A 144,179-nucleotide genomic window follows, 5' to 3' on the forward strand; every position below is an offset into this window, starting at 1 on the left:
TTTATAAACAATCAGTAATTTCTGTATTTTATAGGTTTCCTAAAAAAATATGCATTTCATATTCAGAAATAACTAATATTTATCAAATGTTCATGAATTGAGGAAAATACGTCATATTTTGCTGCATGTTTATCAAAATTAAACGTCATTACCTCCCCTGTAACTGTATTGTATGCCCTTAAGAGCCTCTAGTTTTGCTTTTATTGTCGTTTTTTTATTATTACCATTGCCATGGATCAGAAGATGTCTTGCTTGCATATTACATTATAAAGGGAAATAACTGATCAACAGTAAATGTAACCCTACCCAAATTCGTACTTGATTTGAGTTTTGTGGTAATAAGCATTGTATTTAAGAACAAACTAAATCAAACTAAAGTCGAAGAACAAAAAGAAAGCTAATTTAATTTTCCAGTTATAAAAAGCATAATTATATATATGTGTCTACACTTTTATTTATACTAAACAAAATGTTATCTCAGTTTATTTAAAAAGTGCAAAACATAAGTAATAATATTAACCATCAATGATATTTTACTACCCATCAAACCAGGAACATGGTAACTGATCATAAAACAATCATATTAATGAACCAAAACATTACTAACATTTGTTTTAAAAATTAGATTCTAACAACAATTGTGTGTCTCCCATAAAAAAATAATTGCAGCAAAGTTCTATTTTTGAAAAAAAACTAATATTTGTTTGAAGTTTAAATTGAGACATTGACATAAAATATTTTTCCAAATGGACACTCTAACATTTTGTAATATGAAATTGATTTGTTACCTAGGAAATAGGTAAAAAAGTGTCAATATAGTGTCAAAAAAGAGTAGTGAAGAACCACCAACAGATTCTCTTTGAATTCTAAATTGTCTATGTATAATACATGATACATAATGTTCTGTTTGAAAAAATAATATACACAAAAAAGAAGATGTGGTATGACTGCCAATGAGACAACTGTCCACAAGAGACCAAAATGACACAGACATTAACAAGTATAGTTCACTGTACCACCTTCAACAATGAGCAAAGCCCATACCACATAGTCAGCTATAAAAGGCCCCAATAGAAGGGGGCAGGATAAAAAATACAGTGTAAGAAATAGACGTTCTACTCTAATATATCATTATAGTGAGCAATGATATAACATAAATGGGTATCCCTTACATAAATTGAAGATGAGGTATATAAAGCAAACTAATGGAATGTAAATTTGATATTTTTACAGTGATAAAAAAAAGATAAAATCGTCCCATCTGTCTTTGGAATAAGATGGTATATTTATATGTCAACACAATGATTACATGTAAGGAAATTAGTGATTTCACTCCATTGTTTTAAGTCTAGAAAACATCTAGAAAATTATTGAGAAATATTCACATAGTTTACATTGTGTATGCCACACAAAACACAACTAAACAATTCAGTTTATGAAATACTAATACATGAAAGACAATACATGTATATCCCACTTTTCTACAAATTTCTAAATCTGAGACAATCTGAATTTTACAGACTATTGGTTTAACGTCATATATTTAGATAGCAGCCTTTTCCACCCTACACAGTGGGTTATTGTACACCATCTGTAGATCTACTCTAGGTCCTATTAATGTTCTGATATCCTGTATCTTATACTTTATCATCGTTGGTCTGAAATTATAAAATATATGTGAGTTTCCTGTTAATTTAATCTAAAGTTACTCACAAAAGTTTTGTTTATAATTTTTTGGACAGGTATGATTATGTATTTAACTTTTCTAATTTTCTGAATGCTTGGTATCAATTTGATGAGTTAAGCCTTTTCAACTGAGTGTTACAGTTTGTTCTTATGTTGTGCAGTTACACCACAGTTCAAGGTTAAGGGAGATGTTGAGCACCCTTAAACATGATAAACCCTGTCATATTCTGTATGTGCCTGTCCCAAATCAGAAGCCTGTAATTGTTTACTGCTTGCTATGGGGTAGGTGTTATGCTCATTTTTGAAGGTTTTAATGTGACCTTTAGTTCCTAAAATAAATAGTAGAGAGATATCATTGAAAATTTAGTGCAGTAATACAAGAGACAGAGTCTTAAGGATATGGTAAACTATGTATTATTCTGTACATGGTTAGTTACCTCTCAAGAGAAAGTCCCCATGCTATAACAGATACATCTTCAGGTAAGCCCATAGGTAACAACATCTCTGGTCGAAAGACACCAGAATTTCCAACTTCTACCCACTTCTTCAAACCTAAAACATATAATAAAATACTGATCGACTTCCTAAATAAGTTCAAGATGTAAAATGACTGAATCCTGCCTATAAGATCTTATTTCGATAAGACAGGTGTTTAACTAATGCAGGTTAAAACAAATGAACTTAAACATCCATAGAACACAGGTGTTCAGCTTTTCAATTTCAGTTTATGTTTAGACTTATTATGATGTAAGTGTGTTCAGAAACTGGTGCAGTATGAGAACATAATTGACAGTTCTTTGTCAGTTGATGTGTCTGTTCCTTTCATTCTAACCAACCAAGTGTCATAGATGAAAATATCTGAAATTCTAGGTTTATGTAGCATTACAGGTCTTCCGATTTAAAAATAAATAAATCATGAGATAATGAAAGAAAAGGGAAAATGGAATTTGTGCTATCACAAAAATGTTTGATACAATATTTATGATGTTTTTGAAAACTTTAAGTAAAAGATCTAGAGTAAGTATAATTTTGATAAAACAAAATTAAAAAAAATTGGACAAGCTCTATGGTCTATCAATTGTTTAACAAAACAACCCTGCTTTATGACAGTATTTTTTATGCTTGACTCACCATCATGGAAGCTGAATATCTCCATACTTGGTTCAGTGTAAGGATTGTAGGTTGGTTTGAAGCGAAGTTTAGTCAGACCAAGCTTTTTGAAGAATTCATTAATAACTCCCATCAAATTTCCTAATGTTAATCCTCGATCAGCGACCAGCCCTTCAATTTGATGGAACTCTGCTAAATGGGTGGAGTCTGTTGTCTCATTCCTGAATACTCTATCTATTGAAAAGTACTTCACTGGTTTGAACTCTTTCTGAAAACATCAAACCACTTTTATGTTAATACATAACTATTGACAAATTATGCAGAAACAATCTACATTGACATTTGATGGCATACAATTTTTGTTTATGTTACTTTTTTCTATTTGTCAAATTGAAGGAAATAAGTCAGTTTATAGTAAATTATTAAAAGAGTACAGCCATGGAATGATCAAAATCAGAGAATCAGACATTTTATTTTGTTTTGGATGGTTGACTGAACACCTATTTGTATAGCATTTTTATTTTTGTGGGTTTCATGGGTAAAGAAAACTGAAAAATCTATATGTTCAATAGGCTGATATGCAGAATTTTGGCAAAAACTTGAAGTCAAATATCCACAAAAAAGATTTTTTTTTATCTAGAGAAATTGGTATTCACGAAAAATAAATGAATCCACAGTATAACAATAACCAACATGTTTAAGAATACATGAATTGACACACTTAATCATAATATTTAAATCCAATTATTTATTTTCCATTAACATGAGCTACCATTCAATGATATATCTCTATCCATAACCAACCTGTTGAGCTAATTCATACAGCATTCTAGCACTGACAGCTGTTGTATGAGTTCTCAGGATATTTTTTGTGGATTCCTCAATTTTCCAATCATATTTGTGCCTGTAGTAAAAAGAAAACTATCAGTGAGTCATTTTATATCTTTTATTTAAAACAATTAAGCATAAATTGCTAATCTGTAACCAATCTGTCTTGAAACAGTAAGGGTATTGAATTATCCTCAATTTCTAAATATCAATGTGTTCTTCTAATTAGCATAAGAGCCCAAATTAACAGACAAGATGCAATATTGCATTAATAGCATTGGTAACTTGAAGTAAAGTCTTTACTATAAAATTAAGATTAAAATCAAAATACATTTGAATAGTTTGAAAATTTGTGTAAAATAGATAACCTTAAAATCTTTCTATATTTTTATAAAAAATCAGAAATATAATGTAATGTATTTTTTTTTTAAACATCTCTCATGCATCCATCAGTGTGTTTTCCAAAGAAAATATAGAATGATTTTAATTCCCAGATACATTCTGTATGAAAGTTTAGCTTATAACTTGAGGAAATCCAACAAATATTTGATATTACTCAATTAATTTCACTTGACTGGGAGGAGTTTGACCGGTTCACTCATAATAAACCAGTCCATCTATAGATACTGTGAAAGTACTTTTATTCGTGGGGTACCAATTTTCGTGGATTTCGTGGATGACTTTATCCAAGAATTTAAGTGTCCAACGAAACAAAACAACCATTGTCCATTGAATCAAGACATAGAAAGATCCATCGTTTGTTTATGTTACTGTTTTTTTAGGTATTATGTTTATGGCATAATTAACACCTTTGATGGTCTTTAATCTGTTGATCACTTTATCATTGGTTAATTAATGTTATTACTACGATTTACACAGGTCAAGGTTTACATTGCAATCCAAAATCCACGAATTTAAAAACCCACTAACATGTGAATATTGCTCAAACCACGAAAATTGATACCCACGAATTAAAGTACTTTCACAGTAGGTGTTTTTAAGATCAACTCATTAATGAAGTGTCCAGTCATTCTTTTGTAAATTCCGTGATGACACTGATAGGTGATTAAAAATTAGTAATAATTATAAGGCAATATTCCTTATCACACACATCTTCAAATAGACTGTCCTTATGCAAATTGAAACGTAAGCTCTGCCTGATAAGTTGAAATAACATTGGTAATATGTTAGTAAAACCAACCATACCCTTGAGATCCATATCCTCCTTGAGAATGTACTTTCTTCACACGTTGTAAATACTCTTTTGGTATCATATCTATGTCAGCATCACATGGTTCTGTAAATAAATAGTTTTATTTAGTACAAAGAGGAGTAATTCTACAACTACTGGAAAAATTTGTGTAGAAATCAAGATATAATTTGAATTTTTAGGGTAATTACTGGTACCAGAATTATAATTTGATCTGAAGCTATTGAAATAATTCACTCTGTTTTTAATAAGTTAAAGAAAGAAAGGACTCTATTCACATTGGCCATTCATTGTTTAGGAAGGCATTGTTTTTCTTAAGATACATCATTTTCCTTCTGCATTAATGAAAATCATACTACTAAAAAGAAAAATTGAATCAAACAATACTAAGTTTTAGGTTTAAAAGAATGATCCATTTAAGGTAGATCACAAGTATATATTTTTTGAGACAGAATTATTTTATAATTTGCCAAAATGAAGATTTTACTATGCTCTTTTCAAAAATTTAATAAAAAGTATGGGTCACCGTGCTATTTTCCAAGCTATGAGTCGTTGAAAATTGCCAAAATTTGGTTAGTTTGTTCATGAAAAAACACATTAGTGTGCATAAAAAAAATTCTATGAGATAGAATTTTGAAATAAATTGTGAGAAGAAAGGTTTCATAATATGTTTTAAGAAAATAAAAGAAAACATGGTGTCACCAAACTTGCTTTCTTGCTAGAAGTAAAAATAAAAAAATTCCCTATTAGCCCAGTATAAATTTTGTACTAAAAGAGTTATCTCCCCTTAAATGGCTCATTTGAAAAAAAAAAATGATTTTTTTACCCCAAAAATTCATATTTGTTCAAATATTTTGTATTATACAATTAATTAAAAAGTTTCTTTAAATAGAAAAAACATTCTAACCATTGAATTGCAAATCTGTTTCCAAATTTGCAGATCTAGGCAAATAACTAGACCAATTTTGTACTGTGATTGTACAATCTAAGATGGCGGTATACCATGAATCTACCTTAAATATACATGTTTTTTAAACTATTTGATAAAAAACAGTAATAAGAAAATAACCTGATATAAAGAAGGTGTCATGAGCGTCTCTGGCAGGATGTTGTTGAGGCTGGAAAAGTGCATCAAAATTCCAGAAACTGCTTTCTATGAAGTTATTGGTTGGCATCTCTGTGAACCTGGTAAAACAAAAATCAAATTATGAATAGTCAGCCTACAAACAATAACATTCAATTTTCTTTTTTTTTTACACAATCTTCTGTCCAAATTTCATGAAATTCCATGAGGTTTGACAAAGCTATTGAAATCTTAATACATTTTAACCACAGATTGAGGCTGCTGAGAAGGAATCTGTGAACTCTATGTCTTGCTTTCACTACATAAAATGTGCATATATAAAGGTAGATATATATAGAATTTTGCTGATAACGCTAACCCCATCTCTAAGAATATATATCTGTATTCTGTTCTCACTTTCAGAATAGACTAATGCTTACAATACTTACCCCATCTCTAAGAAGATTTGTTTGTATTCTGTCCTCACTTTCAGAATAGACTAATGCTTACAATACTTACCCCATCTCTAAGAAGATTTCTGTGTATTCTGTACTCACTTTCAGTATAGACTTATGCTTACAATACTTACCCCATCTCTAAGAAGATTTGTCTGTATTCTGTCCTCACTTTTAGCAATGGATGGAGATGGCCAGCATCTGGTGGGATACCTAAGGCATCCATATCATAGGACTTGAACTTCTTTTCTCTCCAGCTACCACTGGAAAATCACACAAAGTTCAGAATAAAATCGGGGGTATATCTAAACAAACTAGAGAGACGTTCTGTGTTATAATTACAACCAACAAATCTTATTACCGGTAAGGTTATTATAAAGATCATTAAAAAGAAACAGCATTTCAACATTAAAATTTGGATAAAATGTATAGAATTATTTGAAATACAGTTCTGTTATTTTCATAAAGAATAAGTAATTAAATGAGTTTATTATTAAGGAAAATCACAGTGGTCTGTTTACTGAGGAACTCCTTTGAGAATACCATGATGTGTTCTGGTGGCATAATTGGCAGCTAAATAAAAATTACTGTAATTTAAATAAGTCACACAGTGATAGACATGGCTTACTTAGCAATCATCTCTGGTGTGAGCTCTGTTTCTAGTCGCTCTATATCTAGTGTAAACATCTCTCCTTTGCTTACTTTATATACTGTCATTTTCCTGAAAAATAATAAATCAGGTTATATTTATGAAGAGTTGTATTATATTTGATATTTCTTTCAAAACTGCTGGAAAACTCTTTCGCATTACCCAGTCTTATCTGTGATCCAAATAAAGGTGAACTACTTATAAAAATCTCTGAATCTAATGTCACGAACATAAGATATTGTCTATATGTCCATCTGTTGTCCCTGTCGCTCTCAACAGAGCCCTTTTTTAAAAAGCAACATAACTTTTTAAATAAGTACCAAATACTAGGCCCTAATTTAAGAATGATTTTTTTTAAAATGGAAACGCCTTTTTCATTTTTTTATTAGTAACACTACAAGCATATCTAATGTAATGCTACATTTTTCCGATAATTTGTCGATAATATAATTAGAGATGTATGTAAACTTACCCTTCATTGATGAGCTTTCTTTTCTTACATTCTGTTTTTTGGTCATCAGATAAATCATTGATGTTTCCTGTCTGTACTTTCTTCAACATACTTTGTATTTTATCATCTATTCTATCAATCTTCAAAAACAAATTATTAATAATAACAACACTTTTAAAGGAAAACTCAGATTTCTATGTTTCATTTTCTCATATCATGTACATTTTAAATTTTCATTATTTTAAGAAAAAGGAATAAGGCATTTCATTTATCTAATGTATCCAAGATTGTAATCTTTGAATATTTTACAGAAGACATTGGAGGTAGACGCAAGAAATTTGTGTATTTTATCTTTTCCAACTAAGAAATTGGAATAAGAAGTTCAATTAAAAAGTAAGTCGCTTATCCTGTTCCTCTTTCCCTGAATGAGACCCAACAAATTAGATTTATCACCAGTTTGTACCTATATGAGCAAAACAACTGGTTCAGAGCAGGATCTTCTAACCCTTCCAAAGTTCCTATGGAAACTCCTGGTTTTTGGTGAGATCAGTCTTCAGTTTTCTATGTTTTGTTTTATGTACTGTTGTGTGTCTGTTGGTCTTTTTTAGTCATGGCATTGTCAATTTATCTTAAATTTATGAGTTTGAGTGTCCCTTTTGGTAGTTTTTGTCTTTTTGTTATTAGAACTTACCTTCCTATAAACCTTTTGATTATTAATTTCTATCCATTTCTCCTGCATTGCCTTACTGAAACCAATATCACCATATTGAGGAACAGATTTCTGTAAAAAAAAATCATAAAATGTATTATATCACCCAGTGTATAGAAATATTATGTATGCATAAATACTGAATTTGACGAAGTTTAGAACAATAAATTTACAAAATAAGAACAAAGTGAGAGCAAAAAAATCCAAACATTCCATAACAATCTCAAATAATTTCAGATTGCTTTTTTGCCATTATGCCCTAGCATATAATGTTATGAAGGGACATAACTCAAGAACTGTAAAGGTAAAGCTGCCAAAATTTGAGCTTACACTGAATTTAGTGGTAATAAGCATTATATATATATATACATTTCATAAATTAATTTAGTTGAGACAAACTTAAGTCAATAGAACAGAAACGAAAGAATTCAGCATTTTTTCCATTTGTAAAGGGGCATAACCCTAGAAAAAGCATTTTAGTCGATTCAACTACCATTTTGGACAAAGAAAGATAAATTCATTTTTTTTGAAGATTTTAAAAAGCATTGATTGTAGTGGATTCAACTATAATCATGGACAAAGGAAGATAACTCTAATTTAAAAAAAACCCAATTACTTGATTGATATTTTTGAAATTTTTCAGATATTTCAATTTGAAAAGGGCTTAACTCTAGAACAGTAAAATTGACGGCCCCCAAATTCAAAATTGATCTGTATATTGTAGTAATAAACATTGTGTATAAGATTCATAACATTTGGCTGAGGCAAACTAACATAAGGATTGGAAACTAACCTCAGGACGTACAGATGGAAAAGTGGAAAACTTAATGCCCCCTGAGCTACAGCTTGGGCATAAAAACACAACACATTCCTATGACCAATTAAATGATAGGGCATTGTCATATGTATAAGACTGATTCAAAACTTGTACTCAGTGATACATTTAAACTCTAATAAAATAAGTCCAGCAGATACCTTGAAAAAAAATCAAAAAATCTCCATAATTAAGTATTAGAATGATGAACATCTTGACTACAAAAATGTCTTTAAGGCTGACTCATGGGGGAGGTGTTACATTTTGTGATAGAGGTGAGTAGCTGAAACATCCAAAAGAGAGTACACCACGGTTTTCATACATTTTGAATATCAAACATTCATACCCCATCATACTCATGTTAACAATTTGATATAATTGTTATAAAATGTTTCAATACAATTTCATACCAGTAGTTCATCTCTAGTGATACCCTGTTGTGGTACAGCATTATATACCCTGGCCTCATGAATTCCATACTTAGCTACATATGAACTATTTAATATAATTGTCAGATGTATAATAACATACCAGTAGTTCCTCTCTAGTGATACCCTGTTGTGGTACAGCATTATATACCCTGGCCTCATGACTTCCATACTTAGCTACAACGTCTCCTTCATCAGTTAACTGCCATCTTGTTGTATTTATAGGTTCTGCATTGATTATCTGGAACAAAATTGAAACTTTGGAGTTACACGATATTTAGGTTATTCATAATAAGTAAATCTAAGGATAAGCAATAAAGGGCTGAGCTTTAGCGAATGATACGCCCGTTGCTCTTTTAACTTGTCTTTTATGCTTTAAATGAATTTATATGATCAACTAGAAATAGTGTGAGCCCTGTCAAATACCCCCCCCCCCCCCACGACCTTTTTTAAGCATAAAAATTCATAACACGGAAAGGTAAAATCTGAAACTTATAAAAATTGAAAGGGAGCTTACATCAATAGATATAAACAATTCACCAAAGTAGTCATGGACATTGGTGAAAGCCTTTTTGAGTTATTGTCTGAAGTGTTAAAAGTCCCCTTTTTTTATGAATAAAGCCCCATAAATCCCAAACCTAAAATCTGAAATTTATAAAAATTGAAAGGGAGCTTACATCAATAGATATAAACAATTCACCAAAGTTTCATGGACATTGGTGAAAGCCTTTTTGAGTTATTGTCCCAAGTGTTAAAAATCCCCCCTTTTTTACGACTAAAGCCCCATAAATCCAAAACTTAAAATCTGAAATTTATAAAAATTGAAAGGGAGCTTACATCAATAGATATAAACAATTCACTTAAGTTTCATGGAAATTGGTGAAAGTGTTTTTGAGTTATTGTCCGAAGTGTGGACGACGGACAGACGATCAGATGGATAGACGGACGGACAAAGGTATACCATAAAATGTCCCGTCTAAAAGACAGGCGTATAAAAAGTGTATCATTTTCTGAAATAGTTTTTCAAAGGAGTGGCAAAGCTAGACAGAGTGGTCAGTGGCTGGACTCACATATCTTTTTAAAAATATAAATCAATGACAGAAAATTCTATAGTTGTACAATGTATCACAAAAAGATTAAATTGTTGGGGTTGACAAATCTATCAAAATCAATAGAGCAATTTTTCTTTAGAGTCAAGAATATCCAACTCAAAACCAGACCAAAAACAAGTTTTACAGATAGATAACAACATGAGAAAGATAAATTTGCAGTCTTCTGAAAAATAACTACAACTCTACAGGAATGATGAAACAAGTCTTGTTATAAATACATTGGTATAAACATCTTTGTCAGTCACTTAGTGATAGGAGTATAAAAGTATCTGAATTATTACCCTCTTTATCCCATAAATAAAGTCAGAGTTATCTCCCATATGGGTAGGTTTATAAATTGTATATTCTATTTAACTAATTATGTTCAATTTTCACCTACTTCCTGCAATTCTTATTATATTTCCTTAAACATATCATTTAATAATGATGGTAGGGGCACTAGGAGAAGAACATTGCAGTTCAAACAATAGAAGTCATTAGTGTATTTTATTAAAATAAAATCAGAGCATGCCATTGTTTTAGGTCTACAACATATGCATATACTTTCTTTAAAATAAAGAGACTTTGGTTCTCTTTTATCAAACCTGTGTATTTCTTTTTTAAATTGATAACTAAAACAAATTTTAATCACAATATAGTAGAATATGTTACAAATTATAAGATGTATTCAAATTTTCCAACTTTCTTCCACGAAATACTTTCTCCTTAAAATTTTCTAAAATCATGAGGGAGCCATACAGTTTGCATAACCAATAATAAATATTATCCAACTGCTGGATAATAACCATTAATATAAACTGGATAAACAAGAGTGCACACACTGAAATGTCTCGCCTTCTTTACTAATCATTGATATTATTTTGATAGTCCTTATAATAAAGCTTTATTACAACTGTCACATAAACTTAACATATAAAACCAAGAAATTAAACATTGACCTTTGAACCATGAAAATGAGGTCAAGGTCAGATAAACCATGCCAGGTAGGCATGTACAGCTAACAATTCTTCCATACAACAAATAAAATTGACTTATTGCTTATAAGTTATAGTTTAAGAAAAACAGACCAAAACACAAAAGCTTAACACTGAGCAATGAACCGTAAAAAATAAGGTCAAGGTCAAATAAAACCTGCGTGACTGACATGAAGATCATGAAATATTTCCATACAACAAATATAGTTGACCTATTGCATATAGTATTTGAAAAAAAGGCCAAAACTCAAAAACTTTGACCACTTAACCATGAAAATGAGGTCAAGGTCATATGACACCTGAAAATCAGGTCAAGGTCGGATGACGCCTGCCAGTTGGACATGTACACCTTACAGTGCTTCCATACACCGAATATAATAGACCTATTGCTTATAGTATCTCAGATATGAACTTGACCACTAAAACTTAACCTTGTTCACTGATCCATGAAATGAGGTCAAGGTCAAGTGAAAACTATCTGACGGACAAGAGGACCTTGCAAGATACGCACATACCAAATATAGTTATCCTATTACTTATAATAAGAGAGAATTTAACATTACAAAAAATCTTAACTTTTTTTTTCAAGTAGTCACTGAACCATGAAAATGAGGTCAAGGACATTGGACATGTGACTGACAAAAACTTCGTAACATGAGGCATCCATATACAAAGTATGAAGCATCCAGGTCTCCCACCTTCTAAAATATAAAGCTGTTAAGAAGTGAGCTAACACCGCCGCCGCTGTAGCCGCCGCCGTATCACTATCCCTATGTCAAGCTTTCTGCGTCAAAAGTCGCAGGCTCGACAAAAATTATATTGTTAATTATGCAAACTCTTTTTAAGAACTTTAATAACATGTCATATATTTTCTACAAAATAACCCTACATAACTAATATAGTATTTCTCAAAAGTTTAAAATTCATTTTAATTGAATGACATTTCATGCACAAAAGTTCTTTGTATTTGAAAAATATTGCATGGATATATATTTAGAATAGTTTGCCAAAAAAATCATTTTAATTGAATGACATTCCTTGAACTAAAGTTCTTTGTATTTGAAATGTATTGCATGGATATATATTTAGAATAACTTGACTATTGACATGTATAATCAATATCCTGGATTTTTTGTTCTATAAATAGAACTCTAGTAGATTTAAATTTCTTAAAAACATGACATAAGAGGAAAGCTTCAATCTTTTGTTTGAACATTTAAATTAAAATCAATACAATTCAAATTCTGACAACTTGATAAATTACATAACAAGCATGAATAGAAAGATAAATCATTTTGAGTTGACTAAAAGACAAGAGAAGTTTTTTTTTATTTTTTTTTACTACAGAACTTGATGCCAGTAAGGGAGCTACCATCTGTCCTGCCTTTTTATTTTTCACTCTGTTCGGTCCTGCCTTTTTTTTTTTAGTTTATCCTGACTTTTTTTTACCTAAATTGTTGTCCTGACTTTTTTTTTGGCAAGTGTCTCATCCTGTCCTTTTTTTTACTCAAAACTCCTGTCCTGCCTATTTTTTTTCAAATTTCATCCTAGCCCCCCCCCCCCCCCCATAAAATCAAATGGTAGCTCCCTAATGAAGTCCTGCTTTACATTATGTTTATTTTGTTTTTTTTTTATACATTTACTTAACAGTGTAAATCTAATCTCTTGTAAATTCTGAAATTATTACACAATGCATTGCAATTTTTGCAGAATTGACAAAAATGTTAGTACCAATTATTGCGATATTCTTTTGGATGTATTATTTGCAATTAAATAAAAACTTCCAAAAATTTCTGAATTTACAGTACATTTTGTATTTGAATTCAGCTGTTAATTAAAATTTATGTATTTATTGACAATTAGAAATATCTGGTTGCACTTGCACTTAAATAACACATGATTGGTACAAGCAATGGTCTTGAAAAAACCCAGCAATTCTGTGATTTCTAACATTAAAAATTTTACATAAGAAGAAAAAACTAGGAATAATTTAGTTTTATATTCTGGTGTAGCAACATATAGTTTATTACAACATATATACACAGAAAATCATTCTTTTAAATATTTGCAAATTGTTCAGTGGTTAAAAAAATTTACAACTGGATTATTTTATGAAGTATCAAAATACATATTCCCCTCATATTAATTGATATAGTCTAAGGTACTAATTTTCTTGTCATGATAAAAATATCAAGTATAAATGAATGATGCAACTTTGGGAAAATTATCTTACCTTATAAAGAGTCTGTAAACTTTTGATTGCTCCAACAATTTTTTGGTGATCTTCTTGCCATTCCCTTGCTAAATCTTCAGAGTTAACAATATTTTTCTCTTGCAGAGCTAACAACAACCTGCCTTGTAGGTCTGCCATGTTCTTCTGATTGCCTCACTCCAATTTTCAGCTATGCTCAATTCTAAGTATTTTGGGATTTCTTCTTTCACTTTAGAAAAACCACATGTATGACTAAACATAACTTTATAAAATCAATAGTATGATGTAATATATTTTTTTCAAATATTACTTCCTCTGTTATTGGTTATAAAAAGATATAAAATGACTTAAAATTTATCAGTGACCAATTTTTTCCCACTATATGTCACTTTTAACTTTTGATGCGACAACTTATAATCTTGTATGTTTAAATATTTGTGTTTTGCACTTTCTCTTTTCTTCCTTTTTTTCAGAAAGTCTTCAGTTCCTGGAATTAATGAATTAATAAAGGGGGTTAAATTTTTTTTTATAAGTAAGATTGAGATTTTTGAAATCAGTTACCTGTTTTTGTTGTCGTCGTGTTTATTCAAAGTTCAAACTCAGTACAAATGCTTATCTATACATGAACTATGATGTTTAAACTGTATTGCACAATTGCAAAAAATAAGTAAAGTTAGTCTTTCTAGAGCATTCACCAAGAACTGGTTAAAGGGGCCAATTGATATTTTATCCTGTCAACTTATTTGTTGAATATTTTTACTATCATAAGATTTTCTTTATCAAATATAGTTTCCAAAGAATTTCAAAAAGGGAAAGAAGAGCCTGATCACTCTGCCATTTGATATCTATATTTTCCTTCAATGCAACAAGTTGTTAAGTATACATTAAATCAATTTTACTCCTGTTATGGGTCAATTGACAGCTTTGCCAAAGTTGACTTGATATATAAAATCTCTTATTTTGCTAAATACTTTTGCATATATAGCAATACCTAATCTATTAAAGTTTTTACAGAACAAGAATGTGTCCATAGTACACAGATGCCCCACTTGCACTTTCATTTTCTTTGTTCAGTGGACTAAAAAAGAGAGGCAAAAGATACCAAAGGGAGTCAAACTCATAGATCGAAAACAAACTGACATCACCATGACTCAAAATCAAATAGACAAATAAGACTAAGCAACACGAACCATGGGGGTGATTTCCAGTGTTCCGGAAGGGTAAGCAGATTTTGCTCCACATGTCATGTTGATCATATTATTACAAATCCGGTAGGTCACATTCGTGAAAAGGGAAGGGGATTGTAGTTACGACATAAGGAACATATCCGATATCATCTGTGAAACAGTTATTCCATAACAGTTAACAAACTTGTGATGGTGTCTGTAAAATTTACAAAGGGATGATTTCAATTTCAACGTTTGGAAATCTTGGTTTGATAACTTTCTTGAGAGCAGCAACCCTCTATCAAGGAAATCATGATAGGAAATACATGCCTGGGAATATCATAACAATTGGAAATGTTGTTACATAGAAATGTTGCTACATAGAAATGGAGAGTTCACAATAGGGAAGCTGAAATCATAAACTTTAACAGAAGCGGGACATACAGATGAACGAATGGATGGTCAAAAGAACACAGAGGAACATATGAACAGACTAAAAATATGACGACCCTAAAAGGGGCATCATAATACCACTCAATGAGTAAATTACGTCTTAAAAAAGATTGAAATTTCTGTCGCAATAAAACCAAATTGGCTAATTTTTCTTAACATATTGCAGGAGATAGACACTGACATGTTTATCAATAGACCACTTGCCAATTATCAATTTGATTCTTTTTAAACACATTGCTTGCCTATGTCAATCCTAGACTGGTTTTATACCAGACAAAACATTTCCCCCTATGTTTCATTTTATGCAAGAGCGGCATAAGGAACATACAGGTAAAGTTCGGTTACATTTGACCCGGTAGTTCCAAAGAATATTTTTTTTTTTTTTAAAGTTTACAACAAAATGAGTTTAATAGATCTTTGAATGGATATTACTCCTATAAGAGGTCATTTGACGATTTCTGCCAAGCTGACAAATTCAAAGATCCTATTATTATGAACTTTAAACGGTTTAAAATTTCTTGCAGACTGTTATGGTTTTTCAAGAAAATACTTATAACTTTATAATTTGTAATTTGATATTTCAGGGGCATTAACTCCATAAAGGTTGACTGAATTTTCTGAATTCTAGGAAATAGAACTTGAAATGCAGATATTACTTGATTTATTTCACTTGACTGGGCGGAGTTTAAACAATTCGCTCATCATTGACCAGTCCATCTACTGATAGGTGTTTTGGGATAAACTCATCAATGAAGTGTCCAGTTACGGTCATTGTTATAATTCATTTGGTGACACCGATAGGTGATTAGAAATCAATGATAATTATAACGGCAATTATCCTTATCACACACATCTTCAAATAGACGTCCCAATGTTAATTAAAATGTAAGCTCCACCCGATTAGTTGAAATAGTATTGGTAATAAATTCCTGGTCAAACTGCTATTGTTTTGGACATTTTGATAAAAACTTTCATTTCAGATGAAATAACTCCTAAATGAAATGTCCAATTTTTTCTGACAATTCAACAAAGGATATACCTAGACCTCATGATGATTTTTATTCATTTAAGATTTGCTTTAACTGTTTTAGTTTTTTATATACCGGTATATATGCCAAAAACTGTATTTCCCGATTGTTTTATATAACAGTGGCCATGTTTGTTGATTGATCAAATGACAACGACACTGACGAAGAAGACAACAACGTGATACCAATATACAACCAAATTTTTTTTTGATTTTGCGGTCTTATAAAAAGCTGTATAAAGTAACAAGAAACATCACAAAGATATTGCACAACTTTTATTCATACATTCATAATATAGAAACCAAAAACATTTCATTTCAAGATCTCTCATTACAGCATTTACCATATCGATGGTTTCACAGTGCTACTTTATAAGACCACGGATTTTCACTGCATTAGAAAACATTGGCACCACATAAAACTGATATTGATGTAACAAGGAGAATAACATGTATTTTGGTTACTTTTTTGGAGGATTGTAATTTTTAGTTCATATTTTATATGATAAGAGTAAAATTCTTTATCTCACTTTTGTTTACAAGATGCAATTATGGCACATGATTATAACCCCTGACAGGAGAAGGTGTGAATTAAATACAAAATATTTCTTCTTTACATAGAAAAGCCAAATATTAATCTTGTATTCAAAACAATAAATCATTAAGCCAATTACATTTGCTAGTACAAATAGATACAATGGAATTCCAAAAGACATCAATACCAAAGAAGGCTGACGAGTTATGCAAAAATGACACACTGTATTACTCCTGCCATTTAATTACCGGGTTAAATAGGTATTGAACTGGTCTGAATTTGCTATCACATTATTCATTTAGAGCTAATAAATTACTATAAAACTAATTGTACATTAATGTTTCTCTACTCGACATATTGGATTATCATAAACCATTTGTAGATCTACTTTAGGTCCTATTAATGTTCTGATGTCATCAATTTTATATTTTATCATGGTGGGTCTGAAAAAAACAAAAATAAAACATTTTTAATGATAAGGGCTGTAATGATTCACTTATCTAGTGATACAGTTCATTTTTAAATACAAGAGTCACGATACATTCTAATGCAACATCGTTTGTAATGTTCATTTTGATTGGATACCATCACCTATTCTCATGGCTTCAATTCAAAATTAATGTCATGAAAACATTCGCTCAATCGCAATGACATATGACAGAGTTTAAATGTATGATCATTTGACATTGTTTTCTGTTATTTTTATTAGAATCAATAGAGATTACAATATTGTAATTTAAGCTCTAACGACACCAAATTACCAATTGATGCCATAGGAGTATAAAGACAATGCATTTATATCCTTAATTCAGTGCTTTAAAAAAATCTGTCTATTTGGACAAAAAGTTACTTCTCAGAAACCACATCATACAAGATTTCAAATGCATCATGTTATCATTGTTTATTTTTTTTAAATTATATTAAAGATACAGCTACATTGACAACAACACTGCATCTTTTATTTATAAAAAACCATGTGCACTGTCTACTTATAATCATTAAAAGTTCGATTGGGTTGCTATATCATCATTTTTCATCAAAATCCTCAAAAGCTGTTCTTATTTCTCGACGTGGTACCTAACACTACAGGGAGATAACTCTGTAAAGTCAGCTAAACATTTTAATTACGTTGTGTTGTAAAAGTAATATTAAGCTTCTCAATGATCAAAATTGGTGTGTCAAATTGCTATATAACCAGTGTAATTTTCTGATAAAACGGTTGGTTAAAATTTTTAATTTTTATGCCCCACCTACGATAGTAGAGGGGCATTATGTTTTCTGGTCCGCAGGTTAAAGTTTTTGATGAAGCTGAAGTTCAATCAACTAGAAACTTAGTACACTTGTTGCTTATGATATGAACTTTTAATTTTAAAGCCAAATTAGACTTTTTACCCCAATTTCACGGTCAACTGAACATAGAAAATGAAAATGGGAGTTTCAGGTTAAAGTTTTTGGTCAAGGTAGTTTTTGATGAAGCTGAAGTCCAATCAACTTGAAACTTAGTACACTTGCTGCTTATGATATGATCTTTCTAATTTTAAAGCCAAGTTAGACTTTTGACCCAATTTCACTGTTCATGGAACATGGAAAATGATAGTGCCAGTGGGGCATCCGTGTACTTGTCAAAGGGGCAAAGTTAATGCTTTGTCAAAATTTCAAGAAAATTAAACGAGCCAAATTAATTTTATTTAAAGTGTTGGGTACCACCTTAAGTTACTATTTAAAGTGTTGGGTACCACCTTAAGTTACTATTTTTTTTGGTGCAGTATTACCTGTCAACCAAAAAATTAATTCTATTCCAACTTAAGTACAAATGATGTTGATGATTTTTTTTGTTTTTAAATTATTAGGTAGCTGCCTCACTGACTTTTACATATCTTTTTTTTTTAATTTTATAAAAATTTACGAAAGTAATAACTTTATTTGTGTCCTTACCTTTCCAATGAGAGTCCCCATGCTATAACAGACACACCCTCAGGTAGCCCCATAGGTAACAACATCTCTGGTCGGAAAATTCCAGAATTTCCTATTTCAACCCACTTCTTCAAACCTATCAATAAAAATTCAAGTCTCTTTAGTTCTACTGTATATGCAGTCTTAAAATACAAAGCTTTACTAACCATGCAATTGACTGTCAGCATTAAAATAATCAAAGCGCTGTAAGCACTGTAGGCAGTTAACCAAAAACCAAGGCAAACATAAATATGAAAAATGTGGCAATGTTGCTTCATTTTTTTTTAAAGATTTAAAAGAACAAACATTAAACATTCATATATAATTGTACATTGATGTTCATTTAATGAATTAATCATTAAAGCAAATAATTCATATTTTATCAAGGTTTTCAATAGAAACGCACATGACCACGAATGGTCATGAGTCAGCAGTGGTACAAATTTGCAATGATTGCAGTTCTTCTAGTTGATTGTAATTGTTCGTATTAGTTGACTGTTAGTAGTTCAAGTTGGCTTAAGTATGAGCTTGTAAAAGTATGAATGTACTTGCTTCCCTGGAAAGAAAAATGAGTTTGTGTTGTACAGTACAAAAGTTATGAGACACAAATCAGACAAATGTTTACTACTACAGGGATCAATGGTGAGGTCTGACTGATAAATGTAAATGACTCCCACCTTCACCCCAAGTCCATGATGTCTAAGTTTGGAATAAAATGACAGGTGTTAGGGTCTAGCAAAGTGATATGCATATGTGTCGCCTATGAGATTGACCTTGTATGTCATTCAATCTTTTTTGAAATGACAAACAGGAATAAATATCATTTAGGCGGTGGTATCTCAATCTTTTACAAGTTCTCAAAACACACACAATAGGGTGTGGGGTGACCCTAGGGACTACCCCTATTTTTCATTTGATTTTTTATATTGTCCATACGCGAATATATATGGTTTATGGATGGGGATCTCAACCGTTATCAAGTTTTCAAACAGGAGGGGGAGGGGGACCCAAGTGACTTCCCCTTTATTTCGTTTGATTTGTTATATTGTCCAATACATGAATATATATGGTTGAGGGTAGGGGATCTCATCTGTTTCTAAGTTATCAAACAGGAGTGGGTAGGGTGACCCTAAGGACTCTCCCTATATTTCGTTTGATTAGTTCTCATACATGAATATATATGGTTTAATTTAAAGGTGGGGATCTCGACTGTTTCCAATTTCTCAATAAGGTGACTGCAGGGACTCCCCCTATATTTCATTTAATTTAGATTTGGGGATCCCAACTGTTTCAAAGTTCTTAAACATGAGGGGTAGGGTGACCACAGGGACTTCCCCTATATTTCATTTGATTTGTTATATAGTCTTATATTCGTATTGGGGTTCGTGTTGTTTATTCTTTAGTTTTCTATGTTGTGTCATGTGTACTATTGTTTTTCTGTTTGTCTTTTTCATTTTTAGCCATGGCTTTGTCAGCTTGTTTTAGATTTATGAGTTTGACTGTCCCTTTGGTATCTTTCGTCCCTCTTTTATACATGAGTATATATGTTTAACATGGTTAAGGGGTGATGATCTCGAATTTTTCCAAGTTCTCAAACAGGAGGGTGTACAGTGACCATTGGGACGCCCCTTATAATTCATTTGATTTGTAATATTGTCCCATACATAAATATGTATTGTTTAAATTGTGGATCTCGACCGTTATAAATTCCGTTACCAAGTTTTGGTCATTTTGGTCTCTTGTGGATAGTTGTCTCATTGGCAATCATACCACATCTTTTTTTATATAAGAAACTTCCAGCTTTTTTAACTGGCCTATCAAAATTGAGAAGAAAAAAATACCCCTTGAAATTGCAGTAATATGTTTAACTTGAAAAGTATTTAACATGCATTACCAACATTTTAATATCACTGATAAAAAAAATAAAACTGTTAGATAAACTGTTCACAGCTGTCACATTGTATTGGATTTTGACATTAAAATTGGTGTACAAAATATTTTCTGCTTTTTCTTTCTTTTACAAATATCTGAGAGTCAGATATCTTTTGGTTTTTAATTCTAGTGTTTATATTTATTCACCATGCATAGAATGTATTTTGTCACCTGTCTGTATTTTTTTAGTTAAAAAAAACGGGATTACCCTTATCCGCTTCCGGAATCGGATCTGATATTGTTATCTCGCGGCAGCCATTTTATTTACAATGTTGTTTTTTGACAGATAGTGAGATACGATTTTACTCGGATTTACACATTATTCATCGGCGATTTTCTGTATAAAGCTCGCAGTTGAACAAATTGAACATCGCTGTCATGAATAGTAATGATACAAATAAATTTGAGATCGTTTATTAGTAAACTTTGGTAAAAATGTTTGCAAACGTTTGCGACTCGTAACGGGAAGAACTTCCAGAAGAAGAAAGTTTTTTTTTAATTTTCTTTCAAGGTATGTCGGGCATAGCATGCATAGCTAGTAACCAAGTAGAAAATACGACTGCAAAATTGGAAGGTCGCAGACCTCGGACCACCGCTAATTTGAACCCCTGTGTCCAAATTGAAAAGATACGAAAATTTCGTCTTCTAATTCAAAATTGCCGCCAACAGCGTGATCAGTTGTACGTAGTTGACTACGTATTGACAACAAACAATATTCCTACGACTTTTGCAATTTGGGAAATCTTAACTACTTGTCTTTAAGAGATTTTCGGCGATTAAATATTTCATACATTTGTTCTTTGACATCTTAGCCAAAAGCTCAGGGGATAATAATTAAACTACATAAGGATTCCTAATGTGCTCTACTTCCTGTGCACCTCAAAACTTTTGGGAAAATCGACGATCATTTAAGGTTTTTCTGGTCATATTTTTTGTAATCCAGAATGAAAAGTATGAAAAAACTGTCCAATAACTGTTAAATAATGTAGTAGCCAGCTAGATTATAACAATGGCACGTATTTCAGCATTTATTGGGTAGCACACAAATCCAGGGTGCTCGCATAAGGCAGCTTAACTGCCTAAAAATACATTTTCTATTTATACTTTAAAATATTGGACAGTCTCAATAAAAAATATATTTACATGTTCATGTACTAAACATCTGTTCACTTTATTTTTTAAATATAACAATTAAACATCATATTTAAACTATAACACATTATCATACTTTTCAATTTTTTATAGGATTTTGTGTGTATAGTGGAACCCATTATCTAGATAAAATCAAGTAAAAATCCAAACTGCCTCAATCTATGCAGATCAGAACCCTAATTAATAAGTGATTTTGCAGTATACAGATTATATTTTTACCTTCATGGTAACTGAATAGTTCCATACTTGGTTCTGTATATGGATTATAGGTTGGTTTGAAACGTAACTTTGTAATGTTCAATTTTTTAAAGAATTCTTCAATAATGCCCATTAAATTTCCTAATGTTAATCCATAATCTGCTACAACCCCTTCAATCTGGTGGAATTCTGCTAGATGTGTAGCGTCAGTCGTCTCATTTCTGAACACTCGGTCTATTGAAAAATATTTCACTGGTGTGAATGTTTCCTGAAAACAAATTATTTGTCATCATTATTATCTTAAACCTACTCTCATAACATTATTATACGCTAAAAGTATAAAATAATAAGCTGTACATAGGCAGAGGGTGAATATCAAATCTCTGGGTTGATAAATAATTGTATTAAAGTCATGAGAAACCTCAAATTAAAAAAAAATATGCATACTCCCAATTTCCATTCTCAATTTTAAGTTGGATAGGTGCAAACATGGTGACTGCCATATGAAAACAATGGTTTGTTGGATAGGTGCAGAATTTGTTCTATGGAGCCATCAAAGAGATTGTGCAAGAGTTCTTGAAAGTACACAGGTTTCTTAATGTATGTGCCTTCCAAAGTAAAAAGCCCGTAATTCAGTGGTTGTTGCTTGTTGCTGTGATACATATTCCTTTTTGTTCAATTTTTTTTTTATTTTAAAATTAGGCAGTTAGTTTTCTAGTTTGAATTGCTATGCATATTTGATTTTGGGAACTTTTATAGCTGACTATTCAGTGTGGACTATGCTTGTTGTTGAACAGAAGCCTGTAATTTAGTGGTTGTCATTTGATGGTTTGTTACAAATTTGTTTTTCATTCATTTTTTAGTTCATTAATAGATATATATAGCAAATTACAATATATAACCTATTCTATATTTGCATTTCGCATGATTGCATTCTATTTCAAGCCCTCGTATTATCAAGGTTGTCAGCATAAACATTTAAAGTTCATTTATACATATCAATCAACCAACCTGTTGAGCTAATTTATACAGCATTCTAGCACTGACAGCTGTAGTATGAGTTCTCAGTATATTTTTCTCTGCTTCTTCTGTTTTCCATTCTACCTTATACCTATGAAAGAATTGATGTTATGTATGCAAAAGTATTCTATCTAACTTATACATGGAAAAAAATATTATGTTATGTATGCTGAAGTATTAACTTTTTGTGTGCGTCATATCAATTCCACAATTAACAAAATATTAAATGTTTAAATTCAGGTAAATCAAGTTTAAAATATCCAATCAATGTCTAAAAAATTATGAATCTTTCAAATTAAACTCAGCAATAACAAGAGCATGAAGGGAATCAGATATGACGTAATCATTGATAACCACACTGAACAAGACAAGATATAAGATATTATGATATGTTTGTCCCCACACTGCAGACTACGCAAATGAATTTTCTTTTTACAGGACATTCAGTTTGGTAAACAACCTAGCTTTACCAGACCAAATAAACTTTTACCAGACCCATTTTTTTTCATCTTATTGTACATGTATATTAGCCGAAAAAATACAACAAACTTATGACTTGTTGTGCCCTACTTCTCTCCAAAATGCACAAAAACAAGGTATTTTGTCATGAAAATTGTGAACAATTGCTTGAATGCATTTCAGTGATAAAGAAAAGTAATGTCACATTTTATTAGATTTTGACATGTTTGTGAACTCAACATAATTTAGAGTTTCTGAATAAAATATTACTTCCTGTTTCTTCTTTCTTTTTCATATATCTTTTGAATTTCAATTCTAGTGCTAGTGTTTATATTTCATAGCTGAATTTTGTGACTTGCTTGGATTTTTTAAATTTTTTATTTATTGTATTGATCAGGAAACCAAGATTAGCCTTATCCATTCCCGGAATCTGATCCAGTATTGTCTTCATATTCGGTTGTGCCAATGATGGCAGTCATTGTTGCTTTTGTCAGTCAGATATGTTTTACCCAGATTTATACATTACTTGTTGGCGATTTTCGGCATAAAGCTAGCAGTTGAACAAAATAAACATCGCTGTCATGAATAATAAAGGTAAAATTGAATTTTGAGATTGTTTGGGAATTTTGCGAGAAAGTTAGAAAAATCCATGAAAAAAACACCTGACATTCCAACCTGAATTCAACAAAATTATACCAGACCGATCAATTATTCACCGAATTTGTAGGACGTTCCGAGGAATTTCATGTTGTCTGCACTGAACAAGATAAGATATTAGATATATTACCCTTGAGACCCATAACACTGAACAAGATAAGATATTAGATATATTACCCTTGAGACCCATAACACTGAACAAGATAAGATATTAGATATATTACCCTTGAGACCCATAACACTGAACAAGATAAGATATTAGATATATTACCCTTGAGACCCATAACCCTGAACAAGATAAGATATTAGATATATTACCCTTGAGACCCATAACCCTGAACAAGATAAGATATTAGATATATTACCCTTGAGACCCATAACCCTGAACAAGATAAGATATTAGATATATTACCCTTGAGACCCATAACCCTGAACAAGATAAGATATTAGATATATTACCCTTGAGACCCATAACCCTGAACAAGATAAGATATTAGATATATTACCCTTGAGACCCATAACCCTGAACAAGATAAGATATTAGATATATTACCCTTGAGACCCATAACCCTGAACAAGATAAGATATTAGATATATTACCCTTGAGACCCATAACCCTGAACAAGATAAGATATTAGATATATTACCCTTGAGACCCATAACCCTGAACAAGGTACGATATTAGATATATTACCCTTGAGACCCATAACACTGAACAAGATAAGATATTAGATATATTACCCTTGAGACCCATAACCCTGAACAAGATAAGATATTAGATATATTACCCTTGAGACCCATAACCCTGAACAAGATAAGATATTAGATATATTACCCTTGAGACCCATAACACTGAACAAGATAAGATATTAGATATATTACCCTTGAGACCCATAACACTGAACAAGATAAGATATTAGATATATTACCCTTGAGACCCATAACACTGAACAAGATAAGATATTAGATATATTACCCTTGAGACCCATAACCCTGAACAAGATAAGATATTAGATATATTACCCTTGAGACCCATAACCCTGAACAAGGTAAGATATTAGATATATTACCCTTGAGACCCATAACACTGAACAAGATAAGATATTAGATATATTACCCTTGAGACCCATAACACTGAACAAGATAAGATATTAGATATATTACCCTTGAGACCCATAACCCTGAACAAGATAAGATATTAGATATATTACCCTTGAGACCCATAACCCTGAACAAGATAAGATATTAGATATATATTACCCTTGAGACCCATAACCCTGAACAAGATAAGATATTAGATATATTACCCTTGAGACCCATAACCCTGAACAAGATAAGATATTAGATATATTACCCTTGAGACCCATAACCCTGAACAAGATAAGAAATTAGATATATTACCCTTGAGACCCATAACCCTGAACAAGATAAGATATTAGATATATTACCCTTGAGACCCATAACCCTGAACAAGATAAGATATTAGATATATTACCCTTGAGACCCATAACCCTGAACAAGATAAGATATTAGATATATTACCCTTGAGACCCATAACCCTGAACAAGATAAGATATTAGATATATTACCCTTGAGACCCATAACCCTGAACAAGGTAAGATATTAGATATATTACCCTTGAGACCCATAACACTGAACAAGATAAGATATTAGATATATTACCCTTGAGACCCATAACCCTGAACAAGATAAGATATTAGATATATTACCCTTGAGACCCATAACCCTGAACAAGATAAGATATTAGATATATTACCCTTGAGACCCATAACCCTGAACAAGATAAGATATTAGATATATTACCCTTGAGACCCATAACACTGAACAAGATAAGATATTAGATATATTACCCTTGAGACCCATAACACTGAACAAGATAAGATATTAGATATATTACCCTTGAGACCCATAACCCTGAACAAGATAAGATATTAGATATATTACCCTTGAGACCCATAACCCTGAACAAGGTAAGATATTAGATATATTACCCTTGAGACCCATAACACTGAACAAGATAAGATATTAGATATATTACCCTTGAGACCCATAACACTGAACAAGATAAGATATTAGATATATTACCCTTGAGACCCATAACCCTGAACAAGATAAGATATTAGATATATTACCCTTGAGACCCATAACCCTGAACAAGATAAGATATTAGATATATATTACCCTTGAGACCCATAACCCTGAACAAGATAAGATATTAGATATATTACCCTTGAGACCCATAACCCTGAACAAAATAAGATATTAGATATATTACCCTTGAGACCCATAACCCTGAACAAGATAAGATATTAGATATATTACCCTTGAGACCCATAACCTCCTTCAGCATGTACTCTTTTGACTCTTTGTAAATAATCTGGAGGAACCCGTTTTATATCAGAAACCTGTGGCTCTGTAAAAGATTAAATTCATATTATATAGTCTAGACTACATACAGTAAAATATTATCAGTTTTCTTGCTCACTACATAACCATTTTAAAAGGCTAAGGACACTTTGTATAATCCATCTAACATCATTGTCTTTTGAAGAATCTAAAATTGGAATAATATTTCTTAACCGTTGTGAATGGTTAAACACATTAAAACTATGGAAATTATTAACCATATATTTGAAATTCTGAAACAGAGAATACACCAATATTGTCCAGTAACATTTGCTATCACAGAGACCACAAATACACAAGGTACAATTCTATGTCTTGAAACATCATATAAATGATTTTGTTAGTAAACACAAATATGGAAAAATAGTTTTGACTTATAATTTCATCCATGTTGGCATCTTAATGACTGTGTTTTAAAACTTGATGTTGTTGTGTAAGGAGAATTACATCAATAAAGATATTACACTAAAACAAGTGTGTCTGTGTATTCAAATTTACCTGATACAAAGAAGGTGTCATGGGCGTCTCTGGCAGGATGCTGTTGAGGTTGGAAAAGTGCATCAAAATTCCAGAAACAACTCTCAACAAAGTTATTGGTTGGCATCTCTGTGAAACTGAAATATTATATGACAATCTCATAAGATGCTGTACATACAAAAACATAAAGAAAGTCTATTTTAATTATCTATAAATAATGGATCAACTTTTCAGTATAAGTTACTTTCAATGTATGTTTAATTAACCCAACTACAATATCTTATTATTGTAAAGTGGATACATAGTTCACAATTAAGTCTTTTTTATGCATTTATCCTATATCCCTAAACATTATTTATATATACAGTTTGTGCTAAAATACATTTTATCTGTGATTTTAAAATTACTTCTTCCTTTCTTTTTCTGGATTCTATGAAAAAAGTTTTTTCTGCCACATTCAAAAGATGTAAAAATGAACAGTATTTGTCATTCAAGAGTACTGTGTCATATGTAAAAAAGTTAATATTTATTGACTGTTATAAATGTAAATACCCCATTTCTAAGAAGATCTGTCTGTAAGCTGCTCTGACCTTCAGCAATGGATGTAAATGGCCACCATTTGGTGGAATACCTAAAGCATCAAAGTTATATTCCTTGAAATTTTTAGTTTTCCATGAACCACTGAAATGAAAAAAGAGAATGTTCTACAGGTTCTGTCTTTAAATAATCTTTTGAATCTCTTTCACTCTTTTAACTGTCTTAAAATATTTAAAGAGTAACAATATATTGTCCACAGTACATGGATACCCCATTCACACTATCAATTTCTATGTTTAGTGTATCATGAAATTGGGGTAAAAATTCTAATTTGGCATTAAAATTAGAAAGATCATATCATAAGGAACATGTGTACTAAGTTTCTAGTTGATCAAACATCAACTTTATCAAAAACTACCTTGACCAAAAACTTTAATCTGAAGTGGGACAGTAACCTGAAGCAGGACAGCCGACGAACGAACAAACATATGCATAGACCAAAAAACAAAGAGCCCATAAATGGGTCATAAAAAAAGAAAATTGGTTTTTTTTCCTTTGTAATTGAGGTAAAAATTAAATAAAATGATATTCTTTAAGACTGTCTACCTATTCAATTCAAAGCTTTATTTATAGTCGGCATGTTTTGTTTAACATAACATGCTGCCTATAAAAAACATCAGAAAAAAGAAATTAAGAATAGTTTTTCCCTGTACCGTCTATGTTTAACATGTTTAGTCACACTGTCTTTTTTATATACATACATGTGAACCTCCCGACGGGAGTACAAAACTCCCGTTTTCAGGGGTCTCCTCCCGTCCTCCCGTTCAGGAGAAAAAACTCCCGTGTATGAAATATTTCATGAATGAAAATTTTCAGACGCCATATTTGATCATTTCTTACTACTGTACGGGTGTAATTGACACCTGTGTTAAATTTTACCTGTACATCAAAGAAGATGTATATTAATTGGCTTCACTTGACAGCTGGGGTGTCAAGCATACTGGTAATCAACAATGTTTACCTCTGGCTAACTGCCGTTGTGTTATAAAAACGATGTGTATTGGGAATATTGAAATACATTTTTGTTACTTCCCTTTGTTTTATCCTGTTTTCAGTTATTTTGCTTTTAAAAATGTAAATTGTAAAAAGACTATAAATGATAAATATTTTAATCAAATAATCATGTTGATTAAATGAATTTAAATTTTTTGGGACAAATAAAAAAATATAAATTTATAAATTATTTTAGCAATCTAGACCTCCTTTCAAGGATTAAATTGAAGTGTATATTATAAATCTGTTTATCATTTATGTGATTGGAATATACAATATGTACATTTAGACTAATAAATTTCTAGTTAGTCTAATTGGGATTATAAAACCTTGGGGTTTGAGAATTGTAGATGTTAGAATATATAAGATTTTATTGTGTAAGCTAGAAATAGCAAAACATTTTACAATGTTTAAGTCTTTTTAAGTTTTCTACAAATAAGACTTTCATAATGTTTAAAAGCCATGCAGTACTACTGTTAGTGTTTGTTATTTTTTAAATTAATTTATGATGTTGCAAACAAACATGTAGAGCTTATTTCTTTCTTATTTGTCTATACATTTACCAATGATAAGGAGATGGAGACATGAATAAAAATCTGTACAGAAAAGATAGATAAATATAATGATTTATTTGGAAGCAGTGAACAATCATTTATCAAAAACAAAACAAAACTAAACAGGAAACAGATTCTTTTTAATATTTTATTTTATTCAAATAGAAAGGCAATAAGGGTACTTTAAACATATTACAATTTGTAGAAAAAACACAATTTCTACTTCATATGGTTACATTTACGACAAAAATTATGTCGATAAAAAACCTCCTGATCTGAGTCCTAATCTCCTGACCAAAATTTCCAAATCTCCTGTCAGATCTGAGTTTCACAGTCCATCACATGTATGTATATAGCTTACTGTAATGTATGGTTTGTTCATTGTTGAAGGCTGTAAAGTGACCTGAATCTGACCACATCTTCGTTTTTTTTATCATGATGGATAGTTGTCTCATTGCCAATTATACCACATCACTTTACTTTCATATGAATATCAATTACTTTCAATACCTGTTCATAACAATAGTCTAAATAGACAAATGTTTTTTGTGTCTGAATCTACATTTACATGTAATCTAGACCATTTGTTGTATGTCTTTATATGTACCTATATCTTCTCAGTTGTTGATTTCATGTTAACTGTTGTACTGTTTAATGTTTTTTTAAATTTTCTTCTAATTTTTAAGTATAATTTTATGTCATAAAGAGATGAAATCAATTAAATATTTATACCTTTGTAACATTTCTGGTGTCAGATCAACTTCTGGTTTCTCTATGGTAAGACTGAAGTTATCTCCCTTCTTGATCTCATACCTAGTTATTTTTCTGCAAAAAATAGATAAACATGTATTCAATTTGTTATCCTTTAAATTTCAATTTTAACTCGAGGCTCTAAAGAGCCTGTGTCGCTCACCTTGGTCTATGTGCATATTAAACAAAGGACACAAATGGATTCATGACAAAATTGTATTTTGGTGATGGTGATGTGTTTGAAGTTCTTACTTTACTGAACGATTTTGCTTCTTACAATTATATCTATCATGAACTTTGCCCATTAGTAACAGAGAACTATATTTGGTAAAAATTTACATAAATTTACCAAATTAATGAAAATTGTTAAAAATTGACTATAAAGGGCAATAACTCCTTAAGGGGTCAATTGACCATTTAGGTCATGTTGACTTATTTGTAGATCTTACTTTGCTGAACATTATTGCTGTTTACAGTTTATCGCTATCTATAATAGTATTCAAGATAATAACCAAAAACGGCAAAATTTCTTTAAAAATTACCAATTGGAGGGCAGCAACCCAACAACCAGTTGTCCAATTCATCTGAAAAATTCAGGGCAGATAGATATTGACTTGATTAACAATTTAACTTCTTGTCAGATTTGCTCTAGATGCTTTGGTTTCATAGTTATAAGCAAAAAACTGCATTTTACCCCTATGTTCTATTTTTAGCCGTGGCGGCCATCTTGGTTGAATGGCCAGGTCATCGGACACATTTTTCAAACTAGATACCCCAAAGGTGATTGTGGCCTAGTAGTTTCAGTGGAGATTTTGTAAAAGATTACTTAGATTTATGAAAAATGGTTAAAGATTGACTATAAAGGGCAATAACTCCTAAAGGGGTCAACTGACCATTTTGATCATGTTGACTTATTTGTAGATCTTACTTTGCTGAACATTATTGCTGTTTACAATTTATCTCTATCTATAATAATATTCAAGATAATAACCAAAAACAGCAAAATTTCCTCAAAATTACCAATTCAGGGGCAGCAACCCAACAACCGATTGACCGATTCATCTGAAAATTTCAGGGCAGATAGTTCTTGACCTGATAAACATTTTTATCCCATGTCAGATTTCCTCAAAATGCTTTGGTTTTTGAGTTATAAGCCAAAAACTGCATTTTACCCCTATGTTCTATTTTTAGCCGTGGCGGCCATCTTGGTTGGTTGACCAGGTCACGCCACACATTTTTTAAACTAGATACCCCAAAGATGATTGTGACCAAGTTTGGATTAATTTGGCCAAGTAGTTTCAGAGGAGAAGATTTTTGTAAAAGATTACTTTAATTAACGAAAAATGGTTAAAAATTGACTATAAAGGGCAATAACTCCTAAACGGGTCAACTGACCATTTTGGTCATGTTGACTTATTTGTAGATCTTACTTTGCTGAACATTATTGCTGTTTACAGTTTATCTCTAACTATAATAATATTCAAGATAATAACCAAAAACAGCAAAATTTCTTCAAAATTACCAATTCAGGGGCAGCAACCCAACAACCGATTGACCGATTCATCTGAAAATTTCAGGGCAGATAGTTCTTGACCTGATAAACATTTTTATCCCATGTCAGATTTGCTCTAAATGCTTTGGTTTTTGAGTTATAAGCCAAAAACTGCATTTTACCCCTATGTTCTATTTTTAGCCGTGGCGGCCATCTTGGTTGGTTGACCGGGTCACGCCACACATTTTTTAAACTAGATACCCCAATGATGATTGTGGCCAAGTTTGGTTTGATTTGGCCCAGTAGTTTCAGAGGAGAAGATTTTTGTAAAAGTTAACGACGACGGACGACGGACGCCAAGTGATGAGAAAAGCTCACTTGGCCCTTCGGGCCAGGTGAGCTAAAAATAAAGTGATTGTTGTTGTCTGTAAAGTCTTTTTAGCATAATTGAAACTAAAATTGAGTTACTGAAGAATGGCTGAAATGAAAGACACAAAAAACTAAACACGACATATAGAAGTAAGCTATTTCAAAAACATACCAAACAATTTTTTTTTTAAATAAATGACCGTAACAATGATAAAATTTAACAAACAGCAAATTTTCAAAAGAGGATATACTTTTCATGTCAATAAAGATCAGTTCTTTATTTAAAAACTCAATTGCAAAAATTACAAATGCAGTTTTCATGTCTTCATTGAATTTCAATCCACTTCTGATTATTGTTGTGACTGAATTTCAAAAGTTTAAAGCGGATTGTGATTTGATAAAGCCAAAATTGCAAAACTGTTGAATTTTGCAAGAATTGTGATAGGTAATTTAAGGAGTTTGTTGCTCAGTTTCAAAATAAATAGCTTTCTATAACACTAGTATATATTGATAGGGGATTAATATAGGGGTCAATGTGATTGTTTTCGAGCTATTAGCCATTGAAATTTTAGCGTGAAAATGTTCTCTCTGGATTTTTCATAGCTTTACCATTGATCAATTAAAGTTCTCAAAAACTATATAGAAATAAATAACATTTTATAAGACTTTTACAAATGGCTTATAAGTTTACATTTATATTCAAAGATTTATAAAAATGAGGGTCCATGTGCAAACATTTTTAAGTCATTCAAATGGATAAAACGAGACTTTTTGGAAAATCTGACAAAATTTCCAAAACATGACAAGCAGACATCCTTAATATTTTATATCACTATCAATCATAAAACAAATCTCATCTATGAGTGTAAATAAACAATAAACTTACACTTCGGTAATAAGTTTTCTCTTCTTGTATTCAGCCTTTTGCTCATCTGTTAGGGAATCTGTTTGATCCTGTTGAAGTTTCACAAGGTTCTTCTGAATAACATCTTCTATTTTGTCAGCCTGGAAAAAAGAAACAGGAAGAACATGTCATATAAGCTTATAAAAGTCTTCTTTTGATTATAATTTCTTTTTGTGATCTTTTTAATAAAGGGGAAATTTCAGAATTTTTTTTTGTTACTTGAAAGACTCATGCAAGTAATTCCAAACATATATTTTTAATGTATCTTATTCTGTTTGAAAACTGATAATGTAACTGTCAACATGTAAAATGTACGTATGAAGGTATTGCACATTATTAAGATTTCCAGTAAGACCAATAATGGTAATCTATGATGACAGAATTTTTTATTTTCTGAGTCAATCAATGAGTAAAACCCACTGTTGAGATTTTCAGGAATCCAGATAATCATGAAAAGAAGAGCACTTATAAATAAGTACAAGACCAAATTAGTGTTCTATTCTAATCTTACCTTTTTGTTGACCTTGGGTCCTCCTTCAGCCTTTTTATCCATCACGATCCATCCTGCCTGCATAGCTTTACTGAATCCTATCTTTGCATTAGGTACAGTTTTCTGTAAGTACAAGCATTGAAAATTTTAATAATGTATGTATTTAAACATATATCTTGGATCAACTATGTATAAAGGTCAGTCTAGATTACAACTGAATATTTGTTATTCAGGTAAAATATTGAGGTCACTTGTCTTGCATGATGCAGGTAGAAAAATATAATTTGAATATATTTTGTAAGTAAGAAAACCTCTCAAAATTAGTTGGCGACAACTTGACACCATACATGATAACTGAAGGCCAAAGAATTTTTTTCACATTTGATGATTTATTAAAACTGTAAATTTCATATATATATTTACAGCTAAAGTCAACAAAGCAAATTCTTCAAGAATTGATTATGCTACTTTCGATTTTGAAATTATATGTCCTAGAAATATGAAGTGGATTATGACTGATTAGTGAAACACATTACATTAAACATTTGTTTTAAATTCATTCTTGTAACAGTATAAAGTATTGAGATGTGGTATTATTATTGTTTGTGTTTAGTGGAACTGATAAATGTTTTACTCTTGTAATAAAGTATTGAGATGAGTATTTAAACTGGTAGACATACATGTTCTTTTGCATCTCAACAAGTTCATACGAGTAAGATGCATCTGCAAAATCATCCTAATCCACTAACAAAAACAAAATAATTAATTTTTAAAAACAAGGCTCTGTGTTGAAGGTCGTTCTTTTACATGTACCTTTAATTTTTACATATTGTGACTTGGATGGAGAGGTGTCTCATTGCCACTCTTGCAATATCTTCTTATTTATATTTACAGATTAACAACTTTGATTTGACTTGGTAAGCAGATTGATACATACCATAATTTGTGCTTGTGAAGTACCAGCATCAGGGATGGCATAGTACACCCTGGCTTCATGACTTCCGTTAGTGGCTACATCTCTTCCTTCATCAGTTAATTCCCATCTTTTATTAACTATCTGTTCTGCTTTTATTAACTGTAAATACAGAATTATGAAGTTTAGTATATATGTTAGCTATGCTGAGGACAAATGCTTTAAAATTATATAAACTTTCTTGTCGCTAAAGTATGCAGTGTTCCAGCTAGGCCGTTTTCAGAGGGCGCGGCGCCCGCCCTTTTCTGAGTGGCGCCCTGTGCCCTTTTTACAGTTTCCAGGGCGCCCTGCCTTTTTTGAACATCGATTGCATATTAATTTGTTTGTATTGATATGATGCGCTAATTACTAAATTTTACCTGGGGAAAAGTTTATGACTTTGTTTACGACCCCAAGCTAATCAATGGTTACAACTGGTGTCATAATCTGTTGTTTTAGGTAATCCGTTTATTGGATGGGTCGTTAATGATCATTAACATTAATTCATTCAAATAGAATTGGTCAGTAGGCAATTATCTTTGAAGATATGTGCAAACAACAACTTGGGCACAATTTGCGATGTTTACCGTAGTTTCATGGAGGACACGTAATGACAGAAAGTTGGAAAACCATGATAAACTCGTTGAAGACATTGTTTTACTTGTTTGCCGTAAAATAAACAGAAAATTCAGACGTATTTGTCATTGACTGCCTTCATTTTTGATACGAAAATGACAAAATCGGCCGCCATATTGTGATCATATTTACATCATATTTACGTACTGTTTATAATCCTCCAAAGAAGGAGCACACCCGAATAAAGAAAGATAACTCAATCTGATTTTTTTTTATAGCATTGAGTAACCCATTTAAATATTCTTAAATATGTCTACATACTTCTTGCTTAAGAATTATATGTTTAGGTATTTATTTTCAGTTATGGGAAAAGTTAAAGAGGGTCTTAGTATTAGTGTTGGTAGGGTGCCTTGGTCATCTTTTTCTCTATTCTTTATTTTTGATACAATTTTTTACTGTTGCTTTATATCCTAAAATTGTGAATTTACTGAGCACAGCTGTTTTGTGCTGTATTGCCATTAAGCACAGCAGGGGTAGAAAGGTGAAACTGGTAAAATGTGGCAGACCATAGAAACAGTATCAAACAGGTCACCTTTCAAAACATACTGCATAAACAGTGCATATAACTGTGCCAAGCAATGAAAAAAAAGCTTGTGTGACAAGCTGCCTGACAAGTTTTTTCAGCCTTAAAAGTAGAAAGATAGAGTTATATATGGGCTAATGATGTTGTTCTTGTATAACCTATGATTCAACAAATAAACACAAATGTTTGATTAACATCTTTTATAAAAATATGCCCTTTTCATATTATCATATCACGCGTTAAATGCCCTTTTTCAGATTTGGCACCCTGCCCTTTTGAAAACCTAGCTGGAACACTGGTATGCATGTTCTGGTTGATACCTTCATTATTAGGAGCTCCCATCAGAAGCTTCCAGGGTACTGTGGTATCTATGAACACTCCCTAATAGGATTTATGTACAACCCACCACCATGGACAAATACCCAACCCAACACCAGAGGACCACTTAGACACTGGGAAGTACAATGTATGTTATTATTGTGCAGGGTGCCTAAGTACAGCCTAAAGATTAAAACTTAAAAATCTTCTGTTGCAATTACTTTCAGGTTAGGGTCACATTTATGCTAGATTGACTGGACTATATATCCGTTTCAGATTTTGAAGTTTAAAAAAAATTAATCATACAGACTTGTCCCTTTTCACAGGTAAATTTTGCCTGCCTCATATTACACAGCTTTGAAAAAGTGAACTAAGGAAATGGGACAACTTGGACGGACTGATGAGTGAACTTGGACTGTCTATAAAGTAAGCTTAATACATAAGGAAATAACATACACATTTACAATAGGGCCTGTACAATAACAGAATGATTCATTTATTGCATCATCTGATATTTTTCGCTTGCAGGATTATTATGTGTTGGTTTCGAATAAAGGTATCACCTCTCCAAATGACTGAAGACTCTTTATGGCCCCAACAATTTTTTGGTGGTCTTCTTTCAACTCTGTTGCTAGTTCAAGTGAATTTATATGACCCTTTTTATCAACATGCTGTAAAACCACTTCGGCCAGAGTCTCGGCCATGTTGTCGCTTATGCGTTTCTGCGGTCCTGTAAAAGTGCTAGTTTCCAAAAAAAATATTCTGCAAATAAGAAATTAATTGGTTTTTTTTGCGAGTTGTTTGTATCAAGATCAATATGCAAGTGGTTGTGTTTACTATATATTAAGAACCGAATATTATTTTATGTTCCGCGGCAAATTTTCAGAAGTTCAAGGTCAGATAGATTTATCCTCTTACGAAACTTTTTAAAGAACTATTATTGTGGAAATGGCGTTTATAGCATCAAGATTTCGTATTTCGAATGTTATACGACACAAAATTACAGCCATCTCATGTAGATGCCAAGGAACTGCTCGTATCCTTTGATAAAACAATAATAAAGGTAAACAAGACAAAAATGGGCCTTGTCCCAATCATCCAATGAAATCGAAACATTTTATAGATGACTTTATACTCTTGCTCAACTATTTGTTTATATTTACAAAATAATTAAATACCAATCCAGTTTTCCCTAGAACAATTCTAAAATGTCCTTATTTATACCACAGGCACTGCCAATGCCACTGGTGAGGGGGGTTGGAGGGGCCTAGTCCAAATAATTATGGGTACAAGTCAAATCGGCACCCATAGAAAAAGTCAAATCGGCACCTGGTCAAATCGGCACTCAGTATAGTCAAATCGGCATCCAAAAAATATTTGATATTATATATACTTCAATAGAAACAAAGAACACTTACACAAGCTAATGTTTAACAATGAGACACTGAATTAGAAGCAATAAAATGGAAAACTATGAGTCCCTTTCAATAATTCAAACTTTCATGCAAAATAATTAGCAATTCAAGGTGTTTTTTCAGGAGAGTTTAAACAGCATTAAACCAACAATCCTGCAAAATGTTCAACTGTTAAAAAGTGCATACAAAATATGCAGTACCGTACCTCATATATCATTGCAAGGATTTGTATAGTGAGAACTATACAAATCCTTGATAATTGTATATATAACTAAAATACGCACTTAGTTAAAAGAAAATATTTATACATCAACTCCAAAAAAATGTGAATAAAACTAGGTGAATTTTTCTGGACAACCCCTTATTTTTACTGTTTCTGCTGAAATTACTGTTAAAATATGTATATTAAACAAATCTAACATGGGTGCCGAATTGACTATATAAAGTGCCGATTTAACCAGGTGCCAATTTGACTAGGTGCCGATTTGACTATACTGAGTGCCGATTTAACCGGGTGCCGATTTGACTAGAATTCATAATTATGACTCTGGCAAGGCTATTTTTTTCTGGGACGCCTATTTGTAGGACTAGGAGGGGCCCAGTCCCGAAATGCCGGGCTTAAAAAAATAAATCCTGAGGTCCTGAATTAAGAAATTTAAATCCCCCATCACAAATTTCAAAAATAGAATTCTTGTTTCCCAAAAGAATCAATCCTGAAATCACGAGCTCAAATACACCTAATCCTGACGTCCCGAATAAGGTTCTGCCTTCCCTCACCGGTAGTACCAGTACTTTGTACTAATCTTTAATACTAGTATACTACTAGAAGAATTTAAGTTGTGACTGGAGAATAGAAATAATTAATATTGTTACCATTGGTGAGGTGGGTAGAAGGAGTCCTGATACTGAAATCCTGGGCTTAAAAACATGAAATCCTGAGGTCCTGAATTTGAATAAATTTAAACTCAATATCCTTAAATTTGAAAAAAGAATTCCCGGATTCCAAAGGCTCAATCACAAATTCCCTAGCTTTAAAACACCTGACCCTGGAGTCCCGATAAAGGTCATATTCCCCTCATTGGTCTTCCTCTGACCAGAAGAAAAACCCTCTCAAAGAAAGAGGGTTGTCTGTTTGACTGTTCAGGATGTTCAAATTTGAAGCCGCTATGGGTAGGAATGGAGCGTTTAATCTGATGCCTTGCATAAAGAAAGCGCCAAGGGGTCCATAGGTGGCCTGTTGCAAGGCTTAATTTCTAGAAATCCAATATGCCCTTATTTTCCTGCGGCAGTCTAAATTTCTCAAACCAAGTTCATCTAGAACGAACTCTTTTGTAGAACATGCCTATTGTACTTATTGTTTAATTTTTCTTGATGTCTTGAACATGCACAAAATATTTACCACTGGACATTTAGGAAACAACAATTAATTAATCAATCTTAGTTGTGCAAGTAATAATTTACTTATAATAACAATGTGTGTAATTATCTGTAATTTGCATATTATTGTAGTGTTTATAATATAAGGTACATGTACATGATGTCAGATAAAAATTATGTTATACATGTATATGGTAATTTTATTTGTAACAATTTTTTGAGAATCTCTTTGTGTTGATAGACTATTGAACACAGATGTAAAAGAGAAAAAAATACAATTATTTATAGATATTCAAAAATATTAGTTTACATGTTCTTGATTTGTATGTCATGTATGTGTTTTCATACAGTGCAGAGTGAATTATATTTTCTGTGAAAAGATGAATATTTCCTTAACAAATCTACAGAAGCACAGACTCAAACTAAAGATAATGTTAAAACTGAAGGTATGTTATTTTAAGGAATCAGTATTTAAAATTAATGCTACATGTAGTAGCAGAGGTTTTGTTTACATGATTATACAGCACAAACCAGGGGCGGATCCAGCCATTTTAAAAGGGGGGGTTCCTAACCCAGGAAAAATGGGGGGGTTCCAATTACATGTCCCCATTCAAATGCATTGATGTCCATAAAAAAAAGGGGGTTCCAACCCCTGGAAACACCCCCTCCGCCCTCTGGATCCGTGCCTGCAAACATACAGCAATATGTAAAGTTCATTAAAAATAATCTGTTTAAGATATACATGTATTGAAAAGATTTTTTTTCAAATATAACTTTGCATCACTTATTACTTAAAGCAGAGATTTTTTTTTTATGTAAAAAACTTGTTTATTGTATTCTAACATTGATGTAAACAGAAAAAAATAACTAAGTTGTGACTGTGGTGTTTCTAAAGATAGAAACGTCATTTATATCAGCATTTGTATAGTCAAAGCAACATTTGACGAACTGATACCAATAAAATACATTATGGTACAGGAGTTGTAATTTCAATCACAAACAATGGGGGAAAAAATGAAAAGAAACCCTGACGTAATCTCTTAACAAACCTTTGTCAGTGTTGTGTGGTAACAGTATTCAAACTGTGATAATGTTTGAAAATGACATTTTAAAACTTGACAAATATTTATAATGTGTTTATGTAATATGTATCAAAAGCATAAAAGAATACGAATTTGTATTTTTTTCCCAAAATCTAAGGAAATTTTAAAAGATAGTATATATAGGCTTGATTTCAGCTTTCTATATGCAATGATGATAATCCCACATACATGTAAGTTTATTAAAAAACACAACTAAGTATTCTTGATTCCAAAGAAAATATTTTGGTTTATTTACAAATTTATTTTGTAACAGCAGCAACCTTTAACTGGCAGGATGCACTGAATCTGGAGAATCTATTATTAGAAGATGAGATATTGGTTCGGGACCAGTTTAGGGCCTACTGCCAAGACAGATTAATGCCAAGAGTCCTCATGGCAAACAGAAATGAAAGTAAATATATAATATTTATATATACATCTAGTAAGATTATCTGATTATGATGTAAAATTAAAAAAACTGTTTTAATTCATTGACTGCATCTTCATGTACACCTTGTGAATGTTGTGTTTATTCATCAATTTCAATCCTGTCTCTTTTTAGTTTATTCACCCCCAAAACCACAATAAGCCTTTAAATGGATTTTGAGATAGTCTTGATAAGTTTGATAGTTGTGACATACAAATATGACTCTACATATCTTTTATTCTAAGACTTGATAGTTTGATAGTTGTGACATACAAATATGACTGTACATATCTTTTATTCTAAGACTTGATAAGTTTGATAGTTGTGACATACAAATATGACTGTACATATCTGTTATTCTAAGACTTGATAGTTTGATAGTTGTGACATACAAATATGACTCTACATATCTTTTATTCTAAGACTTGATAGTTTGATAGTTGTGACATACAAATATGACTGTACATATCTTTTATTCTAAGACTTGATAGTTTGATAGTTGTGACATACAAATATGACTGTACATATCTTTTATTCTAAGACTTGATAGTTTGATAGTTGTGACATACAGATATGACTGTACATATCTTTTATTCTAAGACTTGATAGTTTGATAGTTGTGACATACAAATATGACTGTACATATCTTTTATTCTAAGACTTGATAGTTTGATAGTTGTGACATACAAATATGACTGTACATATCTTTTATTCTAAGACTTGATAGTTTGATAGTTGTGACATACAAATATGACTGTACATATCTTTTATTCTAAGACTTGATAGTTTGATAGTTGTGACATACAAATATGACTGTACATATCTTTTATTCTAAGACTTGATAGTTTGATAGTTGTGACATACAAATATGACTCTACATATCTTTTATTCTAAGACTTGATAGTTTGATAGTTGTGACATACAAATATGACTCTACATATCTTTTATTCTAAGACTTGATAGTTTGATAGTTGTGACATACAAATATGACTCTACATATCTTTTATTCTAAGACTTGATAGTTTGATAGTTGTGACATACAAATATGACTCTACATATCTTTTATTCTAAGACTTGATAGTTTGATAGTTGTGACATACAAATATGACTCTACATATCTTTTATTCTAAGACTTGATAGTTTGATAGTTGTGACATACAAATATGACTCTACATATCTTTTATTTTAAGACTTGATAGTTTGATAGTTGTGACATACAAATATGACTCTACATATCTTTTATTCTAAGACTTGATAGTTTGATAGTTGTGACATACAAATATGACTCTACATATCTTTTATTCTAAGACTTGATAAGTTTGATAGTTGTGACATACAAATATGACTGTACATATCTTTTATTCTAAGACTTGATAGTTTGATAGTTGTGACATATAAATATGACTCTACATATCTTTTATTCTAAGACTTGATAAGTTTGATAGTTGTGACATACAAATATGACTCTACATGTCTTTTATTCTAAGACTTGATAAGTTTGATAGTTGTGACATACAAATATGACTCTACATATCTTTTATTCTAAGACTTGATAAATTTGATAGTTGTGACATACAAATATGACTCTACATGTCTTTTATTCTAAGACTTGATAAGTTTGATAGTTGTGACATACAAATATGACTCTACATGTCTTTTATTCTAAGACTTGATAAGTTTGATAGTTGTGACATACAAATATGACTCTACATGTCTTTTATTCTAAGACTTGATAGTTTGATAGTTGTGACATACAAATATGACTCTACATATCTTTTATTCTAAGACTTGATAGTTTGATAGTTGTGACATACAAATATGACTCTACATATCTTTTATTCTAAGACTTGATAAGTTTGATAGTTGTGACATACAAATATGACTCTACATATCTTTTATTCTAAGACTTGATAGTTTGATAGTTGTGACATACAAATATGACTCTACATATCTTTTATTCTAAGACTTGATAGTTTGATAGTTGTGACATACAAATATGACTCTACATATCTTTTATTCTAAGACTTGATAAGTTTGATAGTTGTGACATACAAATATGACTCTACATATCTTTTATTCTAAGACTTGATAAGTTTGATAGTTGTGACATACAAATATGACTCTACATATCTTTTATTCTAAGACTTGATAAGTTTGATAGTTGTGACATACAAATATGACTGTACATATCTTTTATTCTAAGACTTGATAGTTTGATAGTTGTGACATACAAATATGACTCTACATATCTTTTATTCTAAGACTTGATAGTTTGATAGTTGTGACATACAAATATGACTGTACATATCTTTTATTCTAAGACTTGATAGTTTGATAGTTGTGACATACAAATATGACTGTACATATCTTTTATTCTAAGACTTGATAGTTTGATAGTTGTGACATACAAATATGACTCTACATATCTTTTATTCTAAGACTTGATAAGTTTGATAGTTGTGACATACAAATATGACTCTACATATCTTTTATTCTAAGACTTGATAAGTTTGATAGTTGTGACATACAAATATGACTCTACATATCTTTTATTCTAAGAATTTGATAGTTTGATAGTTGTGACATACAAATATGACTCTACATATCTTTTATTCTAAGACTTGATAGTTTGATAGTTGTGACATACAAATATGACTCTACATATCTTTTATTCTAAGACTTGATAGTTTGATAGTTGTGACATACAAATATGACTCTACATATCTTTTATTCTAAGACTTGATAGTTTGATAGTTGTGACATACAAATATGACTCTACATATCTTTTATTCTAAGAATTTGATAGTTTGATAGTTGTGACATACAAATATGACTCTACATATCTTTTATTCTAAGACTTGATAGTTTGATAGTTGTGACATACAAATATGACTCTACATATCTTTTATTCTAAGACTTGATAGTTTGATAGTTGTGACATACAAATATGACTACATATCTTTTATTCTAAGACTTGATAGTTTGATAGTTGTGACATACAAATATGACTCTACATATCTTTTATTCTAAGACTTGATAGTTTGATAGTTGTGACATACAAATATGACTCTACATATCTTTTATTCTAAGACTTGATAGTTTGATAGTTGTGACATACAAATATGACTCTACATATCTTTTATTCTAAGAATTTGATAGTTTGATAGTTGTGACATACAAATATGACTCTACATATCTTTTATTCTAAGACTTGATAGTTTGATAGTTGTGACATACAAATATGACTCTACATATCTTTATTCTAAGACTTGATAGTTTGATAGTTGTGACATACAAATATGACTCTACATATCTTTTATTCTAAGACTTGATAGTTTGATAGTTGTGACATACAAATATGACTCTACATATCTTTTATTCTAAGACTTGATAAGTTTGATAGTTGTGACATACAAATATGACTCTACATATCTTTTATTCTAAGACTTGATAAGTTTGATAGTTGTGACATACAAATATGACTCTACATATCTTTTATTCTAAGACTTGATAGTTTGATAGTTGTGACATACAAATATGACTCTACATATCTTTTATTCTAAGACTTGATAGTTTGATAGTTGTGACATACAAATATGACTACATATCTTTTATTCTAAGACTTGATAGTTTGATAGTTGTGACATACAAATATGACTCTACATATCTTTTATTCTAAGACTTGATAGTTTGATAGTTGTGACATACAGATATGACTCTACATATCTTTTATTCTAAGACTTGATAGTTTGATAGTTGTGACATACAAATATGACTCTACATATCTTTTATTCTAAGACTTGATAGTTTGATAGTTGTGACATACAAATATGACTCTACATATCTTTTATTCTAAGACTTGATAAGTTTGATAGTTGTGACATACAAATATGACTACATATCTTTTATTCTAAGACTTGATAAGTTTGATAGTTGTGACATACAAATATGACTCTACATATCTTTTATTCTAAGACTTGATAAGTTTGATAGTTGTGACATACAAATATGACTCTACATATCTTTTATTCTAAGACTTGATAGTTTGATAGTTGTGACATACAAATATGACTCTACATATCTTTTATTCTAAGAATTTGATAGTTTGATAGTTGTGACATACAAATATGACTCTACATATCTTTTATTCTAAGACTTGATAGTTTGATAGTTGTGACATACAAATATGACTCTACATATCTTTTATTCTAAGACTTGATAGTTTGATAGTTGTGACATACAAATATGACTCTACATATCTTTTATTCTAAGACTTGATAGTTTGATAGTTGTGACATACAAATATGACTCTACATATCTTTTATTCTAAGAATTTGATAGTTTGATAGTTGTGACATACAAATATGACTCTACATGTCTTTTATTCTAAGACTTGATAGTTTGATAGTTGTGACATACAAATATGACTCTACATATCTTTTATTCTAAGACTTGATAAGTTTGATAGTTGTGACATACAAATATGACTCTACATGTCTTTTATTCTAAGACTTGATAGTTTGAAAGTTGTGACATACAAATATGACTGTACATATCTTTTATTCTAAGACTTGATAGTTTGATAGTTGTGACATACAAATATGACTCTACATATCTTTTATTCTAAGACTTGATAGTTTGATAGTTGTGACATACAAATATGACTGTACATATCTTTTATTCTAAGACTTGATAAGTTTGATAGTTGTGACATACAAATATGACTCTACATATCTTTTATTCTAAGACTTGATAGTTTGATAGTTGTGACATACAAATATGACTACATATCTTTTATTCTAAGACTTGATAGTTTGATAGTTGTGAAATACAAATATGACTCTACATATCTTTTATTCTAAGAATTTGATAGTTTGATAGTTGTGACATACAAATATGACTCTACATATCTTTTATTCTAAGACTTGATAAGTTTGATAGTTGTGACATACAAATATGACTCTACATATCTTTTATTCTAAGACTTGATAGTTTGATAGTTGTGACATACAAATATGACTGTACATATCTTTTATTCTAAGACTTGATAGTTTGATAGTTGTGACATACAAATATGACTCTACATATCTTTTATTCTAAGACTTGATAGTTTGATAGTTGTGACATACAAATATGACTCTACATATCTTTTATTCTAAGACTTGATAAGTTTGATAGTTGTGACATACAAATATGACTGTACATATCTTTTATTCTAAGACTTGATAGTTTGATAGTTGTGACATACAAATATGACTCTACATATCTTTTATTCTAAGACTTGATAGTTTGATAGTTGTGACATACAAATATGACTCTACATATCTTTTATTCTAAGACTTGATAAGTTTGATAGTTGTGACATACAAATATGACTGTACATATCTTTATTCTAAGACTTGATAGTTTGATAGTTGTGACATACAAATATGACTCTACATATCTTTTATTCTAAGACTTGATAGTTTGATAGTTGTGACATACAAATATGACACTACATATCTTTTATTCTAAGACTTGATAAGTTTGATAGTTGTGACATACAAATATGACTCTACATATCTTTTATTCTAAGACTTGATAGTTTGATAGTTGTGACATACAAATATGACTCTACATATCTTTTATTCTAAGACTTGATAAGTTTGATAGTTGTGACATACAAATATGACTGTACATATCTTTTATTCTAAGACTTGATAGTTTGATAGTTGTGACATACAAATATGACTCTACATATCTTTTATTCTAAGACTTGATAGTTTGATAGTTGTGACATACAAATATGACACTACATATCTTTTATTCTAAGACTTGATAAGTTTGATAGTTGTGACATACAAATATGACTCTACATATCTTTTATTCTAAGACTTGATAAGTTTGATAGTTGTGACATACAAATATGACTACATATCTTTTATTCTAAGACTTGATAGTTTGATAGTTGTGACATACAAATATGACTCTACATATCTTTTATTCTAAGACTTGATAGTTTGATAGTTGTGACATACAAATATGACTCTACATATCTTTTATTCTAAGACTTGATAGTTTGATAGTTGTGACATACAAATATGACTGTACATATCTTTTATTCTAAGACTTGATAGTTTGATAGTTGTGACATACAAATATGACTGTACATATCTTTTATTCTAAGACTTGATAGTTTGATAGTTGTGACATACAAATATGACTGTACATATCTTTTATTCTAAGACTTGATAGTTTGATAGTTGTGACATACAAATATGACTGTACATATCTTTTATTCTAAGACTTGATAGTTTGATAGTTGTGACATACAAATATGACTCTACATATCTTTTATTGTAAGACTTGATAGTTTGATAGTTGTGACATACAAATATGACTGTACATATCTTTTATTCTAAGACTTGATAGTTTGATAGTTGTGACATACAAATATGACTGTACATATCTTTTATTCTAAGACTTGATAAGTTTGATAGTTGTGACATACAAATATGACTGTACATATCTTTTATTCTAAGACTTGATAAGTTTGATAGTTGTGACATACAAATATGACTGTACATATCTTTTATTCTAAGACTTGATAGTTTGATAGTTGTGACATACAAATATGACTCTACATATCTTTTATTCTAAGACTTGATAAGTTTGATAGTTGTGACATACAAATATGACTCTACATATCTTTTATTCTAAGACTTGATAAGTTTGATAGTTGTGACATACAGATATGACTCTACATATCTTTTATTCTAAGACTTGATAGTTTGATAGTTGTGACATACAGATATGACTCTACATATCTTTTATTCTAAGACTTGATAGTTTGATAGTTGTGACATACAGATATGACTCTACATATCTTTTATTCTAAGACTTGATAAGTTTGATAGTTGTGACATACAGATATGACTCTACATATCTTTTATTCTAAGACTTGATAAGTTTGATAGTTGTGACATACAAATATGACTCTACATATCTTTTATTCTAAGACTTGATAGTTTGATAGTTGTGACATACAAATATGACTCTACATATCTTTTATTGTAAGACTTGATAGTTTGATAGTTGTGACATACAAATATGACTCTACATATCTTTTATTCTAAGACTTGATAGTTTGATAGTTGTGACATACAAATATGACTGTACATATCTTTTATTCTAAGACTTGATAAGTTTGATAGTTGTGACATACAAATATGACTCTACATATCTTTTATTCTAAGACTTGATAAGTTTGATAGTTGTGACATACAAATATGACTGTACATATCTTTTATTCTAAGACTTGATAGTTTGATAGTTGTGACATACAAATATGACTCTACATATCTTTTATTCTAAGACTTGATAAGTTTGATAGTTGTGACATACAAATATGACTCTACATATCTTTTATTCTAAGAATTTGATAGAGAGATCATACCAGAAATGGGATCTATAGGAGTACTTGGACCACATATACATGGTTATGGTTGTGCTGGAGTGTCATCTGTGGCTTATGGTCTCATAGCTAGGGAAGTAGAGAGGTAAGGTGTTAGAAAGTTGGCTGCCCCTAATACCATTAATACAGCTATGTGAAAATACTTTGTTGAACAAAACCATCAGAAGAATGAATAATTGCCTCAAAGGATTACATAAAAATAAAAAAATATTTTTGCAAGTTTGGTGATAAAAGGCTTTTTCATTATTATTTAAGGACCAATAGCTGTCAAATTTACATTCACCGATTTTAATCAAATTCTCATATTTGATTTATAACAATGTAAAACATTTATCCAAACCATTAAAAGTCTAAAATATACAATTAACAGGGCACAGACATGAAAATATGTAGCTTTGTTAAGTGTGTATTTTAGTCTAGATGCCATCTAATTAATTATAGAGTTGACCCCTAAGTCATACAATAACCATATAAGCGATGTAAACATAAATATATAGATATAAATAAGATTAAGCAAACTCGTGCTTTAGGATGATTTAATTTAATATTATAGATATAGAATAAATGTTTATTATCATTTTTTACCTGTATAAGAATGATTTTTCTGTGGATTGAGTCAGTCAATCAAATGATATACCTTTGTTTCACTTTCAATGTTGACATTCTTTTCCTTCTTAAAACTAACTTTACACATACAAATTAATTCACTTGTTATCCATCTCAAGCTAAGGGGTTAAATTGAAGTTCACATGAATACGGATTCAATGAGGTTGAAATTATTCACTTGCAAGTGAATAATTCATAATCAATGTTTTTTTTAGCTTATTATGACAAAATTGAATGGCTGCTAAAAGCGAATTATTATTTCACTATTTACATTTCATTATTGATTGAAAAAAAACCATAAATTACATTTTTTATATATATCATTTAGATACATGTAGTGCTCCTTAAATATTCTAAATTTAATTAGACGAAATATTGATGCACATCATATTTTACATACAATGGAAATTTCTTAAAATTATTTGTTTTAGGTTAGAATTAGAGGTAAAAGATAGACCTGGATATATATAAAGTGTATTTTTAGACTGGAATCCATCCTTATGCTATACCGTATTTGGTTGTTTTTTAAAAACAAAAACAAAATTAAGAAGTTTTTTTAAATAATGATTTTTGTGATAAGTGTATTTGCAGGCTCACATGATGTTTCTTAAGTGGATATAGTTCTGTAAATAAAGAAATTTATAGATAGGTGACCTTTTAAATTAAAAGCGGTATACCCTACTGGAGCCAAAGTTCTACTTCTTTATTCCAGCTCACCATGCCAGACGATGCTTTGGTTATCTTTTCTTTACATGATGTGTGCATTCTATCATGTAATATACTTTCTTTTAAAGGGTAGACAGTGGATACAGATCAGCCATGAGTGTCCAGTCTTCATTAGTTATGCATCCAATAAATGAATATGGTACAGAAGAACAGAAACTAAAATACTTACCAAAATTAGGTAAGACTGCTATTTATAAGGAATAAGATATATTTATAGACAAGTTCAAAATTGAAATCATTTGTATGCCAGTACAGAATTAGTTTCCTTTGTAGACAATATACAATGTTAACTGAATTAATGGGCAAGTACAAAATTAGATAAATATGTATACCGATACAATATTAGAAACTCTTTTGTACATATGTTGGCAAGTGGTAATTGAGATAAATTTGTAAACAAGATAAATCTAGATACACTTGAAGGCATGTACAAAATTTGATTTATTGGTAAATAGCTGGTATAAAATTTGATACGTTTAAAGGAAAGTTTAAAAAAAGAGACATTTGTAGACAAGAAGAAGATTTTTTTTATCACAATTTAAAAACTGATTGAATAATTATTGCTGAGTTGCTGCAGATGAGGATTTAGAGTGTGGCATGGGGTTCCAGTACTTACATTGCTCTGTTGGTGCCACTTTACTGTTTATCAGAAATTTTGTAAAACACAGCTATTGATATTTGTATGTATGCTATTTTAAAAAGATATAAATATATTTACAAAATGTTAGAAAAGATATTTACTTTTTTCCAGCAAAAGGTGAGCTAATAGGGTGTTTTGGATTAACAGAACCTAACCATGGAAGTGATCCCTCATCTATGGAAACTAAAGCCAGATACAATCCATCCAGTAAAACATTCACACTCAATGGTACTAAATCTTGGTAAGTCACGACAAAACTGTTCATTCACTGTATATAGAGTGATAATTTGTATTCCAAAAGTTTTTCTCATTGTTAAATAATGAGCTGATTCCTTTAAATTATGCATATTTTACTTGATTTAAAAACAATGAATGGGAGTCCTAATGGAGGTTTATAGATGAGTGAAAATTAGGACCACAAATTAAAAAGAGAGAGAGTAAAGCCTAAAGGGTGCTAAAAGAATAGGGATTAATGGGGTGATAATTAATACGAAAAATACCCCACCCTGTTAACTATCCTCAGTCAGAGATGTTCTGGATCACCCCTGATAGAAGTTCATAGAATACGCCTATTTAATGTTTATTGATGACACTGTACAAGTTCTACAGTAGATTTTTGTTTTTGCAGGATTACAAACTCCCCTATTGCAGATGTATTCATTGTTTGGGGTAAGTGCGATAGAGACAACAATAAAATCAGAGGATTTATATTAGAGAAAGGAATGAAAGGTTTAACAGCTCCAGTCATTCAAGGCAAGTTTTCACTGAGAGCCAGTATCACAGGACAGATCTCTATGGAAGATGTAGAAGTACCTGAAGAAAACATGCTACCAAATGTCATGGGACTAGGGGTAGGTTTACTAGCTTTATTCTGTGTTAAAATTTTAAAGGAATAGTCATATAAACCTGTTCATGCAAATGTGCCTGGTATTGGTTTGTAAGTTTTATTTGTGTGCCATGAATACTTTTAAATTTAGTAGGAGTGCAATTTTTTTTCTAAATTTCCACAAAATTGCAATTATATCTTGTCATTAGTTGTCTTTTGGTTCTGTCTTTATAGATTTGATTTGTGTAAAAGTAATACTGTGATAATAAAATATAATTTAAACATTATGTACGAAATTCATACAGAGATAATAATTTTTTAAGTTTAATTTTGCACATTAATAATTTCTTGGGGTAGAACTCAAATGGATAAAAAAAAAATTTTTTTTTGAAAAACACATGAATTACCGGTATTAATATATATATTTTTTCAAAATTAAAAACCTTTGTCTTTATATTTCTTTTTATTTTAAATCAGTGTTCAAGATTAAGATGACCCTGGTATTTTTTTGCTTGATCAATTCTTATAATTAGTTATTATTTACAATTCTGCTACTTTCCAGGGTCCCTTTGGCTGTTTAAACAGTGCACGTTATGGTATTGCTTGGGGCACATTAGGGGCAGCAGAGTTTTGTTTGGAAACAGCCAGGCAATATACATTAGACAGGTAAACAAGAGAAATGTTAATAGAACTTCTGTGGATTTTATTCTACACACATTTAAGGTAGATGTCTAAATTTTAATCCATAGAATGTTGTTATAATTTGTCAAAATGTAGGTTATATCATGCTTTTTTTTAAAACGTAATAAAAAGAATGGGTCACAGAGCTTATCATGCTTTAGGTTGTGCAAAATTGAGAGATTTTGTACATATTATGCATGGAAAACCCCTATTTTCTGCCATAAAACAAAAACTACACCATATAATTTTGAGATAAAATATGAGAAAATAGCTGTAATATTATGCTTTCAGATAATTAAAGGGAAAATGGGGTTACAGGACCCGTTTTATTGCCTACATAATAAAATAGGTAAATTCATAACACATTCCAGTAAAAGTAACTGTATGTGAATTATCTGCCCTTACACTTGAGTTGCCTCCCCTGATGTGGCGATCACACAAAAGTATTCTGTTTTTTGTAAAATTCAACCACAAATATTATAAAACATGTCATTTTCTATATCAAAATGAAAATTCTTACACATGAACTACCTACTACTTTCAAAATTTGCACATTTATTAAAGAGCTAGACAGATTGTTTCCAGGTATTTCAAATCCAAGATGAGGGAAGACACCCTATCTACCTTAAAACAATGATTTCAAGAAATTAAATATTGTGATAATTAATAGACATATTTTTTGTGAACTTCAGAATAACACAAATATTATTTTACATGATATTCAAACCCCAGACTGTTTCAATTGCATATTTTAGAACAAATCAAATCAAATAAATGTCAATATTGTTGAAGCTATCAACAAGATATATATATTCAATATTTTCATTTTAGAATTCAGTTCAAAAAACCTTTGGCCAAAAACCAGTTGATACAGAAAAAAATGGCTGATATGTTAACAGAGATTTCTTTAGGATTACAAGCCTGTGTACAAGTTGGCAGGTTAAAGGATCAAGGAAAGTAAGTCAGTCAAATTGAGACGATATTCTATGGATTACAGCATTCTTATGTGGTGCTGTTATACCACTCTCCCAAGTTAGGTCTTGACTTACATCTAGAAATTGACAATGAGGGTCAGTTGAAAACAAAACTTTACAACAAAATAGATGATTTCAGCTTTCCAATTGTAAACTTTCCATTCTAAGTAGCAACATTCCAGCAGAACCTGCATACAGGGTATATATCTCCCAATTGATACGATATTCCTGTGCTTGTGTTTTCTAATATGATATTTTTGATAGAGGGTTGCTGCTCACAAGGAAGCTATTGACCAAGAGTTTAAATGGTGAAGTTAAAATCATTTCTTTGTAAATTTTACCGATGCCATCACAAATTGGTTGACTGTTATTGATTAACCGTTTCACATATGATATCGGATATGTTCCTTACGTCGTAACTACCATCATCTTCCTTTTCATGAATTAGACTACCAAATAAGGCTATTTACCGGATTTGTTATAACATTAGCAACACAACAGGTGCCAAATGTGTTGCAGGATCTGCTTACCCTTACAGACCACATGAGAACACCCCTAGTTTTTGGTGGGGTTTGTGTTGCTTATTCTTTAGTTTTCTATTTTGTGTCATGTGTACTTTTGTTTGTCTTTACCATTTTTGGCCATGGATTTGTCAGTTTATTTTCCATTTATGAGTTTGACTGTCCCTCTGGTATTTTTCGTCCCTCTTTTAGGAAAATGTCGGGCACTTCCAAACATATTTAAGTTAGCCACATCACGTAAGTGTCTGTCCCATGTCAGGAGACTGTTATTCAGTTGTTATCTTTTTTTTTGTGTGTGATATTTTATACATAAACTAGTCTGTTATTTTCTTGTTTGAATTGTTTTACATATGTCAATTCAATGTCTTCAATAGCTTTGTAAATTGTATTTGTTTTGCTTATTGTTGAAGGCTGTTGTTGGAGGTAAATGTATTTTTTAATGATAAAAGAATTTGACAGAAAAAATTTAAAGTTTGAATGAAAAAAACTGCCTGTTTGCATGTAAGATAGTGTCATGAAAGTGTTCCTTCCTTGTGGCTGCTTTTACACATACTTAAATAATTATCAAGCAGTGTGGTTTCAAACATTAATTAGATACATGTAACAGATTGTTGAATTTTCAATCCGGGAGTGTTTCTTTTCATGTCTGTGCTTTCTTAATAAAACTAGGTAATTGTTTTAAGCATTTTATGACCTATCTATCATTTTCCAGAGCTACACCAGAAATGATTTCCATGATAAAGAGAAATTCTTGCGGTAAATCTTTAGACATAGCTCGTATGGCAAGAGACATGCTTGGTGGGAATGGAATCTCAGATGAATATCATGTGATCCGACATGTGATGAACCTGGAAGCTGTCAATACATATGAAGGTTAGTATAGTATACAATCTGATCTTGAACATATGAAGGTTAGTATAGTATACAATCTGACCTTGAACATATGAAGGTTAGTATAGTATACAATCTGACCTTGAAGCTGTCATTACATATGAAGGTTAGTATAGTATACAATCTGACCTTGAAGCTGTCATTACATATGAAGGTTAGTATAGTATACAATCTGACCTTGAACATATGAAGGTTAGTATAGTATACAATCTGACCTTGAACATATGAAGGTTAGTATAGTATACAATCTGATCTTGAACATATGAAGGTTAGTATAGTATACAATCTGACCTTGAAGCTGTCAAAACATATAAAGGTTAGTATTGTGTACAATCTGACCTTGAAGCTGTCAATACATATGAAGGTTAGTATAGTATACAATCTGACCTTGAAGCTGCCATTACATATGAAGGTTAGTATAGTATACAATCTGACCTTGAAGCTGTCAATACATATGAAGGTTAGTGTAGTATACAATCTGACCTTGAAGCTGCCATTACATATGAAGGTTAGTATAGTATACAATCTGACCTTGAAGCTGTCAATACATATGAAGGTTAGTATAGTATACAATCTGATCTTGAACATATGAAGGTTAGTATAGTATACAATCTGACCTTGAAGCTGTCAAAACATATAAAGGTTAGTATTGTTTACAATCTGACCTTGAAGCTGTCAATACATATGAAGGTAAGTATAGTATACAATCTGATCTTGAACATATGAAGGTTAGTATAGTATACAATCTGACCTTGAAGCTGTCAAAACATATAAAGGTTAGTATTGTATACAATCTGACCTTGAAGCTGTCAATACATATGAAGGTTAGTATAGTATACAATCTGACCTTGAAGCTGCCATTACATATGAAGGTTAGTATAGTATACAATCTGACCTTGAAGCTGCCATTACATATGAAGGTTAGTATAGTAAACAATCTGACCTTGAAGCTGCCATTACATATGAAGGTTAGTATAGTATACAATCTGACTGTGCCAGGGGTGTATAGCAGTTCAAGGTCGCTTAAAATCACATCATCATCATTGTAAACGACTAAAATGTGAATAAAAGTAAATAATGATTACTTTTTTTCTTGTTTATTAGGTACTCATGACATCCATGCATTGATATTGGGACGAGCTATTACAGGAATCCAAGCGTTTACATCAGATTGATAAAGTGTGTTGTGACTTCTACCAGTCTTCTAGTCAGTCTGTGGTGAAGACAAACTTAATCAATGATATCATCTATGTGGAAGATACTGGTATTACCTCAGTGCTTAAGTGGCATTACAGAAACTGTCCACCTCATTTTGTTTGCTTCAAACATGTCAAAAAAGTTCTTTAAATTATATATATATATACATAAAAAACATCAAAAATTGTATTTTATAATAAGCAGTGTGCCAAGTATATGTTTTTTATTTATCTTAATCAGATTGATAGCATTGTCATAACTATTCAGGTTTCATATAAATTTTACTGTTAATAGGCCAGTATTTAAAGGCCAGTCGTAGTTGTTGGATGAAACTACAAATCTTCTAGTCGTTTTGTATGTTTCTTTCTAATGATGAAACTTTTTCACAAAAATAAGAAAAGAGTATGAAGAGGGGCAGGCAAAAAATAAAAAAGTTATAGGAGGACAGATAGCAATATTTAAACAACATTCTGAAAATATATCGCATAGAAAACTTGAGATTATTGACCAGGTTGAATATAAATTGAGGTCCTCCTGAAAAACAATCAGTTTCTGCTCAGCTGTAGAAACTGTACTTTTTGCTTGTGACCAGTAAAGGCTTAGTTTATGGTAAACCTTTGTCAGGTTGTCCTAGCAGGTCTAGATAAAATTGAAGTTTGCTCTTAGCAATTTATGAATGTTTCACTCTTGATATCATATAGACAAGCTGATTTTCCATTTTGAAGACATTTTAGCATGTTCAGATTGGAGTAGCTAAACTTTAATTTTGAAAAAAACAACATTTCCTGCAAGTTTCATGTTAACTCAGGTTTGTTGGAAAGTATCTTTTTATATTTATTACAAAGTTCTTTGTTCCATGAAGACATGATTTGTGGTTCCAAAGTTTAGGGACTTTCAATTATGCAAAATATGACAAAATCTAAAAATGCATATCATGATTCTTGATGCAGCTGTTTGTTATTTTTAGAGAAAAACTTAAAATATTGTTTTAATCTCATTCATTTCTCTCATATTCTTAATAAGAAATGATTTGTTAGTGTGTTTAAGGCTGTGATACTTTTTATTATTATTATTGTAAATAAAGAAGATCATGAGAATTATAATGTGTACTTATTTTATGCAATCTATAGTTTTGAAAAAAAACGTGTTTTTTACTGGAACCATGCTATAGTATATAGTGATATTTGTGAGTTAAAATTGTGTGGATCAAAGTAAAATTGAATTTTCGTATATACTTGATTTCAAATGTATGGGAAATTTGGTTTCCTACATCCCTGGCCCACTTGTAGCAACATTTAAAGAAAATGTCTAGATATTGTGACGAAACCTTTTTAATTAAAACAATTTTGTTGCCTTTCCTACCAGTTTTGTAGGGAGTAGGTTTAAATTTGTTACTTTGTGGAAATTTTCATGTGAAAAAAAAAAAAAGTTGAAATCATTTTCTACTTCTGAAACTCACAAACACTCTTTTTAAAGATTTTATTTTACATTACAGGTACAGTCATTACTGTATTTGTTATTTGTTTAACCTTGTTATCATTTCTCATTCTAACTCCATAACCCTAATAGGTAGAAAATTAAAAACCAATTCTTCAGAGAACAATTGAAGGTCTTTCCACCTCGATAATGAGATTGAAATTTAAAAAACGATGTTAAAAAATGTCACTCCTGATTGATGTAATTTGTTACTTTTAACTGATATAAGAAATATAAGTACTTTTTCAAAGGATTAGTCTGAAATACGCTACTTCCGGTTAGAAAAGGGTCATTTCCGGTTGACCTGATAAATTATGAAATGTCTACAACCAAATGCAGAAGACTTAATTGTTTTGTTATAAACCAGTGAGAATTTTGAACAAAGGTCAAAATCTGGAACGTCTAATTGATCTTCGACCTTGACCTCAATTTCAAGGCCAAAGGTCAGTGATCTCAAATCGAAAGAAACCCAGGTCAATCACTTGTATTGTTGTGGAGTATTACTGATTTGAAGTACATAAGGGGAGAAAACTTTGACAAGGATTGACTGAAACACTTCGACTTAAATAGGTTGAAGTTGCCCCTTATCATAAACAGTAATTTGTCCAACACATTATATCATTAACTGTAACAGTTTCTTTTGAATAACGATAACAAGCAAAATTTATAACATCAAATTGACCTTCGATCTTGACCTCAATTTCAAGGTCATTGGTCAGTGAACTCAAGTTGGAAGACCTCAGGTCAATCACTTGTATGGTTGTGGAGAAATACTGGTTTCAAATACATAAGGGGAGAAAACTCCTATAAGGGTTGACCAAAACACTTCGACTTAAATGGGTTGAAGTTGCCTCTTATTGTAAACAGTAATATCATATCATATCAAAAGACTGTAGGCCTCTACGACTTATACCGTATGAATTTATCCAACATATCGTCTATCATAAATTTTCAAAGGGAAACAACTCCCATGAGATGTCTTCGGATCACTCCAGTCAAAATAAAACAAATCATTCTTAAGAGTAGACGAACAATTTGGTGAAAACAGTTTGTAAAAATCTTTTATGGTTTTAGAGATATAGCGATAACAAGAAAAAGGGGACGTGGGGAGATAACTCATATAAGAATAAGTGATCGATCACACATGGTGAGTTTTGAAACCCCCATTACTGTACAACATCATTTGCCAAACATCCATTCATTTTTGTTGTAAAACAAAAATGCATCTCAGACGACAGAAGAAGAAAAAAAAATCAGAAGAAAAACAAAAGGTCTTTCCATGAAAAGTAGAAAGACCTAAAAAAAAAAAAGGGTGAAATTTGTTCAGGAACAGACCCTTGTTCTTCGTTACATTTGGATCGAAACGATTCAACGACTCATTGGTAGGGTTATGCCTCTTTGAAAATTAACCAGTGTCGGTTGGCCACTAAAGCTCAGAAACCGTAAGTTGTAGCCACTTATGATCATCACCAATGATCATCAATTCACGATACCATGACAATTGGCCTAAGGTACAAGGTCATGATAAGATTACACCAAGTTTGCTTTCTAAAGAATGACGGAAGGAAAATAAGAAAGATGCATCGTTCTTCATACGATTGTTGTGAAGTTAAGTTATACAGTATGAACATGTTAGGTTATCATCGTCCTTCATAATGCTAAAAAAGGAGAAAAGTACCAAAGAACTGAAGTGTGAACTAAGAAAAGTCTAAGCAACATAAAACAAACGCACACTGACAATCCACCATTTTCTACATTTGAAAATGCCTGTACCAAGTCAGGAATATGACAGTTGTTGTCCATTCGTTTGATGTGTTATGTCATTTAATTTTGCCATGGATTATGGACTTTCCGATTGAATTTTCCTCGAAGTTCAGTATTTTTGTGATTTTACTTTGTTTCTTTGTAGTATGATTTAGTTTGTAACCCGGATTTGTTTTCGCTTAATCTATTATTGACCATGGATGAGGTGTACAGGGGTCGAAATTAGCGCTGGTCCGATGGTCCGGGACCAGTAGAATTTCAGTCGGATCAGTATATTTTGTCACCTGATGGTCCGGCGGACCAGTAGAAATTCGTCGATAAAATCCCTGATTGAATCGCAATTTCGTTTTTTTTTTTACAAAACAGTTTACCTGCGAACTCAATAACACGGTACTAATAACACCGTGTATAAAAGCCTTAATAGGATTCTACACGTACCACTACAGATACAGATACAGGTACTGGAGGTACTTAGTACTGCAATTGATTAAGTTTTTAATAATATCGAGGTTGAGTGTCTTTACAACAACACAAAATGTGGAAATTTTTTGAATGAGCCAAATCGACAGACAAAAAATAAAAAAATGAGTGACATTCAAATGGAAGATCTGAATAGAGTTTATGGCATTGACAAAGAGATACGTAAATATCAAAATTCATAGGTAAAAAAACCGCGAATGGTTTAATTATGTAGTTGATTGCAATGTAATGAATTGTATTATGTATATCATGTTAACAATTTTCAGTGACAGACCTAGATAAGAAATGTATTTTTGTAACGAGTTCTTCAAATTTTAAGTTAGATTCTGTACTTGCTAATGAACAATCAGAACAGCACTAAAAACTACGAGAATAAAGGAGAGGAAACAAAGGAAGGGAAAATCATGAAAATAAATGTAAACATCTCTCATTTATATTAGTGTTTGTCAGATGAATTTCATTTGTGTAGGACCAGTAGATTTTCAGTCCACTGGTCCTGCTGGCCAGTACACAAAAAAGCTTAAATGCGACCCATGGGTAAACTACTGTTGCCTTTATTTAGATTGTAATATGTACTCCGTTCACACTAGCATTTATTTTTAAATCGATATAATTTGAAACGATCTAAATAAAACCAGTTAGCGTTCACATTATCTCTTATCAAAACGATCTCTAACTGTCTAATCTCAACCAGTGCATTCAAACTACAATTAAAATCGCAATCGGCATTGCGTATGAATAGAACTGATTTATCAAATTCATGTGTTGATATACTGATACACACAATTAAAAAAAACAATCGGATGAAGTTATTGTGTCTCTTGAATCACAAGTTAAAATTTTGATACTGGTATTATTACAGTTTCTTAAAAATTTTGACAAAAACAACGAAGCAACGAAGTTACATCATAACGAAATACTGCGGTTTAGTCAGTGAAAAGGAAAAAATAATCATAAGAAAAGAAGACAAAGATTTTGGAAATGTATGCTACGTCGAATTAAGACAACAGTACATTATTATTTTTTAAACCGATCTCTGCGTTCACATTTAATGTAAGATCGGTTTACTTTAGATCGATTGAAACTCAACTAACTCTTTTGGTGTTTAAGTCTAGACCGATTCAAAGCGTTCACATTAACCTTCAAATCGATCTAAAGTGAACCGATCTAGTTTAAATCGATTAAATGTCCTAAGAGATCATTTGCTGCTTTTTGTATCGATATCTGCTTCACATCATTCCTAGAGTAGAAAATTTCACAGCAATATGGTATGAGGTTTCATGGAGAATTTTATAAAATTGAGAATGGAAATGGGGAATGTGTCAAAGAGACAACAACCCGACCATAGAAATAACAACAACAGCAGAAGGTCACCAACAGGTCTTCAATGTAGCGAGAAATTCCCGCACCCGGAGACGACCTTCAGCTGGCCCCTAAACAAATATATACTAGTTCAGTGATAATGAACGCCATACTAATTTCCAAATTGTACACAAGAAACTAAAATTTAAAAAATACACAAGACTAACAAAGGCTAGAGGCTCCTGACTTGGGACAGACGCAAAAATGCGGCGGGGTTAAACATGTTTATGAGATCTCAATCCTCCCCTATACCTCTAGCCAATGTAGAAAAGTAAATGCATAACAATACGCATATTTAAAATTAAATTCAAGAAAGGTCCGAGTCTGATGTCAGAAGATGTAACCAAATAAAATAAACAAAATGACAATAATACATAAATAACAACAGACTACTAGCAGTTAATTGACATGCCAGCTCCAGACTTCAATTAAACTGATTGAAAGATTATGATTTCATCACATAAATATCAGGCCCAATCCTTCCCGTTAGGGGTTTAGTATCATACCATCATAACATATATGAGAAGAACATAACCCGTGTCATGCCAACAACTGTTTTTTTGAATAAATGTGTTTAGTTCCGATGCAAAGACCCTATAAGTGAATCAATATTAACGACAAAATAAGCAATCTTTAATGACCTGTATCGTAACTATATCCCTTCTTGATAAGTCTATTTAAAGGTTTTGTTAGTTTCTGAGGTGAATACTGAAATTTTTGTGCTTTATAAAGAATATTTCCATAAAAAATTGGATGTGAAATACCTGAACGTCTAAGAAGTCTGCATGTTGAGCTATATTTACGAATGATGTCCTTATACCGATTATAAAATTTAGTAAATGTTTTGACTAGTTTGTGATATCGAAAACCCTGGTGTAATAATTTTTGAGTAATACATAAATTTCTCTCGTTAAAATCTAAAACATTGTTACATACACGAGCGAAACTTACAAGTTGAGATATTTATATACCGTAAGATGGCGATAACGGAACGTCACAATCTAAAAATGGATAATTAACGATAGGAAATGAAAAATCATCTCTTTTATCATAAATTTTAGTATTAAGCTTTCCGTTAGTGATATAGATACCAAGATCGAGAATAGGGCAGTGGTCATTGTTAGTATTAGCTTTATTTAAAGTAAGTTCAACAAGATAAATTTCTTTAGTATACATACTGAAGTCGTCATTATTGAGAGCCAAAATATCATACAAATATCTAAAAGTATTACTAGTATTAAATTTGTTAATGAGATGTTGTTTCGATGGTTCTTTGCTGATTTTTGTCATAAATTGTAACTCATAGCAATACAAAAAACAGGTCCGCAATAAGTGGTGCCCAGTTAGTCCCCATTGTAATTCCGGTAACCTGACGATATACGGAATCTCCAACCCGACCATAGAAAAAACAACAGCAGAAGGTCACCAACAGGTCTTCAATGTAGCGAGAAATTCCTGCACCCGGAGGCGTCCTTCAGCTGGTCCCTAAACACATATATACTAGTTTAGTGATAATGAACGCCATACTAATTTCCAAATTGTACACAAGAAACTAAAATTAAAAAAATACAAGACTAACAAAGGCTAGAGGCTCCTGACTTGGGACAGGCGCAAAAATGCGGCGGGGTTAAACATATTTATGAGATCTCAACCCTCCCCCTATACCTCTAGCCAATGTAGAAAAGTAAATGCAAAACAATACGCTTTATATATTCTTAGTACTAGAAACAATTTTGTAGGTTTTGCAGATTATTTAAGAACGCTTGAAATACACGCATACTTTATGAACCGCAAACTTACACTTTCCATGCAATATTTAAAAATTTAAATGAGATAAAATAACGAACCTTTTGTTCTGATATCTATGTAAAAAGAAAATTAGATATTTCGAATCGGAAAGTTTCTTATCAAATGGCAAAATCAAGAGGTCAAACAATTAAAATGAATAGAACACAACTGACAATTACTTGGTTCAATAAATAACTATAGGTCGCGACCCTTTCTTATGATAACTATATATATATATATATATATAGATATAAGCAATTGCAACTGATAAGAAAATAAAGCATTGAACAAAGATATCTATTAGTCCTGGTATCTTTGATGAGCTTATTTACTGTTAGATAACAGATGAATGATTGGTTTAAAAATGTCGCCAACTTTGCCAATTTTGATTTTGTGTTTTTCAATTTCACATGCGTCATGGTGGCACCCACATCCGCACATGGCCTGGAACGATGTGATTAATGAACCTCACATCAACACTGGTGTTCATGGAGAAATGTTTGTCGTCGATTTGTTTGAAGTGCATACAAAAATCATTGATGATCTCCACAGGTTTGTCATTTTGTTTCTAGTTGAAAAAAGCTTTTCGGGGAATTTGGTCATTGGAATTTTCCCTTGATATGCAAATAATTATAAAAAAAAAATCTGACTAAAAATGGTATTTCTTGGGGGGCCCTTTATAACTTGCTGTTTGGTGGGAGCCAATGCTCCGTGTTAAAGACCGTACTTTGACCTATAATAGTTTACTTTTATAAATTGTGACTTGGATTGAGAGTTGTCTATTTTGCACTGGTACCACATCTTCTTATGTCTACTTATGAATTTCCAGCGATATTGAAGTTCATACCACACTTTATTTGTAAATGTAATCACATTATTTATTTACGGATACAGCATCAATAGTACTGGTGATTGACCATTTATGAATGATCTGGCTTCTACACAGTAAATGACAGTATCATAATGTGTAGCAGACGTACGTTCTCAAAGTCATCAATAAATTTTATGATTATCATTTGATTGGTTTGAATTTACGGACTTGTTGTCTTGAAAGGAGGAGGTCCTGGTAGAGCAGTTTTTGGCCTCAAATTTCAAGTTCATCTGCCGAAAGATTTTGGACACTTTTTAAACACATTAATGTCTATTTCAATTGATTCAATTATTTTTTGTGAAAGATTTTAACTGATTCACTCACTAAAAACGCTCCGATTCAAGCTTAAATATGAAAAATCTATCAAATATGCCAAAATCTTTCACTTTTTATATGTTTTTTGTCAAAAATTAAAGTGGCCGCATCCGTGTTCATCCTCGACCTTTATCATGATAAAACTTGTATCATCATTAAACACAACTTACATTTCAGTATCAAGAATGAACACGAATGCGGCCACTTTCATTTAAGACGGAAACCGTCTTAAATTTAACTAAAATGCTGAAATTGTGAAGATTTCAGTAATTTAGCATGACTTAATGATGCAAGTACCCATATATGTGCGTTGTAATGCAAAAAAACAGTCCATATTTATATAGCAGAAGCATTATACCTTTCCAAAAAAAAAAAAAGTTTACATTTATACAATTTTGTAAAACTGCTATATTTTGGGGCCAAAAAGTAGTCTTACTGAACATACTCCTTTCCTCGGATATCTGTATGTTTATGATTTTTTTTTATTATAAATGCACAATCTACGGCAAACAATTTGACATAAACTGTTTTTGTTATTCCATTTATACCATACACCCTATTTTTTCTATCTCAAGTTTTACTTTCAATATGTTTCCTCCAAATTCAGGAAAGGGAAGAGGGTGATATGTTACTTTTCCGCTGGAACAAAAGAAGAAAGGCGGCCTGATTCCACCGACTTCCCATCCGATGGACTTGGGCTTTCTAATGAAGATCGACCCGGCGACACATGGGTTGATATAAAAAATAGTCAGTATGTATAAATATTATGTTAGCACATATCGCGTCGGTCGTCGTAGTGTGTCTGTCGTAAACTTGTTCAAAGATCTTTTCAGAATCAATTTCAACAAAACTCGGCCTGTATGCTCCTTTGGTCAAACACTATAAGTACAAAGTTCGTGTTTATTTTATTCTAGACAAACCCTTAAACACGACAGCCATGAATAAAATTAGAACTGACATCTTTAAAACTCTAGTAATTGAAATAGAAAATATGACATGGTAAGATGATCCAAATGTCAAGATTTACTTATTTTCTATTTTTAACGTTTATTGTTTCAATAAAGATATTAATAGGAATAAATCATAAGAGGCAAACATGATCAGTCATATGAGATTTACGAAAATGCCAATATGACCAAATCATTGGATAACATGATACGTTGTTTTTTGCTCTGAGATGATTTGTTTACCCTTTTTTGTCAACTTTTGAGGCAGAAAGCGCGACATAAGGAGAGTGATCCTGTGGCGTTAATTAACTCTTTAAAAGGTGGAAGACCTGGATACTTAATACTTTGTATATATATGCCGTTTGTTACGAATATTCAGTCTATCACTTGTACATTATCCTTGACCTAATTTTCATGGTTCAGCGACTAATTAGATATAGGAAGATGTGGTGTGAGTGCTAATGAGACAACTCTCCATCCAAGTAACAATTTAAAAAGTAAACCATTATAGGTTAAAGTACGGCCTTCAACACGGAGCCTTGGCTCACACCGAACAACAAGCTATAAAGGGTCCCAAAATTACTAGTGTAAAACCATTCAAACGGGAAAACCAACGGTCTAATCTATATAAACAAAACGAGAAACGAGAAACACGTATATATTACATAAACAAACGACAACTACTGTACATCAGATTCCTGACTTAGTACAGGTGCAAACATTTGCAGCGGGATTAAACGTTTTAATGGATCCAAACCTTCTCCCTTTTTCTGAAACAATAGCATAACATCACAACATAGAAAAACGCACGATAAAATATCAATTGGCAGACTTAACTCAATCAAAAAAACTGTTTTGTAATGTAAATTTTTCTCTCAATATGAGTAATAGGATATCTATATATTTGGTATGTACGTACCTTGCAATGTCATCATGGCCGTCCGACAGTTTCCACTAAACCTTGACCTCAATGCATCAGTGAACAAGTTTAGGTTTTTGTGGTCAATAAAATTGAGAATGAAAATGGGGAAGGTATTCTATATTTCAGATACTATAAACAATAGGTCTAGTATATTTGGTGTATTGGAGGATTGTAAGGTGGCCACGTCCAACTAGCAGATGTCATCTGACTTTGACCTCATTTTCTAGTTCAGTGGTTAAGGTTACGTTTTTGTGTTTTGGTCTGTTTTTTTTTTACTGTATACAATAGGTCTACTTTATATTTGATGTATGCAATGACTGTTAGGTGTACATTTCCAACTTGCAAGTGTCACTCACTGACCTTTAATTTTTCATTTTCATGGTTAAGTGGTGAAAGGTTAAAGTTTTTGAGTTTTTGCCTTTTTTGGACCTCATAAAAGACCCCAAATGACAAATGTAAAACAATTCAAACGAGAAAAATAACGGCCTAAATTAGGTAAAAAAAAATGAACGAAAACCAAATATGTAACACACCAACAAACGACAACCACTGAATTTGCAGTGAACACATTCATAATGGAGCTTTTTTTTTATAAAATATTTCGTATTTTGTATAACGTTGTTTTTCAGTGTAAGACGTATAATGAGGGATCGATTTGAATACGCACAATCTCGCAATTGTGATGGTGTATATCCAGATAATGTTGATGGATGGGTTGAGAATCAAGCAGGACTTCATTTGACACCAGATGATCAATTGGACTATAACAGATATTTAGCAATAGGTAAACATTTATATATGAAAATATATGCATGTATTCCGAAAGGAAATATACAGACAATCCTCACTCTATATACAAAATTCAGTCCTGGTATCTATGATGAGTTTATTTACTCTTGTCTTAACTTTGCAATACTGTTTCAAAGATGATGTGATTCCCTCGGTTCTGTTTGTTTATCTGATTAGGTTTTGCTTAATCTAATTATGACTTTTGAACAGCGGCTCACTTCTGTTGTCGTTATTCAGTAAACAAATGAACTATTCATATGTTACACTTAAGCATTTTCCTCTCAATATGTTAAAGTTCACATTGTATCCCCAAAGAACAATATTAAAAATGTAAAGTATCAACTGCTGATATCAAAATTAAGAGGTAAGTAATATATAGATCCAATTTCATCTGAACGAAGGTGATTCAAATGAATAATGTTTATTGTATCATCTATCTTTTGTAAACAAACCTTCACACAACATATTATACGGAATTTTGTAAAATGCCTCTGGACGTCGGGGGACAATAACATACTATTTCGCTTATACCCAGTCAATAACTATACACTACTAAACCCTTTTAAAATTACTTTACAGAGGCACACGGATATGGTATGGCTATCGGACTGAAGAACGATGTAAGCCAACTTGATGACCTTATAGACGCTTTTGACTTTGCCATTAACGAATCATGTATGGATTTTGACGATTGTAACCAGTACAAACCATTTTTTGATGCTAATAAGGTATACCGAAATAAGTTTTATTCAATATTGATGAAATTTAATAGGTTTTTCTTTATGAAAGGGATTTTGAATAAATAAGCATATTCACCTGCGGAAAAGGATATTCACCGCGCAAAACGTCGCATGCTTTTACGTGCATAATTTTGGTTTTTTTTTTTTATGTACAATTGGTTTTGGTAAATAATTGCCATTATATACATTTCTCTCGGAATATGGAATAAAACTTACTGTCTTTTGTTTGGTAAATATGTGGTTTAATTGACTTTTGAAAAACTACATTTTTACCTCATCAAAAGACAGTAATTGTATAATATTCATCGTTTCCTTATTGAGATATACACCTTTTAAAATCATACCAAATACGGAAAATAAACTATATAATAAAACATTTTATATCATTACCGAAGTCGATTTGATTCAGTAAGAATGGTTTATTAAAACATCCCTCTATATAAATCTAACTTGTGATTCAAATATTCTTTGCAAAATAATTGGGATAACAATTGTCACATTTTCATTTGGGTCAAAGAAGAGGACCTAGACCCAATTTTCAACAAGTGTGTCATCGTTTGTTTGTTTTAGGAAGTATAGGAATTGAAAATTTGGGGTTGAAGTCAACGATACACCAATCTAATCACACAATGAACCATTGCTCACATATTTTTTGATAAATAGTTAGAAATTTTATATCATTTTTAACTTTTTTCATTTAAGTATCCACAATAATGCATATGATTTTTTTTGTTTTAAATTTTAGCCGGTGTTCCACATCCAATACGTGAATTCTACAACAGAGGGTCACGCGAAGCAAGATGAGATATGCTCATCGTCAAAACGTCCTCATGACATGAATACTTTAATTAAGCATGGGATGGTAAACTGGAAAATTGGTTGTTAATTTTTTCTCAGTAAAAAATATCTTCCTGATGTGTTTGTATTTATTGAAAATCCTCTGATGCAACGACGATATTGTTTTATATTATTGTATTATTTTGAATACTGCATATGTTGCATCATTATAGGTTTTTCTGTACCATGTAACAAAGTTATGAGAAATTAAACCAATTCGAGGGAATTCGTCATTTTGACGTGCATTTTTAATTATTTCTGTGTTCATCTAGAGCGGTTTAGAAAATATCATATCTCGCTATAGAAAACAGTTATATACGTATATAAATTGTTCAATATGATAAAAAATAACAAATAAATAAACAGGAAACTATCTTTTCTCTGTCTATTGGTGTTCCGTTACCGTACCGGATATTAGCTACCATCGAGTCTACACATTTGTTGCCGGGGTAGTTTATACACAGTTTAAAACAGTCTTCCAAATTTTTTAACTTCCCTTGTTAACTCTATATTACTAGATCTAAAAATTCTCCATGAAACCTCTTTTCATATTACTGCAAAAATTCGTACCCTAGGAACGACGTGAAGCAGATGCAATCTAATTAAAAACAGATCTTTCATCGTTCCGGTTTTCTGATATGTCGCGACTATTCCTTACTTATCCCGCTAACATGTTTAACCTCGTCACATTCTGTATGTATATGTCCTTACAGAGTCAGGAGCCAGTCATTCATTGGTTGTTGTTTGTTCATGTGTTACATATTTGTGTTTCGTTCTTTTTATTGTACATAAATGTGATCGTTAGTTTTCTCGTTTGAATTGTTTTACATCGTAATTTCAGGGCCTTTTATAGCTGATTATGCGGTATGGACTTTGCTCATTGTTGAAGGCCGTACACTGACCTTACGATGACCTACAGTTGTTAATTTCTGTGTCATATGGTCTCTTGTTGAGAGAGATTCTCACTGGCAATCATACCACATCTTCTTTTATATATATATAGAGACGAACTACTTGATAAACAGCTGCCTATTCCTGAAATAGTATAGGACATTTCAAGAAAAGAATGGTGGATTGACCATAGTTTAATTGCTAGCCAAACGTCTCGCTTATACGACAATGTTAAAATAATATCACTACGTGACACAAATATAACACAAACACAACATGAAAACCGCAAAACAACAACGAACGTCTTCCATCAGCGACAGACACCCAAAATAGCCATGCTAACGTAACAAATATTCGATCTCGAAATTTATACAATTATTTTCCCAAAAACCAGTTCAAATACTAGTAATTGTCATGACAAGGATGGCATTGAAAGGTTATGTTATAATTATTTGAACTACAAACTATAACACATAAGTCACACTTTTTATTCAATATGCAAATATGTTAAAACATACCGAAACCCTATCTGCTAGCTATGTATAAAATTACCGAGAGGTGGTAGCCTTGTTATGATATAACGAGAGAACCCGACTGATAAGAAAGTTAAACATTAAACAAAGATATCCTATAGAGATTAGACTTATGCTTGGTTGAACATGTCGCCAACTTTGGTAATTTTGATTTTGTGTTTTTCTTTTGTACATGCATCGTGGTGGCGTCCACGTCAGCACATGGCCTGGAACGATGTGATAAATGAACATAATATCAATACTGGCGTTCATGCAGACATGGTTGTCGTCGATTTGTATGATGTGGGTACAAGTATCATCGAAGATCTCCACAGGTTTGTCATAGTGTAACAATCAAAATGTTTATTTAAAAAAAAAAAAAGCCTATTGGAAAATTTAGTCAGTAGGGTTTTTGCTTTCCTTAATTATAGGAAGATGTGGTGTGAGTGCCAATGAGACAAGTCTCCATCCAAATAACAATTTAAAAAGTAAACCATTATAGGTTAAAGTACGACCTTCAACACGGAGCCTTGGCTCACACCGAACAACAAGATATAAAGGGCCCCAAAATTACTAGTGTAAAACCATTCAAACGGGAAAACCAACGATCTAATCTACATAAACAAAACGAGAAACGAGAAACACATATATATTACATAAACAAACGACAACTACTGTACATGAGATTCCTGACTTAGGACAGGTGCATGAATTACATAGAAAAGAAAAGGACGCTATGAAATAAGGATAGAAATCATAACATATTTGTCGCAAAGTTTACAAACACTATGTATTTTTAAGTTTTAATGAATTTGAAACCACATTTTATTTGAATTATCTATTGACTGATTGCAGTACTGATCTCTGTTACTTGGTCGATAACACTATATAAATAACCCATAGTTGAGAGGGTGAAAGGCCAGATAAAATCTGCTCTATCGGCCTCTCAGATATGTGTTATATAATTTATTATACTGAATGTCTTATCATTATTGTCTTTTACAGATTTATTTCATTTTAAAAATATTTTCTATGACGACACGTACATAACAACATTACGGGTATTATGAAAATCAACAGAAGTGAAGCAAGATGATAACATGATGTAAATAAACTCATCATAGATACCAGGGCTAAATTTAGTATATACGCCAGACGCGTGTTTCGTCTAAAAAAGACTCTTCAATGACGCTCGAATTCAAAAAAGTTTAAAATGCAAAATAAAGTACGAAGTTGAAGAGCATTTATGACCAAAATTCCTAAATGTTTTGCCAAATACAGCTAAGGTAATCTATGCATGAGGTAGAAAAGCATTATTTTTAAAAATTCTAAATTTTGTAAACAGTTAATTTATAAATATAACCATATCAATGATAATTCATGTCAGCACAACAGTGCTGACTACTGGGCTTGTGATACCCTCGGGAAAATAAATCTCCACCAGCAGTTGCATCGACCCAGTGGTAGTAAACAAACTTATAATAGATACCAGGACTAAATTTAGTATATACGCCAGACGCGCGTAAATTCAATTCACTGTCCTTTAAATTGCCGATTTTTGAATGGTCTGGACGAGATGATAACATTTAAAAAAGGGTCACACGCTCAGCTGTGTGATAGAGTAAATTAACACCATTGATAAGCCAATCAAAATATGGCATTTTAACGTGAAGTTTATAATGTTGATTCACACTTTATTCTATGGCTTCTAAACAGTCAGTAACGTTGTCATTCTTCCTTGTAAACATAATTTTAGATGCAATTCATAAATTGTGTGCTCCAATTACTTCATACAATTTGACATTAATAGTTGTTTGCTAACTTATTTATACCGTACATCAATTTATCTCTAAGTTGTCTTTGTTTCCTTCACATTCAGGAAAGGGAAAAGGGTTATATGTTACTTTTCTGCTGGTACGAAAGAAGACTGGCGAGATGATGCCTCCAAGTTTCCTTCCGATGGACTTGGGGTTCCTAATAAGGATTGGGATCACGAAACATGGGTTGACATAAGAAATAGTCAGTATGTATTCATAATATTTAGTCTAAATAGCGTTCGTCGTCGTCTGTTATTTTAAACTTATTCAAAGATCTACGGAATCAATTTAAAAAAAAATTGGCCTAGGTGACCCTTAGGCCATCTAGCATTAAAAATAAAATAAACAATCCAACAACATGACAGTTAAGGAATCTGCAGATAAAAAGGGAAAATCTGACATGGTAAGATCATCAAAATATCAAAATATTTATTTATTTTTTTAAATGTTCAGCTATTTTGTTTTTCTTGTTTCAATATTTTGTGAAATAGGTATTACTTTTAAATACGCAAAAATGATTCGTCATACAAAATCTACAAAAATACCAGTATAAACAAATCATAAGATGACGTAATACAGAGGTATTGATTTTTGTTTTTCTAACTTATTACGTGCTGGTAAAGATTTACATTGTAGAACTGTACAAGGAAAAATTGATCACAAGACCAACAAACTTTAATAAGATAATGATGTTAGTCATGAATAAAAATCATAATCTTATAATGTTGGAGAGTGGCACTTGTTGAAGATGCACATATATCGACACAGGCTCGTAAATAAAGGCAACAGTAGTATAACGCTGTTCGAAGCTCATAAATCGATAGAAAAAAAAAACAAATCAAGGTTACAAACTAAAACTAAGGGAATCGCATTAGATATAAGAGGAGAACAACGACAAAACAGAAACACAACATTAAAATGTAACACACACAGAAACAAACTAAGCATTAGACAAAATCCGATGAGAATAACAAATATAACATCAAAACTAAAAACATGAAGTTGGGATAGAAAAGTACCGTGACATGTCGTAAAGCAATGAGAATTCACAAACAAATATAAGAGGAAACACACGACACAACAGAATCAAAACGTTAAATGAAACACACACAGAAACGAACTATAAATATACCAATGGCCATTTTCCTGACTTGCAGTGACGCTAGGATGAAAAAAGTTCGAAGGCCAAAACAAGCACAAAGCTGAACAGCATTGAGGACCCAAAGTTCAAAAAGAGGTGCCCAATACGACTAGAGTTTTCAGCATGGGATAAGAACATCCTTATTATTTAGAATAATTTATTTCATCTACAAAACCTTATCCTCCTACTGGCAAATCAATGTTGTATTTAAACGTTTTATTGGAAAATGTCACAATACTCGAACGTCATACAAAACTATCGCACTTCAGCGAAAGTACCATCGACTCGTACTTCACCGAAAGTACCGTCGACTCGTACTTCAGCGTGGACCATCGCACTTCAGCGAAAGTACCGTCGACTCGTACTTCAGCGTGGACCATCGCACTTGAGCGTGACCATCAAACTTCCGCGACCCCATCGCACCTCCGAGTCTTACATATATATCATTACGTTGTTTTTCAGTGTAAGACGTATAATGAGGGATCGGATTGCAAACGCAAAATCTCGCCATTGTGATGGTGTAGATCCGAATAATGTCGATGGATATTTTCAAAATCAAGCAGGACTTCATTTAACACCAGACGACCAATTAGATTATAACAGATATTTAGCGACAGGTAATAAATTTATATATGAAAATATGTATTCCGAAAGGACAACTGCCGACGTTCCTCACTTTTTACCCTTGTCTAAAATTAGCAATATTGTTTCAAAGTTGATGTGTTTCTCTTGGCTTTAGTTCGTTACTCGTATTGATTTTTTTTTGCTGAATCTAATTATGACTATTGAATAGTGTCTTTCATTTTGCTAATGTGCTATATCTAAATGTCATTTGGTTTTATTTCAAAAACTTGTTTGTTGCTCGTCTTTCATTTTTGCTATATGCTTTGTCTATATGTCTTTTATGTTTCCACGTTACATATATGACGTGGCTCTGTACTTATACATCCCGTCATTGTGTTATTGTACTGTGGTAAATTTTTGTATTCTTGTCCTTAATGTTTACTAATATGCTTGGTTTGTATGCCATTTTGTGCTTCTTTGTTCCATGTTTGTGTGTTTTGTTATTTGATTTTTCATGTGATAATGAACTTTCCGAATTGATTTTCCTCTGAGTTCAGTATTTTTTAAGATTTTACTTGTTTTTGTTTTAGTGATTAGGATTAAAGCACAATGTTGACTTCCTAATTATTTACATTTTAACCTATTATGTCTCTTCGTTTTGTTCACGCATCATTGTCAAAATGATGGAATTTGATGCGTCTGTCATACAAGTGATAGGTCTAGCTAGCTATAAAACCAGGTTCAATCAACCATTTTCTACATAAGAAAATCTTGCACCAAGTCAAGAATATGACAGTAAGTATCCATTCGTTTGGTTTCTTTGATTATTGAATCTTAAACACATTATAATTTTGATAGCATTTTACTTATCCTTACCAATTTGTGGAGAAAGTTGGTTACTGCGTGTTACAAATAATTTCAAAAGTATATACTGGGAAATCACACAGTGAACTTTTATACAACAGCTTAAAATTTCTGTAAACCACAATTACAAGGTTTGATAACTGATTTCAATTCAGCAATATTAAAACATATATAAAATTATAAACACGCAATGTATACTATGTGTTCATGAGATGAAATCATACACAAATAAGGCAGTGATTAAAGTGTACGGACTGATGCACCCAATAATTATACTCACGTTAGGTAAAGTGGCCTGCTAGGAGCGGGTTTGATTTTCTGGTCCATTTTTTCGAGGGATATATCGGATTTTTGATAAAACATGTAATAAAACTGCTTTTTTTCGAAATTATAATAGTCTCTTTCATTAATACTCATATTATTTTGAATAGTATACATGTTTTACACAACAAAGAAGCACAATTTCCTTGTATTCAACCCCCCCCCCCAAAAAAAAAAATCAGTATTCTTGACTAAACAAAAATATTTTTAGTTTATGTCAGTAATTAAATAAGATAAGTTCACTATTATACATTCCCATTAAAACACAAAAACATATTACGTTGATCAAAATTAACCTTTTTCGATTTAATGCAAATTTATTGTTAGGAAAACTTCTGCCACAACTTTCCAGTGTTGAATTAGACATCACTGCATCCTTTATAAATAAAGGCAACAGTAGTATACGTTGTTCAAAATTCGTAAATCTATGTACAAAAAACAAAATCGGGGTAACAAACTAAAACTGAGGGAAACGCATTAAATATAAATGGTCCATATAACATAGTGCAGGAGACTTCATGTCGTTCTACCATTGATTTTACAGTTAATAACATTTCTTGTGGTGAACACCGGAGTTTTGAATAAAGGGAGTAAGAAACCAACTTGACAGCAGTGAAGAATAAGAAAAAAAGCTATCTTATAAAAACTATTCTACTAAAAGATCCTGTCCCCACCCTCACAAAAAAAACACAAAACAATACACACACACACGCACATACACCAACACACACACATACTTAATTTGCATCACTTTATTCATATTGGCAAAGCAATTTGAATTAATTTTCTTATATGAATAACAATGAAATGAAAAGTTCATCAGCTTAGCACACTATATGTATGTACGTATCAATCCAAATTGTTTATGCTTACATTAGATTATTTACATCCTAAGTATGTACTGAACATGTCTGTGGGTACGTGTAATAACATTTGAGTAATTAGCAATATATTCAAATGAACGATACTTGAAGAAGTGCAAGTGTTAGTATGCTTTAATCAAACTGCATTGGTTTCGTGCCTTTGAAAATATTTTATTTAAACCCTTTTTTTATTCTTTTTTTTCAAAACGTAAATGCACTGACAAATAACTAACTGTTCAAGCAATAGGAAGACGACACTCAAAACCAAGGAGTAAACAAAGACTCACAAAATCAAGGGACATTTATATCAACAATTACAAATAATAAATAAGAAACAACACGAACTTGTATAATTACTCGATCGAAATTTAAAAAAAGTCAAAATGTTTTTAATGTTTATTGAAGATTTACATAATTATGTATTTTTTACCATTGTTTGTCTTGGTTTTACCTGGTGAATATGGGACGTCCTACAATTCTGATCATTCTCTTTGTCAGACGTAACCCCTCTTTTTTTAAATCGAGTCAGTAGCTTTTTGACCTGATGCCAGATTTTTCACAAGAACTGGTTTACTACAGTTATCAAAAGTACCAGGATTATAATTTTATACGCCAGACGCGCGTTTCGTCTACATAAGACTCATCAGTGACGCTCAGATCAAAATAGTTAAAAAGCCGAATAAATACAAAGTTGAAGAGCATTGAGGATCCAAAATTCCAAAAAGTTGTGCCAAATACGGCTTAGGTTTTCTACTCCTGGGGTAAGAAAATCCTTAATTTTTCGAAAAATTCAAAGTTTTGTAAACAGAAAATTTATAAAAATGACCATATAATTGATATTCATGTCAACACCGAGGTGCTGACTACTGGGCTGGTGATACCCTCGGGGACGAAACGTCCACCAGCAGTGGCATCGACCACAGTGTTGAACTGTATTGGAGGGAAAGTTTCTTTTCAAACCTATTATCATGACTTTGACTGCAGCATGATCATCACAAGCTAAATTATCTTGTAGCAAATCAATCATAGGTACTGCATCACTGTAGGTGTTGCTTTGTAGGTCTTCCTTTTGCAAGCAAATTAAGTCATTAAGGATTGCATATGTTTGTATTGGTATTGATTTACTCATAAGTTCTTTGCATCGGGAATACACACTTTTTTCCTAAAACCATTTGTTGACATGATACAAGTTATGTTCTTCTCATATATTTGATGATGGTAAGATACCAGACCCCTTAATAGAGGGATTGTACTTGATTTTCATACGATGAAGACTAAATCTTTCAATCAGTTAAATTGGGTCTGGAGCAGGCATGTCAGAAACTGCTAGTAGTCATTTGTTCATTTATGTATCATTGTTATTTTGCTTAGTTATTTTTGTTACATATTCTGACATCGAACTCTTCAATGTAGCGAGAAATTCCCGCACCCGGAGGCGTCCTTCAGCTGGCCCCAAAACAAATATATACTGCTAGATATACTTACTGGAGGTGTGATGAGATGATTGAAGCTGTTAATTTTCTCCTTGATAATATTTCATACGTTTCGGCACACAAGTTTATCGACAGGTTGTAGGTATCCCCATGGGCACTAATTTTCCCCCTTTAATATCAGACTTGTTTTTGTACTGTTACGAATCACAGTTTATGACTAAACGTAGTAAAGACCCGTCGAAATTGCATTTTAATTGATGAATTCAACAACTCTTACCGTTATCTTGATGATATTTTTTCGTTAAATAATCATGAATTTTCTCAGTATACTGCTGAAATTTACCCCAAGGAACTTACTTTAAATAAATCAAATGATTCGGTAATAACTGTCCTTTCCTGGATTTAGATATTTCGGTTTTAAACGGGAAACTACACACTAAAATTTAGGACAAAAGAGACGATTTTTCGTTCCAATTGTTAATTTTCCATTTTTAGATGGTGATGTTCCTTTCGCACCATCTTACGGTGTTTATATTACTTGTTCGCTGTGCCCTTGTCTGTTGTGACGATTTTGATTTTAACGAACGCAACCTATGTATTACTGGTAAATTATTAAACCAGGGATATCGTTACCATAAATTACTTCAAATCTTCATTAAATTTTTCCATAGATATAAAGATTTGGTTTTGAAGTTTGGTTGTACCTATAAATATTGATTTTGTTATCAGTAGATAAAAAGCTAACTAAATATTACTAGTATGTTATTTACATATACATTTTCATGGATCTACAATCTGTCGATACCTTTTACTTGTCATTGCACCAGGTCATGTTTTTCTCTGGCTGTTTATGACGTCTTTACACTAAATCCATTGTATGTTGGATGTGTACGGATTGATTGTTTAGTCTTAGAGGCATGATTTTTTTTAGTTGTTAGTGGGATTTGACCTAGCTGTCAGATAACTGCGAGTACTCTCAGATCTGTTCATTGTGTCTTTTTGTGTCGGGATGTACAAGCACCCGGCCATGTCCACTTGTATCTTTTTGTCTATCTGTTGAGTTAAGGTAGCACAATACAAAGATTTTATAACTCCAACTCCCAAGTTTTAAAATGCTGTAACTTTCTTAATAATGCTTGAAAATTTATAAAAGAGGTAGTTTTGGATAGCTAACAGATTATTCTTTCAAATTAATGCAATGTTAGTATTATGAAAACAATTATGTAACCAATTATAATGTTAACTGTGTCTAAAATATTTTTCACCAAATTTCCACTTTCAAATGAAATTAGCTTCTGCATAGGTATCCCTAGAGGGTTGATTTTATAACATGTTGTTCCTATGGCCATTATCTACAAAAGGGTGTCTCAGATTTCAGATAGAATGTACAAAACAAATTTTACACCTAATTAAACATTATCTTCTTTTATGTGGTTAGGATGTTTACACTAATTAGAGATTTATGAGAGAATGGAATACCATAGAGACAATCTGAGACACCCTTTTGAAGCCCATGCTGTGTTGATTAAGATTTCGTTAAAATTTTCTGTATAGTACAAGAGATGATAGAGCTAAATTCATTCAAGTGAACTTACCTAGATTTTGCCACTAATTACGTAATAATTAATTACATAATGATTGCATAATAAAAATATTGCATTCATTTAAAAGATTAATCTTTTATCTATCTATATATACCTCTGTTATTATTTTCTATGCATTCATAAGAAAGTTACAGCATTTCAAAGGTTAGTGATTGGAAGTAAAAAAATCTTTGTATTGTGCTACCTTAAGCCTTTCTCAACTGATTTTTATAGTTCGTTCTTGTGTTGTACTGTTGTACCACTGTCCCAGGTTAGGAGAGGGTTGGGATCCCGCTGGCATGTTTAACCCCGCCACATTAATTGTGTATGTGCCTGTCCCAAGTCAGGAGCCTGTAATTCAGTGGTTGTCGTTTGTTTATGTGTTACATATTTGTTTTTTGTTCAATTTCTTTACATAAATAAGGCCGTTAGTTTTCTCGTTTGAATTGTTTTACATTGTCTTATCGGGGCCTTTTATAGCTGACTATGTGGTACGGGCTTTGCTTATTGTTGAAGGCCGTACGATGACCTATAGTTGTTAATGTTTGTGTCATTTTGGTCTTTTGTGGATAGTTGTCTCATTGGCAATCATACCACATCTTCTTTTTTTTTTTTTTTTATAGTTCAGTGATAATGAACGTCATACTAATATCCAAATTGTACACAAGAAGCTAAAATTAAAATAATACAAGACTAACAAAGGCCAGAGGCTCCTGACTTGGGACAGGCGCAAAAAAGCGGCGGGGTTAAAAATGTTTATGAGATTTCAACCCTCCCCCTATACCTCTAGCCAATGTAGAAAAGTAAACGCATAACAATACGCACATTTAAAATTCAGTTCAAGAGAAGTCCGAGTGTGATGTCAGAAGATGTAACCAAAGAAAATAAACAAAACAACAATAATACATAAAAACCAACAGACTACTAGCAGTTAACTGACATGCCAGTTCCAGACTTCAATTAAACTGATTGAAAGATTATGATTTCATCATATGAATATCAGGCACAATCCTTCCAGTTCGGGGTTTAGTATCATACCATCATAACATTTATGTGAAGAACATAACCCGTGTCATGCCAACAACTGGTTTTTGATAAATGTGTTTAGGTCCGAAGCAAAGACCCTATAAGTGAATCAATATTAACGCCAAAATATGCAATCTTTAATGACCTGACAACAGTAACGTAACTATATCCCTTCATAATAAGTCTATTTTAAGGTTTTGCAGAGGTGAATACCGACCTTTTTGTGCTTCATAAAGAATATTTCCATAAAAAATTGGATGTGAAATACCTGAACGTATAAGAAGTCTGCATGTGGGGCTATATTTACGAATAATGTCCTTATACCGATGATAAAATTTAGTAAAAGTTTAAACTAGTTTGTGATATCGAAAACCGGGGTGTAATAATTTTTCAGTAATATATAAATTTCTCTCATTAAAATCTATAACATTGTTACATACACGAGCGAATCGTACAAGTTGAGATATATAAACACCGTAAGATGGTGACAAGGGAACGTCACCATCTAAAAATGGATAATTAACGATAGGAAATGAAAAATCATCTCTTTTATCATAAATTTTAGTATTAAGCTTTCCGTTAGTGAAATAGATATCAAGATCGAGGAAAGGGCAGTGGTCATTGTTAGTATTAGCTTTATTTAAAGTAAGTTCAACAAGATAAATTTCTTTAGTATAAATACTAAAGTCGTCATAATGGAGAGCCAAAATATCATCCAAATATCTAAAAGAATTATTAAATTTGTTTATGAGATGTTGTTAGGATGGGTCTTTGCTGATTTTTATCATAAATTGTAACTCATAGCAATACAAAAACAGGTCAGCAATAAGTTGTCCACAATTAGTCCCCATTGGAATTCCGATAACCTGACGATATACGGAATCTCCAAAGCGAACAAAAATGTCATCTAGTAAAAAATCAAGGGCACATATAGTATCAAAGCATGTCAAATTGACATTTTTAAGGCCGTACGGTGACCTATAATTGTTAATTTCTGTGTCAATTGGTCTCTTGTGGAGAGTTGTCTCATTGGCAACCAAACCCCGTCTTATTTTCGTCTTAACATGCCTTATGTTTGAACCTGTCCCAAGTCAGAAACCTCTGGTCTTTGTTATTCTGTATGTTTTTTAATTTTATAGATATAGGAAGATGTGGTGTGAGTGCCAATGAGACAACTCTCCATCCAAATAACAATTTAAAAAGTAAACTATTATAGGTTAAATTACGGCCTTCAACACGGAGCCTTGGCTCACACCGAACAACAAGCTATAAAGGGCCCCAAAATTACTAGTGTAAAACCATTCAAACGGGAAAACCAACGGTCTAATCTATATATTACATAAACAAACGACAACTACTGTACATCAGATTCCTGACTTAGGACAGATGGAAACATTTGGAGCGGGATTAAACGTTTTAATGGATCCAAACCTTCTCCCTTTTTCTGAAACAATAACATAACATCACAACATAGAAAAACATACGATAAAATATCCATTGGCAGACTTAACTCAATCAAAAAACGTATGATTACACAATGAACGAATAAATTTGATCTGCGATATCTGAATACAAATGCACAGTTAATTAAATATTAGAGACAAACATTCATGACTAAAAAGCTAACAAACAAATTCAAACACAGGACATCACTGAGAAATATTTAACCAATCAATGTTCACTTTAGAAAAAAAAACCCGTTTTTTTATAATCTTGAAGTTTATACAAATGTTGTAAGAATAAGTGAAAAATTGAAGATATTACAAATCATCAAAGCTGGTGTACAGACAAGATCCATATAAATAAAAAATAACAAAAAAGCATTATAAACAGTATCAGCAGGTCGAATTAACAAGAAAATACGATTTGAGAGTACTTGCAGTTACTGACAGCTAGTTAAAAGCCAAAACCAATTAATAATAAAAAATCATGCATCAGAGACTAAAATCGACTAAAACACATCACAGGGATTTAGTATTTTAACGTCATTAATAGTCAAAGAAGACATGACTTGTGCAATGCCAAAAATAAATGTATCGACAGGTAGTAGTATAGTAAAGAGCGACTTCTATAGAAATAAAAGTTAACGTGTCTGTGTCTCTATACATCTCGCCTCAAAAGATAATGAAATTTAGTTATGTTTTAATTTGCTAATGACAAAATCAATATTAGTGCCAATGTGAACTATATTCAGAGATCTAGTTACAATATTGGTACGATAAACCTTACTTATAAGTTTGTTTAAAGGTTCGATGAGTTTACAAGAATCACATAGTGATTTCCTCGCTTTAAGTACAATATTACCATAAAATTTAGGATGTGAAATACCATTTTTAATAAGCTTTCTACAGGTATAGCCAAATTTACTAATCAAATCTTTGTATCTATGAAAGAATTTAGTAAAAGTTTAAGTAATTTATGGTATCGAAATCCCTGACACAACAATTTACCAGTGATGCATTGATTATGTTCGTTAAAATCTATGACATCAGAACTCACACGGGCAAACCGAAAGAGTTGCGATATATAAACACCGTATGATGGAGCCAAAGGCACATCGCCGTCTAAAAAAGGAAAATGAAAAAATCGTCTCTTTTGTCGTAAATTTTAGTGTGAAGTTTCCCGTTTGAAATTGAAATGTCTAAATCTAGAAAAGGACAACTTCTGCTGTTTATGTTAGATTTAGTTAAAGTCAGTTCGTTTGGGTAAATTTCTGAAGTATATTTAGAGAACTCTGGATTATTCAACGAAAAAATATCATCCAGATAACGGTAGGTATTTTTGAATGTATCAACCAAATATAACAATGATGGGTCTTTACTGAGTTTGGTCATAAACTGAGATTCATAGCAATATAGAAATAAATCTGCTATTAAAGGGGCACAGTTGGTGCCCATAGGAATACCTACTTCCTGACGATACACTTTATCGCCGAAACGTACATAAATGTTATCAAGCAGAAAGTTTAAAGCTTCAATCATATCCTCACATTTCCAGTAAGTTTATCTAGCATACTTTCCTTTTTCGTTACAAAAAAAAGCCCGAAACGAGTTACAGCAAATAAAATTACAATGAGATTACCCGCTGAATTTAAGCATATCACTAAGCGGAGGAAAAGAAACAAATAGTTCATTTATATGTTTGGGTGTTTAGCTTGACGTACATTTTCACTGAACTAGTGCAAACAAATATTTTAGGCCGGCTGAGGATTTTTGCTGCGTTAAAAAACACATTGGTAGCCTTAAGCTGTTGTCTACTCTTTGGTCGGGTTGTTGTCTCTTTGACGTTTTCAGCATTTCCATTCTCAATTTCATGTAGCCCTACTCCGGTTCCTTATTTGATATTCAGACTCTCTGTCGTGCTATAGGTGGTCGTTTTCTGTTTCTCAAGGACTCAATATGTGGCGTCATTGGTGCAGGGTTTCTTGTAGAACTTGTGGCATGTTCCAAACTGTCCAATTGACAGAAGAATATTTCTGTGAGGAGCTCTTTTGCGTTCTTTTCCATTTTACGTCTGAATCACATACACAGTGGTGTTCATGTTAGGCTGTGTAACATTTATGTACATGTCCTCTTTCTATGTAACAGCTCTAACATGCGTTCCATCAAAGGCGACTACTTTGGAAAGAACATGATCTCGAGGTTGCTAAATGGCTCCACGTGTTCTCTTGTCATATCCTCTCTCTGTTGACCATGGCTGTCTGCTGAAGAAGATGCAAGTTTATATGTATTCTCGGACGCACTTAAATGGACTCAGCATACTTACTTGAATGTTCCTTACTACCAATATCCTCAATTTTGATAAGTCTGTTCACAGGTATACGTGGTTGTCAATCGAACATCCCGGAGTATGGAGAACATTGCTTGACTGTTTGGTGCAATGATATGCATGTACAAGTCCGACTTCCAGTTTTTCTCCTGAGTTTTCTGTAGAATTCCAATTATGTTTTGTAATGTATACGTAGTTGAATCTCTTCGAAAGTTCATTGCTCATAGTATGGTAAGGTGTTGTTGAGGACTTTTCTCAATCCAATAATGTTGAGGACTTTTCTCAATCAAATAATTCTTTGAGATCTTTGATTATCTTACTCATAAAGTTTGGGCGGAATACCAAAATGTACAAACATTTTTTGAAAAAAATGCCTTTGTTGTGATTCATGTGGTTTGGTTCTTGAAAGGGACTGCTACAGCATATCTGGTGAAGTGGTCTGTTATTAATGATATGTTGTCATACGCTGTGGTTTGGTTCTGAGTAGGAACTACTACATCATGTATGGTTAAGTGGTATGTTATCAACAACATGTTGTGTTACACTCTTTTCTTTATATTTTAAAACTACTTAACAGTGGCACACGGCAATGACTTAGCTATCGGACTGAAAAATGATGTTAACCAACTTAGTGACCTTGTAGGCGACTTTGACTTTGCCATTAACGATTCATGTATGGATTTTGATCACGAATGTGACAACTACAAACCATTTTTTGATGCTAGAAAGGTATGTCAAAATTAGTTATATTTATAGTGTCCTTGTTGAGATAGACACCTTAACAAATGATACCAATTAAGGAAAATAAACTATATAATATGAAAGTTCATATCATTACCGACCATCAAGCTGATTTGATTCCGTTATAATTGTTTATTAAAAAATTCCTCCATTTACACTTAACTTGTGATTCAAATATTCTTTGTAAAAGATAATCGGTTTCTGATATTTGAAGTCACATGAAACGAGTGACTGGTGAAAAGTAATGTTTATCCAATTATTGAACCAATGCATGTATACTTGGTCTTCTGTGCATGATTTTATCATTTATTGTATGCATCCATATCGTATTATTGTCAACGATATTACTCTCGGTCTGTTATGATGTGAAAATATATTTCAGTTTATTAATTGTAGTGTTTTATATTTAATATTTATATTAATAATTGTATTATTTATTATTTTTCTTTCTAAGTAGGCACCATAAGTCTTTCATAATTTTGATTTTTATTTGATTTTAGCCTGTGTTCCACATCCAATATGTGAGTTCTTCGAATGAAGGTCACCAAAAGCAACATGAGATATGCTCATCATCAAAACGTCCCCATGACATGAATACTATAATTAAGCATGGGCTGGTCAACTGGAAAATTGGTTGTTAATTTTTGTGATGTGTTTGTTTTCATTGAACTTTATTGAAATCGTTTGATGAAACGACGATATTGTTTTATATTATTTGTATTATTTTGAATACGGCATATGTTTCATCATTATATATTTTTCGTCTAAATTGCTGTTGATAATCTAATTGATGTCATCCAGTTGTGTAGCTTCTATTGAGGTAGGGAGGCAATTACCTCACAATTTTTTTTATCAAGGGCAAAACAGAGAGATCAGTATGTCAAACGTGTATAATTTAGTTGATTTAATCATCTGGTTTAGGAACGAACAAAATACATTTACATACATTTTAAGAATGAAAAAACTGATTCAAACAACATGTAAAACTGATAAAAGAAACTGACACGATTAATGATTACTTATCTGACATAGTTTATCTAAATACATTTGGTGGACATATTTATCTAAATACATTTGGTAGACATGTTTATCTAAATACATTTGGTAGACATGTTTATCTGAATACAATTGTTAGACATGTCTATCGGAATACATTTGGTAGACATGTTTATCTAAATACATTTGGAAAACATGTTTTTCATCAAGCAGTCGAGATTATTATAGAAACAATTGTGACCACATCTTGCCCACATGTTCCTATATAGATATAGAAAGATGTGGTGTGAGTGCCAATGAGACAACTTTCCATCCATTAATAATAATTTAAAAAAGTAAACCATTATAGGTCAATGTACGGCCTTCAACAAGGAGTCTTGGCTCACACCGAACAAAAAGCTATAAAGGGCCCCAAAATTACTAGTGTAAAACCATTCAAATGGGATAACCAACGGTCTAATCTATATAAAAAACGAGAAACGAAAAACACGTATAAATTTCATAAACAATTCATTTGAGATAGATTTCATAATTAACCCATTTATAATCTGATACTTAAAAACAACAAAAGGTACTATAAATTACAAACATTTGCACATCTCTACTTTTTCTATCAGATATTATTTTGTCAATTCAGAACTGTAAACTTTTTAACTTGAATGGATGATTGTTGCTTCCATAATGTCGTGATTCATATATTCCTAACACACAAAGAAAACATTAATAGTAAACACAAGAGGCAGGTTCTGCACGGAAGGTAGACGGAATGAAGGGCACATTTTTTTTTAGACTGCCACTCAAAATTGAGGGCATATTACATAGACAGATATAGATAGTTTATCTTGTAACAGTCCACCAACTGATTCCTCTGTAAAAAATAAAACCACAAAAAATTCAAAACGGAAATCAAACCAAGTTGCAAAATCAATAGCTCAAACACCTCAAACGAATAGATCACCTCAGCAGCCATATTCCTGACATGGTACAGACAGTTCCTTATGAAATAAAATTTTGCATAGCATAAAAACCCATTATAAGCAATGATTTGACAAACACACCGTTCTTAATTTTATTTTTCAAAAAAGAAGATGTGGTATTTATGCCAATGAGACAACCCTACACAAGAGACCAAGTGACACAGACAATAACAACTATAGGTAACCGTTTTGTGTACTGTCCTAAATTAGTTTTAGTTATTCGTTGCTATTCTGTGGTTAACATGTCGAAATGTACTATTAATTTATTTATTTATATATTTCTTTGTTTTTGGTGGTATTGTATTTATTTGTACTCAGTCTGTATTACCGTCATGAATTTTTATCATTTTAGCTGTATATTTAACATTGCGCGGAGTTTTGGCTAGCCTCAAACCAGATTTAACCCACTAGTTTTCTTAAAATGTCTTGTAGTAAGTCAGAAATATGGTAGTTGTTATCTTATAGTTTGTTTCTTTGTTTGTTGCATTGTTTATAAAAAAAGATGTGGTATTATTGCCAATGAGACAACTCTTTCCAATAGACCACAATGACACAGAAAATGACAACTATAGGTCACCATAAGGCCTTCAACAATGAGTAAAGCCCTTACCGCAAAGTCAGCTTTTAAAGGCTCCGGAATGACAATGAAAACAATTCAAACGAGAAATCTAACGGCCTAATTTATGTAACAAAAAATGAACAATGAAATATGTAACATATAAACGAACGACAATCATTGAATTACAGGCTCCAGAATGTAGCGGGGTTAAACATGTTAGCGGGATCCCAACCCTCTCTCATACCTGTGACTGGTATTAATGTACAACATAAGAATGAACCATAAACATCCTCTTATGGTATGTGTGTCCCTCGGTTTAAGTTTGTTACTCGGATTCGTTTTCTCTCAATCGATTTATGACTTTTGAACAGCGGTGTACTACTGTTTTACTTCATTTACTATCAGAGGGAAAAAGTCCGTGGATAATCATATGTATACACCTTTGTCAACCCTTACATTGGTTTGTCTAAATTTGATCCATAGGATCCATAAGTTTTGACTATCAAACTAGTAAATGTAAAATTAAACGCGCATTGGGATAGGCAATTAATTCTTCCTGATCATAAATTAAAAATCTGGACTATTTTAAAGTCTGCCCAAACTTACCTCAATAAATTCTCTTTTCAAATTGACGGTGACAACTTTCCATTTTTCATTCCGGTTTTCTATCTTTGAAGACATCCCTCGGGATAAGTTGTTAATTTCCCCTCGTTCTGAATAAACCTTATGAGCTGTCTGTGATGCAGCCGCGTTCTATCGGAATTTAACGTTATAACCAATGTTGCTATTTGATTATTCATTATTTGTGAACTTTTAATCAATGAAATCGTTTCACTGATGATAACGGATATATTCCTTACGTCGTAATTACAAACCCCTCCCCTTTTCATGAATGTGACCTACCGAATTAGGCTATTTACCAGGTTTGTAATAAAATGAGCAACACGACGGGTGACACATGTGAAGCAGGATCTGCTTACCCTTCCGAAGCAGCTGAGATCACCCCAGTTTGGGTGGGGTTCGTGTTGTTTAGTGTTAAGTTTTCTATGTTGTTATCTTGTGTTTAATTATTTGTCTATTTGTCTTTTCCTTTTAGCCATGGCGTTGTCAATTCATTTTCAGACTATGAGTTTGAATGTCCCGCGGGTATCTTTCGTCCCTCTTTTGTAAAAGACTACACACATATATGAAAAATTTATAATAACGGGCACTAAGTCACTAAGGGGCCAATTACCAATGTTGGTCTTATTTGTATACCGTACTTTGCTGAACATTCTTACTGTTTATAGTTTATTTCCATCTATAATAATATTGAAGGTAATAAGCAAAATCTGCAAAATGTCCTTTAAATTAACAAACAACTAGTCTGATTCGTCTAAAAATTGTAGGTAGGAAGATCTCAACCTGATCATCATTTTTACCTCATGTAAGATTTGTTCTAAATTATCCAGTTTCAGAGACATCAGCCAACAATTGGAGTCATTGGACACATTTTTAAACAATATACTCCAATTATGATTATTACCAAGTTTGAATAAATTTGGTCCAGTAGTTTCAGAGACGACCTATTTCAGAATCATCTATTTACTCACGATTTCCTCTTTTCCTGTGGTCTTTATTTCATTATCAAGAAACCTTACACGTGCATCCCAAAAGTAACACACCTTTCTTTTATTATCTGTTGGTAATTGTTGACTATTATGAAAAATCTAAGGTTCCACTTTACCAAAGCACAATTACCCGTAAGTTGATTTTGCTATTTTTAAGAAATCTCTCCTCGAATTAATTCACTAACATTAGATTTGAAATATTGATAGTAACTTTCTTGATAAATGAACCTTTACAACTTGCATAAATCGTGACTCTCAAAAACATAAGATAGACTGAAGTCACGTCGCAGTTGATTTTTTTGTCATAATTTTCATCTCAGTTGGGTTTTTTTTGTCACAATTTTCATCTCATTACAAAATTTACTGCACTAATTCATTATCAAATTGACTCAAAAATCTGCAAATAGACTGTCCGTATGCAAGTTTAAACGTAAGCTCCGCCCCCGATCAGTTGACATAACATTGGTAATGCTGATAACTCAAACTGTGACAACACAACCAATACATATGACAAATTGGTATTCATTTGCTCCACAAGTAGGCTTCCATAAGATTATGTATCAACTAACCCCAGTGGTCTTGGATAAAGCATATCACGATGACACATATGAGGTATTCATCAGTATTGGACAGATAAAATGAAACAATATGGTCGTTTTATCAGACAATTTCAATTTACAAATACACTGCGAACATGCTCGCTTTTTACTGGACAAAAATTTCAACAAGCAAGTTTCCAGTTATCCATTTTAACTTTGATTAAAGTATTCATGTCAGGAGGTCGGTTTGAGCATATCTCTTCTTTCCTTTGGTGACCTTCTCTGATAGACTTCACGTATTGGACGTGAAATACGGGCTGAAATTAAATAAATCAAAGTAGTAACGATGACAAAACAATAAATGATACAAAAAAACCTGATCTGGAAAAATCAGCCGTACTTGTATCTAGTTTATCTTGTTTATTACGTAGTTATTTGGTTACCCCAACAAAAATTCTACTAATGCTCATACTTTCTAAAAATACTTTCGATTGTAGTCTTTCCTTGACAAAATGTCCCATATGCAATCTCAAATCAAAATCTGTCACTTTTATTATAAATGGTAGTTGAGTGTCAGTCTAAGTTTTTGAATACATTTTGTATGAATGTGAAAGAAAGCATTATTACCCACTTTGTTTACACATCCACACACTGCATACTGTGTTAAGTATAAAGTAAACATCAATGTATCCCGTCTTCTTTTCCCCGCATGTGACCTACATAATTGAAATTATCACTGGGTGTGAACTAACATGGACAACAGGGGTGGAATATGTAGAATAAGATCTGATTTCTCCTCCGAATTGATCACCCAATAGTTATCAAAAGTACCAGGATTATAATTTTATACGCCAGAAGCGCGTTTCGTCTACTTAAGACTCTTCAGTGACGCTCAGATCAAAATAGTTAAAAAGCCAAACAAATACAAAGTTGAAGAGCATTGATGACCCAAAATTCCAAAGTTGTGCCAAATACGGCTAAGGTAATCTACTCCTGGGGTAAGAAAATCCTTAGTTTTTCGAAAAATTCAAAGTTTTATAAACAGAAAATCTATAATGTGACCATATAATTGATATTCATGTCAACACCGAAGTGCTGACTACTGGGCTGGTGATACCCTCGGGCATCGACCCAGTGGTGTAAATAGCCAAGTTTTTATTTGGTTACGTATTGCTCAGTCTTTATTTTCTATGTTGTGTTTCAGTGTTTTGTATACTATAACCTGTCTGTTTATTTTCCTTTTTTCATGACGCAGTCAATTTTTTTTTTGAAATATGAGTTTTAATGTCCAAAATTAAGACTATATCTAATGTAAGTTGTAGTTCAGTTTGAATGTTTACAAATTTTTGAAACTTTTGAAAAACTAAGGCTTTTCTACCTCAGGCATAAATTACTTGCTGTATTTGGCAAAACTTTTAGGAATTTTGGTCCTCAATGCTCTTCAACTTCGTACTTTATTTAGACTTTTTAACTATTTTGGATTCGAGCGTCACTGATGAGTTTTTGTAGACGAAACGCGCGTCTGGCGTTTATACTAAATTTAGTCCTGGTATCTTTGATGAGTTTATTTTTACAGAGCATTGGCGATCCAAAGTTCTAAAATGTTTTCTAAATACGGCTAGGGTATGGTATTCTATGCATGGGATAGAAAAATCCTCAGTTTTTCGAAAAAATAGTTTTGTTAACAGGAAATTTATAAAAACGACCATATAATTTATATGCATGTTAACACCGAAGTGCTAACTACTGGGCTGGTGATATCTTCATCAGTGACGCTCAAACAGAATAGTTATAGAGCCAAACAAGTTTAAAGTTGACGAAAATTGAGGATCCATAAACAACATTATTTCAGAACCACAAAAAACACACATTCAATGATTATCAAACAAAGGGGTGATGATTAGAATTTTCTTATGCCATTAATCATTTTTCTGTGAGTCGATACAGGGTGAAACAAGATTGTTCTTTTCTAAAATATTATCTTTTCAACCCTTTTTAGGACGTAGATATTTCTCAAATGTGTTAAGTAACTATAACAGTCCTGCTGATGAAAATATATGATATGACGGTACAGAGTTTGGGGGGGGGGAGGGGGTGATTTAGGTTAGCTAACGTGTCAGAAGTGGGAAAATGCGCATATTCATATCTCGTTTTTTGATATATATTTATTTTGAATACTATATAATTTCCCGTACCGGGTGGTGCTCTAGACTAGATAAAAACATTTTTTATTTAAACTTAAGAAAGCAAAAACACTTCTACATGATACAGATTGGTTGAATATCATTTTAGTAATGTTTAGCAGTACAACGGATTGATTTTCTATCATAAATAGATTTTATGTGAGGAAATTTTAGTGGGGATCCAATAGATTTACGCTCATGGGTATAAAATATTTGGTTGACTAATAAAATATAAAAATCTTTATAATGGTTGTTCCAAAAGAATTTGATGTTTGGGAAGAACTTGATAAATGGATATATTCATCGTTCCAAATAAACTCATCATAAATTCCAGGACTAAATTTAGTATATACGACAGACGCGCGTTTCGTCTACAAAAGACTCATCAGTGAAGCTCGAATCCAAAAAAGTCAAAAAGGCCAAATAAAGTACGAAGTTGAAGAGCATTGAGGACCAAAATTCCTAAACGTTTTGCCAAATACAGCTAAGGTAATCTATGCATGAGGTACAAAAGCCTTAGTATTTCAAAAAATTCTAAAATTTCTAAACAGTAAATCTGAACTTCAACTTATATTAGACATAGTCTTAATTTGAATATTAGAAAAAAACAGATAAAAACCTAATAAAAACCCCATAAGATTATTAATTAAGTATTATTTGTTTCTTAAATTAAAATGCGGACAAAGACGATTGTGTACACCTATCTTAGATTTAACTTTAAAAACTAAATTCCCCAATCGGCAACAAAAAATATACAGATGAATATAAATTAGAAGTAAATTATAGTTTGCATTTTTATCAATGAAAACAATGACCTCTCATAGGTCATTATGATATGTCTTGGAGCATATTGCATTGAAACATGGTACCGTCCTGGTTAATTCTCCGAGAAAGAATTACCTATCGTTCTGAAAGAAAATAACTCCATATAGGTATGTAATGGCTTACTACCATCAGTATACCATGTACTATACATATTTATATATGTAGTTTTGCCAATAAATATTTTTGATTTGTATAGTTCTGTAGCTTAATAATGATTTTTTAATATTCTTAATATACCTTTCTTGCACGAAAAAATGGTTTGTACAGGTCACATGTGTGGGAATCCATACATGCTTCGTTTATGGCGAAGTCAAAATCGACTACCAAGTGATTAAGTTGGCTTACATCGTCCTTTAGTCCTACAGCTAAACCATTTGCATGTGCCACTGCAAATATTTTTTAAAACATTAATAAAAAAATAAAAAACTCAAGAAAAAATATTCTTATTGCACTGAATGAGCTTTATTGCCATTTCTGTTGAAAGGAATGATATACCGTTTTACAGGCTATATATATTAGCAGTAGTATACCGCTCTTCAAAAGTCATAAATCGATTAACAGTGGGATTTCCAGTGACACTAGAACAATAGAAAAGTCACTCTTCTTATGAAAGAGATAGAAAAGGTCTAAAAACAGGAGAGACAATTTACGTATTAAACCCGATATGCATAGGGATGAATATCTCTTAAAACACAAAACCATTATATAACTTTTATACAACCACTTTAAATAAAGTATATGTTAAAGCTAAATGTGTTAATATATGATTTTTTAATTGCCAAACATGCTGTTAATTGAACAACCTATTGTTCAACATAGGGGTGTGTAAAAAACTGCCACATTTGACTGCATATTTTTCTTTTTTTTTGAAAAAAATATATATCAAACCTTAATAATGTAGCTTTCTGGGTATCCAAATTTTAACGTGTTCCGAAATGTAGTTTCGTCACAAGAATTTTTCAAAGTTGTGTCATTTTGTCTATATGAATGTCGGTAAATTTGTATGATCGAGCACACCGACAAGTATATCGTTGGGACAACTCGATATAATGTAATCAATATACGTGAAAGATTACCTAATGTGAAGTTTATCAAAATCATCATAACATAATTGATCAACACATTATGTTTGAACAACATCAGTCCTACAATATAAGATTTAAAGGTGCATACCATTTACATTCAACGTTTTTATTGGATTTTTTTTTACTACAATGTAACCTCGAGGTTCAAAGTTGATAGTAAAAAAAAATCCAAGAAATTTTTTGAATGATATTGTAAATGATATGAACCTTCGAATTCTTATAACATCGGAATAGAAAATATGTGATCCGAATTAACCATGCACGTGTGTTACAGAAGATTATGAACTTTTATGATGTACAGGGGGTAAGGGTTTTTCTTAAACAATATTATGATCCCAAATTTGATGAATTTTGTTGGCAATACTTTAAAATACACACTACATATAACAAAGTATATATTAAATCTCAATGTATTATTATTAGGAAAAAATGTTTGACTCTGTAAAAAAAAATCTTCCCCCTCCCCCGTATTGCATGTAATGGTTTAAACCTAAAGGATTCGCACTAACTGCCTAAAATGGGTCCGCTCCAGTCTAGAATCAGTGATTTTGTTTATCATAAACAAAATATTGTCTCACACTGAAAGGGGCAGCCGGGCAACATGCACAGCCCGGATTGTCAAAACAACTAAGATTTACAAAAATGATTACAAACATTTTTTTTTACAAAAACCATCAGTTGGACAATCTTACTGGAATCTGATTATCTCTACTGATAAATAATGCAACACTAATGACACATTAAAGTTTTGGAATGATTTTATTCACAAAGAATGTTTCTCATTGGTATACATTTCTATGCTCTTGTCTTTTCAGAGTTTATATTGGAAATTAAAAATTGCTGCATGAAAGACACTAGCTCCACATTCCTATGCACATGATTTTATATGTATGAGAATCATTCCATAAAATATCCGTTTGATATCCTTTCAATGCATGACACTGTCTAGTGGTTTTTCTGCCACAATTACAAGGAAAACCTAGCTAAACTTGTGCTAAATCAAACACTTGAATCTTACATCGCTATTGATGTTAAGCAATTATTTAAAAGGCCATCCGGAACTGTTGGGTTTTATGACAGTCTTCCTTTCATATACATCATCGCTGCAAAATAATTTGAACATTCAATTAGATGATTATAATATTATTTGGCAATCCAAAGAGAACCTGAAAACATCAGACCACAATAAACAGAGACCCCAAAAAAGCCAATTTTACTTTACAATGAAATTGAAAAAGTAGTTAGTTACATGTCAAATCATCTTTTGGCTGTCGACAAAAAATAAATAAAATCTAAATTTCGTAGCATTTTACCCCCCCCCTTTTTTTTTTAACTGAATTTGTTCAAGGTATGGTGGTTTTACCCCTTTTCAGATTTCAGTATGTCATGTTGTATATCTTTTATAAATTAGATGAATTTCTAGCAAGTTTCTACGATATTCTTTATCGTTTGACAAAATACTATGCATCTGAATTAAATTGTTTGCTATTTTGAAAAAGCGCGCCTTCTTTTACTTTAATTTACTTCCCTTTATTTCACATAGCAACAAATATTAAAAACTGCCACATTTGACTGCATATCAATTTTTTTTCCCAAAAAAAATATATGTCAAGCAGCATAATTAACTTTACAAATTCGGAGAAAATCAAGATGTTCCGACTATAGGTTAGTATTAAAAAAAAATAATGAAAGGTTGGCATGATTCCAGGTTTGAACCCTGACGACACTTAAAATCGAAAATTCATTTATTTACCTATCATATGAAGATACGATGATGTGATAAACTTAACAATTAATAATTTACCTGGTGCATTATCATATTCACATTACGTTGACACGTCTCAGTTCGTCTGTGTTAGCTCATTTCAAGCTCGTAAACAATGTACACCATTTTCCGCTATTCTTTACCGATTACCTCTAGTCAGAAGAGCCCACTGTTTACAGGGGCGATAATATTTTGTCACCAGTTCACGAACTGGATTAAGAAAAAGCAAATTCGGGTTACACACTAAAGACGGGGGAATCAATACGAAGGAAACAACGTACCAACATAAAAAATTAACAAACGACAATACAAATAAAACTCATCATATATACATACATACAAACAAACTATAAGATAACAACTGCCATTTTCCTTACTTGGTACAGGACATTTTAAGAAAAAATGGTGTTTTGTACCTTGTTTTGTGGCAAATTAAACCTCACACTTTTAAGGCAATGTCAAATCTACCGCTAAAATGACAACATTGTATGGCAGGAATACAGTATGAATAAATGAAAAAACGTTCAGGACAGAGAAAAACATATTTAAATAATATAACATTGCGACATGTTAACAAAGAAAAACAAAGAATACGTAAAACAATTAAAAACAATACAAAAACAGCATGATAGAATTACGACATGTCCGTTACACGAATGTATCAACGCTACATATAGTGACGTCACAGGCTAATTTCTAAAAAAAGAATATAAATCAAGATCAGGTTGATAAGTATGATTTTTGATGTATTTAATAACAATAACAAGAATATTAATATAAAATTATGTCAGTAATTAGATATTTAATTGTATTTTCTAGCTATAAAAAAAGATGTGATACGATTGCCAATAAGATAACTCCCCACAAGAGACAAAATGACACAGAAATTCCAGGTCACCGTACGGGTTTCAACAATGACCTCAGCCCATACCGCATAGTCAGCTATAAAAGGCCCGAAATGACAAATGTAAAACAATTCAAACGAGAAAACTAACGGCTTAATGTATGTACAAAAATTGAACGAAAAACATATCTGTAACAAATCCCAAAACGACAACTACTAAATTACATGTTATATTGTTCTTTCATTTGTCTTTGTTCAATTGTTAATATTACTTTTACTGTTTGGTTTATCTTCTTGACCGAGCTCGGTTCTTATACATCCCGTCAATGTGTTTGTATTATCGTTTATTTTTGCTGGTGTATTTTGTATATGCGACATTTTGTGTTTCGTTGGTTCTTATGACGTGACTCTGTACCTTAAAATATCCCGGCATTATGTAATTTTTCTATTATTTGTCAATATGTTATAGTTCTATTATAAATTAGAAAATACTTTGAACGACAAACGACAAAATTATTTTAATCGAATAGTGGTATTTACCATTTGTGGATTATTAGAAATTCCACAGAAATTCTGATCAATTTTAAATCGCTGTCTCTTTCTTAAATTAATTCTGAAATTGAGAAAAGAAATAGGGAATGTGTCAAAGCGACAACAACCCGACAATAGAGCAGTTAACAGCCGAAGGTCATCAATGGGTCTTCAATGTAGCGAGAAACTCCCGCACCCGTAGGTGTCCTTCAGCTGGCCCCTTAAATAATATGTATGCTAGTACAGTGATAATGGACGTCATACTTATGATACTAAACTCCGAAATTAATCACAAGAATCTGAAATTAGAAATCATACAAAACTAACAAAAGGCAGAGGCTCCTGACTTATGACAGGCGCAAAATTGCGGCGCGATTTAACATGTTTATGAGACCTCAACCATCCCCCTTTACCTCTAGCCAATGTAGAAAAGTAAACGCATAACAATACGCACATAAACATTCAGTTCAAGAGAAGTCCGATTCCGATCTCAGAAGATATAACAAAAGACAATAATACATAAATAACAACAGACTACTGGCAGTTAACTCACATACCAGCTCCAGACTTCAATTAAACTGATTGAAAGATATGTCTTCATCATATGAATGTTCGGCACAATCCCTCCTGTTAGGGGTTTAGTCTCATACTATAACAAAATATACCAGAAGAACATAACCCGTGTCATGCCAACAACCTTTTTTTTAAATAAATGTGTTTAGTGCCATATTAGTGAATCAATATTAAAGCCAAGATATGCAATCTTTAATACCGGACAACAGTATCGTAACTATATCCATTCTTAATAAGTTTGTTTAAAGGTTTTGTAAGCTTTTGAGGTGAATACTGACATTTTTGTGCTTTGTAAAGAATATTACCATAAAACAGTGGATGGGAAATACCTGAACGCATAAGATGTCTGCATGTTGAGTTATATTTACGAATTATTTCCATAAACCAATGCTAAAATTAAGTAAATGTTTTGACTACTTTGTGATTCGAAAACCCTAGTGTAATTTTTTTTACTTTTATACATAAATTGTTCTCGCTAAAATCTAATACGTTGTTACATACACGAGCAAATCGTACAAGTTGAGATATATAAACACCATAAGATGGTGACAAGCCAACGTCACCATCTAACATACTTTTTATTTTTCAATCATTGTTTTGTGAAAACATTGAACGACAAAGTTTCTTTCTATGTTACGTATAAATTTTCTGACGTCAGACATGCGAAGCACTGAATGTGTTTTTAATTTTAAAGATGCTTTTGTGCTATTTTATGAAATTATTTGTCTTTAGATTGTAAAACAGTGATGACAGCTGTACCCATACTTTGACAATGTTATTTATTATGTCTGTTTTTATCACTCATCGTTGTAAATATAATGAAATTTGATGAGACTGTCGTAAAAATGAGAGGTATAGCGGTATAAAACCAGGTTCAATCCACCATTTTCTACATTTGAACCATTATGTACCAAGTCAGGAATATGACATTCGTTTCATGTGTTTAGTTATTTGATTTTGCCATGTGGTTAGGGACTTTCCGATTGAATTTTCCTCGGAGATCAGTATTTTTGCGATTTTACTTTTTACAGGATCCTGACTTGGGACACGCACATACAAACAGAATGTGGCGGTAAAAGCAATGTTAGCTGAATCCCACTCCCCCTAACCTGGGACAATGTTGTAACAGTACAACATATGAACGATCTATAACAATCACTTGAAAAGGATAAACTCATCAGATCTATACAAATAGAAATTTATTCAACAGATCTTTGTATCTAATAAATTTAAACAACATCTATTCGTTAGACAGACCGTAGGCGTACAGTGTGACCGTATACGTATTTTGTTTTAGTTTTAGTTTGTAACCCGGATTTTTTGCAATCGATTTATGAGTTTTGAACATTGGTATACTACTGTTGCCTTTATTTAGAATCCACATATGGTTAATACCACTAAGCGGGTAAACAGTTTCACAGTATTTCTGAAGACCCTCTTTTACAGCGGACAGATGGTTTGTTAATCTAATTGACAACTCTTAAATCGATCATACAGATTAACCGGCAATGTATCGTTGTTTTTGTGGAATTTTATGAAGCTTATATATCCAATAAAGACAAAGTAAGCCCTCCGATTTTTATTTTTTTCAAATTTAACGCATTTTATTGAAATCTGTACATTTGTTAGTTTAAAACAACAAGTACCGGTACCTTATCCCGGCCTCGTAAACATTAGTAAATATCATATTTATACAGTTGTTAGTATTTGTTAGTATTATACATTCAATTTTCTATATTTGAAAAAAAATAAAAATATACCATGTCAGTAATTTCAAAAAGAAAGACCTTTAGGGGACGACCATTTGATATATTGGGGGGGGGGGGGGAGGGGGGTGCAGGCTCATTTGTTTTTTGATCGGTTACTTATTTTTGTAAACTAAGAGGACAGATTATTCTTTTTCTGCAATATTGAAGCAAGATTTATCATTTTCATTAAAGCAAAGGACTGATTATTTATTTTCAAACTATGTTTATGGTATTCAAAGACATATATTTTTTTAAATGATTTGTTAATTAAAAATATTACATACATCGTCAAGTCATTATGTACCATTTAATCAGAATTAATCATCATCCTCTGTAGAAATTAATCTTTTATTTTCCCAAATGCATATACATGTATTGCATACATACTTAGTATTAAAGTTTGATTGTAACTAGCCTCTTTTAAAAGTATTGGCAAACATATTTCGCCGATCGGAGCGAGGCAATTTTTTTTAAGGGTTTTTGAGCAACTGAAGGCCAAAGAAGCTATAGAACAAATGATGCAAAATCTTGCTCCTTTAATAGGTGTTTCAAAACCCTTCCCTAATCTGAAAATGCAAGTTTTGTTTTAATAAATTTTTTGGCCTCAAAGCAAAATGTATAAATTCAATGTGAGACTGAAGTTTCTAGGAACAACACCAAAAGACCAACATGCATGCTAAAGCAAAAATGGACTTCACATAGTTAAGTCTGTGGCAGCTACTTTTTTAAAAACTCATTATCAAGTTCATAACAAAATGACTAGTTTACAAAAGAAATGCAACACTTACAGAATATGAAAGGGCAATCAATAAACAAAAGACAAATGAATAAGAAACATTGATCCTGAGGGAAAACATAACTTGCTTCTTGCAAGGCACTCACCGTAATCACAATTTGATATGTAGACAAGTGTTTGGTCTGAAATTTCCCGCATTTTACATGAGGCATTTGTCTCAATGTAGTTATGGCCCTGTTAAAATAAAAGTGAGGTAAGGTTTCCTGAGACAATATACCTCAAGTTAAATGAAACCAATTTTCAAACATTTCAATAAAATTGAGAATGGAAATGGGAAATGTATCAAAGAGACAACAACCCGACCATAGAAAAAACAACAGATGAAGGTCACCAACAGGTCTTCAATGTAACGAGAAATTCTTGCACCTGGAGGTGTCCTTCAGCTGGCCCCTAAACAAATATATACTAGTTCAGTGATAATGAACGCCATACTAATTTCCAAATTGTACACAAGAAACTAAAATTAAAATAATTCAAGTATATATTTAAATAATATTAATACTTTTATAAAAAAAAAAAAAAAAAAGTGGGAAGTGTTTCCCGATTTTTTTTGGGGAAAAGATGAATTTACGAAGAATCTGGTGCCGTCTCAGACTTTTGATTAGACCTGCTGAGTTATTTATTTTCATTACATTGCAAGTCAGGTAATTAATTTTCAAACTACCACTGAACAACCATTTATTTTTGTGATTATCAAGGCTGAGTTATTTATTTTCAAAATCCTTCTGCCCCCCCCCCCCCCCCCCCCAAGAATATCAAAATGGCCGTCTCCTTACCATTAAGATTTTCTACATAATTATCTGTATAACAAATACACAGGTTTTGAATATGTATACACATTACACATGAACATAATAAGTTACACACATTCGTATGCATGATAGTTATATACACTAAATGAGTTTCGAACAGTGGTATACTACTGTTGCCTATATTTAGAACCCACATATGGTTTATACCACTACACAGTATTTCTGAAGACCCTCTTTCACAGCGGACAGATGGTTTGATAATCTCAAATGATACTAGTCTGTGTCTATTTTGTATTTGTGATTACCTGTCCAGGTCGAATGTTTCATGCTTTCGGAACCTTATTTCTCTATTATACCTTATGAAGATTAATATAGAAACACTTGCCTCGTCCGTGAACGAAAAACAGTATCATGATGTATGTGCACGTGATTTACAATAGTTGGACATTGAAATAAGGATTACTAACCCAAAAATATGGACTTTCCTCTTTTTTTGTATGTATCAACATATTTATTAAATGTGTATGTAGGTGTCAAGGAAAAATTTAAATTGTGTTAGATAATTCTAATTTGCAAAATATATGCATATAGATATACGAAGATGTGGTATGAGTGTCAATTAAACAACTCGCAAAAGATGTATATAGATATAAGAAGATGCTATATGAGTGCCATTGAAACAATTCCCAATATATGTATATAGATATTTATAGATTATCGCTATTTTACCTATTTTGACAACGCACCTGCTCCCTTAGTTTTTAGCGATAATGTTTTTATCACTTGACTCCGATGCGAAAGGTAATTAGCAGTCAGTTAGATGAACGGACAATTTCGACTAATAGCGATAAAAGAATATATGGTATGAGTACCAATGAGACAACTCTCAATATATGAATATACAACTCTTAATATATGTATATAGATAAAAGAAGATATGTTACGAGTGCCAACAAGACAACTCTCAATATATGTATATCGATAAAAGAAGATATGGTATGAGTGCCAATGAGACAACTCTCACTATATGTATATAGATATAAGAAGGTATGGTAGGAGTTTCAGTTAGACAACTGTCAATATATGTATATGTATATAGATAAAAGAAGATATGGTTTGAGTGTAAATGAGAAAAATCTCAATATATGTATATAGATATAAGAAGATATGATATGAGTGCAAATGAAACAACTCTCAATATATATCTATAGATATAAGAAGATATGGTATGAGTGCCAAAGAAACAACTCTCAATATATATCTATAGATATAAGAAGATATGGCATGAGTGCCAATAAGACAACTGTCAATATATAGATATAAGAAGATTAGGCATGTTTACCGTGAGCTAAATATCTGTTATAGTCCAATTGATCATTAGGTGTCAAATGGAGTCCTGCTTGATTTTGTTCCCATCCATTTACATTTTCCGGATCAACACCATCGCAATGGCGGCGATTTGCCAGTTCAATTCGTTCTCTCATTATACGTCTAACTCTGTAAACATGATAATACTATGAGATATTGTATTTATTTCATGATTTCGATTGCTTGATGAATTGTTGACTTTTGTAGCTAAGCATTCCATAATAGAAAAACAAAAGATATGAAATAACCACCGATGACACAAAATAAATACATACACAGTAAAGTGTGAGAAAGCCCGTAGCACTGGTTTTCGCTGAATTATAAACTAAATTGAGTTCCACATCTTCATAAATATGCCTGAAAATGGTATGCTAATGGGTCATAAATACTATTTATCAGATTCACTCATTTTAACGGGATAACTCTTAAGTTAATTGTCAGAGAAGATCACGGAGTTCGGTATTTTTGTTATTCAACTTTTTAATAAATTATTAATTTATATATTACCGTACTGTTTAAGGAGCACTAGCTACGAGATATATACAAAATCTAAAGTTTGATTTTTTTTTTTGTTCAATCAATAATAAAGTGAAATAGGGAAATAACAATTCGCTTTTTGCAGCCGAAAAGGTTCAATTTTGTCAAATTACGCTAAGAAACATTGATTATTAGTTATTCACTTGCAAGTGAATGAGTCGACCTCTTCAAATCCGTATTCATTTGAACTTCAATTTAACCCCTAGCTAGAGATTGACAACGCATGCATTGTACGTGTACTGGTTATTTAAAGAAAAAGAATGTCAACAATGAAAGGGAAACAACGGTAAATCATTTCATTACTAATTCGATGCACATAAAATCATTCTTATACGGTTAAAAGCAATGAGAACAATCTTTTTTTAATCTAAAAAATAAAATCAAACAGACCTATAAAAATCCAATTGCACGTGTTGGTTTAATCTATTCATATCTTTATTTATGTTTACATCGCTTATATGGTTATCTGAGGTCAAATCGATAGTTAATTAGAAGGCGTCAGGACTAAAATACACACAAAACGAACCTATATATTATCTACCCCATGCTCTGTAAACTGTTTATTTTAGACTTTTGATAGTTTGGATGAATGTTTTACAATGTTATAAATCGGTGACCATGAATTTGAGTGTTGGTGCCTCTTTAAGGTAGTTTGCTGCTCAGTTTCAAAATAAACAGCTTTCCATAACACTAGTATATATTGATAGGGGATAAATTAAGGAATCAAGAAAGCAAAAAAAAAATAGGGGTCAATGTCCTTGTTTTTGCGATATTAGCCATTGGAAATTTGGCTCTCTAGAGAATTATTAGGATTTTATAAGACTTTTAAAAATGGCTGATAATTATACGTGAAAGAATTTATAAAAAGAAAAACGGGGGTCCATGTGCACAATTTATTAAGACATTCAAATGGAAAAAACTAGAGGATTTCGATACTCTGACAAAAATTCCAAAACATGACAAGCAAACATCCTTAAAATGTGTTCGATGACACTAGACACAAGGCATCTGTATAAAAGGTGTGAAATATACAGGGCTTTTATCCACTGAAATATAACGCTTTATACAAATATTTTACGATGCCAGCAGTGCCACCAGATTAGCATCCTTATGTCTCGCATTCTGCAACATTCATCAAAGGAGTTACAAAAATTCTATTTACTCACTGAATATTTCTGATGTCCACCCATTTTTCATTTGGCCAGTTCTTATGAGATGCTCCTAGTCCCTCAGATGGAAACTGACCGGCATCAGTACGCCAATCTTCTTTCGTTCCAGCAGAGAAGTGGCATATAACTTTTATCCCATTCCAGTTTTTGAAAAATAAATATTGCATAGAAGTATAAATGTAATGTAATGGTTAACATATAACTAGAATGCTGAGACCAGAATATCAAAATTTGACCAGTGATATAATTAAGTCCGTATTAAGAAACGAGCAGTCATATTTAGATATAAATCGGAACCAGATACATAATAAACTTAAATTACACTTGTGTTTATCTTAATGGCAGAAAAAGAATCGCTTTTTCAGTAAATTATTGGAAGTCAGTATTTTGCAGTGTCATCCGTTCTTTAAATTATTTGTGTAACAGAAGCAAAATCAATTGACTCCCCTTTTTTTCAAACAGATCCCCTACATTATTTTTTTTTGCAAGAATATAGATTTTGTTATCAACATTGTGACATACCTGTGAAACTCATCAATAATGTTTTTAGGCACATCAAACAAATCAACGACAAACATGTTTCCATTGATATCAGTTTTGATATAATTTTCGGCAATCACATAATTCCAGGCCATGTGCGGATGTGGGTGCCACCACGATGCATGTGCAAATGACATGCAAAAAGTAAAAATCATCAAAGTCGGTATCATACCTAAGCTTGTGTTGTGTATCGTTATTCAATGTTTAATTTTCTTATCATTTGTGACCTCTCGTTATGTGTATCAAAAGATTTCAGAATAAAGTTATCGTAATGCGATTAACATATTGGTTGTAAGTGCGAGTAAGCCACATACGTGCAGTACAGGTGTTAGGATAGGAAGCTATGAAACTTACATAAAGGTCATTGTCATTATTGACAACATTAAAGTACTGTCTAATTGCCCATTAAACCTCTTCCTAATTATCGTAAAATAACCTACTCTATGAATCATGTATTGATACAAAAAAAAACATGATCGTTTTTAAACGTTTTTGATTCGAGCGTCACTGATGAGTCTTTTGTGGACGAAACGCGCGTCTGGCGTATATATAAAATTTAGTCCTGGTATCTATGATGAGTTTATTTACAGTACATACAAAATAACTCTTTGCATGTAATAGTATAAACATATTGTACTTCTTTTACACTGTAGGTATTACTCATTCTTATCTAAAAGACAGACCGAAAGAATCATTCCTCATTGTTTTTAAATAAAGAATGACCCATTGATATATTTCCATTTGATCAAAAGTTATAAACTTCACAATGAATAATCTTAATTAACCAAAACGTTATTTGAAAATGACATCTTCTACAAGCTGTTTTTTTATTGACAACATATGGGGAGCTAACTTTAAAGACACCGGACATTTATATGGACACTTACTTCACTCCTTTTCTTTGCAATTAGTTTTTATGCTGAATTTCCACAAAGAAGTTCCAAGAAAATAATTAGGCTATAATTTGGTAACATATGTTTTTTTTCACTTGATCCAGATAATCATGTAAACATTAAAGTTTGTTCATAATCTTTTTTTTTCAATTTTCTTTTGAATATGAGTTTTTTTTTTTGTGGTCGAATAGTCCAATAAGTCGAAGTACTGTATCAATTGCCCGTCAACACTGAGGTCAGGAATTCGAAACATAATAGAAGCAGGAATAAGGACTAAAATGAAATACATCAAAGATATGAAAGACTAAAAAATTCTGATTCGTTAAAATATACAGTGCTTTATGTTTCTGCTTTTTATTTGAAATCTATATGGCGTTTGATTTTGTTGCACTTCGTTGTTTCTTTTGTTCCGTTGTTTTCCTCTTTTAGTTGATGTGTTGATGTGTTACCCTTATTTGTAATCGATTGAACACATTCTGCGCGGATGAGAAAAAAAACACCATTATTACGCATTTCTATTAGACATCCATACTGCAACATGTAGTAGATAAAGCGAACATAACGTTATCCCGTCTTCTTTCCCCCGAAAATGACCAACCGAATAACAAATTATCACCGGTTTTGTACTAACATGAGCAACACGCCAGATGCACGTGTAGAGACACAAACTTGATTATTCTTCAGAAGCTAATGAGAACATCCCTATTGTTTTGTTGGCTTCAGATAACTCAGTATTCAATATAAATGTTGCGTTTAGAATATTATTGTATGTCAATTGGTTATTTTTCGTGTTTTTTTTTGCCACGATATTGGAAATTTATGTTCAACTATTATTCTTGTGTTTCTCTGTCTTATATGTTTTCCTTTTTCTTTGTATTGTAGTCTTGTCACGTAATGTTGTCATTTTAATCTTATATTTTACATTGCCAAAAAGGCGGACGGTTTGGCATGCTACAAAACCAGGTTCAACCCATCATTTTTTTTCTTAAAATGTCCTGTACCAAGTCAGAAAAATGGCAGTTGTTATTTTATAGTTCGTTTGTGTGTGTGTTACATTTTAGTGTTGTGTTTCTGTTGTGTCGTTTTTCTCCTCTTATATTTTATGTGTTTCCCTCAGTTTTAGTTTGTAACCCGGATTTTTTTCTCTATCGATTTATGAGTTTCGAACAGCGGTATCCTACTGTTGCCTTTATTCATGAGTATGAATTTTTATGTGTTATTTGTGTGCTCTGTTGTGTTGTTTAATGTTTACAACTTTCATCGTTGTATTTATAATGAATTTTCATCACCTTTAATTCAACTTCAAGTTGTGAAATGGAAGTAAGTCCAATGGATAATTATCGAAAGACACCAAATAATTGTTTTGCTGTAAAACAACAACTACTTCTGTCAGTGGAACATGTTGATTATTTGGGTATGATATTGAGAATCAGTTAGCTTTTTTTCAAGAATAAGTTAAACCACTAGTTGAGTGTTATCTTAATAGAGTTGTTGGGTTTTAAATTTACAAATTGTAACAAAAACAAAATCCGCATTTTATACATGTCGGTTAGAAATAAACTGTTATATTGTATTGTGCGGTTTGCCTCACATTTTTTATTTCTAAAGGTATGTATCTTAACATTTAAAATATAAAAAAGGTTTCAACAGATGATATTTGTAGAAATCCATAAATGATTCGATTACGGTGAAGTCACCTGCCAGGTCGCTAAGTTGTTTTCTATCATCTAACATTGTTATAGCTAAACCATGGTCATGTGCCAATGCAAATGGATCAAAAGTCGTAAATAATATTGCATAACTCAAGAAAAAAATCTTTTTGAACAGAAGATTTATCATGTGAATTCTTTTGAACAATAATAACATGATGTTTAATCAAATAGGACTTCCAAGTTTACCAAAAAAAGCAGGCTAAAGATTCGTTACTTGTCTAAACAAAAAGTAAGATCTTGTGATTTGACTTTTCCAATCTTAACTGACTAGTATTGTCAGTTTTTCTTCCGATGGTCGTAGTATTTCTCCGGCTCCTCTTCAAATATTACCTGACTGCTACGAAGTAACAAAAAAATACTAAAAGTTGTGGTAAACACCAATCAATCCATCCATCAATCAATCAATCTTTTTCAAATGAGACTCCGTTATCGACTGTCAAAAAAACGTTATTATTTTAATTTTGCCTTGGAAACTATACAGTTCTATGTAGCTTGATTGAAGAATTGTCTACATATGGAAAACATATCTATCAGTTGAAACGACAATTCTTTTAGTAACATCTTGTTTGTTTTGCAAAATATTACACTAACGATGCTATGATGAACAGAACGTGTATCATGTGAACTTTGATGTACGGTGACCTATAGTTGTTATTTTCTGTGTCATTTTGTCTCTTGTGATGAGTCATCTCATGGGCAGTCAAACGACATCTCCTTTTCTATATTTGATCCGACTGTCATATTCCTGACTTGGTAAAAGACATTTTAAGAAAAAAATGCTGGGTTGAACCAAGTTTTATGCCTAGCAAAATCTCCTGCTTAATATTAATCTCGTAGATATAAATATCGTGTTTTGTATTATAACAATTCTGTATTTGTGAATAACCACACTGATTTTATCAGAAAATATACTGAGAATGATATTACTAAAATGCTAGACTATTTGTACTCGTATGCAGCAGAAATTCATTTTGTACGCAAAATACACTGATCTAGTGCAGAATTAACCCGAGTTCAATATTTACAAAACATTAAATTGAGACATCGTCTCCCTCTTTAGAAAACATGTAAAATTCAAATTTAGTAACTATTTGAAAATATGTACGTTTTAGAAAATATCATACAATGCAAGGAAACAAAATTATGTTCCTTATATCAACCAACTACTTGATTTAAGGTTTATACCTGTGCGAAGGAAGTACTTTGTTTAAAATATATACTTTTTTCCTTTGTATTCTTTTTTGACCAGGCCCCATTAGGTGGTTTTACATCTGACAAAAGTTATCAAAGTGTTTTTGCAAAGAATACCACTCTAGCTGTTGATAGGGGCTGGACCGTCTTAAAAATGCACTGAGGTCATAGTTTTTTTGCTCGTGTTGAAAGCCTCACTGTGACTTTGAGATGAAGCACAGCATTAAAAGAGTCGTTCCTTTGTTTTTTGTGTGTTTTTGTATTCCATGTAATGATTTTGTGTCATGGATGGGTACCCAATATCCTTTGTTTTTTCTATCAACTAACATTTGATTTGGTATCTAGAGAGCCATCATCTTGATCTTTATTTTTCTTGAAACTCACAATTATTGGGTGGCGTTTCAGTTGATTACTTTTGTTATAATATTTGTATGTTTTGAACCATTTTGATGATTTTCAACACCATTGACCAAATCAATTCATTCATTTAACAATAAACTGACCCAAAAAAAATGAAAACAAAATAAAAGAGTTTTATATGCCTTTATAAAAAATCTTGCTCCAATCAAAGATATAGCTGCCGGAATGCTCCACTTTGACAACGGCATCGTTGATTTTCTACAATTAGTAATAAATTAATCAATGCTTGTCGATTTCAGCCCCTGATTTTGCAATCCAAAGAAGTACTATTTACTCAAATTGTGACAGTACAATCTATACATTTGCTAAAATGATAAACATGTTTTCCTCGTGTAGGTCAGCAAAATGTTATGTATCAGCTAATTGCCAGTTATCTAGGACAACACATATCATGATAACATATATGATGTATTTAATAGTACTGTACAAATAAAATGACCAAAATGTTGGCCTTGTCAGACGAGTTCAATTTAAAAAAAAATACGTCATGAAGATGCTCGCTCTTTACTTGACAAAAATATTCAACAAGAAAGTTTCCAGTTATCCAGTCGACGATCTTTGATTATAGTATTCATCTCATGAGGACGTTTTGAAGAGAAGCATATCTCATGTTGCTTCTGGTGATCTTCTATCGTAGAACTCACATACTGGATATGGAACACCGGCTAAAACAAACAAAAGGTATGTAAGACTTCGGTAAAAGTGTAAACAAACTTGTCCTAATATCAAAGAAGACTGCCCTCGCAAATTGGTTTAGAATTATGAATAACTAGAAAAGTTGGGTTAAAGCTAGGCACCTATCAAGATGAAATATAATAAATCTAATCTGAAGGAAAAAATTCAGCCGTACATGTTTCTGGTTTAAATATGTTATTGAATTGTTGTCTTACTAGCTTTAACCCAACTTTTCTAGTTATTCATAATTCTAAACCAATTTGCGAGGGCAGTCTTCTTTGATATTAGGACAAGTTTGTCTACACTTTTTCCGAAGTGAAAATATAGCATATGCAGTTCAGATCAATATTTTTTTTCTTCTAAAATTAGTCGAGTGTCAGTCCTCGTTATTGAATATAGTCTGCGCTGATGTGAAAGGAAGCATTATAAATGGATTAAAAGTGATTCAAATACTTAACTGACATCAACTAATGGTTATGTTAAAAAAAAAAAGTCTGTTAGTGGAACATGTTAATTAAGTGGGTATGATATTTAGAAACTGGTTTGGTTGTTTAAGGAACAGTTAAATCACCAGTTGAGTGTTTATAAAAAAAAAATTGATTTACAAGATCTTACTGAAATAGAATCCCTACTAGACCTATATACAGTTCGGTTATGAATAAAGGCAACAGTAGTATACCGCTGTCCGAAATTCATAAAACGATAGAGAAAAAAAACAAACAAATCAGGGTTACAAACTAAAACTGAGGTAAACACATCAACAATAAGAGGAAAGCAACGAAACAAAAGAAACACAAAATTTTTAAAATGAACACACACAGAAAAGAAATATCATATGACAATGGCCATTTTCCTGACTTGGTACAGGGCATTTAAAGAAAAAAATGGTGGCTTGAACCTGGTTTTGTTGCATGTCAAACCTCCCGCATTAATGGCAGTGTTAATTAAAACATTAAAATGACAACATTACATTACAAGGCTACAATACAAATAAATGGGGGGAAATATAGCACAGAGAAATACACGAATAATCGGTTGTATTATGTTGTGAAGTTTCCATTATATTTTAATTTGTTAATTGTGTATCTTATTAAGGAAAGTAAAATATATTTTGAAAATACCTTTCTAGCATAAAAAAACGGTTTATACAGGTCACATTCGTTATAGTTCATACATGATTCGTTTACAGCAAAGTCAAAGTCGCCTACAAGTTCATGAAGTTGGCTTACATCGTTCTTCAGTCCGATCGCTAAACCATAGCCGTGTGCCTCTGTAAAGGATTTTTCGTAAAACGTACATTATAGTGCATTATAGTGCACAACACTAGTGAAAATATACTTGAACAGAAGAATTTCAATGCGTATTCGGTTGAAAGTTAATGATTTAATAGTTTTATTAACTGGCTGTTGTTGTGTTGGTTTCTTAAATACTTTGGAGGTTGAATGTATCGGATCCGATTCTCGAAGAGACGAGAGCCATTGCAGCTGATTGAGAAATCACTGTTTTATTAATTTTATTATTTCTGTGATTAGAATAAGAAACTTAGATGCATGATTTTTTTTATTAGTTGTTAGTGGCTTTGAACTAGCTGACAGATAACTGCGAGTACTCTCAGATATGTTCATTGTGTCAAATTGTGTCGGGGTGTATAACTACCCGGGAACGTTCACTTGTATTTTTGTACATCTGATGAGTTAAGCCTTTTTCAACTGATTTTTATAGTTTCTTATGTTTTATTGTTATACCATTGTACCAGGGTTAGAATCCCGCTAACATGTTTCACACCGCCACATCATTTATGTATGTGCCTGTCCCAAGTCAGGAGCCTGTAATTCAGTTTGTTTATGTGTTACATATATTTTTTTTTATCGTTCATTCTTTTTTTTTTATAAATAGGGCCGTTAGTTTCCTCGTTTGAATTGTTTTACATTGTCTAATCGGGATCTTTTATAGCTGACTATGCGGTATGGGCTTTGCTCATTATTGAAGGCGTACGGTGACCTATAGTTGTTAATTTCTATGTCATGTTGGTCTCTTGTGGACAGTTGTCACATTGGCAATCATACCACATCTTCTTTTTTTATATATTACTATGAAGAAATTACAGAAAATCGTATCTGAACTTGTCTTTAGTAATCACGAAAGAACGTCTGATTTCTCATTCAAGTACTTAATCTTATGCTTTTATATAATTTATTTTATGAAGAAAATATAACGTAGCTAGGAATAGTTAATCAGACAGTTTCTGATGAACCGTGCGCGTTTCGATGATTGATCAACGGAAAAGAAAAAGTGATAATGTTCGAATGTCGTACTCGAAAAGGCTCGGAAATATAACCGTTGCAAGACATTTCAAACACCTGAACATCATAAGAGCATTTTTTCTTATCGTGTTAAGTAAAAAATATGACACAAATGTATTTTATGTATAACGATACGTCCAAAGTTGTGATATCACCCCTAGTTTTTGGTGGGGTTCGTGTTGTTTATTCTTTATTTTTCTATGTTGTGTCATGTGTACTATTGTTTGTCTGTTTGTCTTTTTAATTTTTTGCCATGGCGTTGTCAGTTTGTTTTAGATTTATGAGTTTGGCTGTCCCTTTGGTATCTTTCGTCTCTCTTCTGTGAGAAAACAGAACCCCCGCAAGTGATCCCGTATTTTCTAATGGACCAGTACGGATTTTTTTATATTGGCCTTCTCCGAAAAGAAACATTATTACTTAAGGACAACAGTATTGGTATTGCACATGATGATTTATCCATATTAGGGTGGTTTTGCTCGTATTATTTTTGCAATTTGATTATTGACTTTCCTTCTTGACTTTCCATCGGAGCTCAGTATTGTAGTGATTTTCCGTTTCACTATTATGTTTTATCACATGCGACTTTCAAATGATAGTTATCAAAAGTATCAGGATTATAATTTTATACGCCAGACGCGCGTTTCGTCTACATAAGACTCATCAGTGACGCTCAGATCAAAATAGTTCAAAAGCCAATAAATACAAAGTTAAGAGCAATGAGGACCCAAAATTCCAAAAAGTGTACCAAAAATAAATTTGAGAAAGGAAATAAGGAATGTGTCAAGGCGACAACAACCCGACCATAAAACAGACAGCAGCCGAAAACCACCAATGGGTCAAAGTATACTTATAGAAAACCACCAATGGGTCAAAGTATACTTATATAAACATGTTATGTTTCCCTAGTACACGGTTGCCCCATCTGCACAATCATTTTGTATGATAAATAGACTATGAAAATGGGAGGAAATATCCAATTTGGCATTAAAATTAGAAAGATCATATCATATGGAACATGTGTATTAAGTTTCAAGTTGATTGGACTTCAACTTCATCCAAAACTACCTTGATTGAAAACTTTAACCAAAACTTTATCCTGAAGCGTGACGAACGGACGAACGAACGAATAAACGAACATTACAAACGCACAAACCAGAAAACATAATGCCTATAAATGAGGCATAAAAAAGATGATGTCGATCCCAAAGTATTATAGAAATATGAAGACGTGATATTACGGCCAACTCACCATCCAAACCACAATGCGTTAAAAGTGTAAAAAGTAAACAATTATAGGTCAATATCAATACCCATTTCTGTATACAAAATTACAATGTAATTATCAAATATGTGCATTAATGATGTTTCACCCCATTAGGTCTTCATCTGTAAGTTGAAGTTTGTCTTGGTGTATACCAAACAAAATACTGGTAAATAATTTCTTACTTGAGAAACGGTCATAAACATCAGTTTGCTTGGTATTTAAGAGAATCAAATATAGATTGTATAGTTTAGATTCTGATTGAGGTTAATAATGTCATAAGGAATCAGGAATTATAAAATTTACTCCAAATACTAAAAATTATAGGTTTTAGCGCAATACAGTTCGTCACCATGTTTTTTTTTATATCCGATATCACGTATTACAAAAAAATGGTAATCACGAATTTAATGGGTTATTATGAAAAGCATAAATCTATTATAACTTATTTCATTAATTCGTCATAACCAAAACAAATAGATATGTGTATCTCTGGTGCATATTGATAACAAAAAAATAGAGAAAACATGTACAAACAACATATAGAGTTCTTTCAAAGTATTTCACAGTTGTATATGGTTTATTTTACCACAATAAACCCATTTCAACCTCGTAGTATTCGAGTGCGCAAATCTGTTCTTGTCACGAGAACTTCCAATATGTAAATAATATAACGATTCAGAGGATGTGTCTGAGCAGGCTTAAAAATTAAAGAAATTAAATTTTGTTCCTGTATTTGCTGTCTTCACAATGTATTCGTATTGAATGTGAACTACTGGATAAGGTTGATGGAAAAAGCTTACTTAAAATTGAGAATGGAAATGGGGAATATGTCAAAGAGACAACAACCCGACCAAATAAAAAAAAACAACAGCAGAAGGTCACCAACAGGTCTTCAATGTAGCGAGAAATTCCCGCACCCGGAGGCGTCCTTCAGCTGGCCCCTAAACAAATATATACTAGTTCAGTGAAAATGAACGCCATACTAATTTCTAAATTGTACACAAGAAACTAAAATTAAAATTAGTTCATTTTAAAAGAGTTAATCTTTGCTACACACAATGGATTTTTTCTGCACTTCTTTGATTTAGATATGCATACATAAACGTACGATAACATATAGTTGTTTATGTCTGTGTCAATTTAGTCTCTTGTGGACAGTTGTCTCATTGGCAATCATACCACATCTTCTTTTTTATATATATAAACGGATTATTGGCATTTTTAAGAAAGGTATACCCACAGCAGTAAACTAAATAGAAGTCGATACTTATAGCAACATTCTAAACCAATTTTAAACAAAGCTCATAAAGTATCTACTCTTCGTTTGCTTTTTTATAGGGGAATCGATAGAATTATATGGATATTTAGATATTATTTATATTTTCTTTTATTGTTACTATTCACCAGAACGTTCTTTGTAAATAAGTCCTTACTTAAAACAAAACTTTGAAAAGATTACATTTCAGAGTTTGATGGGGATGTAATATTTTAACACTGAATTTCACACAGTCCGGTTTAAATGTTTCATTTTGCAATTATTTCACAAAAAAAGTAATATCACAAAAATACTGAATTCCGAGGAATTATTATTCAAAACGGAAAGTCGCTAATCAAATGGTAAAATCAAATGATAAAACCCATCAAAAGAATGGACATCAACTGTCATATTCCTGACTTGGTACAGGCATTTTCAAATGTAGAAAATGGTAAATTGAACCTGGTTTTAAAGCACTAAACTCTCAAGTGTTCAATAATCGCAGCAATTTCCATACTATTGACGATAATGCGTGAGCAAAATGTCACAAATAGGGGTACAAAAACAACAGAGATCCCACCAAATACTATAGGTTGTCTCTATCTTCCTTTATAATTAATAAATAAGAAACACGTGTCTCGTTTTCCTTGGCATCCTACGCTGTGTGCACGTGATTTACAATAGTTGGACGCTGAAATAAAGATTGCCCAATCGAAAAACCTTTGTACAGAAGTTATTAGATTTCGTTGTTATCAACTTGTAAATTTTGATATAAAAAGTTCGTATATATCTTTTAAAAGCGTATGGATGAGTCAACGTCGAATCAGAAATTGTGAGAAGAATTTAAAAAGAGCTTCATATATATACTTCCCTTGTATTTTGTAATAGTATTACACAGTTTGACAAGGACGAAAAAAGAATGCATAAGTATAAAAATGTATTACCTGTCGCTAAATATCTGTTAAAGTCCAATTGATCATCTGGTGTTAAATGAAGTCCTGCTTGATTCTGTGAATACCCATCGACATTATCTGGATCTACACCATCACAATGGCGGTAATTTGCAAGTTTAATTCGATCTCTCATGATACGTCTTACTCTGCAAACATAATAATATTATGATATACAGTGAAACCTGTACAAACCAAACACCTACGGGACTTTGCGTTTTGTTCGGTTTTCACAGGTGTTCGGATTATAGAGGTTAACGGAAGTCGACACTAAATAATTTGGGCATTTACTGGCAAAGGATAATAGGTGACACAACAGACGACAGTTATGTTTGTGTTGATTTAGATGTAAATGTAAAACTAAAAGAAGTTGAAGATAGCCGTGTTGCTACATTTTTGTTTATAAATCAAACGCCATTCCGTCAATCATGCTCGTCGTTGGGAGATGTCCGACATCTATTGTATTGATTTAATAATTTCGATTGCTTGATGGCTGATTGACTTTGAGAGGTAAGTATTACATAATAGGAAAGACAAAGGCTTTGGATATTCCCGCCATGACACAAAATAGATAAATGCACAACAAAACAAGAAGAACACGAAGCAAAAGAACAGCGTTTTTATTGCTGTCCCTCATCTTAACACGGAGCAAAAAAGGTCTCACATCATTACCAGTTTAGGACTGCCCCCTAGCACTGCTTTGAGCGGAATTCTTTTCAAAATAAATCGGTAAAACTTTTTAAGATTACCACTACCAAATGAATATTCAGAAAAATGACATGAACATGGATCATAACTATATATGTTATGATCTGTTATGTACCACTCTGATACATGCTTAAGGGATAGCTCTCAAGTCAATAATCAGAGAAGATCTATCTATATCTCCAGAGTCGATCAGCCTCCAACGTAGAAACAGCAAATACTAATGATATTTTTGTTTACCCCCTCGAACACGCTGAAATTTATCGCCTGCTTTACTGACCTTGATTGACTCTCAGTTGAAAGTCAAAGATTTTGTTTGTTACGTGTATCACATGAAGTGGAGAAAGGTTTAACTATATGCATCACATGCCCTAATACAAAGGATTCATGGAAGTAAGCTAGACAATCATAGCATACACCTAATATAGATGATATTTGCAGTTTCAAATGAACATACTTTACCAGGAAACATTGACCAATTAACTAGAAATTATGGTCAGATGAGATTAACCCTGAGAGATCTACATGAACACAGTACAATAATTTCACACACCAAACATAGTTGACCAAGTACTCACAGTACCAAACTACGTAAACCTGACTTTGACGAGTATACCACGAAATGAGGAAAAAACTGACATATTTACCGCAAAATTATTCCATACATTACATTTAGTTGTCCTAGTAAGCATAATAAGCGAAAAACTCACTTGACCATAAAATTTTTGTTTTACTAGTCGCTTAAACATGTTAAAATGAGTTCGAAGACAATAAACATATGACAAACAGAACATTTGTATAAAAGGTATGAAACATACAGGGATTTAACCGTCGGAAATATAACGCTTTATACAATTAGTGTCGCAAACAGTTCCGCCTGATTATTAGATATAGGAAGATGTGGTGTGAGTGCCAATGAGACAACTCTCCATCCAAATAACAATTTAAAAATTAAACCATTATAGGTTAAAGTACGGCCTTCAACACGGAGCCTTGGCTCACACCGAACAACAAGCTATAAAGGGCCCCAAAATTACTAGTGTAAAATCATTCAAACGGGAAAACCAACGGTCTAATCTATATAAACAAAACGAGAAACGAGAAACACGTATATATTACATAAACAAACGACAACTACTGTACATCAGATTCCTGACTTAGGACAGGTGCAAACATTATTACCTTACGTGTCGCATTTTGTTACATTTGTAGAAGCGAAAACGTTCTATATACACACTGACTATTTCGGATGTCCACCCATGTCTCGCCTGGCCAGAGCTTATTAATATTTCCAAGTCCATCGGAGGGAAACTCGCCGGCATCGTTTCTCCAATCTTCTTTCGTTCCAGCAGAAAAGTAACAAATCACCTTCTTCCCTTTCCTGTGGAAAACAAAATAATACACGGAAAGAATTAATACACATATGATGGACGGTTTTAATAGAGTAGCAACAACTGTTAATTACAATTGGTCTGAGGTAGTTGGGTCATAAATATTTATTATATGACACATTTGATAATTACATATGTTTGTAACACCTAAGTAGAATGCTACTGAATAAGTAGAAGACAGAAGATTAAAAGTTCACCAGTACTATATTTAAATAAGTATAAGAAAATCTAACAAAAATAAGCAGTAACATTTACAATTAAAGTTTGGTACCGAATACATAATAAATGGAAATTATATTAGTGATTGGTATATGTTTTAAGACAGAACGTTTTTGAAAAATAATTAGATGCTTTTATTATAATTGTCGTTCTTTCAATGTCTAAGTAACAGATGAAAAATCAAATAAAACCCTCTCCCTATTCGATTAGATCTTCCGAAAGGCTTTTTCAGCCAGAATATAGATTTTTTAATCAACAATATGACATACCTATGAAAATCATCAATAATGCTTTTATGTACATCAAACAAATCGACGACAAACATGCTTCCATTGATATCAGTATTAATTTGAGGTTCACCTATCACATTGTTCCAGGCCATGTGTGGATTAAGGTGCCACCACGATGCATATCCAAATGAAAAACACATAATAAAAATTCCCAAAATAAATGTCATGTTCATGCCAACCATTGATCTATTCTATGTTCCGTATCTTTGTCCAATGTTTAATTTTCTAATCAATGGTGACTTCCCGTTATTTCTGTTAAGAGATTTCAGAGGTTTCTATATGTGACGGTTTGAATAATATGTGTGCATTACAAGCATTCCTTAACTAAGCTACTGAAATATCTAAAAAAAAAATTGTTTTACTGGGTTTGTCAAATTTTTCATGAAGCTCTGTCCAAATTATTGTTGAACTGCTTTCTATAAAAACGTTGAGGATAATTTTCGATACAAGAAAGCAAATTGTTTTGAGTACATACAAGTGAGTCATTTGTTCGTGTTATATCAAAATAATTAGCTTCACTCCGTGTAGTTGAAATCATCTCTTCGTAAATTTTACGGACGCCATCACGAGTTCGTTGACCGTTATGGAATAACCGTTTCACAGATGATATCGGATATGTTCCTTACATCGTAACTACAATCCCCTTTCCTTTCATGAATGTGACTTACCGAATTTCACTATTTACAGGATTTTTTATTACACGAGCAACACGACGGGTGCCACGATGTGGAGCAGGATCTGCTTACCCTTTCGGAGCACTTGAGATCTCCTCTAGTTTTTAGTGGGGTTCGTGTTGCTTATTCTTTAGTTTTCTATGTTGTGGTTTGTTTATTTTTGTTTCTATGTTGTGTCACGTGTAATATTATTGTCTGTTTGTCTTTTTCATTTTTAGTCATAGTGTCGTCATTTCATTTTCGATCAATGAGTTTGACTGACCCTCTGATATCTTTCGTCCATCTTTTTCAACACAGGTATAACTTTTTTCAAACAGAGGCTTTTCTACCTCAGGCATAGATCACCTTAGCTGTATTTGGCAAATTTTTTAGGAATTTTGGTTATCACTGCTCTTCAACTTCGTACTTTATTTGGCCTTTTTAAAACTTTTTCGATTTGAGCGTCACTAATGAGTCTTTTGTAGACGAAACGCGCGTCTGGCGTATATACTATATTTAGTCCTGGTATCTATGATGAGTGTATATCCAAACAGAAAAGCAGATTGAAAATAAAATAAAATCAGAAAAATACTGAACTCCGAGGAAAATTCATTTGGAAAGTCCCTAATCAAATGGCAAAGTCAAATGACAAAATTCATCAAACGAATGAACAACAACTGTTATATTCCTGACATGGTAAAGACATTTTAAAAATGTAGAAAATGGAAGATTGAACCTGGTTTTACAGCGCTAAACATCTCACTTATATGACAGTCAAATCAAATTCTGTTATATTTACGACGATGCGTGAACAAAACAGACATAATAGGTTAAATAGTAAAAATATGGGTACAGCAGTCATCACTGTGTTACAATATCAAAACAAACAATCATTTACAAAAAGCAGAAAAGCATCTATCAAATTAAAAAACACATTCATTGCTTCGCGTGTCTGACGTCAGAAAATGTAAACGTCACATAGGAAGAAATTTTGTCCTTCAAATGTTCATTAAATTTTTTTTTAATTTCACATGGGGAATGGTGGTATACAGGGTTAAAAAATCTAAAGTTATGTTAGAATCAATTTCGGAAACAGACCGAGATTGGAAATTGTCAAGAATTTCTGTAGAATTTTTAAGAATCCATATATGGTTAATACCATTACACGAGAAAATAATTTTGTCGTTTCTCGTTCAAAGTATTTTCAAATTTTTAATAGAACAATACTATTATGACATATTATAGAACAATACTATAATGACATATTATAGAACAATACTATAATGACATATAATAGAACAATACTATAATGACATATTATAGAACAATACTATAATGACATATTATAGAACAATACTATAATGACATATTATAGAACAATAATATAATGACATATTATAGAGCAATAATATAAAGACATATTATAGAACAATACTATAATGACATATTATAGAACAATTCTATAATAACATATTATAGAACAATAGTATAATGACATATAATAGAACAATACTATAATGACATATTATAGAACAATACTATAATGACATATTATAGAACAATACTATAATGACAAATTATAGAACAATACTATAATGACATATTATAGAACAATACTATAATGACATATTATAGAACAATACTATAATGACATATTATAGAACAATTCTATAATGGCATATTATAGAACAATAATATAACGACATATTATAGAACAATACTATAATGACATATTATAGAACAATACTATAATGACATATTATAGAACAATTCTTTAATGACATATTATAGAACAATAATATAATGACATATTATAGAACAATACTTTCTGCTCAGACACTGGTGACGTTTTACAAAGTCTGAGTAAGAGCTGCAAGCTCTTGAGTAATTAAGTTGGGAAATGTACATCCCATACGCATGTGAAGTTGGTATATTGCTACTAAGGTGGGGGAATTTATAATTTAAAAATTTAAATCGTCTCGTTTGTCTTAGATTCTTATACTGGGATGACTGTGGATGTCAAATTCGAGATGTAAGTCTAAAAATGAGGTGGAGGAAGTCGTGCATGTTTCAGTTTATTTGGGGTTATATTAATGAAACCCAATGAGAAAAGTTTGGATTGTTAATGGAAATAAACACATTAATATATCTGAAAGAGAAAAATAAATTTTTTGGCTTCTTTGATCTTCTTGTTTTTGACTCCGATTCAAGTTAAAATAAGAAGAGATAGGCAAGGAAAGGCACACAGTTCGCTCACACTGAAATTTAACGAATACTTGGTCGATAAGAAATTTCAGCATACTGATCACTTGTTCTTTTGTAAAGCATGGTTTACCCTTTTGTTCACTATTAACATAATAATGATAAATATATAATGGACTATAATGCTAGATTAATTATTGCAATTTCTTAAAAAAATTGCATAAAATTGTATGTATCAGATTTCAGAATACCTTATCATTGCGATACTCATTCAGTTGCATAATTCGTATGTATAAGAACCTCGCAATAATTTCTGAATTTACAGTATCCAGTTTTATGTTGCAACAGTGCCGAACCTCCTGCATATGGGCACATATCTTTCCGTTGATGCGATATGATGGAGATTAAGTTCCCTATAGATCATTATCAACTTGATAAAGGGTCACTACTTATAACAAAAAATTTCACACATAAGTTCTAGAACTAAAAGTTCTCCAAAATTGTAATTAACCAAACTAAACTAGATTATAACTGTCATTTCCCGGCTTTAGATATTGCAATTTAAACACAATTTTACGACAAAGGTGACGATTTTTTTGTCCTCCTCTTGTTAAATTTCATTTTAGCTCACTTGGCCCTTCGGAGCCTTTTCATCACTCTGCGTCCGTCGTCCGTCGTCTGTTAACTTTTATAAAAATCTTCTCCTCTGAAACTTCTGAGTCCACTTAAGGAGTTATTGCCCTTTATAGCCATTTTTACCGTTTTTTTGTCATTTTTTGTTATCTTCTCCTCTGAAACTATTTGGTCAAGTTTAACCAAACTTAGCCACAATCATCATTAGGGTATCTCGTTCACACAATGTGTGCAGTGACCCAGCAAACCAATCAAGATGGCCGCCGTGGCTAAAAATAGAACATAGAGGTAAAATGTAGATTTATGGCTTAAAACTCTGGAACCAAAGCATTTAGAGCAAATCTTGGTGTTGGGTTGCTGCCCCCCCCCCCCCCCACCACCAATTGGTAATTTTCAAAGAATCCTTTTTTTCCATCTTGAATACTATAATAGATAGAGATAAACTGTAAACAGCAATAATGTTCAGCAAAGTAATATAAATAAAAATAAGTCAACATGACCAAAATGGTAAGTTGACCCCTTGTGGAGTTATTGCTCTTTAGAGTAAATTTTTAACAATTTTCATTGATTTGTTAATTTTTTTGTAAATTTTTACAAAATGTTTCCTTCTGTAACAAAGGAGCCAAGCTAATTATAGATAGAGAACATTGTAAGTAGCAAATATGTTCAGTACAGTCAGATCTACAAACACATCAATATCACCAAAACACAATTTTGTCATGATTACATCTGTGTCCTTTTTTTAATATGCACATGGACCAAGGTGAGCGACACAGGCTCTTTAGAGCCTCTAGTTTTGTATTAATATCAATAATCTTTTACCAACTGAATATTATTCTTATATATATATATATATATGGTCCGCCAAAAATTTAGCACCGCTTATCTTTGTTGCATCGACAAATTTTGATGCTAATATTTACAATAACACACCATAAACTTAAGTTTGGTCACTTATGTAGGTTCTATGACGTTACGCGCGATGTTCTTACATGTAAGCGTAACACAACGTCGAGAATATTTCGTAACGTTCAAACAAAAAATTCGACTGAAACGTTGTTTTTAAGCAAGTGCGACATTCCATAAGAATCCGCAAAATCGACGGTACTTTTTTACTAATCGAAAATTGATGTATTTTAGTTTGTTTTTTTAAATTAAGAAAAATAACATCTAAAACATCATAAAATTCTACCATTATAAGAGCACTGATAAGCAAACAATTGACGTGCATTTGAGTTGAGTTCGTTTTTACGTCAAAAAATGGCGGTGCGACAACCTTGTAAGCCTTTGAAAAATCGCTCATAAATAACCATATATCATTTTTCAGGATATTTGTTTTTAAATTCATAAAATTAAGCAAATTGACATTGATGTAGTAAATACAAATACTATTTTTTTTTCATTTTAGATAAATGATTTTTGATTCTCAAATCTGGAATCCCATTTTTTTTCCCGTGGGACAAATTTGCCCATGTAGTATGGAACGCGTTTTTTTCTATAACGTCATCATAACGTCATAAAAAGTGCATAAAAGACTGAAGGAACCATTCTGTTTTTAATAATGGAAAAAAACGTTTTCAAAATATTAAACAGTTTTGACGAAAATCATAGTTTAGTGGTTATAATAAATGAATTATGTTACGCGGGACAACCTTAAAATCGCCGTTTTAAAAGTGAAACTTGTCGCATGCAGCATAAAACATAGTTTCAGCAATTATCTTTTTTCGTTTTTATTTTAAAATTCGTTATTTTTTAAAATACGTACAATAGCAATGAATATGATATTGCAAAATTATATATTTTGGACTTACATCCAACTACACCGAATTTCCAATGAGGTACGAACATCGCGCGTAACGTCTATGCATTTGAATTTTGTGTTCATAGAAATACTGAAAATTACACAAATCAGAAACGGAATTAAAGGTTTACTGCGATTTATATTTTTGACAACAATTAATCACCCAATATCATTACAAGTCTCTACAAATTAACTGTGGTTATGTCAATATTTAAGTCAATAGTATGTGTAACAACCTCATTTCCGGTACAGTTCCTGAAAAAGGCGTCTCACACTCTGTACAAGCCTTTTGAACTTTAGTTGCAAAATTTATTCAATTCCCCAACAGCTGCCCTTCTGAAATCGCCAAGATTTTGACAGAGGTGGATCGCTGCGATTAAGATTTCTGATAATGGCATCCAAGACATGATCAATATAGTCCATGGCTGGAGACATGGAAACCAGACGATAGTGTCAATGACTTCTTGATCGTTGTACTCGGGTACAATATTTGCCCTGTGTGTTCTAGCGTTGTCATTCCTGAAAATGTTGTTTTGGTTATAGGCCATTTTATTTCCTCAACAAACTCGTATATCGTCTATTTGTCGTAAAAAAAATCGACACTCACCTGACCAATGAACATGATCACCTAGCTGTCATTGGTGTCTAGGCTGTGGGGACGGACTAAATGGGTCAACTTAAACATGACAGTTATATTTAGGTGGTACTTAACTTTTGGCGGACTGTATACATATGCACTTTCGTGGATCTACCACCTGTCGATTACTGTATATATTGGCATTGGCCAAGGTCATGTTTTTTCTGACTCCCCACGACGTCTTTACTCTTAACTCATTGGAAGTTGGATATGTACTGATTGAAAATTTCGTACAAGATGCATGTTTTTTTCAAGTTTTTTTTGTTTGTATTTAACTAGTTGTCAGTAACTGCGAGTACTCTCACAAATGTAAGTTTTGTTGTTCGGATGTACAAGGACCCGTTCACGTCCACTCTGTTTGTATTACATGTATTGCTATTCGTATCCATCTGAAGAGTTAAACCTTTTTCAACTGATTTTTATAGTTCTTTTTCATGTTGTACTGTTACACCATTGTCCAGGTTTATGAGAGGACTGGGATCCTGCCAACATGTTTGACCCTACCACATTATGTATGCATGTGCCTGTCACAAGTAAGGAGCTTGTAATCCAGTGATTGTCGTTTATTGCTCTGTTACTTTGTTTTCCATTTTTTTTTTAGTACATTAAATAGGCTGTTAGTTTTCTCGTTTGAATTTTTTTTTTCATTTGTGATTTGGGGACTTTCTATAGCTGACCATAAGGTATTGGCATTGTTCATTGTTGAAGGCCGAGCAGTGACATATATCTGGTAATTTCTATGTTATTTCATCTCTTTTGGGGTATTTTGATTTTTCATTGGCAACCATGCCCCATCATCGATTTTCATAGATGTGTTGGAATGACACGAATGACCCCACTCGCAAATCAAAAGACCTAATCCTTTTTAGGAGTGGAAATTGAAGAATGAATGTCCATAAAATTGAGAATGGAAATGGGGAATGTGTCAAAGAGACAACAACCCGACCAAATAAAAAAAAACAACAACAGAAGGTCACCAACAGGTCTTCAATGTAGCGAGAAATTCCCGCACTCGGAGGCGTCCTTCAACTGGTCCCTAAACAAATATATACTAGTTCAGTGATAATGAACGCCATACTAATTTCCATATATACATAAAAAATTATATGAAATTGTCCAAATCCAGTTATTTCACCAAATATCAGCGAACCAAACATAAACTACATCTGTAACTCATTATTGTAGTAGAGTTACCTACTAAAAACCAGCTCAATGTGATTGTGTGAAGAAAAAAATCTATTGCTTAGAGATATATCAGATGACCTTATTAAACGAAACAGAAACTTAAGTGAAAGGATAATTGAAATATTAATTTAGAAAAATAATATAACCTGGTCAAAGACAGCATAGTGTATTTACATAGTATTCAAATTTTAAAGACGTGTATATGTAAGGCACATTGAGTGCAAAAATAAGATAACCAGACATGAAAGAGATGAAATAAAACTTTATAAAATTAAGTCTCAAATTGATTGATTGTTGGTTTCTTAACGCTGAATCACACATAGTCCATTCATGTTAGAGTAGAGAACAAACTAACAATATGTACCAAAAAATAGTAATGTGAAATGGCAGTCCAGGATGAAATTTTGGAAAATGAATGTTTGTTGGGAAGGGAAAATAAAATCACATATTAATAACCGAACTTTAAAATTTAAAATGGAATGTCAAATGACAAAATTAAAAGCTCAACCATATTAAACGAATGGAAAACAGCTGTAAAAGAATATATGTGTTACTAAAGGACACCTACGAACACTTTGAGGAGTTGTTACAAAGGATTAACGTGCAGAGAGCATGACACTTCTCTGTACGAGGCATTGGGTTTAACGTTTCTATTCTTATCAGACGTCAGCAGATAAAGATAAAAATTGACTAGTTAGAGAACCATAAGCCTATCAATCTAAAAAGTGACATCATATAAAAGCTATACGAATGCATAGCTACCACTACGTAACCCAACGATGTTTAATGTTCAATTAACAACATATGTCTTCATTTAAAATGAATAGGAGAAGGAACATGATATGCGTACATTTTAGAGAGGAACATCATTAATTATTTTGTTGAAGTTTTGTTTTAGATTTTAATCTTCCAATGATTTAGCCAATTTGCATGCATGCTCTATGCTGAATTAAGGCAGCAGTAGTATACCAATGTTCAATAGTCATAAATCAATTAAGCGAAAACAAATCCGGGTGACAAACAAATTAAAGGCAACAGTAGTAAACCGCTGTTCGAAACTCATAAATCGATTGAGAAAAATACAAATCCGGGTTACAAACAAAAACTGAGGGAAACGCATCAAATATAAGAAGAAAAAATAAAAAATGGTAGGTTGAACCTGGTTTTATGGCATTCCAAACCTCCCGCTTTTATGGCAATGTTCTATATAACATTAGAATGGCAACATAACATGACAGGACTACAATACAAATAAATTGGAGAACATATAGGACAGAGAAAAACACGAATAATAGCTAACAAAAGGTATTACACAGCTGAGTATTTTCCGTGCTAATTTATGTTGTCTTATGCTATGTATTCTTTTTTATTCTGTAGTTAGTTACCACTTCGTTTTATCATGTATATCTATTATATAGTCACTTCATAACATGTACTGTTTGCAAAAGTATGAATTATTCTAAATAATAAGGATGTTCTTATCTCAGGAAGAAAATCCTAGCCGAATTGGGCACAACATTTTGAAACTTTTGGTCCTTAATGCTTTTCAACTTTGTACTTGTTTTGGCTTTCGAACATTTTTCATCTGAACGTAGCTGTAAACTTCTGTGTCATTTGGTCTATTGTGGAGAGTTGCTTCATTAACAATCAATTAACCTTCCACATCTTCTTTTTATATCGAAACACAAATATTGACACATAAAAACCTGTCAGATAGAAAGTCAGAATGAGACTTATGGATAAAAACTTAGCAGACTGTCAGCTCACACTTTTCATGGTTTTAGCACAATGATAACCAGATGCTCCGCAGGGCACAGCTTTATACAACCGCAGAGGTCAAACCCTGAACGGTTGGGGCTAGTATAGACATATTATGCAAGCTGTAAACAGCTCTGAATTTCGACTGTAGTTAAACAGCATAAGTTTCTGACACAGAATGAATGTGGTCTAATGAACTTAAAAATTTTTTTTTGCTTAAAATTGAGCAATTCACTTTGTCCGTTGAATATTTATCCTCTCAACAACAAAAAAAATTGAAGAAATTCAGATTTAATTTCTGAAATATGAAATGAGAAAAACTGACCCCCCCCCCCCCCCCCAATATTTTTGTTCACCTCCCCCTTACCCCTATTCCAACAATAATCTCAATTCAAATTTCTTATGAAACAATTACTACTCATTTATATCCATCATAAAATATTTAAATATAAAATGTCATACAGTCATGGTTAAAATTAATATTAATTAATAGTAACTTCTAAAAAAATTAAATGGGGGATGTGTCCAAACGGACACAGATGATGCTCCCGATAGCATTTAACGTTATAAAAGGACATAACTCAAGAACTGTTAAAGTGAAGCTGCAAAAAATTGAACTTATACTGAGTATTGAGGCAATAAGAATTATATACACATTTCATTAAGCTTAGTTGAGACAGACTTAATTTAAGAGAACAGAAACTAAAAAAATCTACAATTTTTCATTTGTTAAGGGGCATTACCCTAGAATGGTAATCAAAGTGCTATAATCACTGAATTGTAAAGACAGCTTTAATTTATCAGTTGGTATTAAAGTGAATATGTATATATATATAGATATAGGAAGATGTGGTGTGAGTGCCAATGAGACAACTCTCCATCCAAATAACAATTTAAAAAGTAAACCATTATAGGTTAAAGTACGGCCTTCAACACGGAGCCTTGGCTCACACCGAACAACAAGCTATAAAGGGCCCCAAAATTACTAATGTAAAACCATTCAAACGGGAAAACCAACGGTCTAATCTATATAAACAAAACGAGAAACGAGAAACACGTATATATTACATAAACAAACGACAACTACTGTACATCAGATTCCTGACTTAGGACAGGTGCAAACATTTGCAGCGGGATTTTAAAACGTTTTAATGGATCCAAACCTTCTCCCTTTTTCTAAAACAATAGCATAACATCACAACATAGAAAAAACATACGATAAAATATCAATTGGCAGACTTAACTCAATCAAAAAACGTATGATTACACAATGAACGAATAAATTTGATCTGCGATATCTGAATACAAATGCACAGTTAATTAAATATTAGCGACAAACATTCATAGCATTGATTTGATTTGATTCAACTACTTCCCAGGACAAAGAAAGATAATTCCAATTTTCGAGGTTGGCTTTATGTAATTCAACAACCATTCTGCACAAAGAAAGATAACTCCAATTTATTGTCTTGAAACTACATATATGCTTGTTTTGGCCCCTTTTTTGCCCTTTATTCCTAGACGGTTTGCCCCATAACCCACAAAATATATCCCAACCTTCTACTTATGGTATTAAACATTTAGTACAATTTCAGAACAATGGAAATACACAACTTTTTGTACTGACACTAGACAAATGCTTGTTTAGGGCCCCTCTGGTGCCTTAATTCATATACCTGACGAACCATCACCCCCAAAATTAATCCCAAGCTTGCTTTTGTTGTTATAAACATTGTGTTAAAATTTTATTAATTTTTATTCTTTAATACTAAAGTAATTATCTGGAACCCATCTGTCTTCGGACGAAGCTGACGACGACGTGATACCAATACAGGACCGCAAATATTATGAGGTGGTATAAAAAAGTTCGTCATGATTGTATTCGCTTTGCAGAATAAATCAAAATTGACGAAGTTATTCATTTAACTGTACATGTTCACTACAGTATAGTTCACAGGGGCGGATTCAGCCATTTTAAAAAGGGGGGTTCCCAACCCAGGACAAAAGGGGGATTCAAACTAAATGTCCATATTCAAATGCATTGATCGGACAAACAAAGTGGGGGTTCCAACCCCCAGAACCCCCTGGATCTGCCATTGGTTCACTTTTCACGGATAGAATTAATAAAGTCTACAATGTTGATTAATTAAAGTCAGACTATGCTAAAAAATAAATTCAGATTGACAAATAGTCAGGATAGTTCTAGATCTTGTACCAGTTGTCTTATACAATAAAAGTTGTATTTTTACCCAATATCGTATATAGCATTATGTTATTTGGTATAAACTTTTCTTGTTTTATAGACAATGAATTTATTTTTAACTTGAGAAAAGAAAGCCAATTTGAGCATGTAGCAATAGACAGAGACATAATGTGACAAACCAGTCAAAAAGGGCATTTATCTAATTGCCACTCATACCACATCTTTTATATCTATTATACAGGATTCATAAGAATTTTGAAAAAAATATACAAACATACATCCTGGGAAGTGAAAGTTAGCCCTCATGCAAAGTTCTGATTCCTTTCACGGATTTGGCTAAACTTTTTGGACCTTTTGGATTATAGCTCTTCATCTTTTATATAAGCTTTGGATTTCAAATATTTTGGCCACGAGCATCACTGAAGAGACATATATTGTCGAAATGCGCATCTGGTGCAAGAAAATTGGTACCGTTAATTTTATTACTACCACTGGGTCGATGCCTCTGCTGGTGGACTATTAGTCCCCGAGGGTATCACCAGCCCAGTAGCCAGTACTTCGGTACTGGCATGAAAATACGGATTTATTGTGTTATTAAAATTTACTGATACAAAATATTAGAAATTATAATAAATTAAGGAATGTATCTCCCTCATGCAAAGCTCTGATTCCTTTCACGGATTTGGCTAAACTTTTTGGACCTTTTGGATAATAGCTCTTCATCTTTTATATAAGCTTTGGATTTCAAATATTTTGGCCACAAGCATCACTGAAGAGACATGTATTGTCGAAATGCGCATCTGGTGCAAGAAAATTGGTACCGTTAATTTTATTAGTGCTTCCTGTGGTTAGAATCCCCACTGTTTTGACAACCAGTACTTTTGAATGGGGACATATAGTTAAAACCACCTAAAATGGCTTTAGCTGCCCTACGGAAAAAATCTAACAATATCATCTGTAACATTTGATCTACCAAATTATATTTCATCCGAATAGAATTTTTCTTATCATAACCATCTATACATGCAAGACAAGCTATAGATATAGGAAGATGTAGTGTGAGTGCCAATGAGACAATTCTCCATCCATACAATAATTTATAAAAGAAAACCACTGTAGGTCAATGTACGTCCTTCAACACGGAGTCTTGGCTCACACTGAAGAACAAGCTATAAAGGGGCCAAACATTACTAGTGAAAAAACTATTCAAGCGGGAAAACCAACAGTCTAATCTACATAAAAAACGAGAAACGAGAAACATGTATAAATTACATAAACAAACAACAACTACTTTATATCAGATTCTTGACTTAGGACAGGTGCAAACATTTGCAGCGGGATTAAACGTTTATGTGTGTTTAAGTGTAAAAAAAAAGAATGAAATGTATTGAGACTACCCTTAATAATGGTGGAATCACTAAAATTAAAAACGAAAAAAAAATTAAGTGAAGTCATAAGGAAGTTGCATATATGAGATCTGAGAACTATATAACAAATGACAATTGTGTTTTGTCCATGCCTTACAATGCAAACTATAATAATTTAAATTTTAGATGGGAGGCACCATTTTGGATTAAATATAAAAAATATATGAAAATGGCACGGAAATAGAGTGGCTTCTTTCGCTAAAATTTTTTTTACTGAAGTGCCTCCTCCCAACAAACAGACTTGAAAGGTAGTTAACTATGTGATATTAAGAACCATCACAGCCTTATTACTGGACTGGATAAGTAAATGTCACATCAAGATATGCCTGTTCCATGTACAAATGTATTATTTACACCATATCGCATGGTGTTACTCCTCAGAAAGGAGATATATACAGTACACATAAATAGTCCTTGTTTAACATAATGGACCACACAGTCAGAATGGTAGATAACAAAATCTATATCCGTAGCAATTTGTATATCTACAAATGATACCTAAAAATAATCCTATGAAGTTTAAATTAATTCTTACAAATGGAAATTGCAAGCGATATGATGATGACATTTGAAATAGAGTAATGGCTAATTATAAAGTCCATGTTTTTACCATAAGAAACACCTAAATATAACTTGTGTATCTGCAAAAAGTACCTAATTACACTTCCAAATTTTATCAAATTCCCTTGGAAACTTTTAAAGATATATGTTGATATCAAACCTCTACATGCATACAGATTGGGTTTTTTTAACATAATTTCTGCATCCATGGTATGCCTTTCAGCAGCAATAATAAAAAGATTTTTTTTCTTATATTGCCAGTGAGCCTTGAATTCTTTTTCAATTATATAAGTTATAGACATTAAGCTTTTCTGTTTGACAAAATGAGCAACTTCTGTCATTTTATTTGCTGTGAAAATTCGATCAAAGAGTTTTTTTGTCTGTTTTCCCTATAATTAGTCTATTTGCACTCATTTTCAGGGGGTAAAAAATCCTTGGATGGACGGTGACCCCCAAATTATATAAAATAGAGACATCAAGCTTTACAGTATGAAATAATGAGCAACTTCTGTCTTTTATTTTGCTATGAAAATTCAACCAAAGAGATTTTATGTCTGTTTTCCCTATATTTAGCCTATTTGCACTCATTTTCAGAGGTCAAAAAATCTTTTGGATGGCCGGTAACCCCTAAATTTTATTTCAATTTTATAAAATAGAAACATCAAGCTTAACAGTTTGAAATAATGATCAAATTCTGTCATTTGTTTTGCTCTGAAAATTCCATCAAAGAAATTTCATGTCTGTTTTCCCTATATTTCGCCTATTTGCACTCATTTTCATAGGTCAAAAAATCTCTTGGATGGCCGGTGACACCCAAGTTTTATTTAAATTTTATAAAAAAGAGACATCAAGCTTATCAGTTTGCAATAATGAACAACTTCTGTCATTTGTTTTGCTCTGAAAATTCCATCAAAGAAATTTCATGTCTGTTTTCCCTATATTTCGCCTATTTGCACTCATTTTCAGAGGTAACAAAATTTCTTGGATGGCCGGTAACCCCCAAATTCTATTTCAATTTTATAAAATAGAGACACCAAACTTTTCAGTATGACAAAATGAGCAACTTCTCTCATTTATTTTGCCTTGAAAATTCAATCAAAGTGTATGTTTTTCCATTTTTCCTATATTTCTATATAACCTTTTTGCACTCATTTTCAGAGGTCAAAATATCTCTTAGATGGCCGGTGACCCCCAATTTTTCATTTAGAATACTTCAAAGTGAAATTTCACAAAGTATAAGAAAATTCTGTAACTTTTTTTCTATACCCCAATTTTACAAAAGAGCCAAAAGCATCTATCAAATTAAAAACACATTCATTGCTCTACTATCTAGTAAATGTCTGTCGAAAAGCGTGTTCTCCTACAATGAAGACATGTTTTCCTCTATCAGAATTGATTGGCTCATTCGATATATTACCAGACATCTTTACATGTAAAAAATAAAAAATAAAACGCACACGTGACGTCACATTCGAAATTCTAAAAAAAAAACCCAACACAAAGTGATTTCAAATTTGAATTTCTAAAAATATTTCCCAAAAATAAAATAGAATTAGGATTGATTCAAGATTTGTCATACTGATATTACATTTATTAATAACAATGAAAATTACAGAAAGAGTTTGGAAACACGTCAACTATACGAGAGAAAAAACGGAACAACAGAAACAATGGACTGCAACTAAAAACAAACGCCAACATATACATGGAACGATTTGATAACAACAGCCATTCCTGACTGGGTACAGGACCTGATCAGAAATAAATGGTCGATGTGACCTTGTTTTAGGTGTAGCCAGTCCACCCGATATGAATCTGTTACCTCAAGACTTTAAATAAAATGATATAATTAACTGTTGATTTATAATCATATGGCATCTTATTATAAATAAACTCATATTAGATACAGCTCGCCTGTAATACGTGTTTATCATTTAAACATCTTACATAACGATACTTTATTCTGAAATCTCTATATAAAGGGCACGACTGATAAGAACTCCTTACTTAGACATGTCAACAACTTTGGTCATTTTTACTCTTTGTATTTCATTTGGAAATGCATCGTGGTGGCACCCACATCCGCACATGAATTGGAACTATGTGATCGGAGAACGACATATCAACACTTCTATCTATGGAAATATGTTTGTTGTGGATTTAGATGTGGACAAAAGAATTATTGAAAATCTCCACAGGTATTTTCTATTGATAATAAACACATGTATTTTCTATTGTTAATATACACAGGTATTTTCTATTGATAATATCTACAGGTATTTCCTATTGATAAAATTCACATGTATATCATAAATATGACCTCATATGCACGGTGGGTATGGTTGTCCTGCGAGAGAACGTACTGTGCTGGTGATTCGGTCCTGACGGGTGCTGGTGATCTATGAAAAAATGTAAACAAAGACGAAAATGATGATTTTTGAGGTTTTTACTCATAGAAAATGGAAGAAAACAGTTGAGATTTTTCAATTTTGTTTCTTATGGGTTCATATATAAACCATTGAAAAGTTGACCCTCTAAACTGTTTCAGTAAGCGTAACCCAAAAATGCTCATTTTCAGAAAATCTCGAACTGAAAAAATAAAACAAAAATGCTCATAGAGTCCGCTTTCTATACCGCAATCCACACGACAAAAGTATTTAGTAAAAAAACATTGCAATCTATTAAAATTTAGCATTTTCTCAATTTACTCATGTCCTGATACTGTGCTGGTGGGTCCTGTCATTGTGCTGGTGGGTCCTGATACGGTGCTGGTGATTTTGGATAAGAGGTTGGTCATATTTGAAACAAATGTTACAAAATCAATACAATTGGGCAGATTATTGTTGTCAATAGGATCTATGACTCCTATTTTAGCTCTTGTGCATTCATTTGGCTGTTTAATATGTGTTTTCAAATGATCGTAACTTGTATAACATAATTACATAAAAGGGCAACATATTTCGTCCAATATCAGAGAACAATATATAGTATCTAAATAAGAATAGTTTTATTAAGATATTAAATGCCCCTTACATTGATGCTTCAACAATGATCAAAGCCCATGCCGCATAGACATGTTTGTCAGCGCTCCGCATGCCCCTTCCCACTTCCACCTAACCAAGCCTCCTCATTTCCTCCTTCATTGCCGGTTACAGTGGTGTACCAACACAAAAATGTATCACATTAAATAATAACACAAAGACACACATTATTGAACGACGTATGCTCGCAGGTACTGAAAGCTATTTCAAAGCCGCATTTTCAACTAATAGATAAACCATGTTCTCATATACAGAAATCTCAATCGTGTCGATTAAAAAAGTCTCAAAACTTAAGTTCACATTTTAATATTTGATGAACCAGAACTTTAAAAGTGTGCAGTGCATCTTGTGCTCACAACAGTTATTGTCATAATTATGTTTACATAAGACTTATAAAGGAATTAAGAAGGTACCAAGAAATGTTTTACAGTTCAATTTAATGATCATGAATTGAAAGTGAATGGTCACTGTGAGGGTCAAAATCTTAAATTGCTTATAAATGTTGCTGGACCCAGTTTCGTTATCTAAACTGAATGTTCTGAAATGTGCAAGGTAGATAGACATTTTGTTTTTTTTTACTCGGAAAGTTTTGCCCTAATTGCTTGAACTTTTGGTATTAAAGCCGATTTCAAAGGGAATATCTTTGGTTATATTGCTTGATAAACAGAAAAGTCTTAGGTAATGTAAACTACCCTACTTTAAGAGTATACACGTGTTGAAGGCCGTACTTTAACCTATAATGGTTTACTTTTTAAATTGTTATTTGGATGGAGAGTTGTCTCATTGGCACTCACACCACATCTTCCTATATCTATATAAATAATAATGCTTTGCAAGAAGTTTCCCCTTGACATGTAGAAGAAGATGCTTTTATTTCCATAAAATGGGCTCACAAGGAGCATAATATAATATCATTGTAATATAATATTCTTTTACAAATATAATAAACAACACAAGTTACAAACACAAATAAGAAACAACAGTTATCACATATTAGTATATATATAAAACCTTTGTCTCAGGCACACCTCTGGAAAGTAACAAAAAAGAATACTGCGAGTAGTCTAAATATATCTAGCTGAACTGCAAGAGGCACCTAGGGACGGTGCTATATGGCATGGAGGGTGCATATTAAAATGTGTTTCGGGACATTAATGATATGGTAAGATATTGTAAGAAGTTGCACATAAATGGTATGTCATCCTCGTGCCTGGTGCAGAGGAGTCAGTACTATTTAAAGTGACACAACTGCAAGAGGCACCAAGGGACAATGCTAATTGACATGCCAAAGTGCACAAATTACAAAAAAGATAAAATATTACCAGTTTAATAAAAAAAATAATAATATCGCAAACAAGAAGGTAATAGAACTTGTACGATGTGTCCTGTACCCCACCATGCCAACCTTGTGCCTAGTGCAGAAAGCCTGATTAAATATTTATCTTTAAAGTTATATTTTATCTTCATCAATTAACTCACAGACAGATATCAAAATATCAAGATTCTCTACATTAAGAAGCCATATCAGTTTTTGACTAGGAATCAAATGCTTAAAGTTTGGGCATAGTAAGTCAATAGTGGAATTCAAATAATTTCTCTTATCTTGTGATGATGTACATGAGAATAAAAAATGTTTTTCATCATCAACTTCATTTGAGGTGCACCTGAGCATATATACAAAATTATGTCTCTATTATTCATTGTCTGCAGCTGTTTTGATACTTTTGCAGTTTGCACATTTCGTAATTGACATGCCACAGAAGGGGTCATAAACCATACCCGAAAAGATAAACTATTGATCTAAGTACTAAAATTTGCATCTCTGAACCCCCACCCCGGTTTGTATTTAGGAGGGTGTCTAAAAATGGTCGATTACAGACAGACGAGTACGCATTTTACTTTCCAGGCGTGTTTACGTTGATTGTTACTGTCCTGAAAACTGATAGATGGAAACAAAAATGTTTGATTATCTGGCTTTAGATTCAGTTTTTTTTTTAATATAATTTAAGGCTACATTTTAATATAATAATTCTAAGAATTCACAATAAAAAAAAATGCAGAAAAAAATGGATGAAGTGAAATATCTTAGTTAGGAGTCATTACTACAGAGATGGTGTGTTTGACACACAAAACGTAAAAGCTTAGTGATATTACCAATATTAAAATAAAAGTGTCTTTTTGTTAGGTATTTTTTCCATTTACTCATTTTCAATTATAACTAAGGCACATTTGATTTTTATTCTTAAAAATATTTAAATATAGTAAAGTAGGACACATTGTTCACTTCCTCACCCGTAATTCTTTATCAAAAATATTTATTTATTTTGGAATTTTGAAATGAAAAAGCTAAGAAATCTAAGTTTTGTTAGTGTTCTCTAGGTTATCTCGTCTTCGTTCTCTGACATATTCTAGTCTGCCCTTTCATAAAATAGTGATTTTTTAGTGTTCTATCGAACTTTTGAAGAAAAAAAACTGATAACCATTCAGACAAAAAAGTTATGTTGAAAAAATCTTACTGATACAGCAAGTGATTCTTAACAGCTATAAGATACATTTTTCTTTTAAAATACAAACTTTTTCATCTTATGGGAAACTATTCCAAGCTTTAAACTTTCACTGTAATCTTGCTCTTACTTATCCCCATCCCCCAAATAAAACCGAAACAAACAAACCCGCAATACTATTTTCATTCTTATAGTCAGCACTCAATTGTTCACAAACAATGTGTTTTAAGCTGATAAAGACATATGATTCAAACGCTCAGAAAGTCCTTTGTTCTATATTTTTGCTCTCCATTTTTATGCAAAACCTTTTACATTTTTATTTAATGGGTTATTGTTGAAGGTATTACGATGACGTATGGTTATTAACACATACTTCCTTTGGTTTCTTATGGAAATTTGTTCATTGACAACAAACATACCACATCATCTATACTTTATATAAGTATTGTATAAATTACAACGTATTTTGGTGATCTTGCAAAATGATCGTAATCCCGAAAATCGTAAACACATTTTCTTATCTTAAAAGGGGGCAAGAAGGGTTCCATTAACCGGCAAATAAATAAGATTAGAGTTAATTTTAAAAAAAAATAAAAAAAAATAGGGGTATTTTTTCTTGCATAATAACAGTACACGGATTCACAACAATGTCAATTTCAAGAAACCAGGCAACAGTTAATTAGTAAATAACAGTACAGCATCAATGATCTTGAATATATGCCACTTTTAACTAAAATATAAAGGCACAGAACCAGGACATAGGAGCACAGAACCAGGACCGTTTTTCTTATCACCAGCACCGCGTCAGGACAATTCCGTTTAACGAATTTGCACGACTTTTGCAATATAATATTGTTGTAATATACTTTGCATGGTACTTATGACGCATCAGAGAAAAATTAAGCAACAAAACAGTCGTTTTATTGCCGTTCTGATACAATGTAAACAAACCCACCAGCACAGAATCAGGACCCACCAGCACCCGTCAGGACCAAATCACCAGCACAGTACGTTCTCTCGCAGGACAACCATACCCACCGTGATATGTTTCATATTACAGTTCATCACAAGTATGCCATGATGATCTACTCAGGTATGCCACATTGATGAACTATTAATGTAAATCACACTTATGATTTCAACGGGTACGTATATTATTGGTGATATTAACAGGTTTGTTATAATCCTGATATATCTAGGTTTGTCACACTGGTAATCTCCTCAGGAATGTCATCTTGGTGATCTCCTCCGGTATGTTATCTTGGTGATATCCTCGGGTATGTCATCTTGGTAATATCCTCGGGTATGTCATCTTGGTGATATCCTCCGGTATGTCATCTTGGTGATATCCTCGGGTATGTCATCTTGGTAATCTTCTCATGTATATCATCTTGATGATATCATCAGGTATATCATATAGGTAATATCCTCCGGTATGTAATCTTGGTGATATCCTCCGGTATGTCATATTGATGATATCCTCAGGTATGTCATATTGATGATATCCTCAGGTATGTCATATTGATGCTATCCTCAGGAATGTCATCTTGGTGATATCCTCCGGTATGCCATCTTGGTGATATCTTCAGGTATATCATCTTGGTGATATCCTCCGGAATGTCATCTTGGTGATATCCTCAGATATGTCATCTTGGTGATATCCTCCGGTATGCCATCTTGGTGATATCCTCAGGTATGTCATCTTGGTGATATCCTCCGGTATGTTATCTTGGTGATATCATCGGGTATGACATCTTGGTGATATCCTCCGGTATGCCATCTTGGTGATATCCTCAGGTATGTCATCTTGGTGATATCCTCAGGTATGTCATCTTGGTGATATCCTCCGGTATGTCATCTTGGTGATATCCTCAGGTATGCCATCTTGGTGATATCCTCCGGTATATCATCTTGGTGATATCCTCCGGTATGTCATCTTGGTGATATCCCCCGGTATGTTATCTTGGTGATATCCTCAGGTATGTCATCTTGGTGATATCCTCAGGTATGTCATCTTACAGATAACTACGAAACTTAAAAAACAGAGATACTATTTTGTAAACCATGACGAATAAACCAGCGACTCTACTCTACACATTTTTGTTTATGCAAGTCAGAAAGCATACGGGGCTTCAGTTTACTTGAGTAAAGACACTTGTTATCGCAAAGAACCGTGTTGGTGTTGCACCGTTAAAACTAATAACTCTACCATATTAGAATTAATGGCTGCAGTGATCGGAGCACGACTCTTAAAAGATGTAAATAAAAACATAGGAGTTAAAAGAGCAGTATTTTGGAGCGATAGCCAAATAGTTCTTCATTGGCTCACCTCATCAAAATCGTTAAACAATTTTTTTTTAAAATCGTATTAGTGAAAATAAAGAATTAACTGAAACTCATGAATGGAAATATGTACCCACAGAAATGAACCCAGCTGACATACAAACACGTGGATTGACTGCATTGCAATTTGAAGATTCGACATTATGGATGAATGGACCCCAGTGGTTAAGGGACGAGTGTTAATGGCCTGCGTGGACAGGACATGTGGAAATCAGCACTCAGCTATCAAATATCACCGGACCAAAGACACACATAAGTGACGATAAAATATCAAGTGATCCATAGCGAATATCACCGATCATAGATATGTCAAGGTATTATAATTTACATTAAACTTTTAACTGTAACTGGATATGTCTTAAAATTCGTTAAGAACTGTCAGGAAAAACGTCCATATCGACTAAGGAGTTCACAAGGTGACAGGAAGCTCAAGACAATTCTAACAAAAGATAAAATTTCATTAGCTATGAATTTATGGATCAAAGATACACAGCAAGACAGGTTCGTGAAAGAGCTAGAACATATTTCGTTAAATCCGAAGGTTAAATCACTACCGTTTGTACAACAGTAACGTTTACATTAGGATGAAAATGGAATCATACGATGTAAAGGCAGAATACAAAATTCATCTATAGAAGAAAACGCGAAGTTTCCTATGTTACTACCAAAGAACCACAAACTAATACAGATTTTGTTATTATGGACGCACATCTAGAAAATTTACATACAACAGTCGGACAGACAATACCACATATAAGGCAATCTTACTGGTTACCAGCAATTAGACAATGTGTGAACAGTGTCTAACGTAAATGGATACAGTGCCAAAAAATAATTGGTAAACCGTACAACAGCCCGGAACCGCCACCACTACCACAGGATCGAGTTAAAGACACCATACCATTTTGCACAACTGAGATAGATTTTGCCGGACCTCTACACATCAAGAATGCATCAACACAACCGCGGAAGGTATATATATGTTTATTCACATGTGCATGTATACGAGCTATACATTCGGAAGTTGTACCTGATTTGTAATTGACAACTTTTATTTTAGCATTTAGACGTTGTATCAGTCGAAAAGGAACACCACAAACTATTTATTCTGATAACGCGCCTACATTTGTAGCCGCATCAAATGCACTTCAAAGTCATCTGAATTTACATATCAACTGGAAATTCATTCCAAAAGGGGCGCCGTGGTATGGCGGATGGTGGGAAGGTCTAATTGGCTTAACGAAAATGACATTAAAGAAAGTGTTTGGTCAGCGAACAATCTTTGACAACAATACTGACTGAGATTGAAACTGTTATAAACAATCGCTCACTTACATATATGTCTTCAGATATAAGAGATCCCGAACCCTTGACGCCATCTCATCTTTTACACGGAATGATTATTACGACCAAAGAGATACACAACGACAAACACAACGCGAATATTCAAGAACTTGATACGATCACAGCAAACAAACCATTTGAGAGAAAAGGACTTTTATTAGACCATTTCGCAAAACGCTGGTCTAATGAATATCTTACCGGGTTACGTGAATATCATCGAGCCTCTGGAAAACATACTGGACAAGTTAACATCGGTGATGTAGTTCAACTAGGAAGTGAATCGCCACGACTTTTATGGAGATAAGGAACAATAGAAGACGTCATCAAAGGAGGAGATGGACTTATTCGAGCAGCAAAAGTACGGACTTCTAGAGGACTAGTTACCACACGACCAATTGTGAAGTTATATCTATTAGAACTATAGTAACTGTTAAATAATTTTGTGAAGGCCAGTTAACGTAAAGTGAAATTACAAAAAACTTTCAATGTGATCCATTTATAGAACTTTAAAGTTTTGATTATTTATCATTTGAAATAATTTTAATTCTTATGCATTTTGAGGCCCCCAGAATGCCGTAAATATAGGCCAAGAGACTTAATATCGTTTTCTTATATAATTGTTTCCCGTACATTCGCGCACACTATTGTTTATATAACGTAACGTTATTGTTACGTATATCTTTTATCTTACGATCATACAGCATCTAAACTAGCAAGACGTTAGTTTTCTTCCACAACAAAAGCGAATAACCCCCAAGACAGTGATATCCTCAGGTATGTCATTTGGTGATATCTTTATGTATGTCATCTTGGTGATTTCCCCCGGTATGTTATCTTGGTGATATCCTCCGGTATGTCATCTTGGTCATATCCGCAGGTATGTCATCTTGATGACATCCTCATGAATGTCATCTTCGTGATATCCTCAGGTATGCCATCTTGGTGATATCCTCAGGTATATCATCTTAGTGATATTTTCTGGTATGTCATCTTGGTGATATTCTCCGGTATGCCATATTGGTGATATCCTCAGGTATATCATCTTGGTGATATCCTCCGGTATGTCATCTTGGTGATATCCTCAGGTATGTCATCTTGGTGATAAATTTATGTATGTCATCTTGGTGATTTCCCCCGGTATGTTATCTTGGTGATATCCTCAGGTATGTCATCTTGGTGATCTTCTCATGTATATCATCTTGGTGATATCCTCAGGTATATCATCTTGGTGATATCTGCATGTATGTCATTTTGGCGATATCCTCATGCATGTCATTTTAATGATTTTCTCAGTTTTTTAATACTGATGATCTCCGTATGTATATCATATTGATTATCGCATGAAATATGTCATACTGCAAATCTCCTTATGTGTCTTTACGGCGCTTCATATATTAATTTTAAATATGTTTGGCATTTGTTTTTTGTTGATTTATCATTACTGAGTAGATAATAGATTTAGAGCCATAAATGTTATGGCTGCAGGACATTTTTAAAAGTTGTATTATAATTATGTGTTACAAACATGCACCATCAGACGCAATTTATTAATTGAGATGTTGTTGTTGTTATGAATATCCTCTACCCCAGACAATTTGTTATGGACTGTGTTTGCAACTCTATTTAAATCGTTAACAACTCTCATATTAATTCTTTCCATGGATTTTTGTTCTCCAAAATCAGGGAAGGGAAGAAGGTGATATGTAACTTTTCTGCTGGAACGAAAGAATGTTCCAGAAAGGATGCAGGCCAGTTCCCACCCGATGGACTTGGAGCTCCTGTTAAAGACTACCCAAAAGAGACATGGGTTGACATCATGAATATTGAGTGAGTACTAGTATATATTATGATTGTAATTCTTTTAACGAACATGTGGAATGCGAATAAAGAATTACATTCATTGATCATCAATGCGGTGGCGGTGTTAACTATTTGTATAAGGCTTTATGTGTATTGCATTGTCGTTTGTATTTGTTCACATTTGTGTTTGTGCTGTTTCCTTGTCGAAATGTCTATATTGTACATTTCGACAGGTTCCAGGTTCGACCCTTCTAAGATATGGGATATACTACCTACACAGATAAATCTACTTCATATTTAGATCTTTTTCACGAAATGACTACTAATGGTAGGTTGAATACCAAAATTTATGACAAACGCGATGATTTTAATTTTCCTATAGTCAACTTTCCATTTCTGTGTAGCAAAATCCCAGCGACACTGGAGTATATGTGTCTGAATTGATACGTTACTCTAGAGCTAGCTACGTTGATTTTGTTGAACGAGAAATACTGCTTTCTCAAAAGATGCTAAGACAGGGCTATGCATTAATCAATTAAGGTCATCATTCAAGAAATTTTACGGTCGCCGTCATGAGCTGATTGGCCATTATGACAAAAGTGTGTCAGAAATCAAATCTGATATTCTTCCTCAGTCATAATAACCTTCCATCATTGCCGAACTGAACAAAGAAATAACACGACGGGTGCCGTTTACGGTGCATAACATTCTTACCCTTCCGAGGTCCCTGATTTCACTCCCGGTTTTTAGTGGAGTTCGTGGTGTTTCTTATTTATTATTTATAACTGTTGATGTAATGACCTTTGTTTTTTTTCAGTCTTTGTTTACTCCTTGGTTTTGATTGTTATTGTCTTGTATTGATCTTTTGTGAAATTCTCTGTTCTTGCATGTTTGTACTGTATTCTTGTCATTGATGGTGTCATATAGTGTTTTCTTTAACATTGCCAAATAAGTGCGAGGTTTGGATAACCACAAAACCAGGTTCAACCCACCATTTTTTGTCTAAAAATGTCCTGTACTAAGTCAGGAAAACGGCCATCGATATAATATAGTTCTTTTTTTGTGTGTGCTACATTTTCATGTTGTGCTTCTGTTGTGACGTAGTCCTCCTCTTATATTTGATGGGTTTCCCTCGATTTTACTTTGTTACCCGGATTTGTTTTGTGTTTTTCTCAATCGATTTATGAATTTCGAAATGTTGCATACTACTGTTGCCAATCAGAGATTATTTCTTACTTGGTTTACAAATCCTTTGTGTAACTTTCCATTGACATTTGTCAATTGTCAAAAAGCAAATCCTAAAAAAAAAATACAAAGTTTTGGTCCTGTTCGGTCCTGTTGATTTCTGATTTCTGATATATAACATGATACTTAATGTTGTGTAGTGCATAATTTTAAAATCGAACATACTTATGACAGGGTTCGTCTTACCTTGACCTCATTCACGTTTTTCATTTTGGTCATTTTAAGTTTGAACAGTTTTGTTGTTTCTTGGTTACGATAAGCCATGCGTCAACTCTTAATTCTTGAACTATTACATATGTACATATACAAGTGAAACGACTTGATATGGTGTCAATTAGACAACAGGCGATATCTTTTTGCGAAAAAAAATTAACTCATTTGCACCAATGATACGTTTGCGCCAGTCTTATTTAAAATTAAAAGGTAATATAAATAATCATCAAATTTCGCTAATTGAAGGATTTTTTTTAGTTTAACTTGTATACAACTAAATAACTGACTGCCCTCCTTCAATTGTATGGTATAATTTTCAAATCTGTCTTTCTGGGTATTAGTTTCATGTAAATAATCCAAAAGCCTAGCACGACTCGACTTAACTGTATATCTCCAAATTATCTATCTAACAAATGCCTGACTAGAAGTGTGTTCTCCGACAACGATGACAGTTTTTTTCTAGATCAAACTTTATTTGCTCGATCGATAATTATCAGACATCTTTACATGTGAAAAAATATTCTATAACTGAACAATTTATTTATTGGGGACTTTTCTTAATTCTGAATAGGCAGTGTTCAGTTAATCTCAAGTTGATAGGATAATTATAGTACATATTACGTATACATGTATGTAAACAGTAAACATACATATTCAGTTAAATGTGGTGTAATTTCATTTCATTAAAGGGCGCAGTTAGTACCATTAGAAAAATATAGAGTAGCGTATTTATATAGAGAAGCACTGAATTAAGAAAAGTCCCCAATGAATTAATTGTTTTGTTCTATTTTTTATTCTTTCATATGTAAAGTTGTATGGTAATATAATATATCGATTGAGCGAATCAAGTTTGATAGAGGAAAACGCGTCATCGTTGTCGGAGAATACTCTTTTGGACAGGCATTTGCTAGATAGTGAAGAAATGAATGTGGTTTTAATTTGAAACACGGTGATGACTGCTGTACCTATATTTTAACTTTTATTTATTATGTCTGTTTAGTTGACGCATCATTGTAAATATTACGGAATTTGATGAGACTGTCGTACAAAGTAAGAGGCTTAGCGCTGTTAGACCAGGTTCAATCCACCATTTTCTACATTGAAAATACCTGTACCAACTGAAGGCAACAGTAGTATACCGCTGTTCAAACTGGTAAATCGATGGACAAAAAACAAAATCGGGATAACAAGCTAAAACTTAGGGAAACGCATTTAATATAAGATGAGAACAACGGCACAACATTAAAATGTAACACACACATAAACGGACGTAGAATTAGACAAAATCAGATGAGAATAAGAAATATAACAACCAAGTCAGGAATATAACAGTTTTTGTCCATTCATTTTCAAATGTTTTGTCATTTGCTTTTGACATGTGATTAGGGACTTTCCGATTTAATTTTCCTCAGAGTTCAGTATTTTTTATTTCACTTTTTGATACTTTTTTCAAATAAGCGCAAATTGTTTTGCCTGGGACAACTCTCCACCAGAGATCACATGATGTTGAAGTTAACCAATTTAAGTCCCCGTATGGCCTTCAACATGACAACGGTTAAACAATTCAAACAAGAATAAACAATAAACGAAAGATAGATATGATTAACATTTACAAACGAAAACCACTGAAATAGAAGCTCCTGACTTCGAGCGGAAACATTGTTGAAAAAAATACTTTACAAACGAGATGATTTCAGCTTTCAAATTGTGAACTTTCCATTTCAATATCAGAACATTCCAGCAGCGCTTGCATACGAATTATATATCTCACAATTGATAAGATGTTACCACGCTTGTATTTCTTATCATAATTTCCTTAATAGAGGGTTTCTGATCACAAGGAAGCTATCAAAGCAAAAGTTCCAAATGGTGAAGTTAAAATCATCCCTTCGTAAATTTTACGGACGCCATCACGAGTTGGTTTACCGTTGTGGAATAACTGTTTCACAGATGATATCAGATATGTTGCTTACGTCGTAGCTACAATCCCCTTCTCTTGTCATGAATGTGACCTACCGAATTAAACTATTTACTGCGTTTGTTATAACATGAGCAACACGGCGGGTGCCACATGGTGAACTGGATCTGATTACTCTCACGGAGCATCTGAGATCAACCCTACTGGGGTTCGTGTAGCCCAGTCTTTACGTTTCTATGTTGTTTCGTGTGTACTTTTATTTTTCTGTTTGTCTTACTTTTAGCCATGGCGTTGTCAGGTATTTTTTTTGTTATGAGTTTGACTATTCCTCTGGTTTTTTCGCCTCTCTTTCGAATCAGTATAACATAACAATAAACTAAAAATCAATTGAAAATGGCTTTATTCATCAGATCTTTACAAAGTACCAACATACCTATAAAATCACAAGACACAAAGATCTCCGAGTGATAATAAATACACAAAAACTCATTCTACTAGCTATTAGTAGTTATGCAAACTAACACACATTAACGTCGATACGTTTTTGACGTCACCCTTGCGACTATAAACGCCAAATTTGTTTTCTTCCAGTTTTACTGTATCTGGACAAGACACCCCCTTAAAATATGACAAATTAACAAAGTGCAAGAAAAAAATATTTTATTTTTAAAAAGACGTCTCCAGGTGAACTAGGGTACTTAAGGGTTATAAAATATCAATATCTACTTATGTGATCGTAGATAACTTGTACTATCATGACTATCTTTCTGTTTGTTTGCAGAGTTAGACGTATAATGAGAGCTCGAATTATACTTGCAAATTCCCGCCATTGTGATGGTGTATATCCGAGTAATGTTGATGGATGGGTAAATAATCAAGCAGGACTTCATTTGACACCAGAAAATCAATTGGACTATAACAGATATTTAGCGAACGGTAATACATGCATATACATTGACATTCATCCTTGTCAATTTAGTAATAATGTTAAAAAATACTAGTCAACTATGCGTTATTCACACTTTTGAATTTTCCCCACAATAACCCAACTCATAAATTAAAGGAGTTGGTTCAGTAAGACCCCTTTTTTGCCCCAAAATTTAGCAGTTGTAGAAAATTGTGAAAATGTAATCTTTAAGCTATATTTTGTAAAGTAAAGTGCTTCTGCTGCATAAAAATGAGCTGTTTTTGACACTTCAGTGCACCAATATCGCGTTCTAGCATCATTCAGTCATACTAAATTACTAAATTCTTCAAAATTTGAGTATATTGGTTAATTTTTAGACGGTTTCCGTCTAAATTGAAAATGACCGCATTCATGTTCATTCATTATATTGAAATGTAAGTTGTATTTGATGATAATACAAAATCATATATAAAGGTTGAGGATGAACACGGATGCGACCACTTTCATTTTTGACAAAACCATCTGAAAAGTTACGTTTTTTGGCATATTTGATAGATTTTTCATATTTAAGCTTGAATAAGAGCGTATTTAATGACTAAATCAGTTAAAATCTTTTACACAAACTAATAGTGCCTATAACTGTCCCTTTTGGTATCCTTGTCCCTCTTTTAAGTGTTTAAAAAGTGTCCAAAAACTTTCGTTAGATGAACCTGAAATTTGAGACCAAAATCGGCCCTTACCGGACCTACTCCTTTCATAAAAAATATAACTGA

General features: G+C 32.2%; 8 protein-coding genes across 11 annotated transcripts in view; 4 read left to right on the plus strand and 4 right to left on the minus strand.

Moving 5' to 3' along the window:
* Nucleotides 1-1,247: 1,247 nt before the first annotated feature.
* On the minus strand, nt 1,248-13,930 carry LOC134714403 (phenylalanine--tRNA ligase alpha subunit-like). Of its 2 annotated transcripts, XM_063575646.1 has the most exons (12): nt 13,723-13,930; nt 9,507-9,644; nt 8,144-8,233; nt 7,474-7,592; nt 6,981-7,073; nt 6,487-6,615; nt 5,904-6,019; nt 4,831-4,921; nt 3,601-3,700; nt 2,818-3,064; nt 2,124-2,238; nt 1,248-1,658 (listed from the first exon to the last, which is right to left on the minus strand). In XM_063575646.1, exons 1-12 carry the CDS (start codon nt 13,858-13,860, stop codon nt 1,544-1,546), a joined length of 1,491 nt encoding a protein of 496 aa, XP_063431716.1. In that variant the 5' UTR covers nt 13,861-13,930; the 3' UTR covers nt 1,248-1,543. The 2 variants fall into 2 exon arrangements, with proteins under 2 accessions (XP_063431716.1, XP_063431722.1); XM_063575652.1 differs by lacking the exons at nt 9,507-9,644; nt 13,723-13,930 and adding an exon at nt 9,386-9,458.
* A 2,678-nt stretch (nt 13,931-16,608) lies between these two features.
* On the minus strand, nt 16,609-36,517 carry LOC134714392 (phenylalanine--tRNA ligase alpha subunit-like). The gene is made up of 12 exons (XM_063575637.1): nt 36,299-36,517; nt 34,244-34,381; nt 33,328-33,429; nt 32,799-32,917; nt 30,034-30,126; nt 27,710-27,838; nt 27,179-27,294; nt 26,597-26,687; nt 23,129-23,228; nt 22,139-22,385; nt 18,818-18,932; nt 16,609-17,325 (listed from the first exon to the last, which is right to left on the minus strand). The coding sequence occupies exons 1-12, from the start codon at nt 36,437-36,439 to the stop codon at nt 17,217-17,219; spliced, it is 1,500 nt and encodes a 499-aa protein (XP_063431707.1). The 5' UTR covers nt 36,440-36,517; the 3' UTR covers nt 16,609-17,216.
* Nucleotides 36,518-36,596: 79 nt separating this feature from the next.
* LOC134714416 (glutaryl-CoA dehydrogenase, mitochondrial-like) lies at nt 36,597-54,943 on the plus strand. 2 transcript variants are annotated; one of them, XM_063575659.1, is made up of 11 exons: nt 36,597-36,771; nt 38,935-38,973; nt 39,884-40,021; nt 47,451-47,574; nt 48,890-48,999; nt 49,573-49,702; nt 50,090-50,312; nt 50,850-50,953; nt 51,800-51,925; nt 53,176-53,336; nt 54,459-54,943. In XM_063575659.1, exons 1-11 carry the CDS (start codon nt 36,684-36,686, stop codon nt 54,527-54,529), a joined length of 1,314 nt encoding a protein of 437 aa, XP_063431729.1. In that variant the 5' UTR covers nt 36,597-36,683; the 3' UTR covers nt 54,530-54,943. The 2 variants fall into 2 exon arrangements, with proteins under 2 accessions (XP_063431729.1, XP_063431735.1); XM_063575665.1 differs by having other exon boundaries at nt 39,887-40,021.
* A 6,807-nt stretch (nt 54,944-61,750) lies between these two features.
* LOC134706552 (uncharacterized) lies at nt 61,751-66,935 on the plus strand. The gene is made up of 5 exons (XM_063565584.1): nt 61,751-61,973; nt 63,215-63,358; nt 65,106-65,260; nt 65,845-65,993; nt 66,751-66,935. The coding sequence occupies exons 1-5, from the start codon at nt 61,771-61,773 to the stop codon at nt 66,889-66,891; spliced, it is 792 nt and encodes a 263-aa protein (XP_063421654.1). The 5' UTR covers nt 61,751-61,770; the 3' UTR covers nt 66,892-66,935.
* Nucleotides 66,936-68,117: 1,182 nt separating this feature from the next.
* LOC134706562 (uncharacterized) lies at nt 68,118-83,135 on the plus strand. The gene is made up of 5 exons (XM_063565596.1): nt 68,118-68,580; nt 70,125-70,268; nt 71,666-71,820; nt 82,203-82,354; nt 82,867-83,135. The coding sequence occupies exons 1-5, from the start codon at nt 68,393-68,395 to the stop codon at nt 83,005-83,007; spliced, it is 780 nt and encodes a 259-aa protein (XP_063421666.1). The 5' UTR covers nt 68,118-68,392; the 3' UTR covers nt 83,008-83,135.
* Nucleotides 83,136-87,165: 4,030 nt separating this feature from the next.
* LOC134706567 (uncharacterized) lies at nt 87,166-101,362 on the minus strand. The gene is made up of 4 exons (XM_063565610.1): nt 101,221-101,362; nt 99,492-99,646; nt 90,293-90,441; nt 87,166-87,364 (listed from the first exon to the last, which is right to left on the minus strand). Exons 2-4 carry the CDS (start codon nt 99,631-99,633, stop codon nt 87,230-87,232), a joined length of 426 nt encoding a protein of 141 aa, XP_063421680.1. The 5' UTR covers nt 99,634-99,646; nt 101,221-101,362; the 3' UTR covers nt 87,166-87,229.
* Nucleotides 101,363-106,144: 4,782 nt separating this feature from the next.
* LOC134699222 (uncharacterized) lies at nt 106,145-115,171 on the minus strand. The gene is made up of 5 exons (XM_063560836.1): nt 115,011-115,171; nt 114,369-114,512; nt 112,421-112,575; nt 107,776-107,924; nt 106,145-106,644 (listed from the first exon to the last, which is right to left on the minus strand). Exons 1-5 carry the CDS (start codon nt 115,169-115,171, stop codon nt 106,501-106,503), a joined length of 753 nt encoding a protein of 250 aa, XP_063416906.1. The 3' UTR covers nt 106,145-106,500.
* A 14,868-nt stretch (nt 115,172-130,039) lies between these two features.
* LOC134714432 (uncharacterized) overlaps nt 130,040-144,179 on the plus strand; it is a 16,130-nt gene continuing 1,990 nt past the window's right edge. For both annotated transcript variants that reach the window (XM_063575676.1, XM_063575683.1), the window contains exons 1-3: nt 130,040-130,289; nt 139,007-139,150; nt 143,281-143,435. In XM_063575676.1, coding sequence (XP_063431746.1) covers nt 130,105-130,289; nt 139,007-139,150; nt 143,281-143,435 — 484 coding nt within the window. In that variant the 5' untranslated portion in view covers nt 130,040-130,104. The remainder of the gene's footprint in view (nt 130,290-139,006; nt 139,151-143,280; nt 143,436-144,179) is intronic.

This window comes from Mytilus trossulus, chromosome 1, assembly GCF_036588685.1.
Source record: "Mytilus trossulus isolate FHL-02 chromosome 1, PNRI_Mtr1.1.1.hap1, whole genome shotgun sequence".
In the NCBI taxonomy this organism is placed as follows: domain Eukaryota; kingdom Metazoa; phylum Mollusca; class Bivalvia; order Mytilida; family Mytilidae; genus Mytilus; species Mytilus trossulus.

Excerpts from the sequence above, each read along its gene's own strand:
- LOC134714403 (XM_063575646.1), bottom strand. The coding sequence starts at position 13,860 with ATGGCAGACCTACAAGGCAGGTTGTTGTTAGCTCTGCAAGAGAAAAAT. Across the intron at positions 9,645-13,722 it reads GTTTACAGACTCTTTATAAG|ATAATCAATGCAGAACCTAT; the intron begins GTAAGATAATTT and ends ATTTTGTTCCAG. Across the intron at positions 8,234-9,506 it reads TCACTAGAGAGGAACTACTG|AAATCTGTTCCTCAATATGG; the intron begins GTATGTTATTAT and ends TTTTTTTTACAG.
- LOC134714392 (XM_063575637.1), bottom strand. The coding sequence starts at position 36,439 with ATGGCCGAGACTCTGGCCGAAGTGGTTTTACAGCATGTTGATAAAAAG. Across the intron at positions 22,386-23,128 it reads TGTATAAATTAGCTCAACAG|GAAACATTCACACCAGTGAA; the intron begins GTTGGTTGATTG and ends ATTTGTTTTCAG. Across the intron at positions 18,933-22,138 it reads ACTATTCAGTTACCATGAAG|GTTTGAAGAAGTGGGTTGAA; the intron begins GTAAAAATATAA and ends TTTTATTGATAG.
- LOC134714416 (XM_063575659.1), top strand. The coding sequence starts at position 36,684 with ATGGCGTTTATAGCATCAAGATTTCGTATTTCGAATGTTATACGACAC. Across the intron at positions 40,022-47,450 it reads CATGGCAAACAGAAATGAAA|AATTTGATAGAGAGATCATA; the intron begins GTAAATATATAA and ends TTTTATTCTAAG. Across the intron at positions 50,954-51,799 it reads AGGCAATATACATTAGACAG|AATTCAGTTCAAAAAACCTT; the intron begins GTAAACAAGAGA and ends TTTTCATTTTAG.
- LOC134706552 (XM_063565584.1), top strand. The coding sequence starts at position 61,771 with ATGATTGGTTTAAAAATGTCGCCAACTTTGCCAATTTTGATTTTGTGT. Across the intron at positions 63,359-65,105 it reads GTTGATATAAAAAATAGTCA|TGTAAGACGTATAATGAGGG; the intron begins GTATGTATAAAT and ends GTTGTTTTTCAG. Across the intron at positions 65,994-66,750 it reads CATTTTTTGATGCTAATAAG|CCGGTGTTCCACATCCAATA; the intron begins GTATACCGAAAT and ends TTTAAATTTTAG.
- LOC134706562 (XM_063565596.1), top strand. The coding sequence starts at position 68,393 with ATGTCGCCAACTTTGGTAATTTTGATTTTGTGTTTTTCTTTTGTACAT. Across the intron at positions 68,581-70,124 it reads ATCATCGAAGATCTCCACAG|GAAAGGGAAAAGGGTTATAT; the intron begins GTTTGTCATAGT and ends CTTCACATTCAG. Across the intron at positions 82,355-82,866 it reads CATTTTTTGATGCTAGAAAG|CCTGTGTTCCACATCCAATA; the intron begins GTATGTCAAAAT and ends ATTTGATTTTAG.
- LOC134706567 (XM_063565610.1), bottom strand. The coding sequence starts at position 99,633 with ATGAGAGAACGAATTGAACTGGCAAATCGCCGCCATTGCGATGGTGTT. Across the intron at positions 90,442-99,491 it reads TAACAGATATTTAGCTCACG|TGGCACATGCAAATGGTTTA; the intron begins GTAAACATGCCT and ends AAATATTTGCAG. Across the intron at positions 87,365-90,292 it reads CATTTTTTCGTGCAAGAAAG|CCCGTATTTCACGTCCAATA; the intron begins GTATATTAAGAA and ends ATTTAATTTCAG.
- LOC134699222 (XM_063560836.1), bottom strand. The coding sequence starts at position 115,171 with ATGTGTTTTTCATTTGGATATGCATCGTGGTGGCACCTTAATCCACAC. Across the intron at positions 112,576-114,368 it reads GTGGACATCCGAAATAGTCA|AGTAAGACGTATCATGAGAG; the intron begins GTGTGTATATAG and ends TTATGTTTGCAG. Across the intron at positions 106,645-107,775 it reads CGTTTTTTTATGCTAGAAAG|CCGGTGTTCCATATCCAGTA; the intron begins GTATTTTCAAAA and ends TGTTTGTTTTAG.